Source organism: Juglans regia, chromosome 1, assembly GCF_001411555.2.
Source record: "Juglans regia cultivar Chandler chromosome 1, Walnut 2.0, whole genome shotgun sequence".
NCBI lineage: Eukaryota > Viridiplantae > Streptophyta > Magnoliopsida > Fagales > Juglandaceae > Juglans > Juglans regia.
This window is the reverse complement of record NC_049901.1, coordinates 4,680,360-4,797,997: the sequence shown is the minus strand read 5'-3', so window position 1 is coordinate 4,797,997 and position 117,638 is coordinate 4,680,360. Positions and strand designations below refer to the sequence as shown.

Below are 117,638 nucleotides of genomic sequence, written 5' to 3'. Positions count from 1 at the left end.
GTACGCATCAGTGCATGTATATATGGGCACGTAGCTACTAGCTAGCTGAGGACAAGCCCAAATGGGAGCCCCCCCGCGCGCCCCACATCCGAGAATTGAGTTGTAGGCACGACCACGTACAGCCAAGTTGTCTTCAGACTCGCATACATTTTTGTTTTTTTGAAACGCAGACTCGCATACATTCTACATTAAAAAATGGACAATTAGACTTTGTTTGAATGTTTAGCTGAATTCAACTGATTTGAGTTTTTATGAATAGTAATGAGTTTAATAGTGAAGAGAATTACGTGGAATCCATTTATACTGAATTTAATGTGTGTTTAGATGTTAAGATGAATTTAGTATTTTTTATAGGAAATTGAAAAAGGTTGTAAGTCTCACATATAAAAATGTTTTAAGTTGAAAAACGTTGTGGATCTCACGTGTAAGAAGATTTTGAGTTGAGATGAGTTTAATAATCTGAGAATTGAGTGTTTGAATGTTAAACTCAGTTTAAAATTAGATTGAACTTAGCTGAATTCAGTAACCAAACAAAGCCTTAATATCCTTGAGGGCTAACAAAAAGGGCATGAGAAATATTTGATGAATATTTTAATGGTTAAGCGTAATATATATTGATGCATAATACATAGAGAAACACAAGCTAGGGGTGGGGTGGGTCCCCATTGCCTATCCATTTGCCCCTGCCCTTGCGTCCGACCCCCGCCTATCCGTTACGGGCTACGGGGCATCTACCTGCATGGTGAATCCATGTGGGGACAAGGCCCAAGTTGGGGCTAGGCCCGCTCGGGATATCCCCTATCCAGCCCATACACACACACACACACACACACATATATATATATATATATATATATATATATTTTTGTATGATAACAACACGTTGTCGTTTCACATATGCAGGGTTACAAAACCCTATGTATAAATATCACATTTTCTTTCTCTCCTCTCATTTCTCTCATTCCAGTTGCCTCCCTTCGCCCCTCATCTTCTTTGTTGAGTCCACTCTTCTCTTCTGAGTTTTCTCCATTGTCCATCAAGCTTTCAAGCCTTAGTGCTACACTATTAGTGGCCATGACCCACCATCTTCAACTTCTCTTCTTCTCCTTCTTCCCTTATTATTCTCCTCATCCTCTAAGTTGGCATATATTAGAGTACTTTTCTTCATAACTTTATTGTCGTGGCCCATGGGTAACTGCTAGTAGCTGCGACCGTTGGTGACACAATGAGTCTGTGAAACTGTGAAGGGTATTTCGATCTTCGAGTTTAATGACCCACGGTCGCGGCCATGGGCCATTCAGATCTGCCCACATATCTATATGACCCATGACTGTGGCTGTGGGTCTGTTGTTCAATTTGTTAGATTTTTCTGATCTGTAAGTTTATTTTTTGGTTTGATCAGTAAGTTTATTTTTTGGTTTTTCTATGGATTTGCAAGGTCTATAATCCTGTAATGCTTTGTGCATTTTTTTTAAAGATTTATATTCTGTAAGCGCATAATGTAGTGTTGGACAAGGCATTAGAAGGATGAGGGGTCAATCTGCCCCCAGTATTCGAATAGAGGCACCCGCCCATGAAAGTCAGTTCTGAGGTTCGGGAGCCCAGACTACCCATCTAGTCCATGAGGGGGGAGGATAGGATGGGGGGCCAATCTGCCCCCAGTATTCGAATAGAGGCACCCATCCATGGGGGGCAGTTCTGAGGTTCGGGAGCCCAGACTACCCCTCTTGTCCATGCGGGGGGAGGATAGGGTTACCCCGTCTGGGGGCGTGAGTAGCACCCTTAACACAAGCTGATATATGGCTACCCTTAAAACAAAATGAAATGTAAAATCAAACGACAATTAATTACTTTCTCGAACACATGAACAAGATTGAAATTTACAATTCTCAGATATGATCTGACCTCTCAAGCAATGTCTCTAGCCGAACAAATGTAGGGTGCTTTAAGCCCATTAGAACTAGAGAAGAGTGCTTTAAACCCATTAGAACTAGAACAAGTGTAATGCACGTGCTTTAAACATGAACAATTCCACGCTAAAAAGAAAGTACACAGGCTTTGCCAAATTTAGACAAGAAATGGTAATTATTATTGCAATTTGTAAAAAATGTTAGATATAATTATAGATTAGGGAAGCACACTTATATATCAAATATAATCAATCTAATTTTCAAGTATATTCTATATTAATTTACTGTTTACTTGGCATTTACTAACTATAAATATTATTTGGGAAATGCTTACCCAAAGTGTGTTTCGAATGTTTTTTTTTACTGAATGATTAAAAAAATATTTTTTAATGATGTTGTAATTTTTTTATTTTTTTTAAAAATGTTTATGATGATTAAAAATATATATAAAAAAATAAAAAATTAAAAAATTAAAAAACCTATTCGGGACACAAAATGGGTCCCGAATTCGGGACCCATAGCAGTGCCCATATTATTTCAGGGAGGGGAGTGTGTTTTTCTGGCTGTCTAGTCTCTACAGCCCACTGTACGTGCACTGTCTAGTCATTTCCACCCTCCTTGTGGGCTACCTCTGACTCGGTCGCTCTCTGGCCACCCACACCTGCCACTCCCTCCCTCCCTCTGCCCCCACCTCTTTGTCACATTACCCCGTAGCCTCTCTCAATACCTCCCGAACAATTAAGGAAAAGAAATACTTAATCTATAAAGAGAATTTATAAATAAATGAAGTTCTAAATTGAGATAATTCTAAAATTTTTTTTTTTATAAATAAATAATACGTATTAATTATTTATAAATTGTTTAAAGAAGTAACAATATATTATCTCTATGATTTTATCCACTCGTCAGAATGCACCATGCATGCACAATACCCTCCACATGCACTCACACGTTTCTCTGATCACGCGGTACGTATATATGCATCACGGACCCACCATAGCACGCTGCATATATGATAGCAACAACACTAGCCAACTCTTTCAGACCGATATGATCATCAGTTTCCTATATGATCTGCATGACATTTCATAAGTTCATGCTTATTTATAATGCAGGACTGCTATATATATATAATACTGTTACAAACATCCAACATATATATTCCTCTCGAATCACGATTGCTCTACAGTATTTTCAACCCAAAAGGCATTACACATTAGACCAACATGGCATAAATATTTGATGGGATTTTGGCACACAACTTCAGATTTAGCTAGCTCAATATGTATACCAACTACAGAAAATTTCAGACCAAAGCCATTGAACCAAATCACTGAAATATCTACATCTCTTAAAGTCTCTGGTCTTATCAACCAAATAACCCACACCTGAAACATTCAAAAATTGTAAAATCTTTTCAACCAGGAAAGCATACGGGAAATTTAAAAAATTCCATTACCTTATGCCAACCAAAGATCGTATTGTTCGATTTGGATAAATAGTCAGAATGAGAAATGTTCTGTCAAAATTGCTTACCATATTGTAGCAAATTTCACAAATACACTGATGTCAAATCTCCATAATTTCTCAATTGGAAAAATTTAGAAACTAAAAATTCATGATAGCCACAAACTCCTCTTATGAAAATTTTTTTAGGCAATAATACCAACCTGAGAAAGGTTGAAGAGCTTCATTCCAAACCTTCCATCCATTGCTTGCCCATTGTGCGAAGAAAAAGAAGAAACTATGTTCCATCTTTTTATTGAATGCTCAATCACCAAAATTTTATGGAGTCAAAGCAACTGGCCACTAAATCCTTCATTGTTGGCGACCACCACAATGAAAGAATGGATACATATTATCACTGATCCCGAAACAAAATTGGGATTAAAATCACAGGAAGAGCAACCTTTCCAATTATTTGTAGTTCTAATAATAGATTTTATATGAAAATTGAGAAATAATGTAGTCCACAACCAAACATTTATTTCTCTAAAGAAGGCCAAGGAGCAGTTGGACGCTTCATACTAAGAGAATCTATATGCATGGAAGCAAAAGGCGAAATCAGATCAATCACAGGAATGGCAAGCCCCTTCCAAATATTAGATAAGTATATCCTTTGATGCTACAATACGAAATTCCTACTCAACATTCTTAGTTGTAACTCGAGATTCAGAAGGGAATATTATAGAAATATGGATAGAGGAAAATGCTACCACAACACTTGCCATAGCAGAAGCTTAGGCAGCAAAGATTGCACTCAAAATGGCAGAACATTTACAAAATGACAAAGCAATAATGGAAGGAGATGCACAACTAGTTATATCAGCAATCCAAAGAGAATTGGTAGTTTGGCTTATTAACCCATAGTTGAAGACATTGCTCAAATGTTGAAAATTCAAAATGACTGGAATTTTTAAAAAATAGATCAATTCCAAAATCGAAGTGCGCATTCAGTATTGCAATGAGCAGCAACTAACCATACATGTTTTTGGTAGCATACCCATAGAAGAAATTCCTACTTGCATATTGATTACGGGACGGATCCTCTCCCTACTAGCTTGTAACTTATTTTGTTAATGAATCCATGCTTGATTAGAAGGGGAAAAAAAAAACTAGCTCAATATGTGTTTATTTTTTCCTTTATATTTAATCTTAAAATCGAGTAAAATGAAGGACAAAATAACACTCCACCCAACGAGCAAAATCATCCGTTCAACATGTATCTAAGTGGTGTATGCATGTACAGAGATAAGAGAGCTGTGAAGCGGCTTGTTGTTCTGTAGCCTCATCCTAGCGATCCTTTTCAAACTCTTTAAAGTTCAAACTTTTGAACTCCATCAGTTCTCAATTCCATTTCTTAAAATTCCAATCTTTGTATCTCTTACGGACATGGATAGAAAAGATACACATAAATGCCATTGCTATTGAAAACTGGCAGGGATCGAGAGAGAAAGGGGGACCAGTAGTGATCCTAGCCATCTCAAAAGCAGAAATGGTGTTGAAATGAAGGAGCATCAGCGGTAGCAGCCAGAGGAAGACGCACTCCTCAATTAAGCCTATGTTAAGCAATATGGCCCAAAGGGTGGAACCTCGTCTTTGTCCGCATGGGGCAGCCCCTCCACCGCGACCCCAAGTCGTGCCTCGAGCGCTAGAAGAACTACCTAAAGCCAGGCCTCAAGAAGGGCTCTCTCACCACGAAAGAACAGTCCCTCGTCATCTCCCTCCAGGCCAAGTACGACAAGAAGTGGAAGAAGATCGCCGCCGAGGTCCCTGGCCGCACACCCAAGAGCCTCGACAAGTGGTGGCAGGTCTTCAAGGAAAAGCAGCTCAAACAACAGCAGCAGAACCAGAAGAAGAAGAACGACAATAACGCACCCGAATATTCCGACTGTACCGACGTGAATATTATTCCAGTGGTGGAATTTCTGGAGAAGGCCGCCCAGGGCCCGTACGATCACATCTTGGAGACTTTTGCTGAGAAGTACGTGCTGCAGCCCAAGCTCTGCACGTTCCAGTCCCTGAATGCAGGCAGTATGGTTCCGGTGCTCCCATGTATTTCGGTGCCCGATATGGGTCCCATTCTGTCTCTCGGGTCGACTACGTCTTCTTCGATGACGTCGACCATGCTTCCCTCATGGATGAACATGATTTATTCCCGTACGACGTCTTCTTCTACCACCTCGCCGACGCTGTCTCCATCAGTTCGTCTGTCCCTTTCTCCGACTAAACCGGCTATGGAGCTGGATTCAAATCCAATCCTCTTATCTCCGGATCGCCAGATGACTAGGCTAATCCAGTGCTACAAGGAGGTAGAGGAGGGGAGGCATAGTTGGGTACAATACAAGAAGGAGGTTGAGCAGGGTGGAGCAGCAGCTGGAGTTAGAGAAGGCAAGAAAAATGAGAGAAAAGATGGAGAAGATAGAGGCAAAGATAAGGTCACTGAGAGAGGAAGAGATGGCATTTGTGGGTAGGATTGAGAGAGAGAGTACAACAAATAGCTGAGAGCATTGAAGAGAGATGCAGAAAGCAAGGAGGCAAAGTTGGTGGAGGCATGGCGTAGCAAGCATGTGAAGCTGACTAAGCAACTTGTGGAGCAGATTGGATTACTCAATAACACTGCCCCAAAAGGCAATCACTAATTATTCTTCCTTTCTGGCTCTATGGACCACCATGTTTGTCACTGATCTTGCTTTAAACGTAGTAGTAGTGTACGTACAACTCGTTTTACATTATAATGCTGGCTAATTTCTTTCGTATTACTTCTCATATATCTTTATTTTTGAGAGTTTACATTCCATAAAATCTATCAAAGTATAGGATCTTTTATAATCAGATGTGCATATATTTTTAAAGTGATATTTATTATAATATTTTTATTAACTAAATGACGAAATACATATTATATAAAAAAATAATGAATTACTAGTAGAAAAATAAAATTCTCGATGGAGCGAGCAAGTTGGAAAGTGCTATTGGAAGCCAAATTTGAGAGGATGGAAATTAAGGAGGAGTGGCCACCGACGTGCCTGAACCATCTTTCTTTGCGAAGGATGATGGTTGAAGAAGGTCTCTCTGAAATGCTACAGATGCTATGTTATGCAACGTCCTTTTCGATAAAGACTATTCAATGGGATCTGTTTCATTTATTTCTATTTATTCCTTATTTTTTGGGTCTTCGGAGCAAGCATAGGACGTGTGGTTCTCAAACTTGCCCATGCGCAATTCTGTCCGCTTTACGTAAACTCGCTGCTGCTGGACAAGTAGATACTGGGCCCGTACGGTTCACGCCCTCGAGGAGGGCCCATATGGTTGTTAGATGGGTTAAGATAAAGATGGTACGTGCATGTTGGGCCAAACCAAGTCTCAGCCTGCTGTCTCACGATTTTTGGTTTTTGGACTAACACCAATATGACATTTGCTGCAAGCACACAAAGACAAGTTTAATGGGAGATGATGGGCTTGCTTTATCAGCCACATCCATAAGACTCGATCCATTTTACGTCCTTTCATTTCGAAAGTGAGAATATTTTAGGTATTCTGTGAATAGTAGTAAAAAAGTAATGATAGAATATTAAATAATAATGAATAGTCGTAAAAAGTAGATAAAAAAATAATGAATAATAGTGAGATATTCTGAGACTACCTGAAGTACTCTTAGTACCAAAACATATTTACCCAAACCTGAATATGTTTTGGTACTAAGAGTACTTCATGTACTTTTTCATGGACTTAACTAGGGGTGCTACATGCACCCTATGGGTGGGTAACCCTCCCCGTACCCAACCCCTGCATGGAGAGAGGGGGGCGGATGGATGAGGTGTCCAACCTTGCACCCCGGTACCATTGGCCTAGAACATACTTTTTGGGCCTAGAAATAGCTGAAATAGGCCTAAAAGTTAACAAAAAAAAAAAAATTAACAAAAAAACATTACAATAATAAAAATAATATACTACTATGTTGCAACCAACTAGAGAAGTACTATGTAATAAATTAATAATAATAACTAAATTATTACAATAATACAAATTAAAAGAAAATAATTACAAATTACAAGCATAAAAGGGACATTATATCAACTTTACAAATAAGTGAATCACTGAATACAACTAAGTGAACTGTTTGACATTTGGGGCGGGTGGCAAAGGGTGGAAAGATATGTAATTAGTGTTGCATGCTGTGAAATCATAAAATCTGAAATATTAACAATTTAATAGGAAAATAAATTTAGTCATTTCAGTTTTAGCCAACTTTGAGCCTAACACCTTTTCTCAAGTTATCCAATATCAGCATTGGTGTAAAGCCATGGCAGCTGAAATTAGAGCTCTAGAATCTAACAATACTTGGACCAAAACCACTTTACCTGATGGCAAACAACTTATAGGATGTAAATGGGTATATAAAATTAAATATAGAACTAGTTGCAGTATTGAGATATAAGGGTAGGTTGGTTGCAAAGGGATATACATAAATAGTGGGCTTGGACTTCCACGAAACATTTTCTCCGATAGCTAAACTTGTAACAGTTCAATGTTTCTTGGCAATAGCAACAACTATAAATTGCTTTTTACACCAATTAGATGTCAATAATACATTTCTCCATAGAGATTTAGATGAAGAAGTGTATATGGATATACCACTTGGTTTTTCTCGTATGGGAGAGTACAAAGTATGCAAATTAAATAAGTCGTTATATGGACTTAAACAAGCATCTCGGTAGTGATTCTCAAAATTATCTCCTGCCTTGCATGCTTATGGCTTCATTAGGTCACAAGCCAATCACTCCCTCTTTACCTGCTCTTCTTCCAACTATTTTATAGCCCTTTTGGTATATGTAGATGATATTATAGTGGCTGGAGACAACATTCAAGCCATTCTAAATTTGAAAGCTTTTCTTAATCAACAATTTCATATTAAAGATCTTGGTGAATTGAAGTATTTTCTTGGTTTAGAAGTAGCAAGATTAGCAAAAGACATAGAATTAAATCAGAAGAAATATGCATTAGACATCCTTGAAGAGTCTGGCTATCTTGCTCCTAAACCCCTTAGTTTTCCAATGCAGTAGAACCTTCGACTTGGTAAAGATGAGGGCATTCTCTTGTTAGGTCCTTCTTCATATAGAAGGCTTATAAGTCGATTGATCTATTTGACAATTACAAGACCAGATTTAGCTTATTTAGTTTAGGTGCTTAGTCAATTCATGGACAAGTCCAGACAACCATATTTGGAAGCAATGCAAATGGTACTTAGGTATCTTAAATCTTCTCTTGGTCAAGGTATAATGTTTCCAGCTCAATCCACTCTTCAACTGAAAGCCTTTACAAACTCAAATTGGGCAGGATGTCCAGATACTAAAAGATCTATCAAAGGTATTGTGTATTTCTTGGTAAGGCTCTTATGTCATGGAAGTCTAAAAAGCAACACACTGTCTCTAGATCATCAGCTGAAGCCGAGTATCATGCAATGGCTTCAACAACCTGTGAGATTACTTGGTTACTTGTTGTGTTATTAGCTTTACATGTTGATCACCCTAAAGTTGCTCCTCTATTTTGTGGCAATCAAGTAGTTTTACATATTGCTGCTAACCCTGTATTCTATGAGAGGACTAAACATATTGAAATAGATTGTCATTTGGTTCGAGATAATATTCAAGCAGGTGTGATAAAGACTTTACATGTTAACAGTACTCATCAACTCAATGATCTTCTTACCAAGCCTCTCAATGCCGTTCAATTTAATCATCTTTTGTCCAAGATGGGTGTTATTAATATTTACACTCTATCTTGAGGGAGAGTGTTAGTAACTTAATTCAAAAGAGACCAGAAGATTTTATCATGTTGTAATTCTGTAACTAGTAGAGATACATTTTCAGCACGCGTGTACTTTTGTTCACTTGTATATAAAAAGCAGAGCATGTACTGACAGTTTTGAGTTTCCAGATCAATATGTACATAGAACAAGAAAAGATTTTTCCCTCAATTTCACTTTTCCTTTTCCTCTACTTCTTCTCAGCTCTCTGGATATTGGACTAAGCTGTAATGGCTGTCCAAGTTTTATGAGTCTTCTTCAGGTTGAAATATCAACCGGGCCTATCTTTCTTTTGTTTTCTGTGTGTTTTAGGAGTTCCCGCGATTAGCAGGCCGATATGGAGACAACCGATGATATCTATTGAGCCGAAACGCCCAAGTTACGGTGGGCCTGAAGGCCATCATAAATCATTAAGGGTTTGGCAAACGCAAACATGGAGATATTCTTTGAGATCTACTACATTAATACCTCGTCTGCTCATGCTCTCTCTCTAGATGCATAGCATGGCCTGAGATCTTTGAGATTCAATACATTGCTTTAAAATTAGTATATATGCATGTTTGAACCGGAAGCATGCATGCTTAATTCTAATCCAGGTTAATTTATTAAGCTCAAAGCGTAATCAAGCTACCAACTTAATTCAATGTACCGAACAGTTTGGAGGTGGGACATACATAATCTTTGAATAAACCAAGACAAAGATACGCTAAAATTGAATTAATCAAGAAAATCATGGTTACTTAAGTGTATGTAGTTCTTAGAAACATAGGGCAGACAGGAGGCTCCCCTGAACAAGAACCCCCAGCAAAAATCTAGGTTGCTTAAGATATAAAAGGCAGTGACCATATCCCTCACGATCGAGATTATCACGTTTGTGCCTGTCTTCTTGGTGCCGTATACATACAATGTCTTTTTCTGAGATTAGGAGAAAGAAAACGGGCAAGCAACGCCTCTGAGTACTGAGAGTTGAGACAAAAACCTGGCCCCAACTTTGACAATTGAGTCATTGGGGATTATTTAAATGGCCATTGTCCCCCTACAATTACACCTCTCTTATCCCTTTGTCTCAGTATGTGGGTTTTATTATTATTTTTTTTGTTCACGAATGGCAGTAGGTCCTACCTTAATCAAACATATATAAATAAATATATATATATATATATATATATATATATATATATATATATATATATATAAGGCCTGCTTTTGGGTAACTTCCCCTAGACCGGGATATGTTGAGAATATTTAGAGGAAGTTGACTAAGTTGGTCATTTTGCTATGTTATCATGCTTAGATAGATTAATGGAGAAGCAAAATTTACCACAGACACGATAATCTGTCGCAATGTCCGACAAAACATATTAACATTTGTTTGGAATCGATAAATTTTTTATTATCTCTGTTATTAAAATGGTAATGGAAGCTGCTAAGCAAGTGAGTTGGGAGGAGCACGAGAGAGAGAGCATGTGGGATTATGCTTTATGGTTTAGTTAAGAAAATGAATAATCACGTATGCATTGGTCTGCTGTGAAGGCATGCGCACGTACAGATTGTGCTGCAATCTTTTGAGCTTAGAGCCTCCAAACAAGGTTGTAATTTAGGAACATGGTTGGTCTGCCCCGTAGGCGTGGTGATATCCAAAATAAGTGGAGAACTGAAGTACGGAGTCTGCTGCGGCCTACGGGATATATCTACGTTAATATATACACACACACATCTATATATATGCTTAATTATTTTGTTAAAATAATGGAGTTATTACGGAAAACGACACAAGATTAGGTGCATTGACTTAGGAATCATATCATGCACCCGAGTTACATATGTGACGATAGACGTATATGCTTTATGATCTGTATTTTGGATACTGTGGTACGGGTGCAAAAATATTAATGGTTGCTGAATAATTACGTACGGCACAATAACTCGTGGATTTGAACACATTTGCAGCATGCAGACAAACGACATGCAAGGAAACATCCGAGCTTCTTCTCGAGATTACTCCTCGTGTAGTTAAGTTTTTGTAACACGTGGCCATGAAAAGTTAACTTGGAGTAATGGTACTACGGTCTACCCCTGCCAGCTATATTAGAATCGGGCTCTCTCTCTGTCTCTCATTAATATTTGACCACATAAATGTTGGTACAGAGGATGAGGTGGCACAGAAGGAGAGGCGTGGAATCCAACAATTGGGAGTTGGTTTTGGTGCATTTTCTTCGAAGCCTTGGACCACACCCTCTATTTATACCCAAACACTTCCCAGCTCTATCACAAACACTACTGCAAAGCCCTTCATTGCCCCTCCCCCAACATTACTACAAAACTCTTCTCTCTCTCTCTCTCTCTCTCTCTCAACAATGAGCAGGAAGATAAGCACTGAAACAATGAGAGACTCTAAGAGAAAAGTATCTTGCAGAAAGCTTGGAGGGTATCTTAAAGAGCAGAAAGGAAGGCTATACATAATCAGGAGATGTGTAGTTATGCTTATTTGTTGGCATGACTGAAACTGAAAGCAGCACTATGTTGAAGATTATATATTTGTGTCGACTTAGCCTATTTTTTTCCAGTGATGACACAAGTCTGATGCAAAGCGAACACCATTGCCGCCACTGCAGCCAACCTCTCTCTTTTTCGCAGTATCTCTGTTTTTGGTGTTTGCTATGTGTCATTTGAAGCCGTAAATAGCAGAGAGATCACAATTTGTTTTTCATGATCGTGATGACCATGCTTGATATTGAAATTTACATACATCATGAAGATTTTCCCAGTTATACTAGTATAATATTCATGGAAACAATACTGGTTAATGTTTGTATCTAAAATTAATACTCAGTTTATCTGCAAATGAAATGGAACATATATGCATCAAATTTGGTAGAAGAAAAACATTACTGTTTTAATTTGCCGGTTCAATTCCAAGTAAAATTCCTTATTCTCATAACAGTGCCAGTTCTTCATTGTGGGGCTCCACCATGCATCAATTAGGTTCAACTCCAAACATCACGCACTACTCATATATATAGAGCTAGGGTCACAAGTACTGGAATGATCTCACGAAGTAAAGAATTCTACTGTTGGCTTCAAACCGGCCGCTGAATCGTAATTTGATGGTTCGAGAGACGTTCATTTTGGTAGCAGATCAAACACACACACACACACGTATATATATTCCTCATTGCCATGGAAATCTCAATGCTAAATATGAATAAGAAATCATATGTACGTAAATTAAAGAAAGCTGAATATATAGAATGATATCATGTCAAATGGCTACAGAATCACTTAAAAGTCTATCCCTTTGTAACCACTCATATGTAGTCGAGAAAAAAAGAAAAATAACAGATATTCCTGGGACTTTTGCATGCGTTTCTGATAAAATTTCTTTGATTACTTTGATTACTTTTTAAAACATCCCAAAACTCTTTAATTACTTTGATTTTCTTGACAAAATTACTTCGAAAGTGGGCCTCACTGAATTCAGGATACCATTTTCACGTAAATTAGTAGTCAGAATCCGAAAGTGATTCGTACAGTTTGCCATTGGACCCAAGAAGGAGTAAGGTAAAAGTGTGAAAGAAAGCACATGACTGCAACACCCTCTCATATATATATATATATATATATATATTGTCCGTTTTGTCCAATAATAAAAGAGCACGTAGCGGTGAGAGTCCCCCACAAAGTTTTTTTTTTTGGTCAAAATGGCAGCTTTAAATCTTGCTACGTGCACCAGTCAAAATGACTGCAACGCCCTCCCCCACTCATCTAACACCAAGCACCCGTCAGGTTGTTTTCCAATCAGAAAGTTTGGCCACTTTGTCGTGTTTTCAAATCAGATTGTTTTCAAAGTATATATATAAAATGCCACCTGCCCGCTGGAGGCTTCCGTTGGTACTGTAGCATTTTTTTTTTTTTTTTTTTTTTCATTCTAATTTGTTTATTTATATATATTTTTAATAATTTTAAATATTTTAAAAAATAAAATAAAAATTATAATATTATTAAAAAATATTTTCTTAATCACAAAATAGAATAAAAAATAATATTTATTCTACTTCGTGATTAAGGAATTATTTTTTAATATTTTTTTTTTACTTTCTGATTAAGGAAATATTTTTTAATAATATTTTAAATTTATTTTATTTTTTAAAAATATTTAAAAATGTAAAAAAACCTATATAAAAAAATACACATAGAAAATTATATGCTAAATTCAACGGGAGCCCCCAACAAGGCTGTAGCAAGTCCATTTTAAATATTTAAAAAAATCATAATATTATTAAAAAATATTTTTTTAATCATGAAGTAAAATAAAAAATTATAAAAAATATTTTTTATAATTTTTTATTTTACTTCGTGAATAAGAAAGTATTTTTTTAATATATATTTTTTTACTTTCTAATTACGAAAATATTTTTTTAATAATATTTTAAATTTATTTTATTTTTTTAAATTATTTTTAAATATTAAAAGATCTATATAAAAAATTATTTAAACAAAACACATTTGGGTTCGTTTGGTTCCTCAACTTCTCTCAACTCATCTCAAATCATCATTATAATTTTTTCAAATTCCAACATAAAATATAATAAACAATTCAACTTTTTCAAATCTTAAAATAATAATAATATTAAAAAATAATATTCTAACAATATTTTATTAACTCAACTCAACTCAGTTCAACATCCAAACGCAGCCTAAATAATACTACAGCCCCAAATATTTATATATAAATTATATATTTCAATTGGTTTTATATGTGAGCGAGGCTATTCTGAGTAGCCTGCTCATTTAAAATGTCTTTTTTTTAGGAAAAAAAAATTAATTTTTTTTTTATCATTTTAAGACATTTTTAAAAAATATATAAAAAAATATAAATATACTAATAGTCATTTTCTTATATATTAATTAAAATTAATAAAATGTCAAAATGAGAGGATAAATTGAGTGAATAAAGTAGCATTTTTCTTTATATATATATGAGAACTGCAATAGACACAAAGATTATACAAAATAAACCCACAAATTAACGTGGCTTCATTGAATTCGTTGGATCTACTTTATCATAAAAATAACTTTACAATTTGACTTACCATATCAAACCACATCAATTTGTGAGTTTATTTTTGTATAATCTCTTTGTGACTAAAGTATTTTCCTCTATATATATATTTGAGAAAAAACATATTTGAGAAAAAATATTTTCCTCGATCTTTTGGATATCTAATTAGATCAATTTTCCTTTTATTCGAGAAAAAGTATTTTCCAAACTTAAAATCATATATTTACTAACAAGGCAAGAACGAGAATAAATATATGATTTGGAGGAAAATAACTAATATCGTAAATAAATATGATTTTAAGAGAAATAACTGAAATTATTCTGAAGTAATTTGGGGGGAAATAACTAATACTCCATATCAATTTGGGTTTACACCATTCTCACCGGGTTGAAGAAAATTCGCCCTCGAATTCTAAACTTTATTGCCTCGATATTTTTGATATCCAATTAGACCAATTTTTCTGTCCTTTTATTGTATCATCCCAATGATCATGGGAAAACTAAAGTTGATTTGATTGCCTCGAAATAAAATAATATTGAACATCTTATACTCCAAAATTAAGTTTTTTTCCCATATCTCAAATCCAAAAAAATATATTTTGTATAAGAGAATTTGAAAAATAATTATCAACTCCAAGAAAATTAACATAGTTAATTGTCTCAAAAGTTGTTTAATGATTTTAAAACTTCAAAACTTCACCACCATTTCCTTTTTCCACATTCTTTATGTTTTCAATAAATATAGTTACCTCATTCTCCAGGTTATGTTCATCATGATAGGTGTCTTAGATTGGTATAGAGTTTCACCTATTGAAGAATGTTCATCCTCAAACTCTTATTCCTCAAAGTAGTAAATCCAATCAACCTCGTGCAATAATTCAACGAAACCTTTAATATGAAGAGTACTAGAAAATTCTGGTAAATAAACCATGAAACTGAGATCTCCATGACACTCCTTCCTGCCACGGTACTCACAAAATAGAGCACACTTGTGATATAGGTTCTCAAAACTAGAATCGAAATCGTGATTTTCTATTTCACGATCACCGATATCCAGCGTTGTTAAATGTCGGGTTAACTCTGTAACTTGTCTCTGTAAATTCTCAATTATCACATCTTGAACCCTACGATCACGGTGCGAGATTTCCTCATTTGAAACCTACCCACAATGACCACGACCACCAGCTATAGAAACTGATGATATATCACCCAAAGAAAAATGCTAAAGCTGGGATGCCAATTGACACTAAACAAAATAGAGATTAATTCTGACGGCTAGTTCTAACAGATGATCAATACAGAGAAGATAAGAAATTCACCCAAAATACAGAGAAAATAACTCTGAATAATATTGATTAATAGTAAAATTCAAAATTATGATGATTTTTCCAAATTATTGTATAAGAAATAAATACATAAATAAACAAGAGTCCTACAAAAAAATTGGCCAAAATTGAAATAAAAATCACTTCTAAAACTTGAAATCAAATATTTACTAATAAAGCAAAAATGAGTATAAATATATGATTTGATAGAAAATAACTAATATTGCCCTTAGTAAAAGGAATATATTAAGATTTTCCTTTCATATTTATACAGATTCATTTTCTTAAGCTAGTACTTCAATACAATCAATGTAGAATTTGGACCTAGACACTCCATATCAATTTAGGTTTGCATTTGAAATTTAGATAGATATATAAAATAAACCATATAATATTTAATAATATTTTTAAATATATTGACAGTAAAACCAGCCACTTTCTCTTCATTAAAAAAAAAAAAGAACTATGGTTTTGGATTTTGGAGTTTCAGAGGCAAATGTTTTCAATTCCAAGAATGTTGTAGCTATACTTATATATGTGTATATATAAGAAGGGTTTTGCTTGCTACTATCATCTTCACACATTACATATCAGCCTTAATATAATTTTTTTTTTAATTTTTTAAAATATTTTTGTTTTAACCTTCATAAATTAATTGAATTATTCTACTTATCATCAATGCATCACACATTTGATAAGATAAAAAAATAAAAAATAAAAAATTTTGTATAATATGTAGTATGTGAGAATTATAAGTAAAATTTTTCATACAAGATTGCTCTAACTATAGATGTTAGATTTTTTAAATCTTGTTCTGATTCCATAAAGGGGAAAAGAAAATAAGAATGTCTTATCAGGAATAAGCCCAATGAAATCGATACGTGTTTTTCTTGGGTATATTACTTGAGGCCCAGGAAATCTTAGGCCTTTTGGGTTTCATCACATATAGAAAGCCCCATTTTTTTGTTCTAACCTACGATTCGTGCAAGTATAATAAACAACAGGGCCCCCAAACAGCAACAAAATGCTGATCAGTTCATGAATCATGATGATCAACATATAGCCTATGTATGTTTTTCAGGGATGACCTGACCTTGCATATATGCATGTGTCTGCTACTCTACTACTTACTAAGCTCTGAACATCTCTCTCTCTCTCTCTCTCTCTCTCTCTCTCATGGCTTTCATAAAAAAAAAAAAAAAAAAAAAGAATTTCTAAAAGCCCAAAAAAAGGGGGGGAAAATGTCAAGTCCTTTAATAATGATACCAACATTTCGGCATTGTCACTTTCCTTTATGTCTGTTTCCTTTACAAAACAATTATTATATTGACAAATCAAATTGCATTTCAAAAATTAAATGGTCAGTACATAAGATTCTCAGATTACAAACTCGATCCGGCCCCGGCCCCCCATCTACTACTCATATTTAACCTTTTCAAATTATTATTCAAATCAATGTGTTTTTTTTTTTTTTTTAGTAGGCAAATCGACGATCGATTAATCGTTGTAATTATTATTTAATGCATGCCAAAATGCTTGACGTACAATCAAATTAATCACTAGACATTAATTGATTATAATCAATATTCAGCGTGATTCAAGGGCCGCATGCATGCATATATATATATATATATATATATATAACTATTTCAACTCATGAAACCATAGAGAGGAGACTTCGATCCATCATACAATTGGATGGAGTTTTGATCCAAATACTTATACAATTTGAACTTACATAGAATTAAACACGAATAATGCTAACTATGAGCACTAAATAGATAAGTTTCGTATAAATTATTTGTAAAAAAAATGAGTCACACTAATAAAGATCGAATAGTTTTTTTTATAATTTTTTAAGATAAGGTTCAATATTTTTTATAAAAATTTATATGAAATTTATCTATTTAAGACTTGTACGAATCAATTCTCTCACTGTTTATATTTTCATTATTAACTTGAACTCGAGGTTATGTGCGGGGAAACCAACAGAGCTATATGCTACGGAAGTTGGTCCAGTTTCTAGCCTTTGGACCGTCCAAAGAGATATTTACGAAAATCAGATCTATTGAGATAATTCCATAGATATGCGGGTGGAGATCAATACAACCATTAAGATTTATTCCTTGATCCAATTCCTAATGAAAGTCACTATGCTAGCTATATATATATTAGTGATAACCAATTAATTAGTAATTCATATATTATTAATGTTGCCAATAACTGAAACAAAAATGAAAAAAAAAAATTCAGAATTTTAACGACAACACCAGATTATTCACAACCATTTTTATTTATTAAGAATATATATAATACAAATAATAAAATTTATTTATTCTTATCAACTTAAATTTTTAGAACAATTGTTGATTTCACATGATACAAAACAGAAATTTTGAATTCAAACTCTGACTCTATACTCTATTTTATTTAACTAAACATTCTATGTGTTGCACTCACTTATCAAAATAGATTATAGCCAACAAGTTGGGAGAAGTGTACATTGTTTTTATACCGCTATAACCTCGAAAGAAAGAATCTTTTTTTTTTTCCCTACATATATAATATGGTACGTACTATTATTGGCACGATGTTGGAAGTGGAATGTGTTTGACTATGTTTTTCTTAATGGGAGACACTTTTCAGATAACGAAATGCAACTTTAGAAAATTGACATGCTGAAAGCAATGTGTGATAGTCCCATTTGACCTAACATCATCGTTAATGGACTTATCATCTTTCCACTTACTTATTCTTTTATGTTTGTCTATCCTTTTTGTCAATGAGTATATATCTGCTCATTTTATGGGCACAAAACATCAAACAACATATAACAAATGACTATAACTAGCAAGAATTCAAAGAACCATTGGTGACAGATAAAAGGTGCCAATTAACATTAATATATCTGAATCTAACAAAAATTGTGAGGGGGTCTCTAATTTCAAATGAGTAGTGCTACATGTATTTATATTTTTACTTATAAAATTCATTCTTTTAATTTTTTAAAATTCATGATTTTCAGTAGATCAGAGTTTCTTAAGCATACCGATGACTAGATTTATTAGAAAGATGTGAATGGGGAAGGCTTAAAAGGGTATGTAACGCAGGTCGCGATCCAAAGCCCCCGTACGAGAACCAGAGAAAGTCCCCATGGCTTGAATTGGGTTAAGAAAAAAAAATGAAGAATTGGGGAAAAAAAAGAAGGTAAACTAGCATAAAAAATGAAAAAGCTTTTATCCAAAATAAAATTTTGAACCGTTTGGATTCAAAACTCAGCTTAACTCATCATTATAATTTTTTAAAATTTTCACATAAAATATAATAAACAATTTAATTTTTTTAAATATCAAAATAATAATAATATTAAAAATAATATTTTATTCAATTAATTTAAAATCATATCAACTCATATCTTAATTCAAACAGGATACGCTAAGATGAAAGAGGGTAAGAATTTTACCCTAGATAAATCTACTCAAAATGTGAAAAGTTAACAAAAAAGGGTAGAGAATGATGGAGGGCAAAAAAGCTTTCCTAAAAAATTACAATGGTACAAAAGGAGCTCGTGAAAAAGGGTAAAGAAATAATATTATAATAATATTTTATTCAATTTTTAACTTTCATCTCATCTCAACTCACTGTTTAAATCTCCTCTAAACATGAACTCTATATATATATATATATATATATATATATATATATATATATATATATATATATATATATATATATACAACTTATTGATTATTTTCTTGTCCTATGCATCTTTTGAAAAGGGTGTACTACAAAAATAAAATTGAGCTATTTGTATTAAAAATATATATTCTTAGTTTAAATTAAAGGTCTCATTTTTTTTTATTGGCACTAGACGGGAAAAACATTTCAACTAATCTAAGTGTACACATGCTCTCCATAAGAAATTTTCTGCAACTGTATATCGGTAATTAAAAAAAAAATCATTCAATTCAATAGTCCCTGTCTCTTAAATAATAAATATTATTTATACCCAATTAAGAGATTAGGATACATGAAAGAACATCTCCCAGACGTACACAAGATGTTTTACCATTTGAACCAAGGTTATTAAAAGCCTCGTCTTAATTGCACGCGTAAACTAAACTTCCTAATTAACATGTAGGGCCGCCCTGGGATGTAAAACATGAACGACGCTACATGCTAGTCGATCTAACAAGTTTAGGAGAGTTTGTTTTCATTTAGTTTAGCTTTAGCATTTATCGCTGCTCTTGATTTGACTAAACTTTCATGCCCTGGGCTCGTTTGGATTCGTAAATCATCTCAGCTCATCTCAATTCATCTCATTACTATTTATTATTATTTAATTATTTTTAACTCACAAATCTTATTACTATTCACAACTCATTTTATTACTATTTACAATCCATCTCAACTCATCTTAACTTATCTCAAGTCATCTCAAGTCATCTTCGAATCTAAACACCTCCTAAAGAATGACCACTATGGTAGTGAACGAAGATGCCTGCCTTTGCTTAGAAGTCTCCCCTGTCTAGATGCGGCCCCCTCTTCCGCCCATCAGAGACAGGAATGACCACCTGGCCCATATGTACGTACGACCTAGCTAGTTGAAAAATTAAAAACCAAAAATGAAAAATAATTGCGGACATATCACTGAAACAATTATATTTACTTGGCAGGATCGAATAATTTAACAGTATAAAATATAAAAAAAATAAGTTTATTGTAATATTCCTCTTAAAAAAATAGGTCATTATAAAAGAAAGTAAATTCACTTTCGTATAGAGACTGTGCCGTGTTACCCACCTTACAAATATAAAAATTATTTTTCATAATTTAACATTGATTATTTGAATTTTTAAACTTTATAAAAATAAATATTTATGACATATTATTTACGATAAGAATGACTATCTACAATATAAATAGATTTATTTTAATAAAAAATAATTATTTTTATAAAAAATGATTTATAATAAATAAATAATTTTTTTGTAGTATCCACCTATGCATCTAATCTCTCAAAAAATTATTTATTATCTTTTTATTACATTCTTGATGTCATATTAGATGTAAATGTAATAATAAATAATGCTTTAAATCTTTTAACCCATGATAAAATAAAAAGATAATAATTAAAAAAAAATACAATAAATAACATTGTACTCATTCGTTTTGAAACTTTGAAGCAGTAGTCCAATCGCAACACCTGCGTGGACGTCCTTATCTTTGACCAATTGGTGCAGCAAAGAAGAACTGATATTGGTGGACGAGATAGAAAAACACGAAACTTGGTCACACATGAGCTCCAATATCTCTGACTGCTTCAGACGAGAAACAGTAAAGAAGTGTACGTCAACCCTAAATATGGATGCGCTTCACGGACTGGATTCATGCACGCACCCACCCAGACTCTTGTAGTAGTACGTACTGATCATCAGGGCTAGCTTCGATGATCGTACGTTGGGGGGTCTCGAATCCTTCGTTAACACCATCCAAAGTAACAGTTCCTTTTTTGTCATCACTGATGATCAGTACACTGTACTTAGTTACCCCATTTTCGGAGGAGCAATTCTACACAATCTCTCCGATTTTCACTCACCATATTTTTTAAAATTTTAAAATTTTTTTTGAGTTTATTCTTTTTAAATTAATTTAATTTTTCTATTAATTATTTATATATTAAATATTTAAAAAAAGAAAAGAATAATAAAAATTAAAAAAAATATAATATGTGAAAATTATGTGAATAATAAAAAATTGTATAGAATTTTTCTTTTTCGCATAGGGAGATCTAGATAGCGAAAGACGGAAGGATGTAAATGAATAAGATCATGATCATGATCATGATAGACGATCGCCCATGAAAAAACGATAAAACAAATCATCATCCACACGGCCTGAAGTACTACTGCGCGCATACGATCGATGCCTGCATGACAAATATAACATATACAATTAATGAGATTTTTGGATAATCTGACACACACACACACACATATATATATATATATATATATATATATAGACATACACTAACGTGCCCTGTTGTGAGAAAAACAAATTCCTGAAAAATATAAATGTGCTCTGTATAATTAAAAAAAATTACAATAATAATTTAAAGAAGGATAATATTGTAATTTTAGTTGGAAACTATTAAGGTGTCGTTTAGATTCGGAGATGAGTTGAGATAGATTGTGAATAATAGTGAGATGAATTGTAAATAGTAGTGAAATTTGTGAATTAAAGTTATTGAATAATAATAAATAATAATGAGATGAGTTGAGATAGACTATGAATACAAACGAGACCTTAAATTTTGGATTGAACACATGCATCAAACAAATAGAACCTAAAAATAGCAAAATAGCAAAAAGTTTAAACAAACCATAAGTTGAAGCAAGCTTTGAAAATAAAGCATGTTTATTAAGAATTCAAATTACAGTTTATTGTTTAAACGCCAAAATATGATAGAATTGTTTTCTTCATTGTTCAGACGGTGGTTACAAAGTTTTGGGGGGTGGTTATATACGTATTGAGATCATGTGGGTACGTGTCTTCATCCAAGACATTTATCGAAAGAATATTGAAATGTTTGTGGCATTGCTTCTAGAGTTGATCTACCTCTGCGCCTAGCTAGTTGTATGATCCATATTTTTGTAAACACAATGTTGCAATGTTTTGGACATATGGTAGATGTTCTTATATCAAATGAATTTGGAGTTTTTAAGTATGGTTATTAAAAATTTAGGAGCATATAACTCGTTTGTTTTTAGAGATGAGATAAGATGAGATAAGATGAGTTGAGATTAAAGTTAAAAAGTTGAATAAAATATTGTTAGAATATATTTTTTAATATTATTGTTGTTTTGAGATTTGAAAAAGTTGAATTGTTTATTTTATTTTGTGTGGGGATTTGGGAAAGTTGTAATGATGAGGTGAGATGAGATGAGATGTTTTTGAAAAACAAACAAGGCCAAGTTGGTGAACAAATATAAATACAATAGTTGGGTGTAATGAATCTCATCACCCAATACATAAAAAAGAGTGACTTTCATGATGTCAATGGTTTATGATTATCCATAATTTCTCCTTACTGCTTAGATAAGCATCCTCACAGTAAAAAATACAGAAGATGCACACCACAAACAATTTTTTACACTGTGTTTGGCTTAATGATCATGAAGCAGTGTTGTTACATGCATCAAAGCTTATAAAGAATTATGAATACCGACTGCATCAAACAAATGGCCGATTGGATTGAACACATGCATCAAACAAATAGAACCTAAAAATAGAAAATAATATGAAGTTTCTCACGGTTTTGAAAATAAAATTAATAATGTTCATTTTAAATCCTAGAGATATAAAGGTTATTATCCTAGATATTCTAGATATCGACTTGTGAATCGGACTGTGATAACCATCCGCGATCTCTATGACAAGGTATTTTGAAAGGATCCATCCAAAAAAGGCTAGAGTTATGGTGTAGCAATTGCCAACGAAAACCAAAAAGAAGATTTACAGAAAAAAACTAAAGCAGAACCAGAATAACAAACGAGAAATTTTTCGTTTAGATTTAGAGATGGTTTGTGAATAGTAAAATAAAATATTGTTAGAATATTATTTTTTAATATTATTATATTTTTGAGATTTGAAGAAGTTGAATTGTTTATTATATTTTATGTAAAAATTTAAAAAAGTTATAATGATGATATGAGATGAGTTGAGGTGATTTTCCAATCCAAACAAGGAACCGAGAAACCCAAAAAAATATGCTCCATACCGATGAAAAGAAATCGCATGACAAGATCCATATCCAACCAAAAAAAGGAGAAGGAAGACCCAACAAGCACAAAGAAGAAAATAAAAATAAATCTACAAGCCTTTGAACCCAGAAACAACGACAACAAAAAAACTTGAAATCATCCATTGGATCCAAAGAGACCTAGACACTAATCTAAACAAATTTCAAGAAGCAAAAAATGAAAAACACATTTCAAGCTACTCATGAGAATCACGTCCTAGATAAAAGAAGAGAAAAATGATCGGAAATCAATATACCCACAACACACCGGATGCTCAAAATCCACAACAGACGAACAAGAAATGAAAACCAAACAAGAAATGAACATAACACTCAGTTCGGAGACATAAACGTAAGCGATGGGAGAAGTGGATCAGTCATTACACGACAAACAAACAACAGTTGCTCACAGGAAGGCAAAATCGAAAAGTAAAATACAAGAGTGATGGACAAAACCGTAACAACAGCCAAGCACACAGGGGCATAAATGAAACAAAAATTGTCAAACAAAAAGCATTATTCATTCATGTCTTTTAATATATAAGAGAAATATATCATTTATCGTATGGAACATATATAAATTGAATAAAAAAAGAAAATAAAATGTGTATGTAAAGAGTTATAAACAAGTCTAGTTATTATTTTTTAATAATAAAAAATCACAGGTAAGGAGGTTATATAACACTAGTGCACAGGGATAATTAGGTACATAATAAGTTAATTACCTTAATTTTCCCAAATGTTACAAATTCAAGTACTACATTAATATATATGAATGCTACAGACTGAATCGGAAAAAGTAATATTGGTAGTGGAGATAAGTGGGATTCTTTACATTGAAAACGACATGTATGGGGACAGTACTCAAAGATCACCAGTAATTAATTCTATAATCTATATTCTTTTTCCACCCTATAATTTACATTCAATAATTTTATATTTTCTGTTGAGTTGGTATTGGACAGAAGAACGTGGAGCCTATCACTTCCTTTCTATAAATATACGTACGACCACCACATAAAGCTCACGGTCCAGCTTCGAGAAACTCATCATATATTAATTTTAATTTAATTTAATTTTTACAAAAGTATAAAACCCAACCCACAGCCGGTTGATCACCTATATATCCTTCCCATTTTCTCCTGCTGGTTCCCGGAAACCTAAACCTATCCCTAGTTTTTTCTCTGGTTCTCTGAAAATTAACGGGCTTAAAAGCTAGATGGATTCCCGATCCGGAGCCCTCGGTCTCCTGCGTTGTTCCCACAAAAAGTGGCACAAATCCCCACATGTTTTGTTTCCTGTGAACAGTTATTATCCACTCAGCGTAACAGTGTGCGTGTGTCGCTCTCGCTCTCTCTCTCTCTCTCTCTCACACCTTCTCCAACTCCTTGTTTCCCCAAGCTTTGCTGATTGCTCCAAAGGGAAAAATGAAAATGTATTAGTTAACCAAAAGTAAAGACAAGTATGAAGAAATACGTTGGCTACAAATGTACAACAGTTACTGGTTCTCTCCCTAGCTATCATTGGTACATGTTTTTTTTTTTATTATTCATTCGTGACTCTAAACCCATTTAAGTTGCTGCGGCCTGCATATAGGTTATGAATCTGAAAAGGATTGAAAAAGATATAAAGGGCGGAGGTACCCAGTAGTTTTCATTGCAAAAAAGCTAGGGCTTTGTACTTTCCAATTCTAATCCACAAATGTTCTCTTCCACCAGCAGTCTCAATCCTCCTCCACACTTTCCCTCATCCTCAGACCACCATTTTCCTCCTCCTTTTGCTAACCACGAGCTTGGCGACATTTTCCTGAACCAATACCATCACGACCCGCTTTCCGGTCCATTTTTACCCACCAATGCTCCATTTCCAGGAAACGTCAATTTTGCAGTTTCAAAACATCCAACTATGAATAGGGAAAACGATATTGGAGAGTACCCACCTAGTTTATCCAATTTCCTTGTCAACAAACCAGTGAAGAAAGATCGGCACAGCAAGATTTACACGTCCCAGGGCTTGAGGGATCGACGGGTGAGACTGTCCATTGGGATTGCCCGCAAGTTCTTTGATCTCCAGGACATGCTAGGGTTTGACAAAGCTAGTCAAACCCTAGACTGGCTGCTGACCAAGTCTAGAAAAGCGATCAAAGAAGTTGCACAAATGAAGCAGAACTTTAGTGGGCATGCCAAGCGTTTGTCTCCCTGCAGTTCTGAATATGACGTGTTTTCCGGAATCAACGCGGTCACCGATAGCGAGAAACTAGAAGGGAGAGTTTCGAAGAGCAAGTCATTGCTAAGTTCTAGTGTTTCGAACGACAAGAAGACGAAAACGCTGAGTAAAGGTGCCATTCATCTTCTTGCCAAAGAGTCGAGGGCGAAGGCAAGAGCAAGGGCAAGGGAAAGGACAAGGGAAAAAATGTGCACTGAAAGGCTGCACGAGTCGAAAAAATGTCCAACAGGACCTCAAATTCTACAACAATATTTGAGCCCACAAAGTCAGCGTGCAGATAGTGAAAGACCCTCCAAGGTGGTGGCGGTCGAAATTGAAGAACTACACTCTCACCTAGCGGATCAAGGACTAAGAGCAAGCCTTATTGATCAGGAATCCGTAGTGATCAGAAAAAAGTTGAAGCCATCTGGGAGATTGGATTATCATCAGCCAAACTTGGTGATCTCGAAAGATCTAAGCTCCACCAATGGGAATAGCAACTACTTTCCCAATTTATCTCTCACTTGGGGCATTAATAGCGCAGTTGCAGTACGCTCTAGCTTTTTTACCGTCGGCAACATGAATCATTCTAATTAATTAAAGGTATTTTGCAAGAATATAAAGAGTACTACTGTTACCTTTTTTCAAACACATGATAAATCAATTAAAGTCTGAATTTGCAGAACTTCAAATCTGCGGGGAACCTTTGGAAGACAGTGCCAATTATCAACTTCTGCACTCAAATGCATTTCTTCAAACAATAGCACGATGGCATCGAAGGTTTTACGCATTATCGATTTAAGCTGTACTTGTTTTTTCTTGATATATATATATAGCAGAAAATGGGTGTACCTCGGGAATGCTAGCTTATGCATATTTATCTATGAATTACTTCGGGTTATTTAGCGATGGAATATTAATGAAGATGCATGCATTTTACCTCCTATCTGCTTGTTTTTTGGTCCCCATTTTTCCTTAGTATCTGCCGGTATTGTAATAATCCAGGCAAGTTATAACTCGATGATGAGGTATCAGATCGTTATATTGAGGTATCAGATCGTTGTGGCTGGCTTTCATGGCATAATCTCCCTTTTCCCTGCTATGTTTATAAAATACTTCCAAATTCATACGATAAATGTTTATCCATTCACCGGAGATATGATCAATATGTCTACTTTTCAACTATGGACCGGATCTGAAGTACCCCCTTCTCCACAGGTACTGTGTACTTAGCAGTGTTCAAACGAATACATACTATCAAGATTTGTTTGATTTTCTCCTATAGCTGGTATATTTTCTTATTGAAATTATTTTCGGAAGTGATGAAAGGACAACGCAGCTAGGATGTTTTCAAGCAATTATGCTTTCCAGTTCGGAGATCAAGTCCTAGAAAGTTTTCGAATGAATCTTGGATATAACATATATATTGGTTATGTCTAGAATCATTATATTAATCTCAATTTTGTTATTATTACTTGGTACTGCATTCAAGCACACGAAAGATCATTCTAACAATCTTCGACCCCTAGCTCCCATGTAAACTTCTATCACAATTATTAAACTCCCCCTCAAGCGGATCAGCCTTTACCAAGTGTCATGTGTCAGTACCACCAAGCTCGCTAAAAAGATCCATAACTATATATCATGCTCATATATAATCACCCCTGAGAATGGATAAGATTATATTAAAGTACCTGGCCTATGAGAGTCAACCATATTACTGTCATGATCATCTCCAACACCGGTCTCATATATTTGTTGATCAACCATCGGCTTTTATGCCACTTGTTAGGAAAAATCTATTTTGGAATCTCTTTTTATACCTAACACTAGCCATTTGGCGACTCAGCCAAATAAAATAGGCTCAAGGACTCAAACCAAAGAGAATATCCCAAGGCGTAATTAGTCCAACATAGGCAAGGTAAAGCCAGGAGAGCTTACTAGGTGCATTTCAAGTGGAATTTCTATCCATTCACTTGGCTTGTTATTAACGGTCTAATGCCCACGCATTGTATATATACGTGGGTGCCTTCACATACCAAAAATGACATAATTGGGTGTTAGAGAATATCTAGCTAAAGAAAAAGGCACACGGTTACTACCGTCAGCGATCTTCCAGCCAAATATCTACATGTGGTGCAAGACACCTTCTTAGGAGCACTTATATACACATATACAAAAGGAATATGCAACAACCTCATCATGTATTCACAATTACTTTCACTCAAACATTTCCTTGACCTCTTATAGGAAAAATTATCCTTATCCTCTGATCAGTGTTCTAAATAATTAACTAGACATCGAATGAGTCCGCCTTGGAATCTCATGGGAGTCGCCTTCTTCCGTGATCTTTTGTAGGATGCTAGATGACAAGACACACTGGGGGTTTGCGGATGTGGTTGAACCAAGGATCAATGAGTTTTCAGTCTCCAAGATATCAAATAATGATATGTTAGAACACCACCATGCACTTAACTCGATAGTTTAAGCTTTATATGGTTTTGGATCCAATGATATTGTATTAGCTGCTTACTCTTATTAATATTATTACTCAAAATTGGGGATGTTGTCACACTTACTCTACCTCTTCATGATGAAAATAGCAGCAACAGAAGAATTCATAGTATATGTAGAAGTTTTTAGTAGTACTTGGGCTTTCAATGAAGCAATATGTTGCCATGTTACGTCCATATATAAAAGACTTCCATGCCATAAAGTTTAGTGATAAAGAAAGTTATTGATGCTATATAACCAATCAGCATATTCTGGCTTGTTTGGTCATGTTTATGTTGTGAAGGAGGTGATTGGAACTGGCCTAGTGGGTCCTCTGAATGGCAGGAAATTTGCAAGAGACATATAAAAATGTAGTCAGACATCATACTTTATAGGGACAGAGAGCTTGATCAAGTCAACATATTTAAATTTCAAGGATTCAAACTCAAATACGTTTAGTGATTGAAATGAGTGTGTGTTATCGTAGCACATCTTAGTCTAGTCTTCCAATGCTCTGAGTTTTTGATTAGGTATCCATCTTTAAGGATGCAATATGCTTGCTTGTTCGAGCCTCTTGAGGGTTCATCTTCCCTAAAAGTAAACTTTGAGCATATCAATTAAGAGATAATATTCTTTTGAGTAGTGCTTCATGTACTTACAGTTTTACTAATAAGACTCAATTTGTTAGTTTTCTTTTGAATTTCAAATTTCATAATTTTCAACATACATATGTAAAAGTAAGTTTTTTGTAAGTTTTTCTTAGGTACAATTAGCATTTTTCTGTTCTTTTTAATCTTTCCGATCGATTTGTTAAAGCTAGCATGAGGTGATGCATGTTTAGTTTGCATCCTCTGCAGGCCTAGCCTTTGGACCCAGTTCTTAGTGCATATTGTTGTGTGTACGTGGATATTTTGCATGAATGAAGTCGGTAAATAGAAACAATAACTAAGCTAGACTTTGCCCCTTTTGATGACTAGCAGTAGTACTTGCATATGAAACCATTAAATCTTACAAAATTTAACCTGCATATAGCTATATATATATATATATTTGTTGTGTGTGTGTGTGTGTGTGTGTGTACACGTGAATGAAGAGATTTTGATGGATTCAATGTTATCAGGACAAGGCATTTAAATAAGAAAATTATCCTGTTAATTAATCTATAAGTTTCGCAGAACCAAATAAAAAAACTCAGAACTGTTGGGGCCATCCGTTAAGTGATGATCATAGATAGTTGCTTTCCAGGATCTCGAGATAGATAGATGTTTTCTGTGGCAAATTGATCGATACAAAAAAAAAAAAAAAAAAAAACTATAAAGACTACATCATGATCACCTTAATTTCTCGCAGTACTGGCGCCAGCACTAAATAATTATACTGATGTACGTAGTACTTGATCATGTCATGCTATATATATCGATCATATATATTACTTAAAGTGGTTGATACAATATCATTGACATTATAAACCGGTTTTCTCTGTTTAGACCTAAGAGTACTGACGAAAATGTTTCAAGTTGGGTACTTTTGAGCTTTTCTTGGAGTACTCAATTTATATCTCCGGAGAACCCGAAAGAATGATGATCTAAGTCTGACTCCTACCATAAATATTGATACAAATGGCAATAATATTCCGACTAATTCATGTGTTGTCTACGAACGTGCAACAAGTCTTAATAAGCCATACATATTAATCTTCAGCCAAATCAAAACCAAGTTCTTTTGAGATCTACAGAGAGACTGCGCGTATGTAGTACTGTGCGTTTGTCGAGTCAGATCTGTGTGTTTTTATGTTTATAGAGGGAACAGCAGTGGTTTAGCATAAAAGATGTGGACTCGATAATTAAAGATCCCTAACAACAATATGACCAAGGAGCTGACTCGAGATCAAATGTTGCATCTTTCATATTAGAGTATTGCTAAATATACTAGACCATGCAGTTTTTTTGAAAAAATAAAGAGAGGATTTTTTCAAGTCCGTCTCACTTTTTTTTTTTCCTTTTTCGAAGAACCTAATTTGTAAAAATCATTTTTCATATTGAAAGTAACTTTTGTGTGTGGTCAAGACTTTTCATCGATCAATATTGATACACTTTGGCGATCGATAACATATTATAATGTAGAAAATATATATAAGATTTATGTGTCTATGTATGCATGGGTTATCAGTGTCCTAAATAAATGATGCAAAGTGAGTCTTTTGCTGGATAACTACACAGTCCATTAATGTCAAATCGTTAGCTTACTCACTTTAAATGATGCAAAGGCTGATCTTCTCATGAGGCATGCATGGGAGTGATCATGAACTTACAGTACTCACAAAAGGGTAATCGCTCATGATCTTATCTTTGTTAAAAGTAATTATAATTGTAAAATATCTAGCTAGCTAGCCGACTGATCATGACTCTCTAGCAATTAATCGAACTATTTCAATTTCACTAACTAATGTCTAACAGTACCAACATGTTATATTCAATGTTATATATATCCGTTTTATACACAGAATGAAATTATGTGTGTGTGTGTATATATATATATATATACACACACACACACACACATACATATAATTTCGTCTCAAAATTTAAAGGATGCTTAATTATCACTTCAACGCCCCGTTAATTATTTTCTACTATCGCAAGCTGCTAAACAATATTCAAGCTTAAGGAGGATTTTCTTTACAGCTGCATGCTTGTTGTCTTGCAAGATCAGGATTCATCTAAGTATAAAGTGGCCTTTAAACGAAGGAACAGCCATAGCTCAGGGCTATATGGCGCTTGGAGATATAATCTCACCGGAACAAGGTGCATTTGCGAAAGGTAGGAACATTTTTGAAAATGTTACACTTACGCAAGAGATGACAAAGTTGTTGCATGCATCGGAAGGTTAGAGGCTGTAGAAATATTATGCTAAAGATAGATATGAGTAAGGCGTATGACCGGGTGAATTGATGATTTTTGGAACATGTTCTATGTGCTTTTGGCTTTCCAAAGTTCTTTTGTAGGTTGATTAATAATTGTGTGGCGATGCCGTGGTTTTCGATTATGATGCATGGCACTTATAAAGGATTTTTTAAGCCTAAAAGAGGGCTTCGTCAGGGCAATCCACTATCTCCGTATTTATTTATTATTATGGAGGAAATACTTTCAAGAATGATTAACAAGGAGATGCCTGAGAAAAGGATTTTGCCATTTACTCATATGGGTGGTGCTCCTTCTATTTCCCATCTATTACATGATGACGATGTTGTTGTTTTTGCTAATGCAAGTAAGGGTTCTATTCGGTGCCTAATGGAGGTGGTGAATATTAATGAAAGGTGAACTGGTCAAAGGGTAAATCATGCGAAGTTAACAATTTTCTTTTCCAAGAAGTTGAATCACCAAAGAAGTGGAGAGTTGCCGACAGAAATAAGTTTCAAAAGGCCATCTCCGATTTACTTATTTGGGGGTGCCGATTGTGGATGGTAAGTGAAAGGTTAGCCATTTTGGACCTTTACTTCAATGAATAGGTAAGAAGTTATCAGGGTGGAAGAGTAGGTTGTTATCACAAGGGGGTCGGTTAATTCTATTGCAACATGTACTTTCGAGCATGCCTTTACATTTATTGTCAGTGCTTCATGCTCCAAAAACTGTGATTCGAAAGCTGTATGGTTTATTTGCAAACTTTTTCTGCGGTGAACAGGGTGGTAAAGGAAAAAGAAAATGAATAGCTTGGAAGAAGCTGTGTTCTAGTGGAGGAGGGTGGTATCAGGGTGCAGGATGTGTTTGAGGTGCAGTGGTCTTTGTTTATGAAGTTTGGTTGGTAGCTATTGACTCAAAATTCTCTTTGGGCTAGGTTTTTTCGAGCAAAATATGTAAAGCATGGCCATGGTGCATTAAATATAGAAAGTAGGTCGAGGTCGAGGTTTTGGAAGAAAATTCTTGAAGGTCTACTGGAGTTACTGACAAATTCAAGGTGGAATGTTCGACAAGATAATATTTCATTGTGGTATGACAAGTTTTTATGTACTGGTCCATTGTTTGAAGTAGTGCTTGGGGTGGAAGAACTGAATATCAAGTTGCAAGAATTGGTATTTAATGATAGGTGTGATATTGAAAGGCTTCAAATGTTGCTGGGTAGGCAGACAACATTTGACGTTATGGAGACGGTAGGAACCTTGAGGAATGCAAAGGATATTCTAATGTGGTTACCTGAGAAGAGTGGAGCTTTTTTCTACAAAGTCGACATGGGAGGTTATCAGAGTTAAGATACCGAAATTTGAATTGGCTAAATGGATGTGGCATAATTTGTTACCAAAGAAGATTGTACTGTGCATGTGGAATGCAGTTTTTAACTGCTTAAGTGTAGATGAGCATGTTTGTAAATTGAGGATCCCTCTAGTGTCTGGTTGTAATTGTTGCACATTGAGGAACATTGAAGACTTGGAGCACGTCCTTGGCAAGGGAGATTTTGCTGTGAACTGGCGGAAGCTCTCGACAGCGGTTGGAATTCCATTCTTCATTCAACAAAGTTGGAAGGAAAGGGTCCAAGTATAGTTTAATAGGGCATCTCGTCTATCGCAACTTGGGATTTTGATGGGTCCAATACCATGCATAATGGTTTGGAGACTTTGGCGACGATGGTGTGCAACAAGGATGGAGGGGAGATCTGAAAATATTATGGAGGTGTGGGGCTTGATTAAGTATTGGATGCAGATGCTGGCTAGCAGAATAAATAAAGTCCAAAAATTTTCAGTTATGGATGCACGGGTATTGAGGACTTTAGAGGTACCCGATTGTGGAACAAAAACAGATTACAGTGCAAGTGGTGAGATGGATGAAACCTTGGCCTGGACGTCTGAAGTTAAACTTGGACCGAAGCAGTTTTGGCAACCTTGGTCCTGCTGGAGGAGGTGGTATTGTGAGGGATTCTTGTGGAAATATACTTTTTGGGTTTTCAAAATTTTTTGGTTCTTGTTTTAATAATGAAGCCGACCTACGGGTGGTGGTAGAACGAATAAGCCTATGTCAACAGTTGGGTTATACAACAATAGATATAGATAGTGGCGGAACCAGGAACTTTTATAAGTAGTGGCCAACGTTTTTATTATGTAACACATTTATATTAAATAAAATAAAAAACTAAAAAATCATAAAAATATAATTATATATAAAATTAGATCTCAATAATTTGTTACATTGACAAAAAAAAAAAAAAAAAATCTAAAAAACACAACTTAATATATGTTTCAAATTTCTAACAATAATGTTTTATGAAATAATATTAATCCATTATTATTTTTATTATGAAATCTTTACAATTTATTTTCTTCATAAAACTATCAAGTGATATTTTAAAAGGTCATCTTTCATTTTAATATGTAAGCTAGTTTATTAAGTTTCATGCGAAATCTAAATATTTTCATGTCAAATTAAGCATATAATGCTATAATTGAGACATTAAATATTTTTTTTTACTCAATGAAGTCTAGATCAGGATAAAACCTCTCAACTATTTTTCATGTAAATCATCAATGTTAAATGATTTTTCTTGTATTTTAACTTTAGATTCCATATTAAGAAGACTAATATTGTATAACAAAAAAATATTTGGAGATCCATATTAAAATGCTTATTAATTTTCCTAAACTTAATTTTAATTTAATTTTGGTGAGGTCACATCCTTAAAAATAAATAATATATAAAAAGTATACAAAATTTTGAAACTACAGGAAAAAATTTGAAGAAAGACATTTTTAGGTATATTCAAATTTTCAAAAATTTGAAAGAACATGTGGGAATTGTAAATTTTTTTGGAGGGGCCATTTGCTATATTTATAGAATTATAAATAAAATATAAGGTATATTTGGAAATTTTTAAAAACTTTGGGGGGAGGGGGGGCCATGGCCCCCCTTAGACATAAGGTAGGTCCGCCACTGGATATAGAGTGTGACTCTTCTGTTGTAGTTTCTTGGATTCTAACTAATAAATGTACAATGTGATATCTTTGGGACTATTGGGATCGATTGAGATCAATGTTGGGGGGGTTATGATTTCTCTATAAAACATTTTTATAGAGAAGGGAATCAAGTGGCAGATTCAATACCTAGACATGGTGCGATAGGCGATAATAATTTCTTCACGGATTGTTCCTCCGCCATAAGTGAGAGGTAATAAAGTTTATGGAGGTGCTGTCCTCCTTTTCTAATTTTTTTTTTTAAAAAAAAAAAGACCATATATAGCTCAGGTCTACGTACGGATCACTACCAGAATTAATGTTTGTAGAAAATTAGGATCAATGATAAACAAGTCATGATCTGACAAACATTTTCCTATGCTTTTGAATCAGAAAGATGCGTCTTCATATTTTTAGCTTGCATCTGTTGACCGTAGTTAGGTTAATTGAGCTGTTAATTTGCATATTATGCGAACAGATCATTGTCTTTTAATATATATTATGTGGCCGAGTGTATATAGAATTTGGACTTAATTTGCCTTGAGTTATTTCTGTATCAGCTCTACGTACGGTGATATATATATATATATATATATGTATGATCAGTAGCCAGTGAATTTATATATATATAAACTGACTATATATATAATAATGATCAGGTTATACTATGAGTATATATATATATATATGTGCAATCTGACCGGAAATATGTAGTATTAATAATACAACAAATTATGTTTTTCAAGAAAGTGTACCTTTTGATCTGAAGAGTTGCCTTAGATGTTAGATGTCTTGTTAGAACGAGTGCTTCTCTTTCTACGGCTGCACCTGTAAGGCCAGAGGAAGACAATTGGACGGGTGAGAGTGAAAAGTTCAGTAAAATGAGCCAAAATGCATAGGTTTATTTTGAAATCACCACTTAAGTAAAAAGTTTAATCTAATGGAAAGATGTGGGTTTAATCATTACATTCAAATTCAAATTACTGCAGAGTTAAAATTTAAATTCAGAACCATTATTCTGATATTATGTGAAATCATTATGTTTTTCAAAAATTTAAGCCGATAAAAAATAGATTTAATCATTTATATACGTATGTGATCTTAACAGTTCCTTGGGTCTCAAAAAGTGATATATATATATATATATATATATTTGGCACAGATTGTCAAATACAATAGGCAAGTTTTGAACAAAGAAAATTTTATGGAATAATTGGGTTGCAAAAATTCATGTTGAAGCAATGGTAGAACTACTAAAAACAAACTGATGGAATTATTGATTAATTAGTATGGCTGGCACTTCTGCAGAAAATAATTTTTTTTGGCATCGTTTCGATAGTGAGATAAGATGAGATGAAATGATTTATAAATAATAATGAAATGTTTAATTTGTGAATAGTAGTTAAACGGTTTGAATTAATATGTTTTACGAGATTTTGAGAAATGAGAGAGAAAAAATAAAATAAAAATATTATAAAGTTAAATATTATTATAATATAATTTTTATTTTGAGATTTGAAAAAGTCGAATTATTTTTTGTATTTTGTTTTTAAGTTTGAGAAAGTATTAATGATTAGGTAATGATTAGATGAAAAAATTGAAGATTTGAAATTAAAAAGTGTTTGTGTTTGTGGTGTTTGGATATTGAGATGAGATGAGATAATGAGTTGAGAGGATTTTACTATCAAAACCCGGCCTAATTCAGCACAAGCAATTTAGTATCTTTTCTCTTATTTTGAAGTACTTGGTGTTAAGTTATATAAATATATAAATATATATATATAATCGCTGGAACTAATGAACAAGATTTTTTTCTTCGATTTTTTTTCTTACTACAAAATCTACATTTTACTTTGTGTACTATATATGTTGGATGTGTTGGATTGAGACATTAATTTTCATGTTGAATTATGTCAACCAAATCCTTCTTCAAAAGATTAAATTGGAGTACGAGGCAGATAGCTCATGTTTTCCTTGAACTGATCCATCTTTTAAGTCTCTCAACCCTAATGACAATATTTTAAAGCTGGTACTCGATCGAGTCCAACTCCCTCTAAATCCACCAATCCAAGTTAATTTACAACATGAGCCTTGTAATGAATCTAATGAGTGTGTTAAAAAATAACTTAAAGGTATTCCAAATTTCAAAGTGTATAGTGCTAATGCGAACAAAAAGAATGAGCAAATTCTTTTCATTCTTCATTAGGAGCTGTAAATTGCTCAAGTAGAATAACCTGTGAATGGTAAAGATGGAAGAGAATGAAGGCTTGTAGGCATATTTAAATGATTCGGATGTCTCGAGTTTTAATTCCCTCCAGCCCTAGGAAGCCCCCCTTGCCCAATCTCTCCTCTCACATTGTTATGATCTTGATGGTTAAAAGTTTAACTAAATTAGTATTCAATAATCCTAAGGTATTTGAATCAATGGTTGAGTTTTTAACAATTGGTATCAGAGCAGGTACCACGTCATGGGTTCAAGTCACAGAGGCGATCTATAGGTTGGATTAAGACGTTTTGGTACTGAATAATGATATACACACAACATATTGTACAATACATTGTACAATAATGTTATAAAATGAAGGTATTTTTATAAAATTATGTTACTTTTATAAGATGTTTTATAAAAATACCTCTCATTTAAAATATAGTTGTATAAAATATTGTAAAAAATGTTGTGTAAATCATTTTCTCTTAATACTTTATATGAGTATATATAGTGTTAAGTCATTGAATACTGATAGATGAGTGAAGCCGACAAAAGGAAAAGGACTACCATCGGGTTAGTGTCGATAGAGTCGGTCGCCGTGGACGTTAGATTTAGAAGCGTAGTGGAACGTTATGATCATGAATGTTAAATATTTAATTAAATTAATATCTAACAGTCATAAAATTTTTGAATTAATAATTTGATCTTTAACACACATGTAGTACATCTGCTCGGGAGAGTGGGAGAAGCTCCTCCCTTCCTTTTCTATGTCACTATATCACTATGCCCGGCCTCCCATTATTCTCAAACCCCTCATTCTCTAGATCTATCCATTCTCCATCTTTTCCTTTCTCGTTTGTTGTTTAAACTCCTCCAGTAATATAAGAAAATTGTCACCAAACTCCACCGTGTTCCAAAAGATCAGGACACTTCAATGATTAAATTTTTAGAGCCCATCAATGTTTGCCATGTGTCACTAGTGATTAAATTTATCACTAGCGAAATTCAAGAGAGAGATCAGTATTTTCTTCCCTTTTTTACCACTTTTTCCATCTTTGATCGGGATTTTGTAGAATTTTTAGAGCCCATCAATGTTTGCCATGTGTCAACTTCAGTTTGGTAGTTGGGAGGGAGTAGTCATTCTCTAAAAATTTGGACGCGTGGATATTATTAAATTATTAGAAGTGGTTTTTTTATTTTACTTTAATTTATACGGTACTTTTATTCACCATTTAGTGGGACGCTTTAAGCGGGGACCACTGTATTCTTATCCCCAACAGTAGTCTGTCATCCTTTTTCGAACTCTTCTCCCTTTGATCTACCTAAATTTGCCATGCATAATCCATTTTTGTCAACACGTGAGTCTCACATGCCATCACCCCTCACATAAACTGAACCACTTCTATACTACAATCTTCAATATCCGCTCATATCGTCTAAACTAATTTCCCTTCTAATAGGGTTTGTTTTATAAATAATATTTGTAGTCTTAAAATATACAGTCTCCATATACTTTTTTTAAAAAAATAAATAAATCTAAGATATACATGAAAAAATTATTTTTTTATAATGATTCTTACTTTTTTGAAAACGAGTATGCGGTAATTGTACACTCTCGATTGCATATAGCATTACTTTTTTTTTTGTTTATTTTTCCAAAAGTATTTATTGGTCCACCTTTCATACCGTTGTACTATCCTTTCGTCTAACATAATTGCTATCATGCCTATAAAAAAATGATCATATGCACATGAGGCCAGTAAATAAAAGCCAAAACTATTAATGGCGGAAGACTTGATATCAATTAGATCCAAATTCCAAATCAAGTATATCGTAGGAAGTTTTAAATATGATAAATATAGTAATTCTCTATATTATGAGTAAGGGGATTTTCTCCTCTAGGCCCAAAAGGTCCTATTAAGCCCGGTCCAAGATAGAAAGTCACGAACCAGGCCCACTAGGAGAATCCTCTATGCATAACCTATATGAGGGATGGTGCTGCAGGGATGAAACTCGTCAATCTAAGATCTTCTCGAGTATTGTCCAGTAATCGAGTGTCTGCCCACACAGTAAGCATAACATACGGAGAATTGTTGATCTACTGACAGAGAATGTATGAACGAACTAGGAGAGAGACAGAATAAGATGAGAAGGTTGGAGAACCACGCCGCATTAATGGCTCTGCTACTCGGGCAACACACTACATTAATGAGGCCGTCGCACAGCCATGCCGCATTTACAGATTTTGTCAAAAGGAACAATACGAGAAATCCAGACTTCATAAAGCATGCATAATCTACTCCTCAGATTGGTAGTATAAATAGTTGATCCCAAGTATGAGGAAACTCTCTTTGATCCTAAGACTCTCTTACTTATTTATTACTCTCCGAGAATATTTACAAACTTTGGCATCAGAGGTTCCTCGGCCCCAAGGCCACTCTCTCAAAGTCGCAGTATTTTCTATCTTGTGCATGACTCGTTTTCAAATATATGAATTGTAAGAGTTTGGCCCAAAGATGTGCAAAGCATGATGTTAATTTTGTTAAAAGTTATTAAGAAATCATTTTCATGCTTTTGGTCCTACGTAATTATAAATCAACTTTAGTGCCATTTTGAGGTTGGGTACCTGTTTGCTTGAGTATGATTAAAAATTAAAAAATATTTTAAAGAAAAAATAACATGTTTAATGTTTTTAAAAAGTGTTGTAATTATTAAAAAAAATTAAATATCTAATTTTTTAAACGATTCAAATTAAAGTTTTTATTGAAAATCTAGGTTCGAGCTGTGAAAACAACTTCAACAGTTTTAAAACCTATGTTTACAAAGTACAAAAAAAAATTAATAAAATTTTATAATTAAAGTTTATGATGTCAGAGCATCTCAGTTATATAGAACCCTCGACTGTTTAAATCCCGTTTGGATAGTGAGATGAGATTAGATGATTTTAAATGAAAGTTGAAATTAGTTGAATAAAATATTTTTAGAATATTATTTTTTAATATTATTATTATTCTATGATTTGAAAAAATTAAATTGTTTATTATATTTTGTGTGAGAATTTAAAAAAATTATAATGATTAAATGAGATGAGATGAAACCGATATATCCAAACGGGGCTCCAAAATTCAGTTTCCATCATCTCTCTCTCTCTTCTCTTCCTTTCTTTGCCTATTCTCTTTCACCTTCTTCCACCGATAGGTCTCTATATCTCTCCCTCTTTCAAAGCACTGATTCTTGTTCAAGACTTGTGCTTTCTTCATCAAAATAGTCCCTCCCGTTTCGACCCTCTCCTTCTCTATAACAGATTAGCAAGAAATTTGAAACATTTAGGTTGCATTTGGTTCCTTAACCGAAATCAGCTCAGCTGAATTCGATTCAAATTTATACCTCTTTTAAGATTTAAACATCAACTCTCAAATCATTAAACTCATCTCAATTCAAAATCTCTTTACACGTGAGAGTTGTAACATTTTTAACTCTACACCTCTTTACACGCGAGACTCACAACTTTTTTTAACTTCACTTAAATACATTCAAATACATCTAAACTCATCTTAGATGAATCTCACATAACTCATTTCACAATCTGAACTCATTAATACTTTTCATAAAGAACTCAATTCAACTAAAGTCAGCATCTAAACGGACCCTTAAAGTATTAATTGTCATGTTTGTAGATTTTTTACATCGGAATTATGTGCACAAGGTAGTACCATTCGAGGAGATACTTCAAATAAATGTTGGTACGTACGTAAACCAACATGGTCTCTCCATAGACTAATAGCAGAAGACTGGCCTCACGAAACTTTTGAAATATATACCTACGTCTTACAGTTCGGTTCAGAGGAATCCATTGGGAAATTAATTTATAAAAAGGTGAAGGTGGATTCCAGTTAATTCGACATTGTTTTGATGAATAGCCTTTTGGACATGCATGTCATATATATGTCGGAGTTTGAATGGGTGCCGCTAGTGTTTTTTATGAGATTTTGTGCAACTACATGGAACAGTACATGAGTCATTTCAGTGTACAATAAATTCAGCTATTTGATACGAGAGTTTAGTAGACGTGTACTCAAATTGTCATATATATTATATTAAATGAAGCAATTAATAAAGCCATTTGATCTATACTCTAGTTGTATTAATGCTTCTGGATCTGCCTGGTATAGCTAGATAGGTTGGCTCTCTGGAATTCTATGGTTTCTAGCTATGTAGTCAATGAATGCACACTATAGAGCTACTCTCAATCAGGTTATCGCTGGTTAGTTCTACTGCCAAAATATATTGTGTGCCGTGTGGAGATACTGATTAGGTTTGACAACGTTTAGGTACACATCCTAAAACATTGATCGATCTCATGTCGGTCGGATCTATACAAAATAGTGTGAGAAATGATATTTAAATAAGAGTTATTTGACAGTCGGTTTTGAGGACACTATTCTACACTGTTGATCATTGGCACATTTGGTTAAAAGATTAAAAGTTTTTAAATTTTCTTCAAATCATATCAAATCAGCGATATGAAATGTTTGTAGTTGCTGCGTACTTAGTTTGTTCTTGACATATATATACTGTATATACATGTGCTAGCTTGTTTTTAGAAGGGGTTTTGCAATCCCATAACTTCGTTTAAAGCTCTTCTACGATCTTAAAAGAACGAATGAAAGAGAGAGAGACAAAAAGCACACCCCTCAAGAGCGGTCAAACAGCATTTACATGGCTAAGCACTGTGCTGACATGCTCATACGGTCATACCGACATTGTTTTAGAACTTTACCTTTTAAATGTTAAGACAAAACAAGACAACCAGAAACAGTAGGAGCAAACAGTGAGACGAAGCTTGAACTAAAGAAAGAGACTTGCTAAAAGCCCCGAGAAAGGGGACGACACACAAACACGTCATTCATTCACGCACATGAGAGAGATCAGAAACAGTACTTACTTGGAAAAAGCTTGTTGAACAGCAAGAGCGTAGCCAAGTATTTTCGCCTTGGGAGTGGAGTACTACTACTACAGAATTAGGAGCGCAGCACAGCAAGGTTTCCGGAGGTTTTTGCAGTAAAGATGGCGATGAGCGTTGTTTCCCTTGATTATTTATTGGTGATCTGTAGAGTGGGTTATTTAGGTTCGTGGTGGGCGAGGGACTGAGTACTGTTCGTACAAGTCATTAGCTTTGATAGCGTGAGAGTGTTTTCCGGAGAGAATTTAAAGGTGGCAGATGCATGTGTTCCTCCGGCTCTGATCTTCCTTCTGCACCATATCAATTAACTGAGAGTTGCTTGATTCGGCATATCTAATATAAAATTCCTGGAAGGTCGGGGTAGTTGTAGGGGAAATCTAATACAACACCCTACCAAAATCTTCTTCTTAAATTGCCCTAGTACTCTGACCAACGAAAGAAGCAATATTGACGGAAGATATCTTTTATTTTATTTTATTTTGTATTTTCAAATTTGTACTGGTGCGGAATTTCCTCGATAGTATATCGTATGCAACCATCAGTTTAAATATCGTACATGCAGGCCAAGTCCCATCACAGAAAAGTGCATGCATTGAAGGATTGGGATGGCTCTACCTCACTAACCTAAGGCCTAGTACTTTGTTTCTTCACGGATAAAATGAAATAAAATAAGATAAAAATTAAAAATTAAAAATTAAATAAAATATTATTAAAATATTTTTATTTCAATATTTAAAAAATTTAAATTTTTTATTTTATTTTTATATAAAAATTTAAAAAAATTATAATGATTAAATGATATTAAATTAAATGAGATAAAAATAATTATGAAAACAAAAGATATCTAAATTATATAGACTGTCTTGCTTTTTTTTTTTTTTTAACAGCTTGTACATACATTTTTAGTTTCGGTTTGGATAAACAATTGGTTTAATTTTAATATTTAAATACTATTTAAATATAAATATTTTTTAATTTTTATTTCATTTTTTTCATCTAATAATTTTTTAAAATTAAAAAATTAAAAAAAAACAATTTAACTTTTTTAAATTCTTAAACAAAAATAATAGTAAAAAAGTTATATTCACTTTTCAAAAATAAAAAATACTTTAACCATATTTTAACTTTATAATATTTTTATTCAACTTTTTTATCTCTAATTTTTCAAAATTCAATAAACAAAAATTTAACTCAAATTATTTCACTATTGTTCACAAATCACAAACTATCTTATTATTATTTACAGATTTCTCATCCTATCTTACTATCTAAACAAATTAACAATGTTAGATGGTATTTTCACGATTAATTTCTCATCATGGGTTTGAGTTTTGAGGATGGATGTGATATCCAATTGAACATTATGTACAAGATTATGATGTGCATGTCTCATATAGGTCATTTGAAAAAAAAAATATCTACTATAAAAAATAATTTTTACATTTAAAATCTATTTTTTTTAAAAGACTTAAAGCTTACAAGCCCTAAATCTATACAAATTAATTTTTGGTTTAGGGATGAATTTTGTGGCCTTTGCCTGTGCATGATCCGTACACTCTGCCCGTTCAGAAACCATTTCCGTCTTTCAAACAAAGCTAAGGACGAACCATTGCACTCTATGATCCTTTGATATAGGCCCGAAAACATCAAGTTCGTCAGCTCCCAGTAAATTGGGACGGAAGAAAAGCCCATCAGGCCTAGCCCATCGAATTAGGTTGATGGACAAAAACGATGGCGTTCTTCACAGTACCCTTAACTTTTCGTTCAAGTCTCCTTCATTTACCAAACGCCGCCGTTTGTGGTTTTTCACCTTTCATTGCTTGCGCACAAAGTTCGGCTGCAACAATAACATCAGTTGGAGAAGCAGAAGCGGAAGAAGAAAATCTGGTAGAAAACAAACATGGACGCACCGAAGACCATAGCACACGAAATCGGAGGGATCCAAAATGACGCTCTTCGATTTGGACTTCATGGCGTCAAGAGCGACATCGTCGGATCGCATCCTCTGGAATCCGCTTACCAATCTGTATCCATTCTCTCTTCTTCCTCTCTATCGTTTCAGCTCTCTTTTTCTGTTTTTTCCCCTCATCTTACGTTTCGCTCACGAGTAAGAATTAGGATAAAGTGAAAATTTGTGTAAGCTACTTAAAATCTTACGCTTTCTTTCTATTTGAAACATTATGTACGTATAATTCACACTTATATACTCTCAGGTCTCCATTAGTCTTTTTTCTTTTAGTGCGAACTATTTTCTGAGGAAGATTTGAATTTCATCTGTATATAGAAAAAAACTTGAGCATTCTTTAATATATATAATTTCGTTTAGTGTCAGGATAGGTAGACGGAGCCGTAACAAGGCTTCACGGAACAAATTTCATTGAAACAAACGGACAGGGCTTATTGTTCTTTCTCTCCCTTATAAATGCTGATTTTGAAATTCTATTTTCGTTTTTCATTTTTTTTTTTTGGGTGGGGGGGACCTGTTAGGCAAGGAGCTCACAGGAGGAGATGAAGAGGAAGATCTTGATAAACACCTACGGAAGTGCTTTCCCATTGAAGTTGGATCTTGACAAGCAAATTCTTTGTCGGTATGACTTTTTTACCCCGTGTTGATTGACGTAAATTATATGTATTATTCACTCTATTGGTAATTATAACTGTAAGCTTAAATAAGCCTATGTAGGTTTAGGTTTGAGTTCAAAATATTAGAGGCCTTGAAGTAATATACATCAAATGTCTTCCTTCATCTTAGGACTTTAATGGTGAAGGATTTCATGGGCTAGGGCCCTGCTTGTACGTTTGATCAGTAGAGTTTGGAGGTTGAATTGATACTTTAGGGAAGATTCTTTGACAGATGATGTAGTATGGAAGTAGATGTGGATCTTTATCGGGTGTGTTGATGTGAAGTAATGCTATAGGATTTGGATGATAGGTGTTGAGGCATGAAAAATGTAGAAATCATAGTTGGGGCATGGAAAATGCAGAAATCACAGTTGTTTGAGACATGGGATCTTATGTATCACAAAAACTTTAGTTGGTCTGCGTATTTAAAAATAATTTTTTTGCTGGTAGTCATGCATATTGGGGTGACTTTGGTACCGCTTTTTCTTGTATTGTTGAAAGGTGGAACAGTGCATATAGCTTTTATAGGTAGAAATAGATTCTGGATTTTTAAGGAACAGAAGTTGGATGATGAAAGGAACAACAAAAGGTTTGTCATAACATAAAATATGATTATGAAACGTCCTAGTCTTTGAACATCAAGTAAGCTCCTTTAGTTGTTTTTTTTATTAGCACCAGATGTTCGGAACAAAGTCCCGATTAATTCCGAGGTTGCACATGCCCTCAACAAGGAGTTTCTCGTAAATACACCTCGGGTAATTCAAGGAGAAACTCTCCCAGTCCGGTGTCTCCTAAAAATTGTTTGTAGCTAAGGGTTGAACCTTAAACCTGGAGGGAATATACTACCTACCAAGACTTAAGTCTCTTACCACTTGAGCCAACCCCTAAGTTCCTTTAATTGTTAAAGCAGTTTACTTTGAGTAATATATCTTTTTATTTATCAAAAAAAAAAAAAAAAAAAAATTGTTAAAGCAGTTTACTAAGATATTTCGTTGGGAAGTCGTATTGAAAGTGTAGAAAATGGTGGTTGTACTTAGGTTTAAGTTTTTAACCATCTAAAATCTGGTCCTATTTTTCCCTTTCCCATATACAGCATACTATCTCACAAGATTCAACACAAATATGCCAATGCACTGGATCATTAATGAAAGGACCAGTAGGGCTTTGTTTAGAAATCCTTTCTGCTTGTTAGCGGTTGTAGAAGAATGGTCTAAATATAAGGATTTTCCCAAGATTTACAATTATATTAGAAATTAGTGGAAAAAAAACTTGGCTTTGTATTTAACCATATATATCATACAAAACTTGAAGAGGGTGTATGATGTCATCTTTCACCAAATCAAAACCCTCAGAACCAGGATGTTAAAGTCACATTTTGTTTCCTTTGAAGGAAAAGAGTTCTTTCAAGCAAAGTAGCAAATTTCTGGAAGTAACCTCTGAGTTTTTTTTCTTCTTAATTTTGAGTTTGACCATAAGGGTTAAGAAAAATTAGTTCCAAGCAACTTCTCGATGCAAATGACTTGAATCATGTATTTTGTTTCTTGCTTTATACGATTCTGAATTTTTGATTCGCTGTTTTTTAGTAAAAAGAGATGAGGTAATAAAGAATCTCAGTTTCAGATTATGTGTGCCTTTTGGTTACTTGTGTACAATTCAGGTGTTGCTTTGTGAGTTCAAATCTGTATTTTTCGGTTGTTGCTTTGTGAATTTTTCTTATTCTGTTCTCAGACACCTGGTGCCAATAAAAAAAAATCTGTATTTTATTACGAAGTTTTTATCATATATGGGCTAGCCAAAGAAAATAAGTTTTTGAATCTTGTCATGAGTGTACATGGCGTAGACCATATATATTTCAATTAGATCTTGATCAGATGTTTTTTGTGTGCTGCTGCTTTTACTGTGACAACACAGTATGTATTCATTTGCATGCAGATTATAATGAACCTAACTACCTAAGACTTACCTGAACCTCTCATGCCTTCACTTATCACTAGTCCGAAGGCTGGAAGTCATAATGAATTCTTGTTATTGTTTATTGCTGTATATGTAGAGGTTTGCATTTTTCTTAGATTTACTTGTGCAGGAATTGTATGCTTTGTTCTTTTTGTGATTCTTTTTTTTTTTAATTTTGTTTGGGAAACAATTACAGATTTCAGAGGCCTCCAGGAGCAATTCCATCTTCAATGCTGGGTTTGGAGGCTCTTACAGGTAGCTTGGATGACTTTGGCTTCGAGGATTATCTGAATGGTAAGGAAACCCTCATAGACCTTTCTTCAAACTTCAAGTTAATAAGATGGATGCAGATAAGAATAAAAACTTAACTTAAAATATGAGACTCAGAGAAGTTTTTTTTATAAGATTCAGAGAAGATGTTGATCAGTTGTGCTAAAGTTTTTGTGATTTGTCTTCGACGAGTATTTCTCAGCGCATGGATTTCAATTATGTGTGTGGAAATTGAAATTGCTTGTTTCAGCAAGTAAAATCTCGTAGTTCTTTGATTTGATTACCCAATTCTTTATGAGTTATAAACAATAATTATTGTCGTCTCAATTTGGGGGTTTCGATCTCTTTTTCAAGAAGATGAAAATGGGATTTTGTCCTGGATCCTCCTGTTTTGTCGTGAATAAAATTTATTCTAGGCTAGAAAAATGAGCTCCACTCAGTTTGCATGAGTTTCCGCGGTTAGAAAACTATACTTTATTCAAGCCATATTGGCAAATGAAGTAACTATACAAGTGTCTGGTATTTATTTACTACACTCTGGCATGAACTGGGATTTAAAAGCTTATTCCTCGGTGATGCTTGCAGACCCTCGTGACTCAGAGACTTTCCGACCTCTGGACATGCATCATGGGATGGAAGTTCGTCTTGGTGTTTCTAAGGGACCGGTCTGCCCAAGTTTCATATGATTGAAATCAACTGGCACTTGTTGCTGTGTTTCTTCCTGGATTTTTATTCTGTAATTCCAGATTATAAATATTTTCTACTCGGTAGCTTCCAGCTAATCGGACATTACGACTGTTTTCTTTAGATGCTACTTATTATTCAGAAAATGGCCCCTTTTATTTTTCAAAAAATCTACTCAACCTCCTATTATTCACACAACCTCCACACTCCACATTATTTTTAATTTTTATTATTTTTTTCTTTTATTAAATATTTATTATATGAATAATGAATAAAAAATTTGAAATAATTTAAAAAGAATAAACTCAAAAAAAAATTTTAAAAAAATATTAAAAATTTAAAAAAGTGTGGAGTGTGGAGTGTAATGGAGGTTGAGTAGCAAAGCTCTTTATTTTTTGAGTGGGGGAAAGGGTTTCGAACTTCAGACCTCTCCTTTTGGAAGCTCGAGTTATGCCAATAAAAGCACAGGTTTTGGCAGAAAATTATCAGTCTTAGAAAGCAAAACAAGAGCTTTATTTTTATTTAAAAAAAGAGTTATGCTACACGTAAGCCTCACACTTTGCACACCACTTAAAAAATATGTGATTTTACTCTTTTATCCTCATATTTCATATTTCATATTTCCTGAAACATGAGGGTAAAAGAATAAATTCACATACTTTTAAGTGGTGTGCAGGAGTGTGAGGTTTATGTATATAATTTTTCTTAAAAAAATAATAATGCTTTGATACACTCTTTTATATGTCAAGACATGATTTGATTTGATTTTTTTTAAAAAAAAAACCAACTGATCATAAAACCTCTCTGGTTTTTTTATTTTTTTGAAATTATTGGCATTGCCTACAATAATGAAAATAAAAAGTCATCGAAGTTGTTTTTAAACTATCATTTCCTATTTTTATTTTTTCTCAGTAAAATAAAAGGGATCTACGGCTACCAATTCATTCTTTCAGAATAAGAATTGCTTCCCCAGATGTCCCTTTCGTTGAGATAAATAGTGAAAATCCGAATGTACACCAGTCATCATCACTCACAGCCTCTTATAATGTGATACGTGGCATTCTTTCTTTCTATCTTTTTATTTTTTAGACATTCTCCAGCCGTGTTGATAGTCAATGACCAATTCCAATTTTAGTCTAATCAAACAGTCTCATTCCTGCCTAAACAAACACTAGGTTTTTTTTTTTATCCTTTTAAATTAAATTCCTTGTTCCCCCTGATTCCTGAAAAACACAAACATATATGAACATATATATATTTATATATACATATATACACATATTATATATATTAAAGAGAGGTTGGGCAATCATATAGACAATGACTATGATTATTTTATGCATTTTCACGATGGTAATGTTGACTTTACCATCATCAACAGCATTGCACTTGACAGTAATTTTTCTTCTACAGTAAGTGTACTTGAATATACACACACACAGAGACAGCAATAGCATCTTAATAATTTAACAAACCAATACCAACAATATACTGCATATCACAACCTACATTACATATAAGGGTTTTTAACACACATAAAAATTATAATATAAGAAAAAATTGGAGAAGAGAGAATTAATGAAAAACATATGAATACGAAAAATGATGTCCTCATATATTATGAAATATTTTAACCTTAACTTGAGCTAATTAATATATATGTTTCAAGGAATTATTATGCGATCCTTTTTCCCTTTTTTTTTTTAGCTTAGGACTCATTTAAATATAAAAATTATCTCATCATTATAATTTTTTTAAATTTTAAAATAATAATAATATTAAAAAATAATATTCTAACAATATTTTATCAATTTATCTAAAACTATCTTATCTTATATCACTGTCTAAACCAGCCTAAATCATCATACTTTATTAACACATCGTCAAAAAATGGAAGAAAAAATAGAAAAAGAAACAAAGATAAACTATCTATTTTTCCATTATTTATTTATGTAATTTTACATTTTCTGTTTTTAATAATTTTAATTCTTTTGGCTGCCCGCAGCTCTGGTTCTTCCTCTCTACTCTACTCTACTCTCCTCTCTTATATCAATCCAAATCCCCAAGCTTTTCCGATAAAACCCCGAATATTTTCCGGGAAAAACTTCCTGGGGAAATTTTTTTTGGCATTTTCCTGCCAGCCAAACACCTTTTCCATGCTCCAATGGAGCCCCGCCGAGCTCCACGCACGGTGATCGACCCCAAGGTCCGGCAAGTGGGATTCTTTGCTCCAGGGGCCCCGCCTGAGCGCGCTGTCTCAGGCCCACCCGCCCCGATCGCATCATCTTCCTCCTCATCCCCTCCCGTATCTGACCTCTCCCCCTCCCTCTCTCCAGTCATGATCCCTCCTCCACGTCACTCCTCCGCCGACAACGCCCTCCTCCCCTCCTCATCCTCTTCCCGTCCGGTTCCGGCCTCCCCTCTCCGCCAAGACTCCCTCACCCCCGCCTCTGGGAGGAGATACAGTAAACCGTCGGAGTTCTTTCCTGCCATGTCCCTAACGGCCTCATCGTCCTATGCCGGTAGGATGGTGGGAAACGCGGAGTTTTCCGACGACTTGAGGGGAAATATGGTAACAGTGGTCCCCGCTGCGTCGTCGTTTCCGAGTGGAGGGTTTGATCTAACGGCCGTGAAGGCGAGTAGCGTGCCTGCTAGTGGGTTGACGACAGTGTCAGTGGTGAAGATGATGCCTCCTGGTATTACTGGTAATTGCATTTATATCGAAATTAAGCCAGATAAACCACAAAGTTGGCTGATTTATACAATGCAGATTTTATTTTTAAAAATTTATTTTCAAGATGGCAAGTTTTTGTCGCCTTAAATTCTTGGTTCGAATTTTTGATATAATGGTCCAGCCACCTTGTCCAAATGCTGAAGTTAATGATTGCTTTGAGGTTTTATTTTTTGGGTGGTAAGGAAGCTGAGTTTTATCAACGATCAATGAATGAGAGCAAGGCATAAATGGTAGCTTAGAGTTGTATTTTGCAATCAGCAAAGTGTACATGCAACAGTCATATTAGTTTTTGATAAAAAATGGAGCTTGACTTTTAGAGGTTCATCAAATGAGGTCCTCCACGCATTTTTCGTATTTGTCAATTCATTATGTAGAGAGAGGAGCTCTTAAGTGAGCAAGTGAGAAGCTTTTCTTCAAAGTGGTTTCTCTTTCTATTATGTATTATTATTATGGAAGAAGAAATGCGCAGGAAGTTTCAATTGATGGCGGGAATTCTGTGCTTTTTAGAGAGATGGGAGGGGAGAAAGTCCCTTAAGCTCAGCCCATAACAGAGTTGGGTTTTGTTTCTAAACTTGAAACAGTGATTGCTTTTGCTTCGTGGGAGTTATGGTACCCATGAACTAATAAAATGAGCATCGTTGAGTTCTCTGACTTCCCCAAATGAATAACTTTTACGGAGCCCTTTGGCCTCAAAACCCCTCGCTTTTGCATGTTTTTGGGTGTTCCAGCACCACGTTGTTGCTATGTTTTCTGACTTTTCAATCAATTCCCTTTCCGGTCATCCTTATTGGACTTCTTTGTTGGTTGGAGGAGTCCTTTGTAATTTTCCTTCATTTATATTCTTCAGAATTTTCGAAGTCATTCAACACAATAAATATCTAGTCTCTTAAATGCCTCTCATCTGGTATTCTAGATTCCAATTATTGCCAATCCAAGGTATAATTAGGATAAGTCGTGTACTTTCCTGCCTCTGCTAGACTGCTATCATGCTTTGTAAATACCACTAAATAAGGTATCATATCATTCTATATGTTGTTTCTTCTTTGCTAAGTCTAAAGGCTGGGAGCATTCTGTAACTATGTTCTAGCTACTTATGAGATATTGGGATAGAGATACTCAGTAATTACAAAGGACACCTGGTGCAATTATATTTGGCTTCACCAAGCATGATTCGGGCAACATGTGATGAGATGGTGCTATGACGATATCATCCATTTACCTTATAATTTCTAAAGCTGTTGGTATTTGAAATTGCAAATGAAAGTAATAAGAAATATAAAAGCTGGAGTTTTTGTGAGGCAGTTGGTAGCTGAAAGGAGACTTTTGATATAAATCTATTCCTTTCTCTAAAAGAACCTAGGATAAACTTCTGATCATGGATCATGGTATCATACAGTAGGAGTTGATTGGATACAATTTGAATTCTTTATGGAGTTACTTATTAGTGTTTTGTCAACTATCTCTTTCAAAATGTCAAATTTCCCGGCATGAAAAAGTAGGCGGGGCTTTTGGCAATCAGAAACTGAGATAGTGATTTGTTGAGGATAACCGAGTTTGTCTAGAAGCCGTTGTAATTGAATGCCAGTAAGATATTGATATTAATGGCCAGACATAAATTCCTCCATCATATAAAAGAAAAGTGATTGCCTGCTATTTATTATTCTTTCTCTGGAAGATTTCATGGCTATATAAGAGTTTCACTATTTATGCAGTTTATGACCCAGAAACAATAGTAGAAAAAGTAGGAGGATCAGTTGAAGTGCAAAATGACCGGCCTGAAAGCTCAAAACCACTGAAGGAGAAAACTTCAAAAGCTGAAAGGCGTGCCCTTCAAGAGGCTCAACGAGCTGCAAAAGCTGCTGCAAAAGGTGCAAAAGTTTCTTTTGTTACTTTTTATTGGGTTTTCATGCTAAAATCTATTTAAGGGAACATGTACTTAATGACATTGTCTTTGTTGTTTATTCTATACTTTGTTTTCTACACCTGCCTTCATTTGTCCTGTTCTTTTATTTTGTCAATATAGCATGCGTGAAAGAATAATTTGTGCTTTTTGTTTTTGTTGGAAGGTAAATTTTATATTCTAAGTGCTACATTCTGATGATCCTATTGTTATGCATGCTTCTTGGTTACAATGTTTGTCAGCTGAAGGAAGTAAAGTACCTGCATCTTCTGGGGCAGTGATGGGAGCAAATGCAAAACCAACTAAAGCCACGAAGTCTCATTCACAAAAGAATGACAGTGCTACAGTTGCAGGTTCTGAGAAGAGGGGAGGTGACCGCCTATCAGAAAAAGATAGAAAGAAAGATGCTCCTCATCCACGCATGCAGTATGATGATAAGATCCGAGTGGAAAAGGCAAAAAGGCGTGCAGTTGTAAAACAAACTGAAGCTAGGAACAGAGTTGAATTGTTTAGGCATTTGCCTCAATATGAACATGGAACTCAGCTTCCTGATCTCGAGTCAAAATTTTTCCAACTTGATCCTGTTCATCCTGCAGTTTACAAGGTGTTATATGAACTTGATTTGCACTTTCAGTCGAGTTGTGTGCTTAGTAGTAAAAAGTAATCACACATATGAACTGGGTGGTTAAGTTTCTTGGAAATCCATGTCAACTCGACCAAATATTTGATTCTGGCCATAGAATTTCTTCCACTTTGTCAGTGTACCTAGGCACCAAACGATGGTTATTGCTGGATGACCAAGTATTGATATGATGGGGTTTGGCAGTTGGTACTTTATTTTATGATCTTTTATGTGAAAGAGCGAACTCTTCTAATGTCTAATTAGGATATTTTTTTATTTTATGGTCGGTTTCAGGTTGGACTACAGTATTTATCTGGAAGTATATCTGGTGGCAATGCTCGTTGCATTGCAATGCTTGAAGCATTTCGAGAAGCTATCAAAGATTACTCAACACCATCTGAAAAAACTCTCAGTAGAGACTTAACTGCAAAAATAAATAGTTATGTTTCATTTCTTATTGAGTGCAGGCCTCTTTCAATCAGCATGGGTAATGCAATTAGGTTTCTAAAAAGTCGTATTGCAAAGGTACCTTTGACTCTGTCTGAATCAGAAGCAAAAGCATTGCTTCAGTCAGACATTGAGCATTTCATAAATGAGAAGATCATACTTGCAGACAATGTGATAGTCAATCATGCTGTTACAAAAATAAAGGATGGCGATGTTCTTCTTACATATGGGTCATCTTCTGCAGTTGAAATGATTCTATTACATGCCCATGAGCTTGGCAAACAGTTCCGTGTTGTGGTAGTGGACTCTCGCCCGAAGCTTGAGGGGAAACTTTTACTTCGTAGGTTGGTGGGAAAGGGCCTTAGCTGTACTTACACTAATATAAATGCCATTTCTTATATCATGCGTGAAGTTACTCAAGTTTTTCTGGGTGCTTCATCAGTATTGTCTAATGGAACAGTTTACTCAAGAGTTGGAACTGCATGTGTTGCTATGGTTGCTCATGAATTCCGTGTACCAGTCTTAGTTTGTTGTGAGGCATATAAATTTCACGAAAGGGTACTGCTTGATTCGATATGCTCAAATGAACTCGGTATACACTCCTACAGTTGAAAGTGATTCTTAAAATTTATGATTGCCTTCATGTGCTCTGGCCAATTATGGATCATCTGTTTCATCTCTTGCAGGTGATCCAGATGTCATTTCAGAAGTTCCTGGTAGAGATGACATTAACTATTTGGATGGTCTTACTAATAGCGAGAACCTGCAACTTCTGAATCTGATGTAAGTACTGATGATTTAGGTAATAAGCACTGCAAGTGACAAATTCCCCCAACTGACCTTGTAGTTCCTATTCTGGATTGTTATTGGCAGTTATGATGCAACACCTTCAGATTATGTTTCAATGATAGTCACTGATTATGGCATGGTAAGTCATTTTATTGGTTCAAATTAATTTTACAATAAAATGCCATAGTATTTCATGTCTTATGAGGTCTGAATTTTGAAGTTAGTTTTTTTTTTTTTTTTCCTAATCAATCTAATATATGTGCTCTGGCGTTTCTGTCAGGTCCCACCCACCAGTGTGCCTGTCATTGTGCGAGAGTATCGGAGAGAACACGTATGGGTATAATAGATGGTTTGGATAGCGTCTCCAAAATTTTGTTTGCTGAGCGGCCAATAAAATAGAGTTTACTTCTCTATTTTTCCATATTTTGGGAATAATAATGTACTCTCATCTCATCTAAAGTCGGCCTTTTTTTTTTTTGGGTTTTTAAGCGTTGTCACCTGACTCCGTGAAGAGTGCGACTCCTTTGCCTCTCCGAGCAGATTTGGTGTTGTGTTCTGTTCTCCATTGTTGTAACATTCTCTTTGCCCTTTCCCTTTTAGTTTCTACTTTTGTGGAATGCAGAACCCAATGTGACAGTTTTGTTGCCAAATGTTGACATGCTTTAAATGAGTCGTAATTGAATTGCTGCTTTTATTTATTGGATATTTTAATTATGGAAAACTCGGCAATCCTACCGTACCATTCTCCGTTGCATTCCCCCGGTCAACATTGAAAGATGAAAATTGGGCTTGTCTTTTAATGACCCAAATTCATTCTGTTGTGTTATTCGTTTTTTGGGTTTTCCCAAATAAGAGTGAATTTCTTTGAAAAACGCCAATAATAGAGAAAAAAGACGGATTTTTATTTTTTATTTTTTAAACAAGCATATTATAGATAAATAAATCAGTTATAGGATACAAGAGATACAAAGGACATGATCGCCATATCACTATCCTTAAACCCTACTGCATTCAATGGGAGCCGTTGCATAAACTGCCTCCCCACCAGATAATCCCACGGTCTCCTATACTCCAGGAGCTGAATTGTTACAGTTGGTTTAATCTCACATTGCTTCCGTTCATTTATTTTATGGGAGTTGCACTCCCTATATTTTATCCATTATTATCTAATCTTCAACAATTTAATTTTTTTTTTTTTAAATTTTTTATCAAAATGTGTAATCGTTTGCAAGGCGGGTACCAGTCTCCTAGTTTTACCAGCTACCAATCTAATACAAGGATCAAAGTCAAAGATGCGTGGCACGAATAAAGGGTTAAAACTTTTAAGACTTTTCCCGTTTAGAAAGCTTCAAAAAATCATATAGGGCAAACACTATCTGGGGTGGAATAGAAAGTCTCAACTAATCGACTACCAGTGCACATGTTTAACTCCTGACACATTATGTGAGAATTCTGTAGTCTCAATCCGAGCCCCCAGGATCCTCTCTCTCTCTCTCTCTCTCTCTTTTCTTGTTTTATAGGACCAATACTAAAGCAACAACATTCTCTAAAACTTGGCGGAGCAAACAAAACAGGAATGATATTTCGTTAGAATCTTGGTGAAGATATGGAATAAAAATACACCTTTTCGTCTTAAGAACCATAAAAATATACAAGAGCACCTACTCACTCTGTTGGTCCTCTGCGGGCATCAACTAAGCCACTGGCAGGGGTAACAACCGCAAGACTGACAAAACCACCCAAGACGACGATCAAAATACCCAAAGAATTGACCAGAATCGCCTCCATTGAATAGCGAGATATTACCTTGTTGGTTTGAAGAAATGTAGCCTTCTCTAAAATGCCAGTTGTAGCAGTAGCAATAGCAAGGGCATAGATATAAACCCCAAAGAATACATGCCATGGAAGCAGGGTTGCTCGACTATTTCTTGAGCCACCTGGATACCAAAAGGTTGCAAACCCAGCCGCCCACTAAGCAAAAGAAATGATTGAAAGAAATTAGACTTGTGATCCCAGAAACCAAGTCCGCAAGAAAACAAGTACAAGCATGCGTAATGAAAAAGAGGTATTTTTTCAAACCTGAATGCCAAAGAGGAAAAGGCAAGCTAGGCCCAACCACGAGTGCAGGCTATAGAAATTGTCGATTCCCTTTTCATTGTGGAACTTTAGAGCAGCCCATACACCAATGACGCTTAAACAGAAAGCAAGGGACTGTAATGTGAGATGAATTAATTTTCTAAAGCTCTTTGTTCCTGAAATTGTCTTGTATGCAAGCATGGCTGCACAATACCATACCAAACGTTAAAAACGGGAGAATTCTTCAACACCAGCATTACAGAGAAGATGACACCATTCAAGCTGATGATCAAATTCTAAAATCATGCATAGTTCGAGACTTCACACATCAGATAATGTACTCTTTTGAGAAATAATAAAGTTCCAGGTAACTGCCACTAAAACATTTTTCTAACTAAATAGAACATATCTTGGATTCTCATGTTTAAGAGAAACATAAAATATATGAATAATTCAACAAAAAGCACAAGATGCAAGTGCTCCCTGCGTTCCTAGGGAAGACGAGATCTACCTACGTATTAATAAAACACTTTGTTAACATTTGAGATGAAAAGATTTTGTCAACCCAAAAATCATCAACAGGGAAAGCATGTCAAATTTTGGAACATTGTAGGTGACTTGATAAAAACATTTTTTTCTGGTAACTTGATAAAATATATGTGAACTGACAATCAAAGTCGAGACAAGGTCTTAACCCAGGCAATTAATCAAAGCCTATCATGAACATCAAACAATTTTAATGCCTCCACTTTAAATGTGCAACAGGTCTTAAACCCACGGCTAACCAGGTGGAGGGTTCTTAACCATCATAATCTCTATCTACTTTCTTATATGGAGGCGAAATTTCATCCAAGCCAGAGCTTATTCACCTAATTATACTAAAACATGATTCAAATATTTTTTAGATTATTGTGAGGTTTAAGCTAAATTGACTTCATCTATAACTCTCCTACTTAATTATTAAGACTAACATTAACAGGGCAAAAACTAACCAAAGCTCTCCGCTATCCATCAAAAGCTCAGTTAAGAAAAAAGGAGGCCTTTACATATACCTTCGCCATTAAGTAGCAGGAGCCCGATCACCATCAGAACGGGATGGACCTACAACGCGCATTGCAAAGATAACATCAACAATCTAATATTCTTAACCTAAGAAAAAACCGACTTAAGAGAAATGGAAAAACTTTAGAGAAAATGAGAAAGAAATCGAAAATGGGAAAAGAGAGTACATTGAAGATGAGATCCTTGTCGTCGGAAATGAGAGCTAAGCCTCCTCTGTAATGGAGGGTCCAGGTCAGCACCAGAGTGGTGATTATGAAGCCCATCACCCTTACAATGAAGAAGATCGGGAATCGCACCACAGGAACCGCCATCTCTTCAACCAGGGAGAGAGAGAGAGAGACAGAGACAGAGGGAGGAAGGGAGGGGGAGAGATCGAAGTGGTTAATATTGGAAGTTATTAAATAGAAGTAATTTGCGTGGATTAGGGTTTTAAGATGTTCGGGGATCTCTTGCCTGTTCTTTCCTTGAGATCGGAGGATAAGTATCAAACTACAATGAAGTCAGGAATGGCTGAACCCGAAGTCGTTGTTCGTCAGACCATTACAAGTCTGACTTCTCCTCTCCGACTTTCTAAATTCTATTGGTTACTAAAAGAATTAGGAAAATGCGAAGCGTCCCGCTCCCAGCTTCCGCCGAGAGTTACCGCTGCTTGCATTTTTTTTTTTAATTAAAAAAATATTTTTTAACGATACTGTAATTTTTTTAAAAAAAAAAATAAATTTAAAAGTGTTTAAAAAATATATGTAAAAAAAGTAAAAAAAAAAAAAACACATCAAAATAACTAGCAGGAATCAGGAAAATGATATTCTCACTATTGATTCTTACAGTTCGGTATTATTATTAAAATTTTTTATTTTATTTTTATATTTTTTAATAATATTGTATTTTTTAATTTTTTTTAAAAGTATTTAAAAGTATAAAAAATACATGTAAAAAAAGATAATAAAAAGAATAAGAATAATTATACCTAACGGTAGGCAGTGGACGTAGCATGATCCAAAAAATTATGATAATCTTACCATTCTTCTACTATTATTTTTTACTTTTTAATTTTTTTTAAGTTATTCTTTTACTTAATGATTAAGAAAGTAATTATTAATGAAATTGTATATTTTTTTAAAATTTTTTCTTAATAATTGAAGATATTAAAAAAGAAAAAAAAAACAAATACATTAAGAGTAATAAAATGATGGTAAAAGAGTTATAAGTCTATCATTACCCTTCTTAAAAATATAAAATATATTTAAAATATACTATGAGAAATGTGAGATAAAAAAAAATAGAGAAATACTAGATAGACCAACCGAATATTTGTACCGATGGGTGCATTTTTTCTTAATGTTTAAGAAAAATTTAAAAAAAAAAAAAGATAAAAAAATGAAACAATTGGTCATTTCAGCGGTAAACCATCAATCTCCATAAAATGATCCAAAGAATAATTTTAAATTAAAATGTCCAAATTTTATCGCAATGCCATTTATCATATTATCTCAATATTATCATGATTTTATCACTATTTGATAAGTGGAAATTTCCAACCAAGTAATAATAATAATGTCATAATGATCGAAAAGATACCAATCAAATTTTTGAGAAATGCTCAGTGAACTGATTATGTGCATCGACAGGTGCATTTCGTTGGTGGACATCCTCCGTCAACGTAGAAGGACCCTTTTTGTTTTGGGTTGGGCTGCCCTTCCACTCATAAGAGGCTGGTTCAAAAGGTCTGGTTATTGAATTTTAAGAAAGATGTTTTTTTTAATCAAAATGGGAGATGGGGCGACCAACGTAGTTACCCTATTTAGGCATGACTATAGGAGCCCCTCTCTACTGTGAAATGTCTCGTTTGAGACATGGCTACTGCCCAATGGGCGAGCCCGTCACCACAAAGCTGTCAACCGGTTCAAATCCCATCTCATAGACCCTTAGTTAGGCACTACTCCCACAAGCAGTTTCGACTTACACATCACTCAAAATCCTAACCTCAAGGCTATGGAATGCCAGTTTGTTGTAATTTTCTTTTCTAATCTTTTCTTTTTTGGGGGGACGGAAAAAATACATTATTTATTGCAGTAAGCAATTAGATTTGTTAAGAACAGAGAAATGCATTGGCAGGTCAATATTTCAATAGAAATTTTGCTACTCATGTAATAAGCTTTCATATTAGTAGTGTATCAAGAGCATCACCAAACATCCTTGCAAACAAATATTTTCTTTTATGAATTCCTCAGGGCAGCAAGTCAGTCTTATCAGGTTGACCATGAAAATTTTGGGTTGTAATTGTACTGCTTCGGCGCTTAGTTAGTGCCTAGGATGCATGATGAGAAAATCCAAAAGCTCACCCCAAATGGGACCACCGGAGGAGGCATATGAAGATTGCTGCATACCATTCCAGAAAATGGCTAATTTAACAAATTCAAGTTTTCACATAGAAGGAAATTTAGAGAGGAATAGCTTGTAATGAAGGAAAACCGGAAAAGAAGTAGAGGCTGGAGAAGGGACAAGTATCAAGTACCAGGACTCCTTGTAGGATCTATGAGAAGGTATGCATCCCCTCCCATAATAGCTGCTGGGACCTGAAATATTCTTTCCCAAGCAACAAAGGCTTGAAAAAGTCATTTAAACAGATTAGAGAGAGAGAGAGAGAGAGTACACTTAAACGACCCTGACTGATTATGCTTAGCATAAATTGCAATCCAAATCCCTTTGTATCAGGGTATAATTGTTTTAGCACGATCTCAGAGAATGTAAGCATCACAAATTGTACAAACATATTCCTCTCTGGGGTTTGAAATGCACTCCAAGTGGAATTTAGGTTAGAACTATAATATACACTGAAAAGTCACTGCTTACTAGGAGGGAGAGCTAAGTCCCCGACCCCTCCCAAAATAGCCATAGACCCTTCCATAATAACCACCATGTGATCGGCCACCTCAACCACCCCAATGCCTTGGCATATAGCCAAATGTCTGCATGACCATCACCATCAAAAGAAGCATGAAAAAATAATATCGTACCACAGATACTGACAAGGAGAATCAATAGACAATGATTGCAATGTGTAGATAATGAATTCATCACACAAATGACTCAGAAAAGGAATTCTGTAAATTGAAGTGAGATAATTATAAATAATTTGCAATTATGTTATCATACACTACTAATTCAATTTTGAGAACAGCAAAAATGAATATTATTGAATAATATGAAATTAGTTTCTTAATTAGAAAAAAAAATAATAAAAAATAAATAAAAACCTATCACAGATTCACATGGGAAAAAATAAAAAGGTAACAATACCTCGGAATCTTTTCTCACTTGTTCAGAAAATCTGGTCCTCCCATTACGTGATTCACGATCGAAAGCACCACAAGACAGGGAATTGAAAAAGTCATCCTTGACATAAACAGGCTGAAGAACAAGAAATCCAACAATAAATAAATTGGCTTAGTATTTTTGTAGATTTTTCAGAGAGAAAGAAAGTTAATTGGATCATATTACCTTGATCTCATGTTTTAATACTCCACCACTGTCTTCATCTTGTGAGTTTTCTACATCTTCTTGAGCTCTATTGCTTCGACCAAGATCACCCCAAACTTCATCCTTGTTGAATTTCTCATCCATTGCTATAAAATCAAACTCCCCCACGGAATCTGGTCACAGGATGTGAAATCTGCTAGACATAGTTTGCAACTAGTCAAAAGCTATGCAAAACCACCATGAATGAGTGTATAGTCCTACAGAGGCAAAGAGGGTTAAATTTGTGTAGAGAACTTGTGGTTAACAATGGTAACTACTGGAAAAGTTTGGAGAAGTGTGCACATGCTTTGGCAGTGCATTTTCACAAATTTCCCGTTTGGTTACTCCTCATTATAGAATTCATAATCAACTTCTTTAAAGTTCACATTATTATGATGGCTACAGTACACATCATCAAGACAGCCAGAGTTGATATAGATGCAGTGCATACCCCATTTCCTCTTCCTCTTTCACGTCCTCTATTACTATGTTGATGTGTAGGAGCTCCACATGGCTAGAAAGGAAGGGGGAGAATTGACAACAAAGAAGCATATATTAGAATGCATGTCATATTTTTGAGCCAGGTATTAATCTCAAAGCCGGATCTGTGCAGCCAAAACATGGGAAGGAATCACCACACCCATTTCCTCTTAAATTCTTTCCTCCCAATCTAAAGATTAATATCATCCTCTGCTATTATTCTATAAATTTACACAAAAAATATATTCTATAAAGTTATAGAACTTGGAAAATTTTTACCTAAATGGGCATGACTAGGAAAGGTAGTTATGCACAATCAGGTGAAGTACTGGGAGCCGGAAGATATCATTTTTTTAAGGTAATTAAAGATTTTATTATAAAAAGGCAAAGGAAAGAATATTCAAGATGCTAGAGTTCAAAGGCAGGAGCGTGGTAGTAGGGCATAACTAGGAACCATAGGTCTGTAGCCATGGACAATAAGCTAAAAGTGCCAGGAGCAGGTAAGAAATCTGTTCGAGCTAGTAGTGCTCAAAAGCAGGAGCTTTATCTTCTTTTCAGATCATAAAATGTGTTCACATATCATTCACATGGAATATTCTATTTAATCTTTTTCAAAGCACGGTCTTCTTCCTAGGGGTGCAATTTATTTCTTTAAGTAGTTCAGGTAAATGTGGCAGTGTTCATGAGGCCCATGTAATGCAGTCTTTGTGGAATTATTCTATGCAATGTTGTTCCAATTTAATCTTAACTAACAAACTGTGGCGCCCCCGACCCCCATGTAAGGAAAACACGGGAATCGAGACGCCGGGATGATAACAACACGGTCACACATCCCAACGAAAGTGCCAAGTGTGTGTACATGCAACGGTGTACAACAACAACGCAGCGGATTAGTCAACTATGTACCAGAATTTAAATACAAGTAAACATCAGTAAAGTTTTAAAAGCAGTTGTACAGTCATCCAAAATAAAGTTAACACATGTCCCAAAAATACAAAGGGTAAAATAAGATAACAATAACCAGTGATCCCAGATCACTCCTCGGGCGGAGCCGTCTCCTCAGGCTCGCCCTTCCTCCTCCTCATCTGCATCAAAATCTGCGTTACCACAAAATGGTACCGCAGGTAAGTATAACCCAAAAAATATACTCAGGAATATAAAAATGCATTAATGCCACCAACATGTATGCATATGAAGAAATATGCATTTTCCTTAAAACATCATTTTCCCCGAAAATGATAATTTTTCAACACATGCCAAAAATCCCATTTGGCCCAAAAATAATCCGTAAAACATTTTCCCAGAAAATGAATTACACAAAATCCAACACACGCTATTTTCCCAGAAAATAGTCCATTTAATCCGTCAATACCCTATGCACCATGGCCTCCCCTAGGGACCATCCGCACGTCCTGGCTTCGTAGCGATGCCCAGTTCCGCGCCCAGCGCGTTCATGGCCGAGCACCCACTACGCAACGAGCGATGCCCAGTTCCACGCCCAGCGCGTACAGGACCAGACATCCTCTAGTCCCCGCCAGCAGAAGGACCACGGAGTTGGCACGAATCTCTCGTCCGATCCCATTGTCGCCCAGCGACAATGCAGGGGACGTTACTCAGTTTATTCCGCTCCCGAGTAACCAGAGGAGCTCCACCGAGATAATGCCCCATCTCGGCTTGGGGTCGTGAAACACACGCACCCAAAAATATTCTCACATAAAATCATAACTTTCCAAATCACACATGAGCATGAATGCAATATACGAAAACCTAGTTTTCTTTACAAACATGATCATGCATGAAATAATGAAATGCACATGTACCAACACAAATCCACATTCCTCAATAACCAATAACCAATCCAATCAAACCAACCCAAACAACTCCAATCATAAATCCATCCGACCCCCGAACTCCTCGGACTCAGTCCGGCATGCCAAAGAATACAGTGAAATGCGTTAGTGCAAAAATACATAAAATTCATGAGAATACTTTGGAGAAATACTTACAGTGCAATAAAGCAATTTCCGAAGGATCACGAAGCTGAAAAAGGCGACGTCTGAGCAACACCACAGTGTAAAATACACTGTGGCCGTGGGTCACAAATACCCACTTTCCAATGGAGACAAACGAAGACCCCAAAATGATAGGGTAGGGCCTAGAGAGGTCGGTGAAGCCAATGGTGGTGGTGGTTTGCCGTGGGTGGCGGCGCAAGGGGCGGTTTTAAGGCCAAAAAGTCAAAATCGGAAATGTACTTAGTGTGGCTTCACCGGTGACGGATCGGAGCTGGGGTTGGGTCCAAAGGGTTGCCAAGAGGTCGGGGATGAAGTGGTAGGAAGATGGTGGCCGGAGGTGGAGCGACGGCGGCGCTGGAGCAAAAGGTGGCCGCGGCTTTGGAGGGTGCGTGTGGGCTACCGGCGGTGAGATAGGGGCTGGGATTTGGGGGGTGAGGTCGCCGGAGGGAAGGGGTGCTAGTCGGCCGGGCGGTGTCGCGCACGGCAGCGCGACGGCGGCTGGGCTGGGAGGTGGACGGACGCACGGGGAGAGAGAGAAAGAGAGAGAGCTCGCGCACGGGGGGAAAGCAGCGGGAAAGAAAGAAAAAGGAAAGAAAAAGAGAAAAAGAAAAGAAGAAAGAGAGGAAAGAGAAAAAAAATGAGGGAAAGAAATGAGGTCCAGTCCTCATAACTTGGGTCACGAAAATGATCCAACGGAAATGATTTTAAAACCACAAATTAAATAAAATAATTTAAACGTAATGGTAAAGTCAAATTGAAATAATTAAATCTCACAGTAATTAAATAAATATTAAAAGTAATTTAAATGCATAACAATAAATAAATATTAAGAAAGCACATAAAAATAATTTTCAACAAATTAAAAATCCTAAAAATAACCCAATTAAAAAATCCAATAATTTTAAAATAAGAGAATAAATTTTGAATCCATAAAAATAATTCATTCAGTAAAAATACACTAAAATACGGGGTGTTACATCCTCTCCCCCTTAAATAAAATTTCGTCCTCGAAATTGGCAAGGTCAACATTAAGACTAAGACAAGAATAAGATTCAACTAAGAGCAGACTAAGAACATACCGCCCAAAATAGTCCAGCAAGGCCACTCTATAAGCAACAAGCCCAACCTTCTCTACGATCTGAAAATGGCCAACATATCTTGGACTAAACTTTCCTTTCTTACCAAAGCGCTTAAAGCCTTTCATAAGAGAGACTTTAAGATAAACCCAATCACCTTCTTCAAAGGATAAGTCTCTTCTTCTTGTATCTGCGCTTCTGCCATTTTAGTCCTTATAAACTGAACTTGATCATTCATTTCTTGAATTATCTCAGGCCCAATTACTTTACTCTCGCCGACTTCATCCCAACACAAGGGTGATCTACACTTCCTTCCATACAAAGCTTCATACGGGGCCATCTGGATGGAAGAATGAAAACTGTTATTGTAAGAGAATTCAATAAGCGGTAGATGATTCTCCCAACTTCCTTGAAATCCTATGACACAAGACCGCAACATATCCTCTAGAGTCTGAATAGTACGCTCTGATTGACCGTCTGTTTGAGGGTGATACGCAGAACTAAACTTCAACTTAGTGTCTAAAGCTGCCTGCAAACTCTTCCAAAAATGGGACGTAAACCGCGGGTCCCGATCTGACACGATACTCTTGGGTACTCCATGCAAACGCACTATCTCCTTGACATATAACCGAGTCAACTTACCCAAAGAGTCAGTATTATTAACAGGCAAGAAACGGGCACTCTTGGTCAACCGATCAACAATCACCCAAATTGAGTTCTTCCCACTAGGAGTTCTCGGTAAACCCACAACAAAATCCATAGAAATATCATCCCACTTCCACTCAGGAATAGGGAGAGGTTGAAGTCTACCAGCAGGTCTTTGATGCTCAGCCTTTACTCGACGGCACGTGTCACATTTCTCAATAAACAAAGCGATGTCCAACTTCATTCCTCCCCACCAGAAATTCCTCTTTAAATCTCGATAAATCTTCGTGCTTCCTGGATGAACTGAATAAGGAGCCGCATGGGCTTCTGCCAAAATCCACTCTTTAAATTCAGAATCTCGGGGAATCACTCTACGATCCCGAAACCGAAGAATACCATCCTTATCCAAGCTGTAATTCAAGGGTCCTCTAGACTTCCTGACTCTTTTCCTGATAGCTAACAATTCAGGATCTCTTCTTTGAAGAGTCTTCAATTCTTCAAAATCCACTACTCGGACATCCAAAACTGAAGATAATAATTCCTCTTGCTGAGAACTCTCGATAAGAAGTCTCCTCATTCCATAAAGGAGAGAGTCCAAATCTGATGACTCTGCTTCATCCACTTGTTGAGATTTTCTACTCAAAGCATCAGCGACTAGATTCGCCTTTCCTGGATGATACTTGATCTCACATTGATAGTCGCTAATCAGCTCTAACCACCGTCTCTGTCTCATATTGAGATTCTTCTGAGTAAACAGATGCTTCAAGCTCTTGTGGTCAGTAAAAACTTCACAGGCTTCACCATACAGATAATGCCGCCAAATCTTAAGAGCAAAAACTATTGCCGCCAACTCCAAATCAACACCTATGCTACAACTTCTAAACCTCCATTGAATTCTACTTTTGGTAACCTAATAGCCACTTCCAAAGCTAACCATCAATAACAAATTGCACAACTAAATTATTAATCTCCAATTACAAGTATCTTGTCAAAATTCAAGTCACCACTAATTCCCCAAAATCAGCACAATCTGAACTCCTGACTACAACCAAAAATACCACGCTCCTGCTGCGCACTCTGATATTCGCAACATGCATAAAACTTATGTCCTCAAGAAACTAACACCATCGAGTACAAGGTAGCTCCATTCCTATTGACCAAAAACTCTTATCACATCTTGGTAGAAAAATACTCCCTTTCCAAAACCACGAATTATAACTCAAATTCCTCAATTAACTCTCGCAGCCTTAATCAAAATCAATTCCATAAAATACATCCATGATCATTGACAGAAACCCAAACTCAAACAACCTCAGCTTCCCAAATTGAAAATAAGCAATCTCAACCCAAAATACATCACTTACATTCTGAACAACATCTAATCTAGCGGTGACTAAACTCACTACGAACCACCATAGACTACACCAAAACATCATCAAAACCTTCTTGGTAACTCACCCACTTATCTCTACTCCTACAAGCTAGCATTAACATAACTAATTCCTTCAATAGTACATCACTATTATACCTCAAGGCAAACCATACTGCTCAATCTTCAATCCACCAAAAGTCATTGCAAAGCACCCAAGGATCCTAATACTTTATTAACCGCATACTTGATCATCTTATCCACTGTTGATACCTAAGGTTCAACTTCGAAGATCTTATCATACACCATACATGATGTCCCAACAATCTCTCTTCCAGTTAAATAACAATGTCCTTAATTCAACCAACTGGATGCTCAATTTCCAAAAGAAAGTATAACCTCAAAAATTTAAATTCCTAGGTGACCTCAAGTCACAATTAATTCCTGAAGATAATCACAATAACTATTCCCAACCATGCTTCATTGAGTAACCCACTTCAACTGCACACTTCGATCAACTCACCAAAAACTCCAAGCCAGGGTCTCTTAAATTACCACTATTGTGTCAACTCTTCTCCAACACCTACCAAAGTCTCTTCCTCCAACCAAAATGAGACTAGGACTTATACTCTCCGAAATCCATAACCACTCACCACTCCTATACATCAATGTCACGCACCCTTAGCCAAAACCAATAATCCTCCAAACGTGCAGATGATCATCATTACCATTTCCATCACTAGACCTATATCCTCGAAATCAACAAGAATCATTTCCTAAATTTGCACCATCTCTTATCCTTAAAATTGATACAGATTAAATCCTCAACCTATCACTGAAACATCGAGCTAAAAGCAATAATCTTTCGAATTAGATCAACATCCTCAATCCTCAGAAAATACACGAACTAGATAATCACCTTCAGTCTCCAAAGAAATTATCCTAAAAAAAATTCTCATATCAGTAACTCAACTCTCATCAATCCTATTTTAATTCAGTCCTTCAACTTTGTAATTCTAAAACCTTAAACAAAATAAAATCATTTTCCGAAATCCTTAAAATCGATGATCTCAAATCTAAAACATTCACCCTATAAAACTTGTAAATTCTAAAACCCCAAATGTTATCAAATTGCTTATTGAACTTACCACCTTAAATCTCATAACTTATTTCCTAAAAACTATAAAGCCTCAAACCTCAGATGAACTTATCATAAATCTAACCTTGAATTTTGTTGAACTTACAACCTCCTACCCCAAAAACTCATTACATAAATCCTACAGAACCTAAGACCTTAATTATCCTAAGCAATTTAAAATTATTCCCCTCCTTAACAGCAATTCGAATTCCTACTCCAAAAAGTTCACCCTGACCATGATGTTCGAGCCTCGATATTAAAACAAACCAATCACCAAGAGTTCAAGCCTACTACATCAAATATTCAAGCCTAACAATGGCCTTCTCAGTCATACTATCTTCCTGTCATAGCGTAATCCTTAACCCGCCTTTCAATTCCGAACAAAACAAAACAAAACAAAATCAAATCATAACAAATAAAATTTCATACATAAAATAGCATACGACAAAATGCATAAAATCAATGAAGTAGCTCACAATAAAATGATTAAAACAATAAAATAACATACCATAAAATAAATCAATAAAATAAATAAACAAACAAGTAATATACAATAACTAAATAAAACCAATAAAACCACAAACTTTAAATTAAATAATTTTCAAATCACAACTTTTAAAACTTTCTGGTACTGCACCTATGGGACATGTGGTTTTACCCAGAGCCGAACTGCTCTGATACCACCTGTGGCGCCCCCGACCCCCATGTAAGGAAAACACGGGAATCGAGACGCCGGGATGATGACAACACGGCCACACATCCCAACGAAAGTGCCAAGTGTGTGTACATGCAACGGTGTACAACAACAACGCAGCGGATTAGTCAACTAAGTACCAGAATTTAAATACAAGTAAACATCAGTAAAGATTTAAAAGCAGTTATACAGTCATCCAAAATAAAGTTAACACATGTCCCAAAAATACAAAGGGTAAAATAAGATAACAAGCTAGTGATCCCAGATCACTCCTCGGGCGGAGCCGTCTCCTCAGGCTCACCCTCCTCCTCCTCATCTGCATCAAAATCTGCGTTACCACAGAATGGTACCGCAGGTAAGTATAACCCAAAAAATATACTCAGGAATATAAAAATGCATTAATGCCACCAACATGTATGCATATGAAGAAATATGCATTTTCCTTAAAACATCATTTTCCCCGAAAATGATAATTTTCCAACACACGCCAAAAATCCCATTTGGCCCAAAAATAATCCGTAAAACATTTTCCCAGAAAATGAATTACACAAAATCCAACACACACTATTTTCCCAGAAAATAGTCCATTTAATCCGTCAATACCCTATGCACCATGGCCTCCCCTAGGGACCATCCGCACGTCCTGGCTTCGTAGCGATGCCCAGTTCCGCGCCCAGCGCGTTCATGGCCGAGCACCCACTACGCAACGAGCGATGCCCAGTTCCGCGCCCAGCGCGTACATGGCCAGACATCCTCTAGTCCCCGCCAGCAGAAGGACCACGGAGTCGGCACGAATCTCTCGTCCGATCCCATTGTCGCCCAGCGACAATCCAGGGGACGTTACTCAGTTTATTCCGCTCCCGAGTAACCAGAGGAGCTCCACCGAGATAATGCCCCATCTCGGCTTGGGGTCGTGATACGCACGCACCCAAATTCCATTCTCACATGAAAACCCATAGCTTTTCATAAACACATGAACATGAATGCAATACACGAAAACCCAGTTTTCCTTTACAAACATGATCATGCATGAAATAATGATATGCACATGTACCAACACAAATCCACATTCCTCAATAACCAATAACCAATCCAATCAAACCAACCCAAACAACTCCAATCATAAATCCATCCGACCCCCGTACTCCTCGGACTCAGTCCGGCATGCCAAAAAAAATACAGTGAAATGCGTTAGTGCAAAAATACATAAAATTCATGAGAATACTTTGGAGAAATACTTACAGCGCTATAAATAATTTCCGGAGGATCACGAAGCTGAAAAAGGCGACGTCTGAGCAACACCACAGTGTAAAATACACTGTGGCCGTGGGTCACAAATACCCACTTTTCAATGGAGACAAACGAAGACCCCAAAATGATAGGGTAGGGCCTAGAGAGGTCGGTGAAGCCAATGGTGGTGGTGGTTTGCCGTGGGTGGCGGCGCAAGGGGCGGTTTTAAGGCCAAAAATGTCGAAATCGGAGATGGACTTAGTGTGGCTTCACCGGTGACGGATCGGAGCTGGGGTTGGGTCCAAAGGGTTGCCAAGAGGTCGGGGATGAAGTGGTAGGAAGATGGTGGCCGGAGGTGGAGCGACGGCGGCGCTGGAGCAAAGGTGGCCGCGGCTTTGGAGGGTGCGTGTGGGCTACCGGCGGCGAGATAGGGGCTGGGATTTGGGGGGTGAGGTCGCCGGAGGGAAGGGGTGCTAGTCGGCCGGGCGGTGTCGCGCACGGCAGCGCGACGGCGGCTGGGCTGGGAGGTGGACGGACGCACGGGGAGAGAGAGAAAGAGAGAGCTCGCGCACGGGGGGAAAAGCAGCGGGAAAGAAAGAAAAAGAAAGAAAAAGAGAAAAAGAAAAGAAGAAAGAGAGGAAAGAGAAAAATAGAGGGAAAGAAATGAGGTCCAGTCCTCATAACTTGGGTCACGAAAATGATCCAACGGAAATGATTTTAAAACCACAAATTAAATAAAATAATTTAAACGTAATGGTAAAGTCAAATTGAAATAATTAAATCACCCAGTAATTAATTTAAATATTAAAAGTAATTTAAATGCATAACAATAAATAAATATTAAGAAAGCACATAAAAATAATTTTCAACAAATTAAAAATCCTAAAAATAACCCAATTAAAAAATCCAATAATTTTAAAATAAGAGAATAAATTTTGAATCCATAAAAATAATTCATTCAGTAAAAATACACTAAAATACGGGGTGTTACACAAACTTATTTCTCTTGAAGAACCCCACAATAAAAAAAACTAAAACTAAAAAGCTTTCCAAGTTTAAAGGTACGCCACAAAAATTTTAAAAGTTTTTGTAAGTAAAGAAATTGGGCTATAAGATCCACCTTCATAGGTGGGGAGCATTAGCCAGATGTGCTGATAAACAGGTAAGCCCGAAGGCTGTTACCATCCCTATCAGGGGAGATGCAAACCATCTCTCCTTTCCACGAACACCTTAAAAGTTAAGCAATAGTTATCTAACTTCCTTAATTACAGCAATCAGCGTTTTGCTCAGTAAATTGTCAAATATTGCCAATAATACCTTATAGTTAGATGGCGAAGGCAGGGGCAATATAGGTTCTTGTGCTTCTGTTGCTGCTGTTGATAGTGATATTTCTGATGAGGATACTTGCACCACCTGAACGCCTCTCTGCACTGTTTGTGAAGGTTGGGATGGAGATACTGTGGTGGGTACCAGCTGCAAAAGCTGGCCTGGGGTTACCAAAGATGGCGTTGCTCCCTCCTTCAAAGTTGAACTTGATGTTCCAGCAATGGAGGTTGTAGATTCAGACATACTTGTAAAAGGCATTGCAGGACCATGGACTTTAGGCTTGTCAGAGACTGATGACGAAATGGCAGTTTTATCCAAACCAGAAGACAATGGAGATACCAGTGGCAGGCTATTACTCAGAGTAACAGTAGAAAGAGATCGCGTAGAAGCATTATCAGTGATCAAAGTTGTTGATGATTCTGAAACTATAGCAGAAGACTGGGCAGGAAGGATGGAAGATTGTAAATTCCGAGTGCCAAGGCTAAATGGTGGCAACAAAGGTGAGGGTGACTCTAACAAAGGTGAAGCTGGCAAGTTGGAAGATCCAGAAGGTAAAGATGCAGTCATGGCAGGATATTGCATAGTCTGCTGCACGGCAGGTGGCATTGACAAGCCAGGTGGGGGCCGAAGCAAAGATTGCTGTTGGGCTTGAAACCCAGGGGACCCATAATATCCTTGCCAGTACATTGGCACTGCAAGCCCACTGACATTTGTGGTTGGGGGAGGAGGTGATGAACCCCATGACCCTAAATTTACACTGGGTTGATATAAGGGAAGACTTCCTTGAAATGCTGGGGCAAGGAGACTCATTTGTGCAGTATGGGCACTAGGATCTGGAATGGTACTAGGACCAAAAGGAGGTAAACTCATGGATGCAGTTGGAGCTTGAGGATAATGAGACTGCACAAGGAATCAGATAGATATGAGTGTTGACTACTGCATCATAGATTGCACTCAGGCCTGAGATACAACGGTCTTAAGAGTAACAGTAGGTCTGCCAACCTGGTAATATTCCAAATGCAGCCTATAGTACTAGCTTTTACCAGTATAATTGCAGGATCGTGGTGTATAGGCATAGTCTGAATGGGTGGGGAAGATTGGACCTGCAAATCCTGTAACCGAATAGGCTGATATAATCATGACATTGTATACCATGAATAGGCTGATATAATCATGACCTTCAAATCCTGTATCGAATGCACAAAAGTTTGTATTTGAAAGCATCCAACAAATACATTGAAGCATAAAACACAATCTTTCACATGTAATCTAATTCAAAATGCTATTGTCTTTTACCACCATTCTCGTGTGAGAGTAAATTTATAGCTGCAGAAATGGTGAAGGAACAATTCCAACAAATTATGAGTCACTTGTTTTTCCAAACTGAATATTTATTGAGTAGTCTAAGCACAACAGTGATTCAATAGGCATGTTATCCCACATAGACACTCAAGACCTGAAATTCAAATCCTCATTTAACCACAATCAATTTTCACAACCTCAATTGTTAAGAAGCAAAAAAAAATGGCTTTATCATTATGCAAAACACATACATTACATGATCAATATCTGCCATACCTTTATGTACTCGTAAACTTTCTCACTTGGAGGAAATTGCAGGCCATCCTTTTTTTGCCCTTCTGTTCCAAATGATCTCACTGCAATGTTAATGAATTTAGATCAGAACTAAAGAACAAGAAACATGGAATGCCTTGAGGCAATAACATTTCAAGAAAACTATCTCTTTCCTTCCCTTTCTTACTTTCTTTTATTATTTATTTATCTATTTACTTATCAAAAAATTTATTTATCTATTTCTGTTTTTGGTTTGGTTCTAATAGAACAGGAGCCCATTATTTGGCGAGCTTTGGTATATTAACAGTATTTCTCCCCTCTTCCAAGTAGCATTGGTGTGCAAACCCAAAATCACAGCTTCACATAACTTGTTCAGTAATGATGTGAAATAAGCTGTCCTTATGTCCCATCCATCAACTAAATCATTTGTACTTAAATTATAAGCAGGATTGTGAGGTAATATCTCATATGAATCATCATGTATACATTTTTCAAAGTTGATATGTGTCAACACAAGTGTATCACTCAAGCAAAATGACTCAGCTACCAAGCTGGACAGTGACCTGGAAGAATCCATCTCAGCAGAAGCTTCAGGAATATCATCTTGATTCTGTATTCTGTTATTCTTTGGCAGCTAGTGTAACTGCATTGTAATACCTCAAATTCCTTTTTTATTTCTTCCTTGTAGCTGTACTCAGGTCTATAAATACACTGACCTCACATACTGTAAACGATATAGTGGAAATGAATAGAATTCCCAAAACTCTCTTTTTTCTTGTGCTGTTAATATGATAATGTCCTTCTTGACAAATCACACATTTTAATGATGATGCTTTTACTATTGTTCCTGTTATGGGAAAGTTGCCATTATTATTGTACATAACACTGACAGAGGAAAAAAAAGAAGCATCATTAAGTTCAAACCCATAATCCACAGGGTTATGCACTTCATGGTCTCCTGATATTTACTAACACAGTTGCAAAATCTGACATTTTGCCACTCAAAATTGGCCTATCTTAACCTATGTCACAACGTATTGCATCACACTTGCATACATTCTCACTTCTCAGACGCTTTTATCTTCGTTTTACACATTCTATATCTGACTACAAACATATAGACATTAATAACAATGTAGCATACACGGTATAAAATGCAAAGCATCATAAAACGGCTCCAGTCTATCCCTCGGTAACAAGGCAACAAAACCCCACAAGATAGCGGAGACCCAGAAAGCAAAGCCCCTGCAACTATCCATCATGTATAGAAAATATTATAGTGTAAAATGTAAAGTCATTTCCTATACCATTTCTCAAGCCGATGCTGGATTCCTCGGTGTTGATGTCAAAGAGAACGCCTTCATAGCGAATTTCGGACTTGGAAGTCAAGCTAATCAAGCTACCGACATAGGAATCGACGGAGCCACTTGATGATCTGGGAGGGTTTGCTGCTGCTGCAGCCATGGCGAAGTGAGAGGGGAAAGAAAGCAAAGAATTTCACAAGCTCAACTACTTTCTATGGTTTGAGTGCAAGTGCCTAAAACTGACCGTTTTTGTATCTCCTCCCTCCTTTTCTGTGTTTGGGTTTTAGCTCGTAATGGATATTTCTCTGCTTCAATTCCGATTAAATAAAACTATATTATTTTACAATATTCAATATCATTCTTATAATATTTTAAAAAATTAAGAAAATTTAATCAGTAACTGTAGCGTTTTGATCAAGTTGAGATTCACCCTGTATTTTCTTTTATAAATTGTAGGAATAATATTTTGAGGTATGATAAATTTTAAATTAGTCTAATTGGTATAAATTTCAACCATTTTAATTAGAAAAATATTCTAACCACAAAATGATTACTTAAAAATAATCTTATAAATTGATGTGATTTGATGTAATTTTTTAAATTGTAAATGCACTTTTATTATAAAGCAGATATGACGAATAACACGAAATCACGCCAATTTATGAGATTACTTTTGTGTAATCTTTGTATGGCTATAACACTCCTCTTCTAATTAATAAAAAACACATTTATAACTTATTACTTAAAAAATTTTTATTCTTACTTTAAAATTTAAAAAATAATAATATAAAAATATTCGACTGCCTTGTGATGGCGCTCGTCCCATCCCATAGTGGCCGAGTTCAAGCCACATATACATCCTCCACGATGCTTATATAATAAAATTTGATTTGTAAGGTAAATTAATTTTAAATTTTTATTACAAATTAAGTCTTATAAAAAAGAATAGACGGTGTGGAGGGTGTTGCAAGCTTTTATCACTAGTGTAATATATAAATAGTTCCTTGTTCATTAAATCAGATATCAAAGTTCAATAGTCTAGAGTATTTTAGTAGCTAAAGATGATTTAAATATCGTTTATTCCGGACATATTGTGACCCAAAGAGTAAAAAACATGAAATTGGTCTTATGATTTCATCTGTCATTGAGGCTGATTTCTACTAGCAGGGGACAATTTTTTGGAGAAGTGTATGTTTTGGCCTTATAAAAGATTGAAAAATTTGTTGCCAAAAAAAACTAAAATCTTAGTAGTTTTGAAAAGTCGTAAATGCTGGTTTCCAAAATTCTCATATGGGTACGAATCATTTGAACTTCACTGTAAATTAGTCACAAGAACAAATGGAAATTGGTGAATCAAACTGAGCATTGAGCATGAACATCATATATATATATATATATATATATATATATATGAGCTTTATACTTACCTAATGAGTAATGACTTGGTACCCTGCAGATTGTATTGTGGAGCTGAGACCTTCACATCAAGCACCACCACCTCTCTCAGTTGAGTTAACCCAAAGGAGTTATCAGTATTCCTTCTCAAAAGGAATCTACCCTCTTCTCTCTCCTACGCATCAAGTCCATATCTTGCCAAAGGACATTCACATGACTTTGTTTCTTGTGAAAATGATAAATTTCCTCTACTTTTTTGCTTACAGTTGGATCTCCACCAACTTAATTCTGCTGCTCACGATCCACACACTAAGCAGTTCATCTTCTCCTATGTGATAATGCTTTGAAAGCTATTCACAGCGAAATAACTATTGATAAAAAGAAGCCTATTTCGAGTGTGGTAGCTTTATTTTATTTTATTTTTTTATACTTTTTCCTCCAGAGTTGGCCATGAATCTGGTGATTCTCTTTGTCATTTCCTCTCTGTTTCTCAATTCACTTTTTCTGGGAGTTGAGCCGGCAATAGCCAACTCCCAGATCATTGTAATGGGTTTTGTTTATTGTGACATCTGCTCCAACAACAGCTTCTCCAGACACAGCTACTTCTTACCAGGTGACACAAACTTATTTCAAGTTTTGTTGGATATGTTAATGCTGTCTTAATTTATAAGGAATTTGAAGTTCATAAATTTCCATGTTGCTGTCTGTCTTTACCAGATGCAGAAGTTAGAATAGACTGCAAATTCAAAGCTATCTCCCGGAAAACCGTAGAACAGATATCAATCTCAGTGAATAGGACTACAAATAAGCATGGAGTTTACAGATTGGAAATACCATCGGTTGATGGAATTAAATGCGCAGAAGATTCTGCAGTCGTTTCTTCCTGCAAGGCAAGCTTAACATGGACTTCATCTTCTTCATGCAATATTCCTGGTTACACGACCACATCTGATCAAATTGCAATCAAATCAAAACAGGCCAATCTCTGCATCTACAGCTTGAATGCGTTGAATTTTAGACCATCCAAGAGAGATATCACTTTATGTGGAACCTAAATAGACGTCTTCCCAAGCTCTTGATTCCCAGTTTCCACCAATCCCCCCTCCCTATATGGTTTTCCTCTACTCATTCCTGCATAATGCATAAACTCCATGCACTTCCTTTGGTTACTTCTCTCTCTTCACGATCTTTTTCCTTCAAAATGCATCCTAAAACCATCATAGAGAATCCGAGAAACCCAAAATACCTTGGATACCTTCTCTTCTCCCAGCCCATGGTTGAGATTAGTCTTACATTTTCTTTACTGCATTATGTGTCTGGTTGTTTGAATTTTTACTGTATGCCCAGAAAATGTAGTGCATGTATAGTATGGATGAAAGAAGAAACTCGATTGTCCAGTGTGTTATTGGTATATTAGGTGTCCTTGTTACATGAACGGGTTGTAAATTAAGTAATGACATAATGAAGGGCAATCTAAGGCATCTCAAACAGCCCCATTTGTAAAAAATGTTGTGTATAAATCATTTTTTATTTTATTTTTGTGAAAACAACCCCAGGAATGTACCGTTCTTTTCCGGTGCCACGATTATCCAGCAGATAATATCCGGAGGAATTTTCCATTCTTAATTTGTGAGAAGATAAGGTCCTTCAGTGAATGGCTTAAACATCCCATAAACATTCTAAAATATTCAGGTGATCCCAATCAAATGAACCAATTTTAATTTACCATGAGGGAGAGGTTCGGCCCCATGCCTGATTGGATGGACATGGCCCATCCTCCATTTTACTCATCTGCTGCCCTACTTAGAGCCGCTCATCACATGAAACAAGCTGTTTTTGTTTTTGTTTTTTTTAGTTTTTATTATATTGTTTTTTAATTTATTCATGCTACGGACGTAACTATAATTCTATATGATTTATGTTGCTGATTGGACAGACATTAGGACAAATGATCAAACCATTTTATGGTTGATTGAAGTCGAGGGGTGTAATGTCTAACACCATATGTGAATCTAATACAAATACAACATAAAACTAGCAGATTTGAGTTTGATATAAATAGATTAGAGTTAAAACGGATTGATAATAGGTCAACCCACTTAACGGTCAATATGCTTATGTTTTTATGGTTAAGATTGTAATTTTGGACCTATATTTATATTTGTTATTGTTGGAATTATAATATTTGTTTTATTATAGACTAAAATCTAAAAAATATTAATATTTTTTGTTCGTAGGGATTTTTATTTATTTATAGATCTTGTGACCATTAATAAATATAGATTTTAATTTTTAAGTGAAATTATTTTCATCATAATAAATGGGTTATTTCATATGCGGATCAGTTCAACTCATTTACATAAAACAGTTTGAAATAGATTGTGTTGTATTAATTTATTTCTAATTAATTATTATGTGAGTCAAACGGATTGTGTTATGTCACCATTATTTAAATCAATCGTGTTGTTAGGATTTGTAGATTTAATAAGTTTAACTTAATAGGTTGGACTCATAGAGTCGAATATCAATTACTTAACATAACACAAACATAATTCATGAATACAAATTGTCACCGCTACTTCAACCTTTTAATAAAGAAAGAACCTTTGGTGGTAGAAATGAAAGTGTTTGTAACATAATTCACTTGCCGAAAAAGATACATAAATAACACATGACTGAACCACCAATTACTTGACTTGGACACTCATTATCGTTTCTCTAGATCTGCAAGAGTTGTTCGAAGATCTTCATGGCAGAAGTTGGCAAACCCAAAAGCACATTTATGCTTTTCCTCTCCTTACCATGAGACAAGAACAAAATCACTTCCTTCTCCGGCAATGCCACTGGCCCTGACAGAACAGGCTCTCCCCATCCGAAGTCTGTGGTGTGGAAAGATAGCCTAGACCAGGTGGTGATCAAAAGCGTGGATGCCAAAGATGGCCTAACCCTTGTCACTTCAAAGTAATCTATGGCGGATCTCATATAGTCATCTGTGATCATCTTGATCGCATCCTTAACCTGTCCCACTGCAAATGACAGTGGATTCTCCAGAAGTTCCCCTGCTCTGCACATAGAATTTGTCAACACGAATCCATTGCCAAAGTATCCTTTTGGTAGTGGTGGGTTGAATTTGCGCCTTCCATCGACAGCAAATAGGAGCTTTGTCTCTTGATCTGGCAGAAACTTCAGTGCCTTAGTTCTAGCTTTCCACACAAACGCTGAGAGGGCTTCAAATGTAGTGCATCTGTCAAGAACCCCATTTTCCATGGCTTTCATCTTTAGTTGGTCTAGTTTGTCAGGGTCGAAACAGAAGGACTTGTAAAGCATTTCCTCGCTATGAATATCGGCGGTGCAGGACTTGTCTTCTAACTCTGCAAACTCTTGGTGCAGATACTCTATCTTGGGCGGGTTGCGGGCCTTAAGTGTGCTTCTGTCTAGGAATGGAGGGACAGATAACGGCAAGCCTCTGGCTGTTTCACCCCACGAGTTTACAAATTCCATGGCACCAATACCATCAAACATACAATGATTCATGCACAGCCCAAGAACAAATCCTCCACATTTGAACTTAGTCACCTGGAAGGTAGAATTAGAACTCTACAATCACCTCCCAAGTTGTGAAAGGTCTCATATATGCATGAACTTAAATAAAGAGTGTGGTAATTTACATCCTGATTTTTGCAATTTCGTGAAAATAACACACCTGGAAATTTTCCCTAAGAAGACTGCTATGCATGTGCTTAATACTTTGTGATTAACGCAAAGAACTAGAATCAGAATTGTTACCAAAATACGAAAGGGCCAAACTAGCACCAAAATCTATTTAAGTTTTGAGAGTTTACATACCTGAGCCACCAGGGGAGGTATCTCTAAAATGTTCTTTGCACCAGGAATGTCATAAACCAGCTTCCCGAGAGTCTCGGGGTGGGGCTTTGTTATGTCTCCTATCTCTTTCATTGTACAGTTTGCTTCGGCTTCAACAAAAACAGCCCCCTCGCCAGTGCAATCCACAATGAGCTTGCCCTCTGAGCTGATTGTCAGCCGCCCAGCAAGTGGGTAATAATAGACAAGAACCCTTTTCAAGGCATTCCTGATCACTTCCCCAGCCTTGTCATTCTCCTTCTCATCTGACCTGAAGTAATAGATGGTACGAACAATCACCGCAATGTTCTGATCAAGGTTGGAGAGAAAATATAGACCCTTCTCTGTTTCCTCTGCAGGAGGAACCAAAGTGGGCTCTCCTTGCTTCACACTAAGTTTAAGAACATTGCCATTAGAGTTCTCCATTATAGCACACACTTCAAGCTTCACAACTCGAGCCAAGATATCAAGATAAGTAGATCAAGAAGCAAAAGAGACTGGATCGCATTAAAATCCGGTGAAATAGAGTCTACTGATTATCAAGACAAACTAAGTCAAATAGAAAATGCCCAAAACTCAGAACGAGAAAAGAAAGGAACTAGGACTGAATTTAGAAACACGTGGGTGCCATTGAAACCTGTTCTCTGCACACTATCTACTTGAATGAGTCTGGTTCTTTTGGGCTGGGATTCCAAGGTATATATGAAAAGTGAATGACCCCGGCTAAATAATCGTACCTTGTCTTCTAGAGAGTGAGTTTTTTGTGATATGGGTGGGGTAGGCCACTGATCATGCGACCTAACATACCGGACGAGGAAATCCAGAGTCAGAGAGAGGAAAGAGTGGGGGACTTAATTTGGTGGGGTTGGCATCCCAAATTGGCTTGCTTGCTTTGTTATATATACTTGTTTGATTTAATTACTCCACTAATCTCTAACTTCATTTTCAGTGTCATACCACGTGTTAGCTAGGTTGCTTTTTTACTGGGTCAATCTACAATTCTGACAGCAAGCTACCGTATGAGGTTGCTTAGAACTTTCAGAGCAAAGACCAAGCACAGGAAGAAAACTCCCGTTTTTTTGGAATGTCATGGAAGAAAACTAAACTTGAGGAAAAAGCTGAAACTCACAGCTATTAAACCATGCTATGTTAATGTGTACGATCTGGCACCAAATAAGCAGAAGAAGGACTTCGCTTCAGGTGAGCAACTTGTACAAAATGCTAATCAGGTAAACCATAAGCCATAATATTAGATAAATGTTGTGTTTAAGTAGTAAGATATTTAAAGATATTCTGTGAATAATATTAAAAAAAATAATGATGGAATATTAAATAATAATGAATAATAATAAAATAATAAATAGTAATGAGGTATTCTCATGTACTCGGTGTCTAAAATGAAATTGAAATTGGGTGGAGAAAATGTAATCAGGCACGACAGGCAACATAAAAATAGATGAGTCTAAAATATAATTCTATAGTAAACCATAAGCTACAATAATAAAATTATTCAAAATCTGGCTGAAATTAGACGTAATCTCATTGGGGCTGAGTGTTTTATTTGGAATTAAGTATTATAAAAATATAAATAACGTGATATTCTTATTTTATTACAAACTATTATATCATCAGAACAGCTTAAACAAGTACTAATTTTTAATAATGTATATCTTAAAATAAGATGAAAATATCACATCTTTTAGATTTTTACATTCTATAACTATCTAATAATTACTATTTTGAAAAAGAATTCTGCTACAAATACTTGCCGTTGGGTACCTGTTGTGGAATCGTCTGACGTGGCTAATGCCATGTCACCTTTGTATTATTATTAAATAAAAAAAGACTCGATTTCAGAAACCCATCTCCCCTAGGCCCCAAACTCATCCCAAAGTTTTTGCTGTCTCAAAACTTGTCTTCATCGTCTTCATTCCTTGGCCATCTGAGTAACGGGCATCAAGTCTTCGTGCCATCGAAACTATATTGTTGCGCGAGAAGAAACTGCACCGCTATGCCATCAAACCCCCATCATGCCATCGAAACCCCATCTACGCCGGTGGTCGATTTCTGAAAGAGAGTGTCATCGTGGATATGAGCATTCTTTGCTTTGTTTTATTCAATTTTTTTTTTAATTTTTCTATATCTCTGGCCACCCATCGGAAGGAATCTAAGTTTTTTTTGTTTTTACTCCTAGTCTTTAAAGGTTCAGAATGTGATTTAAAGTTCTTGATCTTGCAATTGCCACCAATACCATGTTGGTTGCTTTGATTAGAAGAAAACAAAAACATCAATCCAAGAGGATTTCTGAAGAACACAAAGCAATGAAGAGGGTCCCTTCCTTCAATCACTTTACTAAACTCCACCCACTCTGCATGATTGGTGTTTTTGTGTTGTAGACTGTATATATAGCATACACACTTTGATTCATTAGTTTCTGCACCCATCTAATATTTTGACTAGATGTTTAACCCCTTTGAGCTTGTGGCCCTCAGGAACTCCAAACGTGCCTTTAACCCCTCTGAGCTTGTGAAACATTAAATGAAATAATTAGGAACACTCCACGATGCCGCTGAAATCAACTAGGTATTTTTATTGTTCAATGTGACAAAGGTAGCACATAAGAAAAACTAATTGGTTTATTCAACCCATGGCCATTATAGAACTGATGCACGAAAATTTAGTAACTAGTTTTCTGTACATTTGATTCTCCTCGAGTTCATCCAAGTCACAGCTTAATATGCATAGAAGTTGAAGCACAAAAAAAAAAAGAGAGGTATAATCATCCAAAACTGATCTATACAGGATAATATTTTTTTTTTCCTGAAACCCCAAGATAGAATCTGTATGGAATATAAACAAGTTAGGTGATGATCATGTTATAAGCATGAAGCAATGTAAATCATTGCTCGAACATGAATCCTATGTTTATCATGAAGCGACATGGACCATAGAATCATATAGCTTATATTGAAGAACATTCCTTAAAATCTGTTTAGTATCTACAGGGTGAAGCTAACAGCACCATAGTCATATTGGGTCCGTGGGGTGGTCAATCCAAATTTGACAATCCACTTACCTCAAAATACTGTGAGCACATCGGGCATTCATGTGGCTTGCCTTTCTCCAGCCAAAACCAGACAACATCATGTTCATCCTCTGCAATTCAAAAGCAAGAAAGTCGCACACATAAAATTGATGCAAAACAAAACCAACACCTTTTTTCTTTATTGTTTTTATTGATCTGTTTTTTTCTTTTTTCTTTTTTTGAATAAAAAATAACTTGTGGAATTATGCAGTTCATCTCCTCCCGGCATGGGAAAAAGGGAAGAACACTCATCTCCCCTAACACTATCTAGCTCAAATCTTCCAACTGCGGTATGTTATATTTTTTACAAATTTGCTTTATTTTTGTTTTGAGTTGATGTTTATTTCCAAAATACATGAATAACTTGTGTAATAACATGTTAGGACATACTATCAAGTAACCGGCACTTCGTAAATTACACCAGTGCCGGTTACTACAGACCACTTCCTGCGTGGCTACTGCCTTTTCCGCCATATCCAGATAGCGGCCAATATCTAAGAAACATTCAAGCGGTGATGCAATTGTGTTCTTATATTTTTGTTTTTATAAGTTGGCCTTTTTTTTTTAAGTTTAATGTCATTATTTTTTGTTCTTTTTACAGAATGCTGGTTACCCGACTCCTTTCATGACTACAAGCTCCGCTACGAGTGAAAGAGTTGATATAGAGGAACCACCTGAATGTAGAGAAACTGATATTTCATGTACCTCTTTTAGAGTTGAAGAAAGTCAAGGATTTTCAAGGGCAATCATTCTGATGGATTTGTTGAGTTTGTTTATCATTTTGAGACTAATGAAGGTCCTCTAATTAAATAAACATTAGTCATTTTTTGTAAGTTGAACGTGAAAGTGAAAGAGTGCAGAGCACTCCTTCTATCTCAACATCTTCATTATAAACTTGAAAATGTTATACTCGATCGTGTGAGCCATGTAATCACTTATTAAAATTGTTTTTTGGTAAGTTGTAAATATCACTTTTTGTAAGTTGACAAATTAATCCAGGAATTTATTACACAGATTAATGTCACTTTTTGTAAATATCACTTTTTATAGATTGCTTATTACACAAATTGCATAAAATCCTATTTCTTCTACAAGTCATTAAAATCGGACCTGGATGGATGGCTATATCAAGCAGCCAACAACTAAAAAACTGAAAAGAAACTAATAACAAACTGAAAAACTCTTCCATTTATATGAGAACCCATTCCACACTGATAAAAACTTAAAATAAAAATAAAAATAAAGTTTCCAACACAAACAAAAAAATACACCCGGAGTGGTTTAAACTACACGTTTAGGCTAAGTTCTAACATCACCAACATATAAACAACTTAGATACACATAGCAACTAACTTCTAACACTAATCCTAAGTCACTTATAGGCAAAACAAGTAACATGCTACAACAAATGCAAAAGCCCAATACACCCGGAGTAGTTTGCGTGAACGTCTTATTTCAGCTTCGCGTACAACAAATGTCAACTCTTTGTTCACAACCTTCTCATTTTTATTGGATAGCATCATCTCTCTCATCTCAATCTCATCCTCTCTCTTATGGAGATCAATCTTGCTATTTTCGATCTCGTCGAGTATCTTCTCCAGCTCTTTCTTGGTTCTTAACAGTTCATTGTGAGTTTCTCTAAGATCAGACTTTCTATATTGATCCCCCTCTACCCACTTGAAATACTTACAATATCGTAATCCCTAATTATTTTAAACATGTTTTGGAAACATGTTAGATGCACATAATATTAAAATTTTTTATTAAACATGAATGCAGTTACCTTCGTGTTGTACTTTGGACACCCTAAGAAGGGTCGTCCTAGATTTCTTGTAGTAGATGAGTATCTCAGTTGGGCTTCAACTTCACAGAAGCATAATGGTTGATTTTTTGTTCTTTTTGCAGAATGTTGGTTACCTGACTCCTTTTATGACTACAAGTTCCGCTACGAGTGAAAGAGTTGATATAGAGGAACCACCTGAATGTAGAAAAACTGATATTCCATGTACCTCTTTTAGAGTCGAAGAAAGCCAAGGATTTTCAAGGGCAGACATTCTGATGGATTTGTTGAGTTTGTTTATCATTTTGAGACTAATAAAGGTCCTCTAAAAGAAACATTAGTCATTTTTTGTAAGTTGAACATGAAGGTGAAAGAGTGCAGGGTGCTCCTTCTATCTCAACATCCTCATTCTAAACTTGAAAATGTTGTACTTGATCGTGTGAGTCAGGTAATCACTTATTAAAGTTGTTTTTTTGTAAGTTGTAAATGTCACTTTTTGTCAGTTGACAGATTAATGCAAGAATTTATTACACAGATTAATGTCACTTTTTGTAAATATCATTTTTTGTAGATTGCTTATTACAAAGACTAATGCCTTACACATATTGCATAAAATCTTGTTTCTTCCACAAGTCATTAAAATCAGACATAGATGGATGGCGATATCAAGCAGCCAACAATTGAAAAACTGAGAAGAAATTAATAACAAACTGAAAAACTCTTCCATTTATATGGGAACCCATTCCACACTGATAAAAACTGAAAATAACAATAAAGTTTAGACTAACACAAAAAAATACACCCGGAGTAGTTTAAACTACACATTCAAACAAGTTCTAACATCACCAACATATAAAAAACTTAGATACACATAGCAACTAACTTCTAACACTAATCCTAAGTCACTTATAGGCAAGACAAGTAACATGCTACAACAAATGCAAACTCAGAGTAGTTTGCGTGAACGTCTTATTTCAACTTCGCGTACAACAAGTGCCAACTCCTTGTTCACAACCTCCTCATTTCTATTGGATAGCACTATCTCTCTCATCTTGATCTCATCCGCTCTCTTACAGAAATCAATCTTGCTCTTTTCGATCTTGTCGAGTATCTTCTCCAGCTCTTTCTTGGTTCTTAACAGTTCATTGTGAGTTTCTCGAAGATCGGACTTTCTGTATTGATCCCCCTCTACCCACTTGAAATACTTACTACTTACAATATGGTAATCCCTAATCATTTTAAACATATTTTGGAAACATATTAGATGCACATAATATTAAAATTTTTTATTAAACATGAATGTAATTACCTTCGTGTTGTACTTTGGACACCTTAAAAAGGGTCGTCTTGAATTTCTTGTAGTAAATGAGTATCTCAATTGGACTTCTTAACTTAACAGAAGCATAATGGTTGACCCAGAGTTTGTTTACCAAAAGATGAAGAAGAGTCCATTGTGGATGATGACATATTCTTAAATTTAATCCGATAGAGTTTTCAGAAAAATAAAACAAGCAGGTGAATAATTAATCACCATTTTAGTTGCTTGCTACCATAAATGTTCACTTTCACGAAGTATGAAAATAAGCCTGAATCATACATATATTGTTTAATTATACATGAGGTTTACAAGTACTATGTACAATTATTGTGGATACAAATAGAAAATTCATATATTGTGGCTATTGTGGATTGACAGCAAAGAGAAGTTCGAATGTGCAACGTGTATTAATAGTGGAACTTCTTCTTATACTGGAATGTGCAACTTGTATTAAACTTATAGATTTGGGTACATCGCATTTTCAAGAAACTTATAGATTATGATAAACTTGAATAGGAATACAAATGAAGTGAGATATTATTTTTGCTTGGTTACAGGCAGCATCAAGACCCCAATGAAATCTAAAAGAGCAACTTTGAAAATAATAATGAGAGCAATTTTCAACAAGCTAGGTTCTTCCTGATATTTGATTTGGGTCGCATTTTCAAGAAACTTATAGATTATGATAAACTTAAATAGGAATACAAATGAAGTTAGATATTATTTTTGCCTGGTTACAGGCCAACATCAAGACCCAATGGAATCTAAAAGAGCAATTTTGAAAATAATAATGAAAGCAGTTTTCAACAAGTTAGGTTCTTCCTAATCTTTGATTTGGGTCACGCCATTTCTATTATCTGAAATGGCGTTGAGTTTTTTATATTTGCATAATTCATCTAAGGACCAAGTCTTACATAAAATCAATGTTTAATATTTTATGAAATTTGTGATGAATTTTAATGTGCATTGTGTATAATGTTCACTGGATACTTTCAAGTCTTAAAAAAGGCTGGTTAAAGTATGATATCTTCATACTTTAACAAAAAAAGTTAAAGCAAAACAAAGAGGAACCAATTAGGGTTAGTTTGGGTTAGGTTTCCAGAAATTCGAAATTAGTTAATAGTGGAAAGCACTATGGTCTTTGTTCTCTATTTATGCACTCAATTTCCTAACGCAAAACAAAGAGGAGCCCATGGATTGTTGCTATATTGTGTGAATCTTTTCCTTGGCTAAGTCAAATATCAAAAGAAAACAAAAATTTAAAATTCAAATCATTGGTACTGCTACTCAAACTGAAGGGAGAAGAAGAAACAAAAGGAAAACAAACAATCAAGAACATAATAAAAAGAGAGAGATGTTATGTGGGTTGATTGCGTGTTGTGTATGGTTGTTGATAAATGTACAGGAGAAAGCAAGATTGTTCATGAATCTAAATCAGATGCAATTTCGAATCTAAATCAAGTGCTATTTCAAATCAGAGAGAGTTTCAAAATCTCCCATTAAGGTTAGGGTTAGGGTTTCCAGAAATTCGAAATCAAACCCATACCGATTCGGTGATTTTGGGAACATCGAAATCGTGGGTTAAAGAAACACTGCCAATGAAAAATTCGGTTTAGGGCATGCGAACAAGAAGATGAGAACAGCCTATGACTCCCTTTGTGTTTCGTCTTCTTGCATGTCGGTGGGGCAGCTTGTTTGAGTAGAAGCTTTTGGCCACCCATCGTATCTCCTTGGGAGAATCGTCTTCGTAGCAAAGTTGGGAAGTTTGGAGGTGTGTTCCATGCGAGATGAAGATTGTGATTTGTAGCAGTCTTTCGTGAGAGGTGTTCTGTAGGGTTCCATGGGTGTGTTTTGTGCGAGATGAAGTTGAATTTTAGAAGTAAATCAAAAGGTGCAATAACTAAAAGGGTGCAAATGCACCGTTTAACTAATGCGGACGTGGAATCCTGGGTACGCAGGGGGCCCGTCTCCGGTGAAAGTAGAGTTTTTGTTTAAAAAAATAGAAACTATATCCTCCAAACGGTTTAACAGAGTTGCAGAGGCCCAAATCTCAGCCCAAAAAATTGTATGAAGATTCAAACAGCCCCAACTTGAAGCCCATGCATGATCGGGCTGACACATGGTAAACCCACAGAAGAGTTTTCTGCCCAAAAGCATAAACGACGCGTTTGGAACTGGAAGACCTTCTCGCTCAACATATATATAAGCCCTACTTCACCTAGGGTTTCATATTTGCTTTTCGCAGACTCCAGAGGCAAACGAGAGGAGTTCCATCTCACTTGCGCACAAATGGTCCGTCTCTCTCTCTCTCTCTCTCTCTCTCTCTCTCTCTCTCTCTGTATCTCTCGTTAATTTAGTACTGATTCCATTACCATTTTGTGAACTTGAAGGCTCCAAAGAGAGGTGGAAAGGCACCGGTAGCTGCAGCTAAGAAGAAGCCGGTATTTTCATTTTCCTTAAATGAAATAAATATATATCATCATTTTCGGATTCATATATTTTGATTTGTTTACAGGAGAAGGTGACGAACCCGCTCTTCGAGAAGCGCCCGAAGCAGTTTGGGATCGGAGGGGCGTTGCCACCGAAGAGGGACCTTACCCGGTTCGTGAAGTGGCCCAAGACCGTTCAGATCCAGAGGAAGAAGAGAATCCTCAAGCAGAGGCTCAAGGTCCCGCCAGCTCTCAACCAGTTTACCAAGACCCTCGACAAGAACCTGGGTAACCAAAATAATTGTTTTAAGCCATTTTTGTTGTGTATTTTACACCCAAAACCTTAAGTGAGCAGTAGTAATTTTGTGTGGATAGGTGATGTTTCTCAAATTGACTTTTGATTTATGCAACTGATGCAACAATAATTTAAGACAATTGTTTCAGAGCCTTTTTGTCTCCATGCTTGGAGAAAAATTGCTTTTAATTGTATGCCGCATATTTTTGGATGTCTTAAATTGCATCTGGGGTCGTATCCTTGCTAGAAAGAACAATGAGTAATTCCAGTATGATGCCAAGGGATTCTGTAATTTGTTTATCAAGATGAAAGGCTCAAGACTATATAGTGAGCAGACCTAATAGGATTGATGTGATTTCTTCTTAATGTGGTACGCTGCCTTTGCTTGTCTTTGTTTAGTGGGATGGGCTTCATAACATTATGGAGAGTGTTTATACATGCACAATTTCAGTAATGTTTGAAGATTCTGGTGTCATCTAATGTGATTGGCTCCGTACTTTCAGCAAAAGGGGTTATCTCTTGTTTACATCCTGTGTACTAGCGTTGTGCTTTCAATGAAATGAGTTTACCTATAAAATAATCTTAATTTATGAACAAAATTTTCCTCGTTGTATTTGCTAATTTGAATATATTTACAATATTTTTTTATTTACCAAAAAATTATATTTAACCTTTTAGTGGGGTTCTTTACATATCTGCAGCAACAAACCTGTTCAAGATGCTTCTCAAGTACAGGCCCGAGGACAAGGCTGCAAAGAAGGAGCGTCTCTTGAAAAGAGCTCAGGCAGAGGCTGAAGGAAAACCTGTAGAAGCAAAGAAGCCTATTGTGGTGAAATATGGTCTCAACCATGTTACATACCTCATCGAGCAGGTCTTCTATTATTTCATGCACGAACATACTTTTACTAACATTCCTTTCTGCTAGTCGACAGTTTTATTGGTAACAGCATTGTGAAATGCATTTTCCTTGCAGAACAAAGCACAGCTTGTGGTTATTGCCCATGACGTGGACCCAATAGAGTTGGTTGTCTGGCTTCCAGCATTGTGCAGGAAGATGGAAATCCCATACTGCATCGTGAAAGGGAAAGCACGATTAGGAGCGGTAGTCAAGCTATCTTGTGTCTGCTAAATTCTTTTCCCTCTTAAAATCAGATATGTGAACTAGATTTCAACTTAATTTTCTTTTCTGAAGGTGGTTCACAAGAAAACTGCATCGGTTTTATGCTTGACCACTGTCAAGAATGAAGATAAGTTGGAGTTTAGCAAGATCTTGGAGGCTATCAAGGTAAGGCAGAATAATATATCTTGTGCCTCTTGCATGACTGTTGAAGATGTTTTTGGATCATTTAACTTCATTTGAAATGTTTCGCTTTTATGTTCCAGGCCAACTTCAACGACAAGTATGATGAGTACAGGAAAAAATGGGGCGGTGGAATCATGGGTTCCAAATCTCAGGCCAAAACCAAGGCCAAAGAGAGACTTCTGGCCAAGGAAGCTGCTCAGAGAATGTCGTAGGAGCCACGATCATGTGTTCTTGTTAGATCTTATTCTCTTTTGCTGCTGTCTTTAATATTTTTGTTTGTTCAAGTTTATTCTCATTGACTACAGAGGTTTTGTTTCTTTTAAGAGGCAGCTTATATAAATTAAGGAAGAGCTAATGTTGGTGCTTGAACTGTAATAGCTGTTGGGTTAGACATTAATGCGTAATTTTTGGTAAACCTGAAGGTCCAGAACGCCTTTTTAGAGCTTCTTTTTGGCACTAGTATTGATCGTAACATATTCCTGTGTATCACTGTATCCTATAATGTTGGCTTCTCTTGTTTGTTCCTAGCGATGGGTCGGCACGTTTATGCCTGCTTGTTTCGTAGGATTGAGGTGAGTTGGGAATGAATTTCACTCTCCATCAGTATGTGTCATTTTAGTTTTGAGTCATAAGAGAGGAATCAAAACCACAAACATATCATAAGTTCAGATCAGGTCAGTTTTTGGAGTCTTTTTTATTACGTTGTAGCTTTGGAGTCATTTTTATTATTCGATGGCAGTGTGCAGAGTGATGATGACCGTTCTCATAACCTGTTAATGACTCTTCAAGATTTCTCAGCTTACGTTGGCTCTGCAATTCCGGGTGTTGATTGATCGGTATCATAAACGTCTATATGCGGGCCCTAATTTTTCAGATTTCGAGAGTTCTGCAGAATTTTTAAAGACGAAAAATAAAAAACGTGTTTTCCATGCTCTTCGTCCGGGTCTCTGGATGGTTCAAATTTGAAGTCGGTACTTATCCTCCTGGTCTTTCTGCAATTTATCAAGCATTCCAGTTTAAACTTTAAAGCCTCTTTTTAGCTGTCTGGTCGAGTGCAGTTGATCATGATTTGGTTCGAGGTGGGAATGGCTCAAAGTAAAACTTTTTGCCCCTTTAGGAAAGGAAGTAACGTGGAAATAAAGGACTAATCGAAGAATAGGTATGGTACTGAAAATGCAATGATGCTTCCCTTATAAGAAAGGAGAGAAGCTCTTTGTTCTTTCTTTAATGGGGGTATTGCCGTGTTAGATTGAATATATAATAATTCAGTGAGTGGTTTCTGCATCAGCACGAGGATGGATTACTCACCAAGTGGACCATTCAAACATCTCCACCTTGTCGATCTAGGAAAAGAAGAAAATAAAGCTCTTGTACCACCCGGTGGAGGTTTCACAAGTCTTTAACCAAAATCTAAAGAGTGTCAAGGTTTAATGCACTGTCTGTGATTAGAAAAAAGCTCATCTTAATAAAAACGGGCTACCCAAAAATAAAGTTATTGAACCAAAAATTATATATTTTTTCATATTTTAATTGTGAGTATATTAATAAAAGATATCAAAAAATTATCAAAAAAGTTAATTCACAAACTAATATTTCGTGAGTTTATTTTTATCATCTCTTTTTATCTTAAATATTTTTCTTTTCTAATATATATTGGGCAAGATGCTACGCGTACATATAAATAGAATTTCTGTAAGCTGTGAGAAAATCACACTCGGCTTGGCTCTTCCGATCAAACCCAAACACTATCTCCATTAGTCTGCTGCCTACTCTTCTTTCCCGAATCTTGACATCTCTCATACCCTTCTACTCTCTCGCGTTATAAACAACAATCTGTTCCGATCTTCTTCTCCGAATTCGTGCAAATTCACGACGACGATGGTAGACGGCAAGGTCAATCTGCTCGAGGATGGCTCCCTAGGAGGTTTGCTCTTTTGCACTTTTTCAAATTCCTCTCATTTGGGTTTGTATATTTTGTATACTGTATCTACTCGATCGGTAGTATCTCAATCTGTCTCACTGTGAATGGGTGTGTTTACATTCTTCTGTTATTATTTATGAATTCTCAAATATTTGTAGCCTTCATGGCGTTGACGATGCTTTTTATATTAGTTGGGAGTGATTTTAATTTGTTAATTGCGATTTCGAATTTAATAATTTTGGAGATCAAGTTTTTGGGTTTTTTTATGCTCTTTTAAATTTCCGAGTAGATATTCTTCTTCTTATTTGAGTTTATAAGAATTTTTTTTTTAGTTGCAAGTTTAGTTTGAAATGAATGATTACTTATAGGCGTTAAATTCAGGATTGCGATTACATAAGTTTTAAGGGAATTGCTTTCGTATGGCTTTTAGTTCTGCGTCCTACTTTTGTAGTTTTGACTGTATAAGAAGATGCTTCACTCAATTCGTATAGTTATTGATTTGTGAAATGTCCTAGTATGCCCAGAAGTTGGATCCCCTCAGATATTCTGGGATTTGATATTTGCTTATCTCAAGAAGCCTGCATCGTTGAAATTTAACTCCAAAATCCCTTGTGTTCTTTTCCTTCAAATATTTATTAATAATTCAATTTATTACAGATTTTTCATTATTCCTGTTTGAATGCGCTTGTGAGAGTTGTTCTGATTTTATGATCGTATGTTGGCTGTAATTGCAGATCAAATAGCATCTGAGAGCAGCATGCCTCGTTCTCCACAATGGATCTATTCTAAACCAGTTGATGCTAACGCATTAACTGCTGGTGTGTTGGGGGTATGGAAATTTGGTCTGGTCTCTTTTTGTTTTTGCCCCTGTTTGTTGAGTAACACAAGGCAGAGTTGCTTCTTAGATATACATGCAACTTTTGGTTGATTATTATCATTTATTTACAACATGGAAAATATCCGCTATATGTTGTTTTTTCATATTTTTTGTTCACCTATTATGAAACCTATCCGTGTTACTATTTCTAAATTACAGGAAGTGAGTGCACCTAGTTCTTTGCCCCCTGGAGTCTCCACGGATCCTAGTCTGAAAGACAGTTGGTGTTCAAATGGGTCTCAGGGAAGTAAAGATTGGAGGAAGACTGCTCCTGATGTTGAAATCAGTCGCCGCTGGCGTGATGAGGAGAGAGAGCCAGGCTTGATTGGTAGAAGAGATCGCAGAAAAGACGATTGTCGCACAGATGGCATTTCAACTTCTGAGCATAGATCCTTGTCCTCTACTAATCGCTGGAATAATAGCCGTAGTTATGCACATGAATCTCGCAGAGATGGCAAATGGTCGTCAAGGTGGGGTCCTGATGACAAAGAAAAGAATTCTAGATCTGAGAGGAAGACAAACATCAAGGAGGATAGTCACATTGATAAACAAATTTTTTTCAGTGGCAATCAGGCTGCTTCTGAACGTGGTACTGATTCTCATGAAAAATGGAGGCCACGCCATCAAATGGAAGCTCATGCAGGTAGCTTGGCTGCAAACCACACAGTACCAGGATTTGGGTTGGAGAGGGGACAGGTGGACAGCTTAAGTCAGCGTTTTGCTCAGGGACGAGGAAGGTTGAATATTAGTGGCCCACAAGTTGGCAGGCCTTCCTCTGCATCTCCTATTGGGCTTGTGAATAAGTGTAATGCCATACTTGGAAAACCTTGCCTCTCTGAAGATGTATATTGCTACCCTAGGGGAAAACTTCTGGACATTTATCGTAAGCAAAAGACTGCTCCAACATTCTATTCCATGCCTGATGGGATGGAGCATGTATCACCAATAACACAAGATGGCTCAATAGAGCCATTGGCTTTTGTTGCACCTGATGCAGAGGAAGAGGTTTATGAATCACTTACTTTAGCATCCTTATCTATGCATCTATAGATTTTGTTACTCGCATTTTACTGTTACCATACTAAGTAGGTGGTGTGATGCTTTCAGGATTTACTTGGAAATATATGGATGGAAAAAATGAATAACGATGGAGTGTTCCACAACTCATTTAGAGACAAGATCAGGGGATCAAATAATAATGCCACAGGTAATCAAATTTTATATTTTAACTAGTCACTAATAAACTGTTGGCTTCCTTTGTATCAGAGGTTTCTTCTTTGTTCAGGCATCTGTGATGCAACTGTAAGTGAGTGGACGCAGAGTCCCACTAGTAATCCTGAATTAAATGTTGAACCTTTTGGAATGGCTGCTTTAAATGATTCTTCCGAAGCTACTATGGCTGAGGTGCTCGATTCTTGTGGTTCACAGTTAGATAGAGTTAAAGGTAAGGAAAAGCTGCTTTTTGGCCTTTAATCATTCTGTGTGAAAATAATGACATTCATTGCCTTTTTTATGGTTTGTGTATTATTTTGCAGACCGCGATGCTGAAAAAGAAGTACAGCAACTTCAGACAGCAGTTGGTGTGGCAGTACCCAATGACTTGATGTCAAAATTTACATCAGGCTATGATTCCAGCAGTATAAGTGGGATTAGTGGCCCCAATAATACCTTTGCTGAACTTGAATCTAGTGATCAGGCAGTGGAATTTACATTTAAGAAACATCTCCAATTGAGAGAAATTGAGTCATCTGATTCCTTTGAAATTAGCAGCCAGCTTCCTGAAGATTCGAGTTCTCTTTATGATTTTCTATCTTTACAGAAAACTGCAAGCAGTGATCAGCACCATGTAAATAGCAATGAGGAAATACATCTACTAGGAAGTGTTATCCCACCCGAGGAACTGAGTTTGTATTATCTTGATCCTCAAGGGGAAATTCAGGGACCTTTTCTGGGGATTGATATCATTAGATGGTTTGAACAAGGTTATTATGGAACTGAGTTACTAGTCTGCTTGTCGGATGCCCCTGTTGGATCACCTTTTCAAGAGCTTGCTGATATCATGCCTCATCTTAGAAATAGATCTAGGTCTGCCTCTGGTAGTAATCTGGTTACGAATTTAGAACCATCTGATGCTACTACTGGAAGCATCTTTGAGGAGAATATAACCAATCCCACTTCTGCTCATGGCTACAAAGACTATGCTGTTATAAATGATCAAAAGAGTGCTTCATCTGGACGCAAGGCTACCTCAGGTGTTAATGTTAATCATGGTTATCACTCTGAGCTCCACTTTTCTGATGATCATAGCTTCCAAAATTTTGTAACAGAAGATGACGGTAAGTTTTCTGGCATAATGTTGCCATCCATTGTCTGCCAGTATTAATATCTTAATTGCTCTTCTTTTGATTTTGTACAGAAGTTGGCTTTCCCACCAGGCCTGGAAGTGGCAATTGTAACCCTTTGAGACCTTCCACCGACATTCATGGTTCATTCTCTGGTTCTATCAGACATGCATCCTCTGCAAATGAAATTTCAGAATCTAGCATGCCAAATCATAGCGATGCTAAGTACCATCCTTTTGGCCTCTTGGTGCCTGAGCTCAAAAATAGCTGTGACTTGACGTGTGCTCCATCATCCTATATGTCATCAAGCATGGCTGACCAGGATCCGTTGGTGTTGAGAGATGCTGCTTTTGCCCATAAATGGAGAGACATGCCACAAAAGTTGCAAATGGAGCTACTTCAACAGCAGAATCTCCCATCTCCTCATCCCTTGAGACATGTTACAGGGCTGGGTGTTGAAAATTCTTCTGGTTTAGCTTTTTCTCAGAGTAAGAACCCTAATTTCCCAGTTCATCATTCAGAGCCAAAGTTGGAACATCTCTATGTGCTTCAGCGGCAGTTTGAGCTTCAGCAACAGCATCAGTTGCAGCAGCTGCAGCTGCAGCAGCAGCAGGTTCAGCACCTTGCAACAAAATTGCAGAAACAGCAGCAGCAATCTCAAATTCAGCAGTTGTATAGCCAGATATCTCATCCTGGATATGTGCAATCAAAGGTAGATCCTATAGGGGACGACCTCTTTAATCAGATGCAACTGAGGAAGCACCTTCTGCATGAGCAACAGTACAATTCCCACTCTTTACAGCACCTTGATCCAATGCTTGAGCAGATCATCCAAAAAAAAGTTGATCAGAATGCTGTCCAAGAGTGGCCAACTCATATTTCGTTCCAACATCGGCCTCTTCTCCAGCAAGAACAGTCATCAATACAGCAACCATCTGTGGCATCAAGACAGCAGTTAGGGTTGGTGGGTGAAAGGCTTATTAGAGGCTCATTGTCAGTTGATGAAGGTGCTCAGTTTGTTAGGAATCCTGCTGATCGTCAGCAGGCTATGACAGCGGGATTTAAGGTTTCAGCTTTTTACCAGCAATAAAATAAGCTTTCAAACCAGGCTTTACCTGAGCCACACCAGTGAGGTTATTACAGGAGCGACACCATCTTCTGATGGAGGTTATTATTTTATAATGTGCCTTTTCTTCCGGATGTTGGGTTACTTATTGTTGATTGATCATGTGGAGAATTTGACCTACTTTCAGAAGGCAGGCATAAGTCAACTGGGAATCCAATAGTTGACTCTGTTGGCGGGCATCTGTAAAGAAAGATTTTGCATTTTCAGAGGACCTCATCTTTGCAGTGATGCTGCTGTTTCCGGGGCATCATTCATAGGCATGCTAAACAATTGCTGGTGCTTTCAGCGACTAATGCAGTCAGTGAGGTTCCGACATCTGACGGGCAGTGGCATACAAGCAGAGGGCGAAGTGTTCCTTCTCTGCTTGGCTTCAAAGTCTTCAGCAATCGGATAATCATGGCTGGGATTCAAGGCCTTGAAGACTGACAATCCCACGTTGTTCATCTCTTGTAAATTATCTCAATTTTCTGGATTAAAGTTGCCCAGTTAAATTGACAATCACACGATGTTAGGCTTGATCATCTCTCTCCCTTTAACAATGGACTAACAACCTGGTTTAGTTTTTATCAATGGTGCTTTGACTTCAAAATTATATAACAGGATTGTATACGGCGTCTGTCCGTTGAATTGCAGGCGCGATACCATGTTAGACCTTCCCTTATTTGCTTTCATCGACAGTTAAGACCATTGTCCACGCGAGATGTATAGCCATTGACAACCTATGCCCAGCCTCTGCCTCCCATCATCTTCCCGGGTGTCCACAAGCCCTAACGCCAACCCATGGTGCTCTCACCAATCTAAGTAGCCTTCTCCCTCATTATTGTCTCTCGTTACATAACTAATTAACACTGCAAAGAAAATAAGAAGATAACACCATATTACAAAGAATACAACAGTATGTTTATATGGATTGCATATGATTGACGAGGGTGTTATCATACAGGGTCTATTTATAGGCCAGAGTTCATGATTTAACAAGAGCAATGTTGCCCATCAGAGGTTTCAGCGTTCGGTTCATGTTCTACTTTTTCCTCGTCAGACTACAAATGGATCTATGAATATTGCAGACGATTGACACCGCGTTTGGCGAATCAGTGGCTTACACTATTTCGGAGCGTCAAATAGCAGGTAACAAATTACAGAATGCTATCCACAATGTCTACTGGTATTTCTTTTTGTAATTGCAACATTTGTGTTATTTGCCGTCCAGTTCTATGGATGATAGAGCGCAATCCAGAGAGGGGTGGGGACTTTTTCACTCCGAATCCCCCATAGAATGCGCACTAATCTTGAAGCCTAACATTCAGAGAGTCTTCCAAGTATCATCATTGCGGTAAATTAGACATTCCGGTATTGTTTGAAGCAACTGTAAAATTGGCTCTGATTTTGAAGAAGAAAGTGATACCGAAAGTTCAGCATATATAACTTGCAACGTTGAAGGGGAAGATTTTTCGACCCATTTTATGTGCTCAATGGCAATGGAAAACTCCCTAGCATCAGCCAAACATTTTAGCAAAATTATATGGGAGTCTGAATGTCCTATATCACAGGTGAGATCACGGAGCAACTTAGAAGCAGCTATAAAATGACCTGCATGGAACATAAAACACATAGCTAGTGAGCTTCCAAATGTATGGGATATCATTTAGAAGCAACAACAGACTTTCTTCGGCCACCATCACGTCCCATCTCAAACGACACTCAAACATAAAACTCTTTTCAATTTCAAATTTTCAAATTTTTAATCTAATTTTCACGATTTTCTCAAACTTTTGAACAAAACACAAAAAACAATACAATTTTTTTATCAAAAATGCTGAATGCAAACGCGGGATGCAAACGGGATGCAAACGCTGCTGATGTGGAAAAAGGAAACGATGCCGTTTATTACATTTTATTAAGTTTGCCCCATTTCCCTATTTCTCTCCAATTTCGACAGGGTCTTCGGTCTTCTGTTTCTCCTTCTTCGTAAAGGACTCTGTGTTTCGAAAATACAGTAATGACCTCCGTTTTCACCCATCATCCACCACATTTTTCGCGTTGTCTCTCACTATCTCACAAAACCCTGTCGTTGCACTCTCTTAACGATGAATAAACCGGATCGAACTTCCGCCTTCTCTATATTTTCGATTCCCACATATGAACAATAATAAGAAATTTCAAAACCCCATACCCAAGAATCGAAGAACACTAACGTATTTGAGGGAAAAAGAATAATGATAATACCAGCAACAAATAGCTTCTGATCTAAATAAACAAAGAATATTTAGGAAAACTCTGCGGCCTCTGTGCAGAAGAAATGGGTTGCAGTTGTAAAAGACTACCCACAGATCACAATTACAAATGGAGCCGTTCGTCTTTTTCTTCTTGCCTTCTCGCCTTTTTGCCTTTTGTCGTCTCTTTCGTATTTCTCTCCCCTTTTTTTTTTTTTTAAATATCAGCCGACTGCACTAGACGACTGTCTATAAAACTATTGTTTTTTTATATTTTAAAATAAAAATAATATTAAAAAATTATACTAAAATAATTTTTTTAACTTTATAATATTTTTATTTAATTTTTTTTCTCATTTTTCAAAACTCATTGAAATATCTTAACTTAATCTATTTCACTAGTCATAAATTACTATTCACATAATTCTCATCTCATTACCCAATTTTGATAAGAGTCCACTAAAATAGTTGATGAAAAGAAAACGGATTTTCGTGGGTGAATATGGAATGGGAAGAAAAACAACACATTGAAAATGGGATTTTGTCCCACACGCATGCTTTTATGAGTAAAGAACGTACCTTCTTTGCATAAAGATAGAACAAATGTACTCAATATGGTTTGTGCAAGAACCACATCCTGTTTGACAGACTTGTTGAAGACATTAAGGGCAGCTTCTAACTCTGTTTCTCGACAGAGCCCTCCAATGAGGGACGTGTAAGTTGTAGCATCGGGCACCACTCCTTTCTCAAACATGTGGTGAAAGAGCCTCTGAGCCTCCTCGACTTGACCTATTTCTGAGAACTTCTGAATTAGAATGTTGTAAGTTTTTAAATTCCCGCCACACCCGCTTGCAAACATCTCATCCCACAGCTTTCTAGCAGGACGCAATAGATCTTCCCTACAGCACCCTTCCATCAGAGAGTTATAAGATGAGACATCTGGTCCGAATCCTTTCTTCTTCATCTCCTGAAGAACCCCATAGGCTTCTCTCACCCTGCCAGCCTTGCACAAGAATGAAACCATCACATTGTAACTCTCTACATCTTTAAAGTAATCATTAAGAGACAGAAGGCGCAAAATTTCCAACAACTCATCAGTCTTCCCATGCTTGCAAAGATTCCTACTCAAATTGGTCAATGTCAAAAGTGTAGGAAATCTCTCTTTTCCAACCATGTACTTGAAAAACACAATGGCAGAATCGGGATCGATGGCTGAAACTGATCCTGTTAACACATTAAGCACGTCATCCTCAATTGGGAAATTCCCACCAACAATCACTTCACCCAATTCTTTCGCTTCCCAGATCCGTCTTTCCGAAACTAGCGCAAATATGAACTCTCTATAATCACCAGCCCTGGGAGCTACCCCAAGCTTTCTCTTCTTCTTCAAAACCTTCTCAGTATCAACCACACTTCCTATTGCCCTAAACCCTTCCGTGACAATCCTATACGCCATAAAATCAGGTTTGCAGTCCCTAATCCTCAGCTCATCCAAAACCCAATTAGCCTCCGACACCTTCAACGCCTGACAAAGCCCGTGAACAATCAAAACCACAATAATCGACCCATTAATCTCTGAATTACCTCTCCTGACCTCATCCAACTTGCTTAACACTCTATCAACCTCAAGATTTCTACTAAACCTCCATATAAACACACCAAACCCAAGAGTGCTAAAAGAAACACCTTTAACAACCATTTTATCGAACACCGTTTCTGCATATTCCAAATACCCATCAGAAGCAAGAGCAGCCAATAGAGAATTACATACTTCAGGACCAATTTCTGGAATCACTGAGCTGGCTTCGCTAAATACCAAAAAGGCATCGTGGGTCTTCTTTCCTATGATCAATGAAGCAATCAGCGAACGGTAAACCGAAGAACTTAGATTAATCTTCTGGGTTCTGACTTGCTTTAAGAGAGTACCAATGGCATTGAACTGGCGAGAAAAAGAGAGTGACTTGAGGACTGATTGGTAGGTGAGAGAAGTGTGGGAGAACCCAGGTTGCTGAGAGGCCCAGTTGAAGAAACCGAGTGCAAGTGAGTGGTGGGTGAGGAGGAAGGGATCTATGACTCGGGCTACGAGTGGTGGGGTGAGCGAATCGCGGCAACCGAGCCGGTGGAGCGTCTGCTCCAGCGAAGGAGTCCATGTCCGAGTAGGTTTCGTACGATTCGAGGCGGAGATCAGAGCTCGGCTTATTTGGGTTGCTAACTCAGTTGCACAAGGTTTCATGAGAAATAGAGAACGGAGACGAACCTCAAACTTTCCAAGGCCTCGATTTCGAACCGAATGCTGACTATGGGCCGCCGGGCCAGCCTCAACAAATATTAAGATGGATTTAGTTAAATTTTTCCTGCCACTTAATAAAATATTATATAATTCTAATATTTATTCTAAATCACATTGTTCAAATTTTGTCACAACATAAACCTTAATCTTGAAGAACTTAATTTTTAATTTTTAATAATTTAATTATTCTAGAAAACTATATTCTGCAGCCCAAATTACTTGAATTAACACATTATATATATACATATATATATACTAGGTGAAAGCAACGTGCAATGCACGTTTGCTTAGTTTATATTTATTTTTTTGTTAAAAATTAATTTTTTATTGATAGGGACATAATGTTTTAGTTAATTAAATAACGATGTAATGTTTTTTAATTTATAAATAATTACACGCTAGGATATATTATAAAAGAATAGTACTAATATATAAAAGCTATAACATGGTTGAGTCGACCTCCACCGCGTGCACATCTCAGAGGGTCCAGTTCTACCATTCAACTCCATCTAGGATTATATCCTTAATTCTCTATTGAACAACCACGTGTTTCCTTATAATTTCAACTTAAATAAATTTGTGTCCCTTTCTCCCACTTTTTATTTTTTCACATTGATAAATCACTCTTTCACATTGGTGCATTTGAAAGCCTTTGATGCACGACTTTCTCCCTCTAATCTCAAATGATGCCACCCTAACTTTCTCATGAATTTAAATGAAAGCAATAAATGTAGTTGGTGTCACCATTTACGTACTTCTTTTATTAATGGATTAGACAAAACATTCACCTCTATTTCTGCTAGTTTTTCATTATTCTCTTATTTTTAAATAGAAAATTGGTGTAAAAATTTACAGAGTACTGTCCCCTTTAAAAACAATTAAAGACTGATGTACAAAAAGTGAGCTACCGTCAAGAATGTGCTCCATGATCATATACAGACCAACTTAATCATCAAAATTAGCTCTAAGTTGACAGCTACCTTAATGTCTATGTTTCAATTATTATTATTATTTTTATATTCATATAGGTTGCAACTATTAGAAATGCCCAAATTCAAATATAATCTAATTCTTAGGAGAATATCTAACGTCTAACAGGAACATCAAGGAAAGACACATATGCACCTCAGAGTACTGTGTTTCTTGTGGCTGCCAGCTCCCCCTGCTTGAATTGTCTCTCCAAGGCTATTCGAACTCGAGAAAAGAACTTTCTAAATAAGCTGGTCCACTTCATCTGAAAAGCAGTAGAGCAACACCTCATGTTTAATGGCATTGCTTCCTTCATCAAGGAGAGTTCTAAATGGGAAGGCAAGCTAGATGTCTTGGGGTTTAAGAAAAGAGATTCAATTACAGCATCTACACGGAGTGACTCATCAACATGGGTCAGTGCTAGTTTTAGCCACTCAATAGGGACTTCAACCTGTACCTAGCACACCCTCTTTCGGAGTACTGCATTGTTTTTGCACCAATCAATGTCACCCTCAATCAAAGCAAGTAAACGAGATACTTTGAGCATTGACACTAAAATGGCCACTTTCTGTTCAACTTTTAGTTCCATGTTGGCAGGACCAAGATCAGGATATAACAGTCCATTTTCACCGCCCCCATTTGGCACAACAGAGATATAAGCAAACATAGAAATACATAACATCTCGTCCGCTACAAAAGGTCCAACGCCAAAATGAATTAACTTATTATAAAACAAACAAAGTTACTCAATTAGTCTATTATCCATCCAACAACAAAATGAATCCCATATAGAGACATATCCAGCATATAAATACCAGCAAAGAGCTAATCAGTTGTAGAGCTCCATAGATGGTCTAACCTGTCCGCTGCAAAAAGGTCCAGCACCAATACCAATTGTAGGAATCCGAAGAGCTAATGTAGCTGCAGCAGCCACTGGTGGAGGCACGCATTCCAAAACAACAGAAAAACACCCTGATTCCTACAAAGCCAGAGCAGTCTCCACAACCTATACAGAACAATCTCTCAACATCACAACAAAATGCATAAAAGAGCACACTCAAGCAACCACATACAAATCAGTGACACACACAAACACAAACACAGAGAGAGAGAGAGAGAGAGAGAGAGAGAGAGAGAGAGAGAGAGAGAGAGAGAGAGACCTTGACAGCAGTGGCAACACTCTTTCCCTGAGGCCTGAATCCCCCAAGAACGCTAATGGCCTGAGGGGTGAGTCCCACATGCCCCATCACTGCAATTCCAGCTTTGACAATATCTCTTGCTGTGGTGATTCTCGAGGGTGACCCTCCTTCCAATTTTATCGCATCCATTCCTCCTTCCTTTAAAACCCTCACAGCTATCAACTGCCTGTTCATAATTGATGGAATTATTACATATATATACATATCTATCAAAATTTAAAATGTTCATTACATCAAACCATTCAAATCTTAGACTCGGTTTGGCATAAAGCCACTGGGGTGACAGAGGTATGCTACTTTTTGATGCCACTTGATGTACAATAATTAAAACTAACAACTCTTTACATCAGAGCAGAAATAGGAGGCAAAATGACAGCATGTAACACGCATAGGACTCAATAGTTCATCCTTTTGGCAAGAAATAAATCCAACTCAACAATAACACCTTTCGACTCATCAAGCAACCCCATAAGTGCCTTGTCCTCTTCATTCCCTTCAGAAGCTTCTCCTGGTAAAGTATGAACAAGATGGAAAACTTATTTGCAAAGTGCAACTGGAAACAAACAATAGAGAAATAAATAGCTTATAATTGTTGTCCTGAAACGTGTATAAGAGCTCAGAGCTCAATCGAAAACAGATAGAATGCTCCAAGCACTGAACCAAAACGCTCAGAGCTCTAAAATATGAAAGATTTCAGCCAAATAAATAACTAACTTCCCAATAGCCATCCTCATGGGGCAACAAATCTCGGGCAAAAAATCAATGTCATTTCTGGGCACTCATGAACTAAACTGTAAAAAACCAAAACAACCCTGTGGTTATATAAACCCCTAAAATTCTGTACTGGAGCGGGAAAAAAAAATGAAACCAACATAAATAAATAAAAATGATTTGAAATGACCCATAAAAGGGAATGAAAATCATAAACGTATTTGCAAATTATGTTGAAAACCCTAATTGATGGGGTTGTTTGCTCAAAAAAGAAAATGAAGTAGTGCACCACAAACTATGATGCTCCAGATCAACAACCCCCAACCTTGCATCGAATCCAAATCTTGGAAACCATCGGCTACGAAATTTTGCATTTTCGGAATCAACCTAACCAATCAAAACCGATGAAAATCTCGAACAAATTCAAATGAAAAAAAAAAACAAAGTAGAGTGGAAGAGCGGGGAATTACCTTTGAAGGCCCAAGAGTGATCGGAAGGTTTCGATGAGATGAGATCGTCCAGAAGATCGAGCTTGCCTTCCCCCATTAATGAGTCGCGAGTGAACTCTTTAATAATGGGAACTCTCATGTGGAAGACGAAGCAAGAGCAATGAATACGAACAGGGAGTGGAAGCGTTATTTTCCTCTCTCATAAATATTCTTTTGCAGCAACAGGAAGTTCGATGGCTAGACGGATTTAACGGAAAATTAACAGAAACAATTAAAATTATCCATAGCTCCGTTAAAACAAGAAAATTCTGTTTGATAGGCTCTTTATATATATAAAGAGATATATATATATATATTATTGTAAGGGGGTTTTCCTTCTATCAGCCCATACATCGAGCCCACGAGGGACTATGGAGGAAGTAAGTCAGAGAGTCTGGCCAAGCAAGCCCAACAAACCTCAACTAAGAGGAGTTAGTGGAAATTTGCAAAATACTCAGTCTGCGAGCAAAACCCACATTCAAAGTAACCTATACATGGAGAAAGTGGACAATAGGGATAGATGAGACTCACTGTTGATACCTTACTCTCGAGAACTTACACAGCCATGCAAATGGAAAATATGGAAAACTCTTGATCTCCTGACAACAAGCATGGAGGGGCTCAACGGGGAACATCCGTTAGATAAAGTGAGTCAGTGAGTCACGCCGCATTAATGATGCCACCCCTCGGACTTTACATTGCATTTAATGACGCTGCCCCATAAGTCACGTCACATTAAAGGATTCTGACAAAGAAACAATGGAAGTGATATAGGATTCTCAGAGTCAGGGACGGGTGATCTCCACCAGAAAACCTAGTATAAAACCCGATCCCCAGGTTCGAATAACTCTCTCTAATCCCTCTAAGTTTATGCACAAACTATTAAGGAGATATATTAACTTTAGCATCGGAGACTCATCGCCACCACTAAAGCCCCCTATTCTCCATGTTTGCTCAAGTGTGCGGGTGAAAACCCAAAGATCCGAGTTATTGAAACCCGACCCAAAGACGCGCAAAACACAACATTAACAATTATATTACTAAATGCAACAATATGCACCATCCGTCAGCCAATTTTTCCGTATTTTTTTATTCATCTTAACTTTCAAAATTAGATGTTGGTGCTATTTTATCAATTTGAACATTTAGAAAGTGCAATATATCAATTTTAATATCCTGTGGGTGCAAATTCATGTGAGGGTGAAAGTAATAATATGCCTTTTTTAAGAATTTATTTGATTTGAAACAGTATTAAGGACCATTGAATCTATTGAATTCCAACAAGCACAATTGTACACTAAAATTTACATTACTTTTGTCATTGAGCTCCACTATCTATATGGTCTTTTTTATCTTTGTACAACCAATGTAACATAACACTGTACAATACTTGATGTACTTTAAGAATTAATATACAAACCCCACCAATACGATTTACAGTATAAAGTGATTTATGGGTTTCTTCTGAAGGGTACGTATCAGCCTCCTCAAGAACAAGAAGTCCGGCTTCCTACTTACATTGTTGCGTTTCCAATCCATTTATTGGGAGCTGAAACTTAGGCTGCACCATTCTGATATGTCTGTACAGTTTCTACCTCTGAGAATATACATGAAGATATTAAGAGCAGGATCTGATCAATTTGAAGTTTTGGAAACTTCGAGCTTTAAACAAATTCCCAAATAGGAATCCCATTGTAGTTCCTTGAGAGGCCTTTGGTGAAGTACTTGAATTATGTTTAACTGTCAATATCTTGTGGCCTATCTGTCTGCAAAGGGAATCTATAATCTTGGGGTCAACGGGGTTACCGGTGACATCCGTGACATAGAAAGTGTCTTTGGCTTTTCCACCTTCTGTCGAGATTTCTGCTCTTTTAATGCATAAACTGTTCTCCCGGAATATCCTGGTTATATCAGAGAGGAGTCCAACCCGATCTTCTGTGCACAATTCAAGCTCCAATCCCTGCATGATCAAGCCAAATACTTTAGCACGTAATTGCAAGCATGCCTTATTTTATTGAAGATTCTCATCTATTGAAAGTTGTCTGCTAAACCTCGAATGCCCGCCTTTCAATGGCAGCCTCAAGGCACTGTGCAACACGTTCTCGCTCAGCTTCCGAACTTATAGGAAACCCATCAACATGTCGAATATAAAACTCCTATAAAAGACAGGAAGATTCCATCAAGGATAAATTCAAGAAAACACATCCCTAATTCAAGAAGAAAATCAATGGCGTCCATTACAGTCCCCAGATTCCACCCCATATGAGCGAGGATGCAAGGTCACATGAGGTTTAACATAATCATAAGTTTGCAAAATTTGACTGAGCTTTCACCAGCCAATCTCTTTTTTGCCATTATCTATGCTGCAATGCATTTATAACGATCTAGTCAACCTTGAGCGTCAGTTATATTCCATGACATAAGTTTTGACAGGAATTTATCTTACCTGATAAGCTTCCATCCTCCCCGTTTCGACCAATCCATGAAACACTACATACTGCATGTCAGTCAAAGTGCAAATGATGTCAAACAACAATTTTGGCCGATCTTTTGAACTCATAGTAATCACAGTGTAATCCTTCTGGATGCAGTCGAAAACCGTTACATGAGGCCTTGAGCTCTTGTTCTCAATTCTCCCCACCCCAGTTACTCCAGCTCTTTCGTAGTCTCTGTCAGCCAACATAATCTGATGTAACCTTCGCCCCCTATTCGTAACTCCAGGGGGTGAAAGGGTCATGTTTGCTGTCTTCAAGTCATCATCTCCTTTGAGGACATTACAAAGCAATTCCTTAATTGTTAAGAGGCGTTTTGGATCTTTAATTGCACACCCAGTTGAATCATCTGTGACATGAACTACAGCTGCAGCCCTTGCATTGTGTGTCCATATCTCAGCATTAACCACATTGCAGTGAAGGTCTGCAAGGACCGCACACACTTCGGACAATAAGCCAGGCCTGTCGGTACCACTGAGTTCAATTGAGGTATACTCTTCCGAAGGCATTACCCCAACAGACCCTCTCAATGAGGGTGCAAAGCTGGCATTACTTTCGAGTCTCTGCAAAATTGATAAATAACATGAGATGTGACAAGGTTTTGTTCTTTTTAAACTTAATTCATCACAAAAAATATATTTACACCCCCTCCCCCCCCAAAAAAAAACAATATTGATAAAGGGAAAAAAAAAACTCTTTTTATTAGCTGAAAAAAATGCTTAATTTCTACTTGTCTAAGAAAAAAAAAAAAAAAAAAAAGAACTTCACTTGAACTAAAGAAATCATAAGCAATACTTAAGATGAAGGGCACTAATATGATATTTCCTACCCGCTGAATATAATCAATGACTTCTTTGTCTCTGATTTTGTTCCCATCTTGGTCGATCACGTAAAACACTGAAAAAAATCAAATTTCAGAGAGCAAATATGAGAAACAGTGAGAAGCTCTGGGCTCTATTAAATCCTGGAAGTTGAATTAGAATCCATACCATCCATGAACCATCCAGCATCAGATGAGATGTGTGCTTTTGTTATTACAAGGTTCATATCGGTAAGCACTTGCACAACTTCCAGGAGAATCCCATGTCTGTTTACACTGTCAACCTAAAAGGAAATTCCATTTCTTAGTCCAGTTTACTCAGCAGGATCAGATAATTACCAGGAACTAATTAACACCCACTATCTAAAACCTAGAGGTAATTCCATGGCATTTAATTTCCCTCGGTAAACTTTACCCTTCACTCCCCAACCAAAAACAAAACAGACCAAAGAATAAAGGAATTTCTCAAGTCCACCCAAATTTTAGGAAGCCCAGAAAGAGAGAGGACGACCCTTACCTGGATAACAGTCGCATCCTCACAAACATTGTTGTCGATCACCACTCTGCAATAACAAGAGGTAAACCAGATGAAGCATCAACCACTTCCTCCACACACTCTCTCAAGGAACAGCAGAATCATATGCAGTAGCCAAGAGATTTTCTGAAGAGGGTGGTAACTTTCACCAAAATTTGTATTTTCAGAAGCGATTTGTTGTAACAAACTTGACACGACCGGCAAAAAGAGAGTAGACAGACCGGCAAAGTCAACAAGAAAAGAGAGGAAAAAAAAACCATTTCAACCTGAAAGAAAATTACTCAAAATACCTTAAATTCTTGAAGAACATAAAGAAAATGAAAGAGGGAAAGACTGAAAGTACTAAATGTTATGCTCTCCACTTCCTCAGAAAATGAAAAAGTAACCTCAGAATTGTAAAACACAATTAAATTGGATATTTATTCTACCATGTAGTCTTAAAATTTTGCTTTAGCTTTGTTTCCTCTGCTTTCAAAGGCAGTAAGAAAAAAAATCAATACTTCAAAAGGACAAAAACTCATACCAAGTATAACCAAGACAGAAAAATCAATTCTGCAAAACTCAAGAGTAAGTTTTCCTTATGTCACGACAAAAATTTTAAGAAACTAAACTAGAGGCAAAAGAGAGTTCAAAACCCTTTAACCAGATTACTCAAAATTTTCAATCACAGCTCACAACCCCCTTAAAAAAAAAAACCAACATCCTCACTATAACCCATACAGCCAAAAGAACGTCACCATAATGATTTTGATAAGCAAAAGAGAGAATTCATGGACCCTTTTACCGTACTACACAAAACTCGGCCGGGGCGCCGCTGCTCTCTCACAAGTCAATAATTTTTTTCATTAGGACGAACAACCAGAAGACTCTACAACATACCTGGGAGGGTTCATCCTCCTGATAAGCTTAGCATATTCATCATCCATTTTTCTTCCAATACTCTCAAATCTCACTAAGCAACACAAAGAAAAGATTATAAGAGTAGAACACAAGCTTGTATTCACAAACACAATCCAACAGATGCCTCCCTCCAACAACCAAGGAAAACCAGAGAGAGAGATAGAGAGAGAGAGAGAGAGAGATGGGAAATACACTGAAATACAACTCACTGCCAATGTGCAACTTAACCCAGTTAGTTAGCCCACTACAAACATGCAAGCGTAAAGGTGTTGGTGTTGACGTGGTGGGTTTTCATTGGCTATACAACACGGTTACATGCGTGTGCGCGTGTGGGCAGTGTAAGTGTCTAAGAGATGACTGCGTGTCGTTTTGACTTATTTTTAAAATTTTAAGGGATGTCCGTACGGTGCGCGGCATTTCTTCGATCGCACGTGAATATTGGGTGATGACGTGGCCATTCATGTGTCGGGTGCAGTTTTTGGTCGGCGGTTTTGCCGGTAATTTTGACGGCAACTCCAGCGTGACCAACTGGTTTTCTGCCCACGTCAATTACATGGCCAACTCAAAATATCTCTGCTGCTTCTTATTTTTCGAAAAAAAATATCATGCCACTTTTGGGGGTGGGGGGTTGGCGGGTAATTGATTATTTTCACCCTACCAAAATCTAATGATTTTTAAAAATAATGTATAGAAAAAACAGTTTTATTTTTTAAAAAAAATATATTATAATCACAAAGAAATTATATAAAATTAAATTTATAAATTTATGTGACTTGATGTAGTGCATCAGATTATAAAATTATTTTTACTAAAAAATAAATTTAATAAATTCTATAAAATCACATCAATTTATATATTTATTTTATATAATCTTTTTATATTTATAACAATTCTCTTTTAAAAATATCTTTGTTGGATGGGATGAAGTCACCGTGCATATTAGCATGTTGATTTTTTAGTGCATGACAGCTAGCTAGCTAGCCCAACGAATTAATGGGATACTTAGGGCTCGTTTGTTTTCAGAGATGAGATGAGATGAGATGAAATGAGTTGAGATTAAAGTTAAAAAGTTGAATAAAATATTGTTAGAATATATTTTTTAATATTATTGTTGTTTTAGAATTTGAAAAAGTTGAATTGTTTATTTTATTTTGTGTGGGGATTTGGGAAAGTTGTAATGATGAGGTGAGATGAGATGAGATGTTTTTGGAAAACAAACAAGACCTTAATTTTGACATTTATTTTTTAGTATTTTTTCGATCCGATGTTCACCAGTTAATCAGACTACCCACAGATAGTGATTAGAATGGTGGATATTTGCATCCATAATGAAATAAAATAGATTATAGAAAATAAATAAAATAAAGATTTTGTATGGTTTCACACGGTCGCTTAAGCTTACATTTATGAGACTAAAGTATATACTTTATACAAGCTCTTAGCTCGATCCACTCTTGCTCATGATCCATATTACAAATAGACAAGATGGAAATTGGTAAAGATAAAGATAAAAAAAAAAAAAAAGACAAGATGGATGGGAGGAATAAGCTGATACAGTTGGAAAAGAAAAAACACTTCAATCAATTTTTTATTTATTCATTACGTATATGTCTTATTCCATCACTACTTAATCAAAATTTTATCATTGGGATGAGGTAGTTTTGTCCCCAACAAATAATTATAAAAGTCTTATTAAAGACAGTCTAATTTGAATTGACGACATGAAATTGTATAGATTAAAGTTGTATTTAAATGTTAATATTTTATAAATTTTTAAAAAAATTTAAATGTATAGAATATGTTACTAAAAAAATAATAAATTTTATTAATAATTAATTTAGGATAGAGATCCAATCAGCATGAGAGTGCTGACACTGCCAGCTCAAATATGGCAGCTTATAAAACAACTACCTTACCTTATTACAAACAGCAACGCATGGATAGTACGAGTACTATACCTTATCCTTTATTCAGAACAGGTACTGAATCCTGATAGGTACAAGAGTGTTATTGAAGCCGCAGACGTGGAGGATTCCAAACAACATAACTTTTAAACATAAATGGATATACGTATGCGATACGAAGACTCAGATAGCCAACTTTTACACGCCGACTTTTCTTTTTATGATATAATATATAATCCTAGCTTCTGTTCTTTTTATTGTTATCATTCCATCATTCAGCCATTATACGCAGGCCAATATTAAATGCTAGGAGGTTGAAGGCTATTTAATATATCTAACATATACATTAATTCACTATAAAAAAAAAAAAAAAAAAACAGATTTTTATGATTAATTTATTATAATTAAAAAAATTTCGTAATTAATTTTAATTATAAATAATTATTTTACTGAAATTAATTAAATAAATAATTTTTTTATAATAATATCATGTTATGAAATATTAAAAAGATGATAAAATTAATAATAAATACCCATCATTTCCCGTCACTTACGCAACATCGCATGAGTACTGCACCTTGAAACTGCACAAATTGGTCTAAAAAATTTCATCAAAAGTTATGCCTTAATTTGTTGGTCTCGTCTGTGTGCATGGATTTTTGTTTAGAACCTTTCCATGAAAAGATATTATTAAAATATTACTTTTTAATATTAATATTATTTTTAAATTAAAAAAAATAATTGAAATTTAAAAAAATAAAATTATTTATTATATTTTATATAAAAATTTTAAAAAAATTATTATAATAAAATAAGATAAAATATTTTACTAATTTAAACGAGTTTAAATAGTACTTGGGACTCGGGTAAAAACAAAATCCTACGTCCAGATAGTACGGATCATCTATCTCTCTCTCTGAGTGACGGAGTAGTCTCACTGACTCTGATACCGTAGGCTTGGAAAACTCGCCGACCCTAATACCGTAGGCTTGGAAAACTCACCCACTCTCATACATGCAGACATCGTAGGCTTGGAAAAGTAAAGAATCACTGTTACCAATCTCACAGAGACCGTAGGCTTTTCGTTATTTATGGCATAGTTTTCATACAGCCTGTTACCCTCTTGTTATCCACATGACCGACGGCATCACACACGTACACAGCAAATTCTTAGCCACGTGGCCATCATCGAGAAGGAGCATCATCCAGCTGTTTTTTCACGAGGATTAATGCCCATGAAAATATCTCGAAAAAGTGTTTCGCGGGGTGGGGAATGAATAAAGAGAAATAATTTTTATAAATTTTAAATACATAAGTTATTCCTAAATTTTATAAAACAATAAATTTCATCTTAAAAAATGTAAAAAAATTATTATTTATTAGTGAGATTTATTATTTTATAAAAAATTTATATAAAACTTATATCTAATATTACTCATAAATAAAAGATTGTACTTTTGGAATACCATATGTAATGTAGAGTTTTGGAAAATGTTAAATGTATTTTAAAATTTTTTTATTTCTGTTAAAAATTATATTGGAAGCTAAAAGATAAGGATATATAATAAAGAAGAGAGCCGAGCAGCCCATGGAGGGTCCCATTTAGGCATGGATGGATGGGTGCGTTTAGAAATGGAATAAAAGGTGGGTGCCACAGCCTAATACTGGAATAATACAAAGGGGGTCCAAAGTTGAAATGTGTTGGATCTGATAGATCAGACTATATATGCACATCACTTTATTTTGTGTAGATATTCTATGCTCAAGTAGCTTGATGAGTGCTTGGTGCGATTAACCCATTAACTATATATATATATATATATCTCCTTGTCCTTGTCATTTGGGTGTCAATTAATTTGTAGACTTTCTGATTTGACATGTTGATTAATCTATAGTTTAAATTCAAAGAACAACCTTCTTATCCAATTATTTTATAAACAGTGTATATTCACATCGAATTCAGCTTTAAGTAAGCACTTGAAAAAGGTAGCTTTTCTTTCCTTTTTTTTTTTTTTTTTTCTTTTTTTTGGTTGAAATTGGCAAGTTTTTATGTATGAAGAACTTTAAAGACTCCACGAAATCCAGAGAAATTAAAGAGAATGGAAGAGGATGAGACCTTTCCCAACGGTAGTACGTATGAAAAGAATCTTCATATGATAACTTTAAACATATTAAATTTGGGATAAAGCACGCCATGTCGTTAGAATCGGATCGTGAAATTCAGGTTAGTGGGACACGTACCTCGACATTAATTAGTCTAATACAGTATCAGTATATATTTCTTTGCTTCTCCGGCAAGATTTTGATCTTTTTCAGATTGAACGTACGTACCTCTCATAACGAATCTACCACCACGCAACTAAATTTGAATATTTATATATATATATTTATACTACTTAATTTGTCGTTGACTGATTAAAATAATAATAATTAATAGAAGTCATCTCTGAAGTGGCAGTATTATTGGCAGTCCTTTATCTGCTTATCAAAGACAACTTTTGGTAAGTGGTATACTTTCACTATTATTTATATACAGTTTATGATTGTTGATCACAAATTCTTTGAGTTTATTACTATTTATTATTTTATTATTATTATTTACAAATCATTTGAAATCACCTCAATATTTAGACGTATTCTTATTCTCATTAGTTTACAACCATATGGGAAAAAAAATGCTGAATTTATCTATAAAATGTTGTGTGCATGATATGTTATTTAATTACATGTTAAACCCATTACTTACGTGTGTGTGTATATATCCACATACCATTATATAATTGGCATGTGCACGAGTATTTAATTTTTAGTACTTTTTAAAATAGGAAAAAGCTAAAGGTAATCGATTTCGTGCACACCTTGGGCACGAAATTCATGTGGCTGCCAGCATGTTAAATAAAATGGTGCAGACAAAGTGAAAGAAATGGTCAAATGGAACCCAGTGCACCGACGTTTTCAATGAAATGGTGCTTCAGAAACGTGCCAAGCTAGGTGTCACCACAGTGTGACTAATAGAATAAATTCTGTTATGACCATTGTCTATATAAGAGGACCTCTTATATTGAAGTCGTGCGTAGAAAAAGATCAATATATGGAAGGAAATCTTTTTTGTGAACTTTTCTCAAACACTTCACAGAACCATTCTATTTTATACTTTAACAAACCTCAAATAAAATTTGTAACTTTGCGAAAAAAAATTATTTAAGGGATACAGAAAATACACTTCAACTTCTATGAGAGTTTTATAAATTCCTTCCACGAGGAGAAGTGAGAGAAGAAATCAAACACCAAGAATGCATACCACAGGAAAATCAAACACTAAGAAACAGAGAAATTCTCAAATCTAATTTCTTGGGAAAGACTGAATAAGACCCAGAAAGATTGTGACTATATGTATATCAGAAGCCGTGTTGTTCTTCTTCGTGCAACCGAAGCAGTTGCTGGACTGGGAAGAAAGCTGAAGCTGTGTCGTTCTTCTTTGTGCAACCCAAACGTTCTCTTCCTCAGAATCCTTTCAATTTTTTTTTTTTTAATTACCCGGCCATGTCAGCAAGTGGTGCACAAGGTCTCTCCGAAATGGACTTCCGGTAGGAGGAAAGAAATGATTTATATAAATTTTAAATAGATAAATTTTATATAAATATTTGTAAAATAGTATATCTTATTTTTAAAAAATATAAAAAAAATTATTTTTTATTAATGAAATTATTTTTTTATAAAAAATTTATATAAAATTTATCTATTTAAAATTTATATCTTACATTATTTAGGGCAGAATTATTTAAAATATATATTACACGAGGAGATGGTCCTATTAAGTTGATTTATGTGCTTTTCAACACGACGTAGACATCGAGAAACTAGGCAACTTGGCATGCGGCCATCCCCAGCATTTTTCAAGAAAATTACTTCTGGATTGGAATATAACGTGCCAATTACTTAATGGCACGATATATAGGCCTGTGGTATGCATAGTCTATATAATTTGATGGAAAAAACTATTTTGACTACCTCTCAATTTGATTGTTTTTTTTTTAACTTAATAATTAAAGAAGTAAATTTAAGTATATTAATATATTTTTTTAATTTTTTAAATATTTAAATATATTAAAAAAATAAAATAATAAAATAAAAAAATAATGAACGGTCAATTTAAGCAGATTACTTTAGACGGCATACTAGCCCAACTCTAATTTGATTATTATGCATGGGAGTAGGCCTTAATTAATAATATTCATACGTCGGAAGGATGACGGAATAACATGACACCCTAATGCCCCCAACTTGCAATTTTTTATGTGCTTTTTGTATTTTTTTAATCTGTTTTCCTTTTGTAGTTTTTAGTAATTAATAAAAAAAAAATAGGCTATTAAACTTGGTGTTCATAATAATAGAGTCCTGTATTCCTCCTACCTGGAAGGACAGAAGGGGCTAGTGCTTCTCTTCTTTGGAAGAGAGGTCGTTTAGTTTTATTTTTACAGAATACTTTTTCTATTAGAAAAGAGTTTTATAAAAGTTAAGATAATATTTGTTATAAATGAATTTGTATGTGGGGTGCTAAAAAAAATAAAAAATTGACACTAAGTCAATTGATTGCCAATATTGAAAAAAGAATTGAATATGTATATCTATTTTTAGTGGATTATATTCACGAGATAAAGGTATTTAGTGTTTGATCTAGTTGTTTTTATGATCAATAATTTGTGAAAGAAAAATTATTTTCATCAATTACTATTCATCGTCTTACACTTCACACTTTATAAAAAATACTCTTATATTCTATGAAAAATTATCTCCACCCACGAAAAAGTTATAGGTGTGGAGTGTGCGAATGAATAGTGAAGTGTGAGTCAATTTTGTAAATTTTTAATGTTATATATTTATAATGTTATAGCTAATTATCACATTCAATATTTATATATATCCCCAAAAAGAAAAGAAGAAAAAAGAAAGAATGGAAAAGAGAAAGGGGTGAGAGAGAAACGTTGAAAACACACCAAGGAGACTCCAAAGGTTTCAACTTTCAACCCACCATACATGCACACAAGTATGTTGAGGATACAAGAATTTGAATCGTGTTGACAGGGTACCATGCCACCAGCTAGCTGGCTGGCAGTATAAGCGTTGGGCCCCAACATTAATATAATTTGATTGGATATTCAAAGTCATTGGAGGATAAGCTGCAAATTAAAGCACTGAATATAATAGTGAAACAAAATTCAGTATTCCTTTCTGCGTGTTTGTCCCAAATGGTGCATGGGCCATGGGGGGTTCCTTTGCGTTATTGCTCCACAACCGCACCGACTCTCCTAAACTTTACGTACGTTGATGAGAGGGAAACGCATACTGCCAACTATCTACAAGCATTTATAACTTTTTGCAAAACCTTGTGCTCCCTATTGCGGTAGGATCACGCTTCATGCCACATTTTTTTTTACTAGGGACAGAAGTGGATACCGTATGCAAGCATCTCCATTTTATTTGGAAAAATATTGAAGTGATGTCACCAAATTAAATTTATAAATTGATATAATTTCATATAATACGTTAAATTTATTTTATAATTAAAGTAATCTTACAATTTAACCTAATACACCAATTCAGGTCAAATTGTATATTTAGTTTTATGAGATCTCTTTATAACTAAAATATTTCTCTTTAATTATCTTTATTTTTTGAAGAAAAAAACCTTTCAACGTTATTATAATATAAGGAAAATGATAAGGTTACTATCTACTCATTTTATATTTAATTTTTGTTTTTAATTTTTAATTTTATTTAATAGTTAAAAAATTGACTATTAGTAAAATTATATATTTCTTAATACAAAGATGACAAATGAAGTTGGGCACTTGCGCTTCAAAGGCCATGTTGGGCTAGACTTATTGCATAAGATGAACATACACAGAACGGCCTTATACACCACTTCTACCGAGAAGAAGATGTATTAGTTGCAGCGCTGCAGCTTCAATGTCTTTCTGTTTGGGCAGCGGGCCTTCCCTTGTCTGTATGGGCCATGAAAATGGTATAAATAAAAGAGAAATAATATTTATAATTGTAAGTGTTGTACAATTATTTTAAAAAAAATGAATAAATATGAGATTTATATAAAAAGAAATTAATTTTTTAATAATAAATTTTATTTTTTTTCAAAGCGACTACACAACATTTATATATTCTATGACTGTGCATAGCATTGTTTATCATGGCCTCTACTGTTTCATCAATTCCCGCTGCCAGTGCCTGCATTTGTTTCTCCCCACAACTTGCAGCTAAAACTGTACGTTTTATTTCGTGCAAATATGAAAAAGCATGTCAGGTCTAGTTAGAGAGAGAAGCTATGATAAAGGTATGAATAAAATACAGTATATGCCTTTGAGAACACTCACGCACATAACTTTTTAGGTTCTTTGGTATTGACCTTCATCGACACTCTCTCTTACAACCCAAAAGCCTAAATTTCTGGCTATATAGATAATCCATGTTTCTGGTATTACAGGTTGGCCACAAGGAGCCTGTTTTATCATGTTTTCCCTTCTCGTTTTTATTCGCTTGTCTCCAACAAGGTGTTCCAAAGATATGTAACCACGTCATTCCAGCATCACAAGAGAGAGTGATTATCCAAATGAGAAATGATCTGCACATACTCCAAGCCTTTGTAAAAAAGTGACTTCACTTTGAAAAACTGTTAAAAAAAAAACATTCTTTTTTAGTGAAATTTACCTTTTTACGAAATATATAGGTGAAATTTTTCTATTTGGGACTTGGATTTAGTATTTCTCTAACAAAATTATGGGATACCATCTTCTTCGAAACAAGAGCCTATAATATTATAATATGAACTGTTCACACTCGGCCTCTTAATTAAAAAAAGAAGAAGAAGAAGAAGCAAAAGAACAAATTCTGAACACAGCCCGGTTTTGCATTTGCTAACAAGTAGGTTGTAACTTGTTTCTGTTCATAAAAATGAAAAAAAAAAACTAGGTTGTTTCCATCTCCATCGCTTGTAAGCACCGTCCTCATCTCCCCTGTTTTTGCTTCATTGTCACATTCAGCCTGAATTATGCCATGATTGGGGGTAACTGCACAGGCATTCATTGAATTTGATACCTACAATTTTTGTTTTTAACAAGACAACATAATTGTTACACTTTCTGTCGCGTGTGCAATTTGTCGTAATGAGTTGGATGCTAGTATATCTTCGTTTAACGATGGTTTGTGGAGGCTTAATGCCACAGATGCTGAAACGATGTGATGGTTGGCATTGACAAAGAATAATACTATATATAGTTGTAAATATTATATAATTATTTTAAAAAATAATAAAATATATTAATAAAAATTTAATTTAATTTTTTTTATATAAATCTCATATTTATTTAAAATAATTACGTAACTGCAATTATTATTTATATTCGATGGAAAGCCCTTCACACATTGTGGTCCGTTGAAATTAATGTGTGCCAGAAGGGACAGGGATAATGACAGACTAATTTGACTATTGAGTATTCTTGGCACACGCACTTGGGCAATGGGAACCAGTTTGAAGTATTGTACGTCACATTGTAATTAATAATGGAGAAAAAAAAGAGGTACCTTCACGCCATGTGAGATTCCATGGTATGTTTTGTTTCTTTTGGAAGTAACACACTCATTAACAACCAGGAACAAAACCTTACTGTTCTTTATTCATAGTTTGGCTGCCATGTGTCATATGAGCCCCCCCCCAAAAAAAAAAAAATATATATATATATATAACCTCCCTTTTTAGCCTAATGACTTGCAATCTCTCTCTCTCTCTCTCTCTCAAACGTGGTTTGCACTTTTAACAAGTGTGACATATTAATGCGAGAATTGAAAAAGCATAGCATCTAGGGTCTAAAATATATATAGTTGGTGGGTGGGTTCCGGGGGGGGGTTGGGGACTTCCAACAGTTGGCTCTTTCTGCATTTATGGTGTTCAGCTAAAGAAAGAGAGGACCATGACGGGCTTGAAGACAGCATTATACCGCGAGCGAAAGCACATTAAACCAAGCAGGAGTCGGGTCCCACATAACCCAATGACGGAAGCCGAAAGGAGAGAAGGAAAAAAAAAAAAATGTATCATGCAAACTTGAAGTGGAATAAGCAGAGTTAAAAATGAAACAGATGCATAGCTAAATGGGGATGCAAGTAGCAGTTTCATTAGCAGACATAATCTTGAATTGAGTTGTGGGAGTCATAAAATCAGATCATGATGTTTGATTTGAGAACAAAGCTAAACCGAAAGTGATGGCTTCCTCAAGGTTATATGCGAAACCGTGTGGTCCATGTCCATTGTCTTCTTCAGAAGAATAAAATTTAGCTCAAATGATGGAAACTGTAATGGAGCTTCCAAGTCCTTCTAAGTTAATAAATGTGACGGTTTCCATTAACCAAGTATTGTCACTTGGACAAACCCCACATGTAAGTTCATATGCAAGCAATTGGATTAAGATATGTTCTTAGCTATATTCTTAGCATGAATCTTGTTCAAAGCAGTAAATCACAATGCCTCGGAAAATAATAAGCATCATAAACATGTCATCAGTTTTTAATGGCAGCAGATTATAAGCTGAAACCGGGTTAAGAATGCAGATCTATGTGACATGGCAAAAAGCTACA

The 117,638-nt window shown here is 35.8% G+C and overlaps 12 protein-coding genes, 1 non-coding gene and 2 pseudogenes across 17 annotated transcripts; 9 read left to right on the top strand and 6 right to left on the bottom strand.

The window, feature by feature from the left end:
- The first annotated feature begins 4,277 nt into the window (after positions 1–4,277).
- On the top strand, positions 4,278–6,147 carry LOC109002742 (annotated as a pseudogene).
- Positions 6,148–11,515: 5,368 nt separating this feature from the next.
- Positions 11,516–12,008, top strand: LOC109002739. The gene has a single exon (XM_018980607.2). The coding sequence runs from the start codon at positions 11,577–11,579 to the stop codon at positions 11,721–11,723; it is 147 nt and encodes a 48-aa protein (XP_018836152.1). The 5' UTR covers positions 11,516–11,576; the 3' UTR covers positions 11,724–12,008.
- Positions 12,009–25,050: 13,042 nt separating this feature from the next.
- On the top strand, positions 25,051–26,541 carry LOC108984552 (transcription factor CYCLOIDEA-like). Its single transcript, XM_018956549.2, has 2 exons — positions 25,051–26,218; positions 26,299–26,541. The coding sequence occupies exon 1, from the start codon at positions 25,112–25,114 to the stop codon at positions 26,210–26,212; it is 1,101 nt and encodes a 366-aa protein (XP_018812094.1). The 5' UTR covers positions 25,051–25,111; the 3' UTR covers positions 26,213–26,218; positions 26,299–26,541.
- A 16,472-nt stretch (positions 26,542–43,013) lies between these two features.
- Positions 43,014–46,890, top strand: LOC108984544 (cyclin-B1-2-like). The gene is made up of 4 exons (XM_018956533.2): positions 43,014–43,241; positions 43,703–43,803; positions 45,987–46,084; positions 46,646–46,890. Exons 1-4 carry the CDS (start codon positions 43,116–43,118, stop codon positions 46,744–46,746), a joined length of 426 nt encoding a protein of 141 aa, XP_018812078.1. The 5' UTR covers positions 43,014–43,115; the 3' UTR covers positions 46,747–46,890.
- Positions 46,891–48,750: 1,860 nt separating this feature from the next.
- LOC108984563 (translation initiation factor eIF-2B subunit delta) lies at positions 48,751–53,941 on the top strand. Of its 2 annotated transcripts, none has more exons than XM_018956566.2 (7): positions 48,751–49,440; positions 51,191–51,346; positions 51,621–51,982; positions 52,295–53,039; positions 53,134–53,230; positions 53,321–53,375; positions 53,517–53,941. In XM_018956566.2, exons 1-7 carry the CDS (start codon positions 48,909–48,911, stop codon positions 53,577–53,579), a joined length of 2,010 nt encoding a protein of 669 aa, XP_018812111.1. In that variant the 5' UTR covers positions 48,751–48,908; the 3' UTR covers positions 53,580–53,941. The 2 variants fall into 2 exon arrangements, with proteins under 2 accessions (XP_018812111.1, XP_018812110.1); XM_018956565.2 differs by having other exon boundaries at positions 48,751–49,449.
- An 853-nt stretch (positions 53,942–54,794) lies between these two features.
- On the bottom strand, positions 54,795–56,963 carry LOC108984560 (probable transmembrane ascorbate ferrireductase 2). The gene is made up of 4 exons (XM_018956563.2): positions 56,542–56,963; positions 56,365–56,413; positions 55,316–55,515; positions 54,795–55,207 (listed from the first exon to the last, which is right to left on the bottom strand). The coding sequence occupies exons 1-4, from the start codon at positions 56,683–56,685 to the stop codon at positions 54,902–54,904; spliced, it is 699 nt and encodes a 232-aa protein (XP_018812108.1). The 5' UTR covers positions 56,686–56,963; the 3' UTR covers positions 54,795–54,901.
- A 1,019-nt stretch (positions 56,964–57,982) lies between these two features.
- On the bottom strand, positions 57,983–74,319 carry LOC108984545 (annotated as a pseudogene).
- LOC118344330 lies at positions 69,633–69,766 on the bottom strand. The gene has a single exon (XR_004798103.1). It is a non-coding gene; the product is annotated as a U6atac minor spliceosomal RNA (small nuclear RNA).
- A 116-nt stretch (positions 74,320–74,435) lies between the features above and the next one.
- LOC108984561 (pollen-specific protein-like At4g18596) lies at positions 74,436–75,644 on the top strand. Its single transcript, XM_018956564.2, has 2 exons — positions 74,436–74,750; positions 74,855–75,644. Exons 1-2 carry the CDS (start codon positions 74,588–74,590, stop codon positions 75,190–75,192), a joined length of 501 nt encoding a protein of 166 aa, XP_018812109.1. The 5' UTR covers positions 74,436–74,587; the 3' UTR covers positions 75,193–75,644.
- A 994-nt stretch (positions 75,645–76,638) lies between these two features.
- Positions 76,639–78,837, bottom strand: LOC108984559 (omega-hydroxypalmitate O-feruloyl transferase-like). The gene is made up of 2 exons (XM_018956562.2): positions 77,984–78,837; positions 76,639–77,713 (listed from the first exon to the last, which is right to left on the bottom strand). The coding sequence occupies exons 1-2, from the start codon at positions 78,422–78,424 to the stop codon at positions 76,856–76,858; spliced, it is 1,299 nt and encodes a 432-aa protein (XP_018812107.1). The 5' UTR covers positions 78,425–78,837; the 3' UTR covers positions 76,639–76,855.
- Positions 78,838–79,175: 338 nt separating this feature from the next.
- Positions 79,176–83,192, top strand: LOC118348307. Its single transcript, XM_035689785.1, has 5 exons — positions 79,176–79,198; positions 81,295–81,373; positions 81,467–81,595; positions 81,685–81,879; positions 82,989–83,192. The coding sequence occupies exons 2-5, from the start codon at positions 81,311–81,313 to the stop codon at positions 83,190–83,192; spliced, it is 591 nt and encodes a 196-aa protein (XP_035545678.1). The 5' UTR covers positions 79,176–79,198; positions 81,295–81,310.
- Positions 83,193–86,388: 3,196 nt separating this feature from the next.
- On the top strand, positions 86,389–88,732 carry LOC108984551 (60S ribosomal protein L7a-2). Its single transcript, XM_018956546.2, has 7 exons — positions 86,389–86,473; positions 86,572–86,622; positions 86,697–86,898; positions 87,607–87,776; positions 87,879–88,007; positions 88,098–88,190; positions 88,289–88,732. The coding sequence occupies exons 1-7, from the start codon at positions 86,471–86,473 to the stop codon at positions 88,418–88,420; spliced, it is 780 nt and encodes a 259-aa protein (XP_018812091.1). The 5' UTR covers positions 86,389–86,470; the 3' UTR covers positions 88,421–88,732.
- A 1,111-nt stretch (positions 88,733–89,843) lies between these two features.
- On the top strand, positions 89,844–94,995 carry LOC108984547 (protein ESSENTIAL FOR POTEXVIRUS ACCUMULATION 1-like). The gene is made up of 7 exons (XM_018956536.2): positions 89,844–90,132; positions 90,864–90,958; positions 91,166–92,011; positions 92,114–92,213; positions 92,292–92,450; positions 92,542–93,342; positions 93,423–94,995. The coding sequence occupies exons 1-7, from the start codon at positions 90,087–90,089 to the stop codon at positions 94,436–94,438; spliced, it is 3,063 nt and encodes a 1,020-aa protein (XP_018812081.1). The 5' UTR covers positions 89,844–90,086; the 3' UTR covers positions 94,439–94,995.
- Positions 94,531–98,966, bottom strand: LOC108984548 (pentatricopeptide repeat-containing protein At5g14080). Its single transcript, XM_018956540.2, has 2 exons — positions 97,267–98,966; positions 94,531–96,064 (listed from the first exon to the last, which is right to left on the bottom strand). Exons 1-2 carry the CDS (start codon positions 98,918–98,920, stop codon positions 95,778–95,780), a joined length of 1,941 nt encoding a protein of 646 aa, XP_018812085.1. The 5' UTR covers positions 98,921–98,966; the 3' UTR covers positions 94,531–95,777.
- A 4,668-nt stretch (positions 98,967–103,634) lies between these two features.
- Positions 103,635–107,295, bottom strand: LOC108984549 (ACT domain-containing protein ACR6-like). Of its 4 annotated transcripts, none has more exons than XM_018956541.2 (7): positions 107,071–107,295; positions 106,174–106,219; positions 105,826–105,940; positions 105,666–105,733; positions 104,791–105,399; positions 104,396–104,500; positions 103,635–104,304 (listed from the first exon to the last, which is right to left on the bottom strand). In XM_018956541.2, exons 1-7 carry the CDS (start codon positions 107,115–107,117, stop codon positions 103,963–103,965), a joined length of 1,332 nt encoding a protein of 443 aa, XP_018812086.1. In that variant the 5' UTR covers positions 107,118–107,295; the 3' UTR covers positions 103,635–103,962. The 4 variants fall into 4 exon arrangements, 2 of the variants coding, with proteins under 2 accessions (XP_018812086.1, XP_018812087.1); XR_004802436.1 differs by having other exon boundaries at positions 104,286–104,304; positions 104,396–104,707; positions 107,071–107,290; XR_004802437.1 differs by lacking the exon at positions 103,635–104,304 and adding an exon at positions 104,586–104,707 and having other exon boundaries at positions 104,409–104,500; positions 107,071–107,290.
- Positions 107,296–117,638: the final 10,343 nt, after the last annotated feature.

Bases quoted from the DNA above. Each gene is read 5' to 3' on its own strand.
- LOC109002739 (XM_018980607.2), top strand. From the start codon at position 11,577: ATGAGCAGGAAGATAAGCACTGAAACAATGAGAGACTCTAAGAGAAAA.
- LOC108984552 (XM_018956549.2), top strand. From the start codon at position 25,112: ATGTTCTCTTCCACCAGCAGTCTCAATCCTCCTCCACACTTTCCCTCA.
- LOC108984544 (XM_018956533.2), top strand. From the start codon at position 43,116: ATGGACGCACCGAAGACCATAGCACACGAAATCGGAGGGATCCAAAAT. The intron at 43,804-45,986 runs GTATGACTTTTT...AAACAATTACAG, and splicing joins GACAAGCAAATTCTTTGTCG to ATTTCAGAGGCCTCCAGGAG. The intron at 46,085-46,645 runs GTAAGGAAACCC...TGATGCTTGCAG, and splicing joins CTTCGAGGATTATCTGAATG to ACCCTCGTGACTCAGAGACT.
- LOC108984563 (XM_018956565.2), top strand. From the start codon at position 48,909: ATGGAGCCCCGCCGAGCTCCACGCACGGTGATCGACCCCAAGGTCCGG. The intron at 51,347-51,620 runs GTGCAAAAGTTT...AATGTTTGTCAG, and splicing joins TGCAAAAGCTGCTGCAAAAG to CTGAAGGAAGTAAAGTACCT. The intron at 51,983-52,294 runs GTGTTATATGAA...GGTCGGTTTCAG, and splicing joins TTCATCCTGCAGTTTACAAG to GTTGGACTACAGTATTTATC.
- LOC108984560 (XM_018956563.2), bottom strand. From the start codon at position 56,685: ATGGCGGTTCCTGTGGTGCGATTCCCGATCTTCTTCATTGTAAGGGTG. The intron at 56,414-56,541 runs GTACTCTCTTTT...TGCGCGTTGTAG, and splicing joins ACAAGGATCTCATCTTCAAT to GTCCATCCCGTTCTGATGGT. The intron at 55,516-56,364 runs GTATATGTAAAG...GGTATTGTGCAG, and splicing joins CCTGCTACTTAATGGCGAAG to CCATGCTTGCATACAAGACA.
- LOC108984561 (XM_018956564.2), top strand. From the start codon at position 74,588: ATGAATCTGGTGATTCTCTTTGTCATTTCCTCTCTGTTTCTCAATTCA. The intron at 74,751-74,854 runs GTGACACAAACT...TGTCTTTACCAG, and splicing joins ACACAGCTACTTCTTACCAG to ATGCAGAAGTTAGAATAGAC.
- LOC108984559 (XM_018956562.2), bottom strand. From the start codon at position 78,424: ATGGAGAACTCTAATGGCAATGTTCTTAAACTTAGTGTGAAGCAAGGA. The intron at 77,714-77,983 runs GTATGTAAACTC...TCTACCTTCCAG, and splicing joins TACCTCCCCTGGTGGCTCAG to GTGACTAAGTTCAAATGTGG.
- LOC118348307 (XM_035689785.1), top strand. From the start codon at position 81,311: ATGGGAAAAAGGGAAGAACACTCATCTCCCCTAACACTATCTAGCTCA. The intron at 81,374-81,466 runs GTATGTTATATT...ATAACATGTTAG, and splicing joins GCTCAAATCTTCCAACTGCG to GACATACTATCAAGTAACCG. The intron at 81,596-81,684 runs GTGATGCAATTG...TTCTTTTTACAG, and splicing joins ATCTAAGAAACATTCAAGCG to AATGCTGGTTACCCGACTCC.
- LOC108984551 (XM_018956546.2), top strand. The intron at 86,623-86,696 runs GTATTTTCATTT...ATTTGTTTACAG, and splicing joins CTGCAGCTAAGAAGAAGCCG to GAGAAGGTGACGAACCCGCT. The intron at 87,777-87,878 runs GTCTTCTATTAT...TTTTCCTTGCAG, and splicing joins TTACATACCTCATCGAGCAG to AACAAAGCACAGCTTGTGGT.
- LOC108984547 (XM_018956536.2), top strand. From the start codon at position 90,087: ATGGTAGACGGCAAGGTCAATCTGCTCGAGGATGGCTCCCTAGGAG. The intron at 92,214-92,291 runs GTAATCAAATTT...TTCTTTGTTCAG, and splicing joins ATCAAATAATAATGCCACAG to GCATCTGTGATGCAACTGTA. The intron at 92,451-92,541 runs GTAAGGAAAAGC...ATTATTTTGCAG, and splicing joins ACAGTTAGATAGAGTTAAAG to ACCGCGATGCTGAAAAAGAA.
- LOC108984548 (XM_018956540.2), bottom strand. From the start codon at position 98,920: ATGAAACCTTGTGCAACTGAGTTAGCAACCCAAATAAGCCGAGCTCTG. The intron at 96,065-97,266 runs GTACGTTCTTTA...TGTTCCATGCAG, and splicing joins TCTATCTTTATGCAAAGAAG to GTCATTTTATAGCTGCTTCT.
- LOC108984549 (XM_018956541.2), bottom strand. From the start codon at position 107,117: ATGGATGATGAATATGCTAAGCTTATCAGGAGGATGAACCCTCCCAG. The intron at 105,400-105,665 runs GTAGGAAATATC...TCAATTTTGCAG, and splicing joins TCATTGATTATATTCAGCGG to AGACTCGAAAGTAATGCCAG. The intron at 104,501-104,790 runs GTAAGATAAATT...TGTCTTTTATAG, and splicing joins GGAGGATGGAAGCTTATCAG to GAGTTTTATATTCGACATGT.